The 144,179-nt window shown below is 38.5% G+C and overlaps 3 protein-coding genes across 7 annotated transcripts; all 3 read right to left on the bottom strand.

Annotated features, from left to right (window-relative positions):
• Positions 1-60,915: 60,915 nt before the first annotated feature.
• On the bottom strand, positions 60,916-88,321 carry LOC139130584 (uncharacterized). The gene is made up of 13 exons (XM_070696334.1): positions 88,212-88,321; positions 84,961-85,125; positions 84,468-84,629; positions 83,002-83,268; positions 79,720-80,046; positions 78,099-78,287; positions 76,778-76,954; positions 75,286-75,612; positions 74,154-74,342; positions 72,854-73,030; positions 72,091-72,129; positions 66,872-66,950; positions 60,916-66,333 (listed from the first exon to the last, which is right to left on the bottom strand). Exons 1-13 carry the CDS (start codon positions 88,282-88,284, stop codon positions 65,712-65,714), a joined length of 2,793 nt encoding a protein of 930 aa, XP_070552435.1. The 5' UTR covers positions 88,285-88,321; the 3' UTR covers positions 60,916-65,711.
• Positions 88,322-91,149: 2,828 nt separating this feature from the next.
• LOC139130553 (uncharacterized) lies at positions 91,150-109,300 on the bottom strand. Of its 4 annotated transcripts, none has more exons than XM_070696312.1 (7): positions 106,079-106,229; positions 103,491-103,661; positions 101,362-101,532; positions 99,767-99,964; positions 99,187-99,222; positions 98,813-98,891; positions 91,150-93,829 (listed from the first exon to the last, which is right to left on the bottom strand). In XM_070696312.1, exons 1-7 carry the CDS (start codon positions 106,149-106,151, stop codon positions 93,259-93,261), a joined length of 1,299 nt encoding a protein of 432 aa, XP_070552413.1. In that variant the 5' UTR covers positions 106,152-106,229; the 3' UTR covers positions 91,150-93,258. The 4 variants fall into 4 exon arrangements, with proteins under 4 accessions (XP_070552413.1, XP_070552426.1, XP_070552420.1 ...); XM_070696325.1 differs by lacking the exon at positions 106,079-106,229 and adding an exon at positions 109,088-109,300 and having other exon boundaries at positions 91,151-93,829; XM_070696319.1 differs by lacking the exons at positions 91,150-93,829; positions 106,079-106,229 and adding exons at positions 96,188-97,273; positions 109,088-109,204.
• Positions 109,301-110,468: 1,168 nt separating this feature from the next.
• Positions 110,469-125,598, bottom strand: LOC139130532 (uncharacterized). 2 transcript variants are annotated; one of them, XM_070696296.1, is made up of 11 exons: positions 125,019-125,598; positions 121,408-121,578; positions 120,403-120,567; positions 119,574-119,843; positions 117,896-118,210; positions 117,160-117,351; positions 116,224-116,400; positions 114,959-115,138; positions 114,454-114,498; positions 113,485-113,566; positions 110,469-113,072 (listed from the first exon to the last, which is right to left on the bottom strand). In XM_070696296.1, exons 1-11 carry the CDS (start codon positions 125,158-125,160, stop codon positions 112,391-112,393), a joined length of 2,421 nt encoding a protein of 806 aa, XP_070552397.1. In that variant the 5' UTR covers positions 125,161-125,598; the 3' UTR covers positions 110,469-112,390. The 2 variants fall into 2 exon arrangements, with proteins under 2 accessions (XP_070552397.1, XP_070552399.1); XM_070696298.1 differs by lacking the exon at positions 116,224-116,400 and having other exon boundaries at positions 125,019-125,340.
• Positions 125,599-144,179: the final 18,581 nt, after the last annotated feature.

Here is a 144,179-nt window from a genome sequence, read left to right as displayed (position 1 = left end):
GTAGAACCATCAATTAATGAAATGACTAATGATGAAATGAATTTCTGTTTGGCAAGATTTGTGCAAGAAGTGAAAAAATGCGGCGACTCGGACCTTCCGGGAAATACTTTGTACGAGATTGTGATGTCTATTCAGAAATACCCCTGTGAAACAGTTAGAGAGGTCAGGTCATGAATGACCCGATTTTAAAGATTTGCCAAGAAGTTTAGATTGTGTCATGAAACAACATGCAAAGAGAGGGCTAGGGATGCATAAAAGGTAGGCTCAGGTAATTAGCTTTAGCGAAGAAAACATATTGTGGCAGAAGAAGCTTCTTGGCGATCATAACCCTCAAACACTACTGGACACTTAACTATACCTATTTGGCTTGCATTTCGCTCTTCGCGGTGGAAAAGAACATCGAAACCTACGCCACGTCAATTCACAAATCCAATTAAAAGTCGATGCCCTCGGTGTTAAGTACACTGTAAAAATAGCGGACGCTAGACGCGTCTTTACGCGTTCAAAAGTACGTGTCTGTGTTCAAATTTGAACGGCTGGTGTTCAAATTGTTAACACTAGTGTTCATATTATTAACAATGGTGTTCTAAACCTGAACACGCAGTGTTAACAACCATCTCCTTCAAGTGTTCAAAACTCAGCATTACAGAAATTTTACAATACTGTGAAACAATTAACAATCTTTTGTTGTTTTTTTTTACTTTACAATGGCTATATTAAATTTACTACTGCCTCGCTGTCCGGCAAACGTACACGGATTTTGGTGTAACAAATTTCCCACTAAGTGAAAAATATTTCCGGTCTACAATTGCTGAAAGCATGTTTTTTCTAAAAAAGAAAGTATACAAAATAATTTTACACGTTTATTACGTGTTGAAATTTTGAAATTTTGAAAAGAAAATAAGAAAATCACCATAAACGTTTTAATTTTAACATCGGCGTGCAAGAGGCGTTCTATTTCTAAACACTTGGTGTTCAAGTTTGGTACTTTTTCCTATCCCATGATGCAATCAAAACGGAAGTTGCGACATTTTTCTTGTAAGCGCACCCTGAAGTCGTGATCATGCGGAAGCAAGACCAGAAAGGGTAAGTTTTCTCTCCAAAATAGTAAAAGGTATTAGATTTTGAAGCATCTGTATTAATATCCTTCGAAATTAACTGAAGAAACCTTTTTTCTTTCAGTGGCTGGTATACCAACAACAAGCTGTGAATACGCAGTGGTACTTTGAGCCATGGCCTATCGATCGATCTCACTCGGGTCAAGGGTCATCGCAACACAACTGTAGCGATAACCCTTGACCTGTGCGCGATCGATACGCCTTGCATAGTACCGCTGCGTAATCACAGCTGACACATGTCTTTTAGTAGAGACAATCGCATGTAAAAAAATCAATTAAACATTGTAGAGTATACAATGTATTGTGTCAGCATATGAGAGTTTGACTTATTTATTTCAATCAGTTGATGACAAGAAGAAGCCAATATTTTGTACCAGTAACTGAGTATTGAAAAGAGGCACTGTATATGAAAGTATCCCCTTTTCCTTAACCTAATCAGCTCCTTGTCTTTCATTTAAAGTCTCATCAAAACCATATTACCTATTGTTGCATTATTTTCAAGATGTAAAAAGTTGGATTTAACTGAAAATCGAAGAGTTGTTACAAAAGCTGGTGGTACAAATAATGAAGAACATGAGTGTACAGGTAGCTGTCTGGAAACAAGCTTGAGAGCCTCAGTTTATCTCTAATGTAGATTTAAACTTCCAAGGGTCAGTAACTGAATTTTGATAAGTTTTGGGTTTTTTTTTCTGAATTAATCTAAGCTTTGGTAGCATGCTATGATCAACTAAATGTTGCCGGAGAATAAGCTGTCATAGACATTTAGTCTCCTTTATCAGATATAAGGGTGGAAGGACAAATTAAAGCTGAAAGTGATGGAAAATTCAGAGTAAAAATGTCCACTCTGAATTTCTGAATTTTTTGTAATTTTCACTCTGAATTTTCTGTCACTTTCGGCTTCAATTTTTCATTCCCCCTTGCATCTGATAAAGGAGACTTCACGTCTTTCGAAGCTTATGCCCTTATAACATTTAGTTGATCATAGCATGCTACCAAACCTAAGAGAATTTTGTATTGTAGCTCAACACGTCTCTTTTTTTTAGCAAAGGTTTTTTAGCTTTGCCGTCAGGTAATATGTAGGTGGATGTGTAGCATTGTCCTCAAATTTGTACATCCCAAGGTTTGTCTTCAAAACAGCCTGTATATATCCTATAATATTTGGATTAAGGTCCCCAGGGATTACCCTAATCACATATGTTCAAATTATGATGAACTATGCAAATTTATATTTTGAGGCTAATTTTGCTATTTTTAGCAAAAATCTGCTTCTCTTTTACTGACGTCTTCAATATTTTGTAAACATGTCCATAAGAATGATCATAGTCAAATTTGTGCTAGTTGTTATGAAATATTCAAATTATTATATTTCATGGCAATTTTCGTCATTTTGGTCAAAAAATATTTAAAAATCTTCTTCAAAACTGCTACTTGAACAGCTTGATATTTAGGACATAGATATCTACTGATAACCTTTTTCAGATTGTTCCAATTATGCAGAAATTTGAAACTTTTATTTTTAAGACATTAAAGACATTTCAGACATTTTTAAGATATGAGGGATTACCAGAATGTGATATATATATATACGTTATGATGAAATCTACATTTTTTTATTTTAAGGATGATTTTTACCATTTTTGGTAAAAACATTTGTATAAAAATTAATAGCAAGGTACACCAGAATTTGAAAGGTCTCTACGAATATATTTTTAATTCTGAGAAGTAGATTTTTGAAATGTCAGTTGTTTATTTCATTGTTTATTTAAAGATATTATAAACAAACAAAGCTTTTTGTTCATGAAGGACTTTGTTGGACAAGGAAATAGGTTTTACCCTGCCAAGGACCAACTTTCCCCACTTTCTGCATGTTGTGCCTTACTGTGACACTTTGACAACTTGACATGTTGTGTTTACTTTAATGTGGACAACTATATACCATGTGCACTAGAGAAGCCTTGACTAACTTTTTTTTTTAAATTTACAATTGTCTATGCAAGAGGAAATGTCTTTACGAAACCATCTTACAACAATTAAGTATGCATTCCATACATATACGTGTTTTCAACATGATAAGTAAGCCAAATTTTGAGCTTTCCCAGATGATTTTTGTACATTTTAAACAGATATGAATCTTAAAACGTAATCCACAATATTTAAGTAAAACCTGTTTTGTCATTACTTTGTTCATATTTTTTAAAACGATCTACAGTGTTCATGGGGATTTTTATTGCTTATGTTTTTGATAGAAGGGTGTTAACACCGTTGGTATTTTCCTCTGACAAACTTTACATACAAATTGGCAATGTTTATTTGCCCATTTTACAGTAAATTATTGTATTTTACTCTAGAAATGCTTTGTGTATTTTTAAAATAAAATAATTTTACTGAATGTCAGTGGTCTGTAATGTTATTTCAAGGCTTGAACACCCCCTGAACGCCCAAAATTAAATGTTTTCAACAAGCGCGCATCATGTGTTCTAGCCTTTAACACACTTATCGTTGAACGGCGTCCATGCGTTCAAAAAGTGTTACAGCCCTTTGAACGCGTAAATGCGTTCAATTTTTTGAACACATTTCATGTGCAACATGTGTTCAGATAGGAACACCATGGTGTTCAACATAATGTCTGATGAACACATAGTGTTCAAAATCTGCACACGTGTGTTCAAAAATTGAACGTTGGTTGAACACGTAGTGTTAAATTTCTGAACGTCTAGACGCGTTCAAAAAGTGTTACAAAAAGGCGTTTAATTAGTGTTCTAACCTTGAACACTTAACTTTACAGTGTATCTTGAATATCGTGAGGACGTGAGTACATGGCAAGATTCCCGGCACAAACGGGGGCGACTTGCAGCGATTTGAAAGCTTTTATCCAATTGTTTGGCAGAATCTCACCATTATAGTTGAATAATGAAAATAAACTCCCTAAGTTGCTGTGAATAATGACAATCGACCAATCAGATATAACCTTGCAAACACGCTGCAAGTCAGCCGCACAAACGCTGTAGGTTCGAAATCATTTCCATATGAAAAGATACCTTACTTGAGGTGTGAACTGACTGTCAATCGGTGACTGCTCTACAAATATCACGGGTGATGTCATATTCATAGACATTGTGATCTTTTGTTCTACTTGATCGGTAGTTTATTTACTCTTTGGGGAGTCATAAGCCGTTAATTCGGCAGTGCGGAATTTTTCCGCTCTCAGGGGATTAGTCTACCTACATGGTTTGTGCCGGCAAATCCCTCATGTAAATCAAACCAAGGCGGTTTGAAGAGTAGAAAACTTCAGCCCAAAGTACCAGGGCTTACAAAAACATCAACGTGCCGGACAGATGTATAGTTCGCCTGTACCAGCGGTATAATGCACTGTGGTGAGTATTTTAACTATAAAGTTTTGTGTATTTTTCACAATAACTGCCGTGCCAGCGGTACTAATGTGAACTGTTTTCCTCGATACACTTGTTTGATTACCGATACAGATTCAAGCATAAATACAGTCCTGACCTTATATCTTTACAGTAAGTTATCTACACTTTGTTTTAGCCCTCCAAATCGGCCTGCCAATGCTTACTATCTGTATCCTTCTACGAATTCAACTGCAACCTGTTGGTATACCAATCGCGCACTGGGACACAATGCTCTGAATTCTACTGTCGCCCGTCTTTGCAAGAAAGCTTGACTTGAAGGATATCACACAAACCGCTCCTTGAGGGCCACAGCAGCAACACGACTGTATGATGCCAGTGTGGACGAACAACTGATTTGTGAAAAAACTGGCCACAGAAGCGAGGCGGTTAGAAACTATAAACGAACATCAGACAACCAGCAAAACGACATCAGTAGATTCTACAAGGTCTGTATATTGTAAACAACTTTAAGCTTTAGCGTATTTTTGTCGCCTCTATAAAATATAACACAGTTATTTTTTTCAGATTGTTGCCCAAGGTTTGATTTTAAAAGTGTAACCAATAAAATTTGATGCCCATTCGGTCAAAAATTACCTACAAGATTTCAGAACAATTCATAATAATGATAAAAGTTGTTCTAAAAATTACAGCATCCAAAGGATTAACATTGTGTCTTCGGAAATGTTCTTATATTTCATATGAGACCTAAATGGCTAGAACAAAATTAAATGTGAAAATGAACGCATGCGATCAAATGTATCTAAGTTAAGTAATTTCTGAGTGATTGACTATACGGACAAAGAACCTCTTACTGTGCCGTGCTATATTTCACATTACTGAAGGAATATTTTTGAATTCGATTGCAGGGACCGTGACTGAACAATAACCACCACTAAAGAGAGCATGCATTGTATCGCGGGAAGCGACAGTATGCCATGCCGCATGTGATGAGCGAAGCACTGAAGAAAAAGAATTATCTGAAGAGGAAAAGCTGTCTGACTGCTCTGTTGTCAAAGAATCATCTTCCATAAATATCACAGTTAATCTGCCAAATAAATATTTGTCACCAATAAACAAAAAGCACGAAATTAGAATAAAATCAAACCAGGTGACCATAAACTCCCGCATGTATTTCCAGAACATCCGGAGGTATTTCTGAAAATACCTCCGGAAGTTTATAAAAAACAACAGAGGGTTTCCTCTGGATAATTACTGGCGTTTTGAATGGTGTGACGTCACGATCGTGGTTTAAAGGTAGTGCTCCACATGCTAAATCAAAGGTGCTTGGATTCGAGCTCTGGCAACAATATAGATTATCGTATAAAAATTAGTATATCTTCAAAGTAACATTTTCTGTCTTTGTAATCATTGAACTGTTACTTCCACATGGTATACGTGTGGTTGTAGAAGGTCAAGGTATCGTTGAGCTGCTACAACAAAAGGAATTGGAGTGAAAAGTGGGACCTTCTTTGAATCATTTCTCAACTCGGTACCTAAGTTTCCAAGCCCCCTTCCTAACTCTTCAACCATAATAATTTATCGTCCTTCTTAGAACGTAACCTTTGATCTCATTTCCATAAGTACACACATTTTTGATGCCATCGCTTTTTGGCTATACCACTTCTACAATGTTGCTAAAGTGTATTTTAAATGGTCCAAATGTGACCTGCGGGCAACTGCGCTGAACAATTGTGAGATTTGGATTGTCCCATTCACTGAGAGATGAACGCTGACACTGATTGTTGCATCTGATGTCAACTCTCATCGCAGGCGCAGGAGTCAACGCTTTGTTATTTTGAACTTTTTGGTCTGCATAGTTTGAATACCCTTGTCTGTTATAGCCAAAATTTTGGGAAATGATATCTTACATACCACTACTCGTAGGAGGTGTCAACTTACTTGTGTATAAATGAACACTCGTTCATTTAATGAGCGGTGAAGAACATAATGTGTCGCGTCCCTACTCCCACTGAATCATGCAATGAGCATGCTGTTGCGCTATTGCAATTTTATTGTATATCATAATCAAAATCAAATGCGCTGCCTTGAGAATTCTTTCATTATGGATCCAAACATAATTTCACCAAGAGCTTAGTCAGAAACCATACTTTATCTGTATATCGAAAGTCTGAGTTTGGTGTTTGAGACTAGTTGGACTGTTTCGGATCATGTTTAGAGAGGTACAGTCCCCTTTATGTGTCACAGCATCGACCTACTATGCTGGTTAAGGGATCCATTTTGGCACTGCTAAAACAGTGGTTTTGTATCAGTAGAATGAACTCTCGGACGCATCAGCATGGTGCATGGTAGCATTATATAAAATAATATATGACACACAGAATGAACATCGTCAATAAATTGTCAAAAGATATAACTACTGACTCTTTAAAATCCATCTTTATCAACAAATGACTTTCAGTGAGCTGACGAGCATGGTGAGCATCTTGAAAAGTGTCACATATAAATAACATCTATCTCCGAACTTGCAAAGAGTAATCACACTATACATTTTGTTTGTGTAACTGGTAAATCACCTCCACCTTCTTAGGTGTAACGAGTAAATCATATCAACATAAGGTGCTTTGAGTAGATCACATGTATCTTCTAAAGTATGATAAGTGTATAACATCTTTCTTCTAAGGTGTTATTAGTAGATCAAATCTATCTTCTAAAGTGTAATGGGTAATTCACATCTATCTTTAAATCAGTCTCGGGTAAATAGCATCCATGTTGTAATGTGTAACGAGTATATAACATTTATCTACTATATATTCCTAAGTTTAACTAATAAACTACCTCCATACTCAATGGTGTTATGAGTGAATTAAATCTATCCTCCTGGATGTATTGGGTATATCGCAACTATCTTCTAAGGTGTAAAGAGAAAATCAATTCACTTTTCTGAGGTGTTACGCTTATATACAACATATCTCCTAAGATATAATGTGTAAATCATATCCATCCTTCAAAGGTCTGGTGAAATGCCCATGTTGCAAAATCACAGAAATACAGTTGATGGTCTATAAAACAGTCACATTCATTTCTTTTTTCGTTTAGCGCGCATGGATATGAATATGTCAAAAAAAAATGCAATGTAGGCGTGTCCCTCGGGCCTCTCTGATTGACTTTTTTCGGCTTTCCGAAGTTTGCCCGACGCCGTATCTCATAACGGGAAGTAAAGTATTTCACACCTCCGTAAGCTCCCCACGGGGGGTAACTTCTAGGATTTCCGCTTACATGATCAGGACAGTGTCCTCCTTCACTATGGGAAGACGTTGTTCTTTTGGTGGCGGTGATAGCGACAAAAACGTGAACGGCTCAACTGTAAACTTTTTAAATTTCCCGTCAAGTGTTGAGTGTTTGAACCGTAATGTACTTGTCTCTTCCGTTTTTTTACGATCGGCTGAGCCTGCCTCGCTACTCGCTACACAGAAGGTTGGGACCGCGATGCAAATCAGCTGCATGAACACCAACACTGAACGTTGAGACTACCATTAAAACGAACAACAATACGGAACGTTGAGATCGCGATATAAATCATGGAGGTAGAGTCCTTCATGATACAAATCGACAACAACACGAAATGCGTCGTTGGGATGGCGATTGAAATGAAGAACAACAGGGAATACCGGACCACGAGGACCGCCTTACAAATCAACCGCAACATGGAAGCACCAAGACCGCAATGCAAATCAACTGCAACACCGAACCTTGTGGCCTCGATTTAAATGCGTATGTCTCGTATGTACAGCAAAGTTTCAATTCTCGCGAGCGTTCTTATGCCTGCTGTACACCCAGACAAAATGACGTAAAATTTATCGCGCGAGGGCTCGATTGCGTGTGCCTAAGTTTCAATTCTCGCGAGAGCCATTTTTGCCTGCTGTATACTAGACAACATGACGTCAAGTCTCTCGCGAGACTTGGCTTGATTGCAAATGCGTACGACGGAAAGAACGCAATAACACGGAAGTAGATACAGTTTTTGCGAATCGCCGAGAGAAGCGCAGATCAACAAAAGACTAAAAACGCCACATTTTTTCTTTATTTTGCCATACTTTTTAAACAAAAATCAGTTTCGCCACTGTGGCGAATTAGGATCGATTTTTTCGCCACTTCGGATTTCGATTCGCATTGGCGAACGTGGCGAATGGGCAGCGCAAACACTGTTTTATTAGCGGATACCGGGCAGAGATGAGGCAGCGTGGGACCCGATGTAAATGAAGACACCTGTAACGTCATAGATGGTAAACAATGATCCAAGAGTGCTGCGGTCTATTCGGCGGCAGTCCTATCACGAGCGAAGCGAGTGAAAGGACTGCCGCCGAATACACCGCAGCACGAGTGCAAATACCGCTAGTACGGCGCGCTTGCACTCACAGGTCATGGGGTTCTGTCATAATCTAATCTCTCTTCTCAAGTATAATTAGTAATCACACCTCTTTTCTAAGATATAATGAGTAAAAAATATCCATCTTTAAATGTGTCACCAGTAATTCATATCTTCTTGGGTGTAACGAGCAATTCAATCAATCATGTAAGATGATTGAGTAAATCGCGTCTGGCATTAAAGGTATACGGTCACCTGTTCCAATTTTGCCACAGTTCCCATGGAAAGAGAAAATCTAACCAATCAGATTTTAAGCGGGTGGCCGCTTTTTAAAAACAGCGCCATCAATAGTCATTTTGGATACCAAGGAACGCCCCTTTGACCATATATGGGCATATTTAGATTACAGGTGACTGTATACCTTTAAGGTGTAAACTGTAAACCTCATCTCTCTGCAAGTCGTTACGAGTAAATCATGTCTATCTTCTAAGGTGAAATGAGAAAAAAAACATCAACCACTCCTTGGTGTTCAGGCTAATCACATCCGTCTTCAAAGGTGGAACAAATAAATCACCACTGTCTACTGAGGTGTCACGAGTAATCATATCAGTTTTCTCAGGTTTAACAGGCAAACAACATGTCTCATGTAAGATATCACGATTTGATCATATATTGACAGTGTTAGGTGTAGGACGTAAATGAAGTCAATCTTCTAAGGCATACCAAATAAACATTTCTATCCTACAGGGCAGGCCCGGGGGTACTCTCAATATTTTCATCCGGGGGTGTGCGGCCCAAGTTTAAAACATCTACCCATTTGTATTGTCAAAAATAGACCCATTGTTAGGGACTTTTTGTCAAAATCAGACCCATAGTTAGGGAATAATGCAGCTTTAAAAAAAGAAAATAAGCCGACCAGTTGTCAAGTAGAATACTAGCAAACAAAAGTATTAAAGGGCCGTGAGCTACAATGTCATTGAATTTGTTCAAGTTCAAATATTTCCAATAATTTTAGATATTTGATTTCTACCAATAAAGTGATATTACCTTGCAATGTCATGAAAACAATAATTTGTTACAAAACAGCCAGGATTTGTTCATAGTCTAATAAGTTAATCTTAAATTTCCCGCAATTTTCCAATACTTCACTTATTACAATGAAAATAGAGAATACCTTGTCTCAGTGAAGTATATTCTGTCCCATGAGATCTATTGGATGGAAACACGTTGGTCTGAAAATTCTTATAGGTTAATGCACTGGTTTCACTGTTTGTTTGAAAATACACATGGGGTGGCCACATTTTAGTGTGGTACCACTTTATCATATATCTGTTTAAAACTTACACATGTGCTTCATTCAGAGGTTCATGTAACTTATACTCAGAAAGTGTTGTCTTTATATTTAAAAGTAGCCAGGTAATTTAAGAAAGTAGACAGCGAGGGAGCGAAGCGACCGAGAGGGAGAGCGCAAGAGGAGGGTGTCCTCCTCTCGCAAGGTGAAAATGAAATTTTTGAGTGGAAATTGTGTTCTCTGGTGGTATCTGAGGTGACATTTGACTAATTCATTGAACAATTAGCAGAGACTTAAACAGTACTTTTATTGTGGCTCACATACAACAAAACAAAATAATTTGTCATGAATTTGTCATGCTTTTCATATGAACTGCAGATTTCATAATGGTAAGTACACTTTCACTTACCAAACATCAAGAGATCTCTGACATATATCTCTGAATTATTAATGTACGGCGCCCGAAGGGCGCACCAAAAAATATGAAACATCTGATATTTCTTATATATATATATATGTCTTATATATTTAAGTCATCAGCTGGAAGGGCGTGCTGAAAAATGTCTGATAGATTAATTAAGTAATGCGCTCAAAGAGTCCACTGAAAAATATTGAGCCCGGGCATTGAACATACAGATATGATATATATCTCTGATATATGTATGTCTGATATATTTAAGTTGGGTGCGCTGAAAATTATGTCTGATTATTAAAGTTATGCGCCCGAAGGCGAGCCAAAAACTGCAACAAATTACTGAATGATGAAATTTGTGGCTGACGTGATGCATTTTACGCAATTATGAGGCCGTGTCAAAATCCAAAAAACACGTGACCCCTATTTGGCATTTCAAAAACATGGTGACCCCTATCACCAAATCAAAAACAGGGTGACCCCCATGAATCACCGCCCGCCCCCTAGGCCGAAGAAACTGACCAGTCCCTTAATTATCATGCATGCAATGTCTTTACTGCCACTGTTCTATATAAGCCCACATTTCCACCAGTCATCAAAAAACAGAAATGGATTTTCACTGTGTAGCCTGAATCATTTTTGAGAATATGCAAAATCACAATAACTGCACAGTATATCCTCTGAGCTCGCTCGGCACAGCACATTTCATCTTTCCGGCTATATGTGACTGGAAGCCATGCCAAGGAAGCCATGCAGACGACAACATATGAATGAAATCAAATCCCGATATCTTTCACAGCTTCGTACTGTTTTGTAACATTTGAATAAAAGATCGAGCTTGATTTCCGGGGGTGTATTATAACTTAAACTATAGGAATTTTCTGGAAAAAAACTGGAATCCTAACCTCAAATGTGTGAATGCCACTAGCAAAACCTCCCGCGACACGTTTAAAAACCAAAAGCCGCCATGATATGGCGCGTAATCCATGCCAAAATTAACACCTTACATTTTGAGCCAAACTTCATTCAACTCTCGCCCAATGCGACCCAACTGTGGCCGACTTCATTCGGCTCTCGCCCGATGCGACCCAACTGTGGCCAACTTCATTCGGCTCTCGCCCAATGCGACCCAACTGTGGCCAACTTCATTTAACTATCGCCCAATTCCATCCAATATTGTCGCCAACCTATCCAACTTTCACGAAACTCAATGCGACTCGTGAAATGCATTCGCTTTGCGCCGCGACTCGTTTGAATCATGCTCCCTAGATTACCTTTGAAGCTCAACTCATTTTATGACTGTGCATTCGTCTTGCGTTTTGAGCTGAACGCATTCGTGTCGGGGGATATTCCGGATTTGGGGGAGGGGGGCTTGGTTGGGACGAACCATTTTTGAAATGGGCGCCACAGCATGCAGCATGCGATTCAAATGAAGGCACTTTTGAGTTGAAACAAACCACAAGTGATTTAGAGTCCATTGCATTTACTTTACTTTATGTGAAGCTGATTCTATGTTATGTTATCGACTCTGATTTTACTTCCAATTGACCGTGCCAGAATGTGGTTCATGGCAGCCAACCATCATTAAAGTGACCAACTTTGCCATACAACTCGAGACGTCACAGCGCGTCATAGCGACGTCACATGACGTCATTAATATATTCAGGTGTTTTCTGTTATTGTCCTGGGGATCCAAATATTCAAGCCGAAAGTCTGTTGTGGAAGTCCAGATTTACAGTTCCAACAATTTATCTCTACCTCCATGGTTGTTGTCACAGTTATATGCATTTTGTTTGTGTGATGAACACGTCACTCACTTGTCATGTAATGAGAAAAGGATATCCGCGACACCTACGTCGCTAATCAAAGTCACAAACAAGTGCTAAAGTCAAGTATCAAACCGCAAAACAAGCACACTATTGTTTGGTGTTGGAACATGTCAATCGGGAACGGTTCTATCGTTCCTGGCGATACAATTCCACTTGGATTTCGCTACGTAAATGAACATTAAAAGAGTTGGATTTTTGAGCGTCTCGATCTAGTACAATGTTGTCTTTTCGTCACTGTCATTTTGCTAAAGTCAAAATATGCAGATTTTTTTAACATCTTGATCAAGTACGAATGACATGAACATTACGATAGTCGAGTTTTTGAACGTGTCGATCAAGTACGATTCGCTCATTTCACGTGGTGAAAAAATCGTTCCTTTCCACGGGTATCGCGAATGCGCTCGACGGAACTGAAGACAACATGATTTCCGATGAGATTCCGGTACTCGACGACGACTTATCAAATGAAGCCTGGCCCTGGGACTCGTGTTTGATGACGAGGGGGAAGATGACGATATAGACTTCGATGGGTTTGACTTCGATGAAGAGGGCAATTGTATCGACAAACGCGACATCCGAAGTTTCTTCCGCGCATGAACTGAAAATACTTTGAATTTCTTTCTTTATGGTTTATCAATTGTGTACATTTTTTTTCTCATGTTATAAATGTATTTATGTTTGAACGGCATGTCTTGCTTGAGTGTCCTTTTCCTGAACTAGTCCCGGCAATGAGTGGGCGATAGTGTAACAGATTTTCAAGATTATGCATGCTTTCGAAAGTCTTGCGAGGGAAAAATACCCCAGGAAAATACCCAACTTCAAACACGTGCATGTTCGTACCATTCCGAACAGATGATCATAGATGACTGAATTCCACATCAAGAGACATTTCGTTCATCGATACAAATAAAAAAAACTTCAAAGTTTTATTGCCAAAAATTCAATTCATCAAATTGTGAGCATAGAGGCGTAGCAATCTTTCGTCTCGGCCAGCCGGCCGATGCTTCAACACTTTATCAGTTCGAGCCTAGCGCCTGCCTTTTCGTAAGATCACATTTCGTTTCGAGATACGGTTAGACTTTTTGAAACTACCGTAGGAGCAAAATAATGAAACTCACAACGTGTAATTGATCGTTTATTTTAAGGAGTACGCTAATTGAAAATCGTAAATAGAAAACATCGGACGCCGGGACACCATGCACCACACTGTATGCATGTGTTGAACAGAATTTTATTCTGGCCTCATGCACTGACACCTTTGACCTATTGCGTGAATTGACCAATCACAGCCAGCGGAACTTTAGGGACTTTCCCTTTACTCCTTGTCTGACCTTTGCGGCCATGCTATGCATTGCTATGGGCAGCAAGCTACTGCTGGAGCGTACTTGTTGCAACGAAGTATCGTGGTGATTATCTATACACAAAATACGAAGATTTATTGCTATCGTATTTTTTAGCAAAAGAGGGTATGGCAAATACGCTAAATTTCAAAACTTGTCGATCTCCATTAATTTATACCGTACAGATTCGACTGTCAGTATCGACACAGCATGGCCATGAGTCGATATCACAAAGTATGAGTTGTCTGCAGCGCTCACGTGAATCAAAAACATTGGCAAAAAATATGCTAATTGCACAATTAGCATAAATTAAGTACGACGTTCGATTTCGCGGTGACATCCGTTTATACAACCCCCCACATGTTTTCCGTCACCTTTCGTTCTGAAAAGGGGGTTTTAGAATCGGAGGAATACGGTATAGCGAGACGACGTGATAACAAGAACTATGTTGGAACTGTAAATCTGGACTTCCGCAACAGACTTTCGGGTTAAATATTTGGATCCCCCAGGACAATAACAGAAAACACCTGAATATATTAATGACGTCATGTGACGTCGCTATGACGCGCTGTGACGTCTCGTGTTGTACGGCAAAGTTGGTCACTTTAATGATGGGTTGGCTGCCATAAACCACATTCTGGCACGGTCAATTGGAAGTAAAATCAGAGTCGATAACATAACATAGAATCAGCTTCACATAAAGTAAAGTAAATGCAATGGACTCTAAATCACGTGTGTTTTGTTTCAACTCAAAAGTGCCTTCATTTGAATCGCATGCTGCATGCTGGGGCCCATTTCAAAATGGTTCGCCCAAACCAAACCCCCCCCCCCCACACACGGAATATCCCCCGACACGAATGCGTTCAGATCAAAAGCAAGACGAATGCACAGTCATACCAGATATGAACTGAATGGCCTCGCGTGCACATTTTGTAAAGTACTTCTTGGGGTATTGGCTTTTATGAAGAAGGAAAATGTGTCAATAGATGACAAAATTTGTTCCCGAATTTCTCAAAATTAGAATAGTTGGACGATAAAATGTTTCAAAGTTATAATATGAATATAGAATGTAAAGTACAGCTTATAAACATTGGAAAATTTACAGAATTAAAACTTTTACAAATCATTTACATTACATTGTTTTTATTCCCGAAATTAATCCAATCTATCTAAATTTGACATTATCCCCACTGTATTACGCAATGAAAAAAAAAGAAAAGAAACCATTTGAAAAATTATGATCCAACAATATCTGTCGATGCAAGTGCAAATGGCTGAGCAGGCTCTTGACTGGCAGAGGTCGCGTTTGCGTATAAATTCTGCATATTTCACATAAAATTGCCATGTAGAACGAGTTGACCTACTTCACAGTATCTCAATGCGCCCAAAAACGATACAATCATCTGTGCCGCGCCGTGTAGCAGCAAAATGAGTTCGTGACCTTCGAAGTACGCGTTTCAAAAAATAAATACCCATGGGAACCTGCTCACCACGCCACGCAACTCATGTACAGCTGACTATGGTGCACTTGTCAGGCGATGGTCGATGATTCTGGTTATTGCCTATATTGTCAAGTTCAATGCCTAATTTACGGAAACACGAACTCTGTCTAGTGTATTCGAAGCTCTGCGTACAGGTTGTGCACACAACCTCTACCACGTGGTGTCCTGTGGACAGTGTGGTACAAGCCGTCGGCCTACCACCGTACCGCCGGGAAACGCAGACCTATTGTACGCAGGAGCTAGCCTACTGCTGCTGATTTAACATCAATGCCAACATGGAAATCTCATGAAAAATTTGTCATTGTTGGTTCTGTAGCTAATACAATCTTGAAAAGCAACTTAAAAGACACAGACTGTCAATACGTCGCCATAATATTATGCTGATCTCAGCGGAACCATGCCGGAATATAAATTCGCTGACACACACACAAGATTGAAAAGTGTCACTCTACATCTCATTCTCAGAGAAAAATGCATTGATCAAATATTATGACGCTTACCTTCGATAATCTAGCTTTTGGTTCGCTATGTCCAGAGTAACCCACACGATTCTTAAAGTCAAACGTCGACACGACGACATCAACAGTCAAAACTCAAGATTAGCGATCAGCGCGGCCGAGTGACTGAATTCAGAAATCACTTTGTGTAAAATGTTTTAGTATAGCGCCCTCAAACATACTTATTTAGCCTCCCATAGACTTATACAGGCCACAAATTTTCTTTTACTCATAACTTGATAAATTCGCAAAGCACAACCACCAAAAACTAATCAGTTCTTGCAGATTTGAAGAACAAATTGTGTGCGAAATGTGATCGGAATCTGTCAAGCCGTTTTTGAGATATCCTGCTAACAGACAGACAGACACACACACACACACACAGAAAAGCCTAAACCATAACCTCGCTGCGCGCATGCGCACGCGAGGTAAAAATGAGTTGAGCTTCAAAGGTAATCTAGGGAGCATGATTCAAACGAGTCGCGGCGCAAAGTCAATGCATTTCACGAGTCGCATTGAGTTTCGTGAAAGTTGGATAGGTTGGCGACAATATTGGATGGAATTGGGCGATAGCTAAATGAAGTCGGCCACAGTTGGGTCGCATTGGGCGAGAGCCGAATGAAGTCGGCCACAGTTGGGTCGCATTGGGCGAGAGCCGAATGAAGTCGGCCACAGTTGGGTCGCATTGGGCGAGAGCCGAATGAAGTCGGCCACAGTTGGGTCGCATTGGGCGAGAGTTGAATGAAGTTTGGCTCAAAATGTAAGGTGTTAATTTTGGCATGGATTACGCGCCATACCATGACTTCCAAGGATCAGACGCACAGGAACTGACGACATTGTTTGCTAAGTAACAGTCTTTCAGTGGGGTCAACCTGGGTCACTTCACTGCAGAGAAGGTTCTCGATAGAGAGTCGCGTCACCACATCACCGCATACGAGCATCGCCTATCACGGTCGGCGCCGCAGCGGCCGGCCCGAGGGATGGATCTTAGGATTTTATACCGTTATTCTAATCCATGTAAAAAATTTAGGCACGTTCGCTGTGTTTACGACCCATGTTTAGGGATTTTTCCAATGAAAAGTCGACCCATATTTAGGGACTTTTTTCCGCGAAAAGTGACCCATTCGGGCGGCACATACCCGTTCACCTTTCTATGGGAGTCCCCCCACGGGAGGGTAGGTGTGTGAATCATTTCATAAGTAAATCCTGTCAAACTTCCATGGTACCATATGTAACATGTGACCCATAACAGGTGTTCCATAAACATTGAGCGTGGGGCATCAGTGTTTCTGGAGCCGCCATTACCGTAAGTTGGTAATGGCTGCTCCCAGAAATGTTTTCGGAAAGTGATCGACGTGTTTGAACAAATTCCAAACCCAATAAACGACAAGGTTAGTGTAGTATAGTGTTTCGTCTTCAGTACGACCAAATGCAGTCAACATGTAGCATTTCACATCAAAACGCCTGGTCCAGTGGGATGCGCTTATTTTATACTCCCCAGGGCCATCGGCATTGTAGCGCTACTGGTGAGTGAAGTCGCAAAAACCAAAAATCACCAACCGCCTCACCTTAGCGCTACAATTTTGCAGCTACCTTGCTATCCACAATTCTCCTGTTCCTTTCTTTACGCCAAGTCTCAAACAACTGCACTGAACATTGTAATTTTTCAATGTGTTTTTTGGAATGTTTTCCCGATAATTTTTTTCCAGATCACAATCGCTAAGCAACGTACCAACGCGTAAACCTTTATCGCCGGCAACCTTACTAGCACCTGGTTTATGTTTTGTTACTGGTGTCTTTCTATCATTCGGATATGGAAACTGTTTGTAATCACTACCGTGTGTGGTAGCTTTTTTCTCAACAGACTGCAAATTATCAAAATCCCCGGAGAAAATCCCATATTATCACTAGACTCGCTACTGGACTGCACTTCTCTGAACGTGTTTTGCGTCAAAAAATATCCTCGTCTTGGTCAGACACCTTACCTGCCCACTCAATTTTCGGCAACTACTCTGACTCGTAAATTGCGTGGCATGATTTCAACATCATACACCTGGCGAGCATTTGAATAAATACATAGATTAACACCTGCACAACGACAAAGTGTGAGTACAAGTGACCTGTTGCATAATTTTCATAGTAGCAATGCGAACACCTGTTGTAAGAAACAGCAGGGAGTTCTAGAATTACCCGCTGCATAATGAAGTTTAGGCCATTTCACTGACTGGGTGGTCCTACAAATTTTGCTGTGAGAATGAGCAATACTAATTGTTTTATCGAAATATCTTGAGTCACTTTGTCAAACACTAATCTAATATTATTGTCTTATGGCAAATAAGGCTTTCCATTCTGTCAGAGTTCGTTTGGGATCGTGGTTTAAGTAAGAGAACAACCTCCCCCTCGATGGTTCTTGGTTTCGAATCGCCTCGGGCCTGCGGCCCTCGGCGATTCGAATCACTGCATCGAAACTCAATAATTAAGATAAATTCACATTAATGAGTCACAAACAACTTTCCTATAGCCGTATAACTTTCTATAGGGGGGGGGGTTAATGAGAATGACGTAATTTTTTTGAAAAGCGCCGCCATCGGCACATGCGGACAGGTTTTGCTTGTCTTGGAATGACGCTCGATTCTGAATCAACAACTGGCTAAAAACATTTTGTACATGCGCAAATCGCAAGACAGAAAGACAACCTTGTAAACAGTGAAAACCCGGTGAAATTCTGTCATTTCTTTCGTAAGATACATAATTTTGAAAATCACTCTCAAAAGTTTGTGATTTTCTGAAGTTCTCTGGGCATTTTTTCTGTCCTTTTTAGAGGACCTGGAGAAGATGAATGAGATTTTTCATGTGGAAACCGCTAATTTTCCCAGTGACCTGAATACATCACCTAACATTTCCACTCACAACCAACTCGGGAACGCGACTGTAATGTAGGGAATGGGATTTTATGCATAGCCTATTTTTCGTCTTTTGACATATAGGATTGGCTTGTTTGACCTAGAAAATGAAGGAGGTGAGCGGTGGTAGACCCTCAGAGGAGAAGCATATCTCCATTCTGACACGTCGATGCCGTGTGTGTGGCACACAAGACCTAAAAAAGCCTGCAAATGTCAACTTATATGTCAATGAACACATGAAGGTGTGCCAGTGCCACCAAAATTTTGATCACGTCCGTCAAGGCCTTTCCGACAACCCCCCCCCCCCCCCCATGTCAGTACGTACCTACGCGTACGGCAAATCGTCGGCATACGACCACAAAATTACCTCTGAAAACTGTTTCACGCTGCACAATTCGATGACCCTCTGCTGGGAAGTAGTTATCCGACTGCTGCAGTCTTTTTGTTGAGGATTTCCGTTTGTTCTCTATTTAGGCGAGCGGCGAATCCACAAAAAGGGCCTTATTTTAGGAGTTTAATGTACCCACCTTACATACGGCCACATCATACGTCATTTGAAAGCTTATTATCTCTACTTTAAGAAAATTGACGATGTGGAGCTGCCAAGTAGGGCCATTACCTCCTAATTTGCATAATTAACAAGGGTACCCAATTTGCATAAATGCGATATAATGTTTGAAATTTATTGTTAACTTCTCTAACGATACGTTTAAACTATCGAGTGATATATCAAATGAAAGGTCTTTCCATGTAGAATACAAAATGGATATTCAAAGAGATATTGAAATTGATTTCACTGAAATATTTTCATGTTTATATGGAAAACAATATTTTCCCTTTTGAATAACAATATTTTAAAAAATTTAAACATACAGCTGAAACACACAGCCACATCATACATCATTGAAAGCTTATAATCTCTACTTCAAGAAACTTGACAATTTGGAGCCATCAAATTGGGCCATAACCCCCTAATTTGCATAATCAACACGCATACCCAATTTGCATAAATGCGATATAGTATTACAAATTTATAGTTAACTTCTCTGAACATACGTTTAAATTATCGAGTGATATATCAAATGAAAGGTATTTGCATGTAAAATACAAAATGAATATCCAAAGAGATATTGAAATTGATTTCACTGAAATATTTTCATATTTATATGGAAACTATTTTTCCCTTTAGAAAAACAATATTTTAAAAGTTTTAACACATACAGCGATATCATACAGCGACATCATACGTCATTTGAAAGCTTATTATATCTCTTTGAATAAAATTGACTATGTTGAGCTGTCAAGGAAGGCCGTACTTCTTTTATATGCATAATTTAAACTGGTAAGCTCTTTGCAGAAATGAGATATAAAATTAGAAAATTCATTGTTAACTATTCTAAACATACTTTTACACTATCGAGTGATATATGGTATTTGGTAATGGTATTTGCATGTAAAACACAAAATTGATATCAAAAGTGATATTTTAAAGTGATTTTACTGAAATAATTTCATATTTCTGTTGAAACAAATATTTCCTCTTTTGGTATTTTAAAAAAATTAACTAAGTATCAATGCAACCACAAGTATTATGATGTGAAAAAAGTGCGTAGAACATGGAGAACAAACAGCTGAAATTAGTTCTAAAAATTATTACTTTTTTGTTGAATGACTTGTTTTAAAACATATGAACACCTCTTCTTGTTTACAATATTATTCAATACCCATGTCTAGCTTTTATAGGTCAGAGGCTGATTCTTGGAATATGCCTTTTGTTTGGAGTATAATATAGCCATACACAGCATAAGGAAACTTCTAATGTTACTCAACAATACCAACATTTTCTTGTAATGTTGTAACCATGAAAACAGGATATATATAACATTTTGATTTTAACATATATTGTAAATGATTGAACGCCAACATTATTTCGTAAAGATGTGTTGGGAAAATATCACCAAATACTATTAAGTGCAAACATAAAAAAGATCCACATGAACGACACTATTGTAGTTGTAGCTCTGTAGCTGAAACAATGTGTCAGAGTAAGCTGCAGTCAAAGTAGTGGCATGATTCATTATCCAAATCATTCATGTCATTCCAGTAAATCTAGTAATTGTAAGAATTCATCATCCTCTTCTTCACCAGCATTGTCATGAGTAAAAGGGTTGCCACAGTTATCGCTGCCTTGGCAGGAACAAAGGTCTGTGCAGGGAAGATTAATTTGACAGCAGACACAATTGGTGACATGTAATAAGAGAAAGCAGCTCCACACATCGTTCATATCTTAGTTGTTTGAATTTTGTGTATGATATTGTGTATATTGTAAGTGTATATTATGTTATGTTTGGCCGTTTTATGTATAGTGTTGATTTGCCATGGCGAGACGTAGCCCTAATCTACGTGTCCTGCCCTATGGGGTAGCAAGACTAATGTGACACTGCGATCCTTTGATGCTATATAGAGTTGTCTTCATCAGTCCTTCATTTTCTTTTGGTGAAACATGTGCACTGATTGAATGATCGAGCTGTTCCACTGAAGTTCAGTTTGTCCAAGTACGGAAGCTAGAATGTCTACTGTTCGTTCAGGCTGTATTTGTGTATGCTCATTTGAATCGAAGATCGGACTGTTGTAAGTTTTGTGAAGTTTGGCATCATCGTAACGTTTATATTTCCGTTTCTTATGTATATGATTAGGCTACGCTCACAAATAACGGTGGGGCGGAGGAATTCGGGTTGAATTCGAAAATTTTAGGAGATTGAAGAGGGGTACTTGAGTTTTTGATCTGCTTATAGGGGACCTGAAAATGTTTTAGTTCCCTTTTACTTTATACGATTCCAAGGTTTTGAAAGTAATTTAATGAAAATTTAATAACTTTTAAATGTCATCCGATCGTCCAAAGTATTAATTAAACAAGATTTAGAATCGTTTTGTCGCATTTCATTACTTTTATCTCGAAAATATCTTGTATTTTGTATTGTCTTGTTGTTGCATGATTGTTCTAATGTATCGTAATGTTTCGCGTTTAACAAGGCCCTTGAATGTTACCGTTTGGTTTCATGTACCGCAATATATCTGTTTGTTTTTTGTGTGTTTTGCGGCCGAGAATGTTCTCTTTGTTGCACCGATGACCTTTATAGATAATGAAGTCTAACGATATGATTTCTTGAGAAGAGCTTTCGAAAATTGAATGTATGATGCATTTGTTTATGTTTGCTATGAATTAATTAAGCTCGTGTTGAGTTCCAATGAGAATCGTACATCGTCTCTGAATCTCAGTCAGAGCGATATTTGTTCAGTGTGTTGCTGAATTATTCTCATTTTGTCTTGTGAAATGTAATGTCGGGAATTTCTGGTAAAACTGGAGATCCCCAAACACACCCAAATACCTGACGGTAAAATTCACTGTTGACTTGAAAGTGTTGTTTTCAAGATCATTTTCAGCATAGCTATCATGTATTTTGTTGTTGGTTTTTTGATTATGCAATCATTTGATGATCTTTCCTGATTTAATGCTCTGTCGACTGATCCCATTGCTTCATTTTGCGTTGTATTAGTGTACATTGAATCAATGTCTAGTGTTACAATGTTGCATTGGCGGGAACTTTTATTGTCTCAATATTCCGTGTAAAATCTGTCGTATCTTTGATGTATGTTGTTATTTCTTCACGATTTGTTTGGGAAAATAGTCAATGAATTCTGATCTGTGAAAGGTTGGACTGCATCATCCACTTATAATTTGGCGGCCACGAACTTTCATGGTGGGCGTCATTTTGTTCACTTGCATTTTTAGCAAAAGGTACCAACTTGTAAGTGGTGCTAGTATTTCCTGTTAACTGGAATAATCTCCATGGCTAATTAATACTTTATATAAAACAGCCAAACATAATATACACTGACAATATACACAATATCATACATAAAATGCAAGCAACGGAGATATGAACGGTGTGATGAGTTGCTTTTCCTTCATAACAATAAATACGGTAAATGAAATATGGTGCCTTCCATGTACATATTCCACATAACTGAACTGAACATACAGATGTAACACTGATGTAGTAACCAATGATGTCTCAATCAAAACAAGATTTCAAATTGAAACAAAAATGACATCAATAAAACAAAAGGGCCATTCAACACACAGCTATTTATAACAAGATTGGAACTAATTTGAGATAATTGGATGGTGAAGTAATGTCGGTTTAATTTGCAAATTTAAGCTCATCTGCTTTTCTTTTTACTTGTTTTTAAGAGTAACTTGTAATATTTCAACACTCAACTATAGAGCGCAAAACACGTTTTAGAAAATTTGCAAAATATGAAGACACAATTATCCCGAATTAGTTCCAATTGGTTTTATGTATAATTGTTGTTCAGCTATATGGGAATTAGACAGGAAAAGGTTCCAGTATGCGTGTCCTTCATAAAAAAAATCAATTGCAACACAAATTAAGATATTTATCCCCATAACGTGAGCATTATTTGTATTTACTACACAATATTTTGAATATTAAAAACGAGTCAAGATGTTTACGATTTAATTGAAAATATTCAATAAGACTATTTTGAATACAAGTTTGGAGTTCATGATTCGATTCTACGTGCAAATACCTATCATTTGATATATCACTTCATAGTTGAAAAGTAAGTTTAGAGTACTTAACAATGGTTTTTATGTAATTTTATATCGTATTCAAGCAAATTTGGTACCCGTGTGCATTATGCAAATTAAATAATTACAGCCATATTTGTCAGCTACATATCGTCATTTTTCATGAGGCAGAGATAATAGGCTTTCAAATAACGTTTGATGTGGTTGTGTGATGCGAGTGTTCTATGTGTTAAAATTATTAAAATATCGTTATTCAAAAGGGGAAAGTATATTGTTCTACATTAGTACGAAAACATTTTAGTAAAATCATTTTAATATCTCTTTGGATATCCATTTTGTATTCTCCATGCAAATACCTTTCATTTGATATATCACTCGATAGTTGAAAGTATGTTTATAGTAGTTAATAAATTTCTAATTTATATCGCATTTATGCAAATTGGGTACCCATGTAAATTATGCAAATTAAGGGCCACGTCCGTTCTTGACAGCTCAACATTGTCAATTTTCTTGAAGTAGAGATAGTAAGCTTTCAAATGACGTATGATGATGCTGTACGATTTGGCTTTTTGTATTAAATTTTTTAAATATTGTTATTGAAAAGGGGAAAATATTTTTTCAATATAAATATGACAATATTTCAGTGAAATGAATTTAAATATCTTTTGATGTCTGTTTAGTATTCTACGTGCAAATACCTTCATTTGATATATCACTCGATAGTTTAAAAGTATGGTTCGAGTAGTGAATGATAATTATCTAATATTATATCGCATTTTTGCAAATTGAGTACCCGTAGGATTTATGCAAATTAGGGGCTACGGCCGTACTTGACTGCTAAATGTTGTATGTTTTCTTCAAGTAGAGACAGTAAGCTTTCAAATGATGTATAAGGTGGCTGTATGATCTGGCTGTATGAGTTCAAAATTTTAAAATATTGTTATTGAAAAGGGGAATATTTTTTGTTCAATATAAATAATAAAATATTCAGTAAAACCATTTCAAATATCTTTTTGGATATCAATTTTGTATTTTACATGCCAATACCTTTCATTTGATATATCACTCGATAGTTTAAAAGTATGTTTAGAGTAGTTAACAATGAATTTCCTAATTTTATATCACATTTATGCAAATTGCGTACCCATGTGAATTATGCAAATTAGGGGGTTATGGCCCTACTTGGCAGCTCCACATCGTCAATTTTCTTGAAGTACAGATAATAAGCTTTCAAATGATGTATGATGTGGCTGTATGTAAGGTGGGTACATTAAGTGTGAAAAATAGGAGAGCCTGCCGCTCGTCTAATTGCCTTTATCAACGGGACAACGCGAAATGTTTTGCCGTCGCTAGCCATTGTTTTACGTATTGATTTTGAAATTCACTGGATATTGCGGGGTCAAGTCAGGTCGTAAGCCATGTGCGCATGAGCACTAAATTTACCCAGCAGCCTCGGCGAAAAGTTATACGGCCATAGCTAGGGCTCTACGGGGAAAGTTGTTTGTGTGAGTTGTCTGTATAAATACACGTGAATTCGCATGAATCCAATGAATAAAGGCTTGATGAATACAAGCAATGGATTATTGACTGTATTTATCTGTATATGCACTATACAGCTAAAATACAGGCAATAATTCATGCTAATAAAGTAAATATTGTATAGCTTTTATGCAGTGAAACCAAGAACCACCTCGGTATCGGTGGTTCTCTATTACATAACCTGTACTCCTCGAGAACAGGTTGAAAGAAGGGATGCAATGTTATATGTAAAGGTTAGGATGGTAATGCTACGCTGGTACACAGATTGATTTACAGTCCGAGTTATGTCGATAAAGAGGACGTAACAATTGACCAATCAGGAAACCAACCGTCGCAACGTCATGTATAATTAACCATGCAAACCTAAGCTGGAAGATTGCAACAACTTCGGAACCTTTTGGCTAGATTTCACCCTTTATTTTAAGCACTCAGTAGTTTTTAGATGAAGACGTTATGCACAATGTTCAGTACAGTCGAGATTGCGACCGACACAAGTGATTAGTGCATGGAAATTTCTTCATTGCACGGTTGTCCTGGCCAGGTACCGCTCCAAAAAATCAGAATTTGACCCTTGTAAATTTAGAGTAAGTTATTTGTCGCCAAATATTGCCTATTTTAGGTTAAAGTTTAATTTAACCTTGTAATCTATGGTATGGAGAATGTTTCAAGCTTTGCAACGATAGGTCAATTGTTCACGTCGGTGATCGGAGCACGATGGAGCACGATTTTTTCGATCACCATGCATTTCCAGCTACGATTGACCTTTCGCTCAAAAAACGCGAGCCGGATCAATCGCCGAGAAAGTTAACCAAAACCTGGAAAAGAGAACAAAAAATGTCCAATAACTCTTTTCGAACTTGGTCAGGGGAAAGAAACTCAGAAAAGTATACATGAAGACATACTTACAATCTTTTACACGGGTGATTGTCTCAAATCGACTGTGTCTGAGACACTTCTGGGCAGCCAGAAGTCGCGCTCGATCGGTGGATCTGTCAAGTCATGCGAGTCAGATCGTGCTCTCCAGCATAACATTTCAAAGTGAATCTTTGTAACCTTAACCCTCAGTACATATAAAGTACATGATTGGTTCTTGCCTTAACCTCATCACATATACGGTACGCCATTGGTTATTCCCAACTATCCTCTATATGGACATTACCGGGCTGATTTATACTCTTCATTTGTACCTACTTTAAATTGATTCAGACATTTTGGGTTCCTTTTTTTCATTTGCCTTGCATTGATTTCTTTATTTATTTTTGTTCTTTGTTTTTCATTGCCATGTTTTTTGTGCAGGTTCATTATCTATTGATGTATTTTATATTTGTTCTTTATTTTGTTTTCATTGACGGAATTTGCTGTGCAGGTTTATTATTGGTTAATTATATTTTCATATCATGTGTCGCATTTACACAGTTACTCCAAAGTGTGGTTGTTCAGGATGTTATATATGTTGAGTACTTCGTGTTTGATATTTATTGTGGGATTTTTGTTTGCTTCCTTTTTGCAATATCAAAGTTATGTGTTTACTTACTTTATGGAAGTTTTCCGTCACTCAATAAGTTTCAGAAATGCAATATTCCACTGCTTTTGTAAATGAAAATGTTAACGATTGTGGAAGGTATCACAAAATTTCATTATAAAAATTCTACCGATTGATGCTGTGAAATATAAAAGCGCATTAAACAGGCTGCCAATGTGTTATGTAGGGTCCTCATACGGTAACAAGAACGTAAACAAGTGTCACACATCAGCGTCGGCCTCAAAAGCACTATTCTTAGTGGCATGTCCTCTTCCGCTTATTATTGTTCGCATCGGGTTTCCTGGCTTATGCATTTTTGGATTTCCTTTCACTGTACCTGGTTTTGTGTTTCTTCGTTTTAAATATGCCTGTTGCTGTTTTTTTATATGTCCTTCTTTGAACATCTTGTCAACCAGTTGATTCACCTTCCTTTCTATGATTTTTGTTTTGTCCTTGTTGAGTACTGTATATGCTTGGTTGTTGTTGAGGTCCTGTTCGATTGCGTCTATGTATTTGTCAGTGTCCATGACCACAATTCCTGATCCCTTGTCCGCAGCTCTTATTGTGATGCTGTCATCTTTCAATAACTGTGAGAGGGCTTGGCGTTCCTGATGCGACAAATTTGTCCTTTGCTTTCTGTTGATATTGCTCATGATGTCTTCCCGTACAATGTCAGTATATGCGTCTAGCCATACGTCTCTCCCCGGAGGTGGAAGGGAATATGTCTTTTGTCTGAACTTGTCATCATACTCCATTGTATGCGTCTCCTCCAGAGACTAATGCACCGGGGGTACGATGAGACCAATGTCCAGAAACAAATCAGCACGATGGACAAAAAAGATAGACAAGACCTAATAGATATGCAAAACCAAAAAATAAAGCAAAAAAAACGTGTGGCATTTCCTGGCTAGATCGGTACATTCATTTCCCCCGTTGTATTTTTGTATGTAATTATCTCAGTGTTCGCCAGAAGACTTTAGTGTGTCGGGTCCGATATGCTTTTTGGCGATACCGTATCAATTTGACCGATATACCCACTTATATTGATTGAACTTCCTTTTAGTCAAGTTTTTGCTGTCAATCTTTATTTCTTTATTAGCAAGTCGGTGTCTTTTGTATTATAACAAATGATCGAATAAAAATTGCAGTGAGTGCAGTCAATGTTCTCACTTTTAGCCATTGACAAGGCGAAAAGGCCATTACCAAAGTACAAACGGGAGATCAGCTTAGACGACGCCACTGATTTACCGGACCCACGTTTACTGACAACGTTGTCACTCTCGTCCCGGCAGCTGGCTCATTTGTAGCTGGCGGTCAGTAAAACTAAATGGCGCGGCTACTCATTAAAATAATCGCAATCATACCAATCCATAATCCAATAACACTAGGTCAAAATTTGTGAGACAATAGTTGTAAACATAGACACAAAACAGCACAGAACAGACAGTAAATAGACGGTACAAACAAAGTCAAATTCATGAAAGAAAGATATATGGACCTCTGGCCAAAAGACCAAGAAGTGATGTCAGGTGTTTCGAAAATAGTAAGCGCATCCTGCCCCACATGTGGCACCCGCCATATATCAATCTGTAAGTCAGATAGGTAGTGGTCACTAACTAAGGCCCAATGTCACCGATGCCATCAGTGATCATTTGTCGAAGAGAGATATTGTATTTATCTACCAGCTTGCGATACCTGCCAAAAAAGCGTTTGAATGTAGAGACAAGTCTTGCTCTGGTGTAACCTTGATTTAACAGTTTGAAAGAGAGATGGCCATGTCTCTCTACAAAATCACCATATGAACTGCATGCTCTTGCATATCGTATAAGCTGGGAAATGTATACCCCATAAGCAGGTGAGAGTGGAATATTACTGATGAGGTGTGGAAAATTAATTATACTAAAGTTGAAATCATCTCTCTTGTCATATAGCCTAGTAGAAAGGTGACCATTGGAGTCAAATTCAAGTAAAATGTCCAGATATGAAGCAGAAGAGGCCGTTTCTGTACTAATCTCCAATTCTGAAGGATAAATCATAGCGAGATATTTACTGAATTCAGAGTTATTCAATGAAATAACATCGTCTATGTATCTAAATGTTAGGTTGAAAGTACGAGCTACAGAGACCTTTTTCTGCTTGATAAGGTTCTGGATAAATTCTGCCTCGTATGAGAACAGAAATAAGTCGGCAAGTAAGGGAGCACAGTTAGTGCCCATGGGAATTCCTATACACTGTTGGAAAATGTGTCCTCCAAATTCAACAAATATGTTGTCAATGAGGAAATCAAGCATACTGATAATGTCTTTCTCGGTATAAAACACTTAGCATTAGTTGTATTTTTAACAAAATATGTAGAATTATACCTAATACCACATATTTGTAACGGCGTGAACCGTTTTTGTAGAAAAATGCTTGGTTGATGATGTTTTTCAAGCGTTCTTTCAATTTATCATGTGGTATTGTGGTATACAATGTGGAAAATCGAAAGTTTTAATAGATGTTATTTTTGAAACAGATCTTGATTTCAAATTTTCCAAGAGTTCCTTCGAATTTTTTAATATCCACATTTGATTTATACCACTCCGAGAAAAGACAACATCACAGTATGATTGAAGTCCCCGTTTAACAGTACAAAGAACAGAAGTCAGTATCTTCGATAACTCTGTTGTTGAACATTTTGAAGATCCTGCGATAAACCTAGCTTTGTAAGGTGTTTTGTGGAGCTTTGGTATCCAGTATAAGCTAGGCAACTTATTATGGTCATCCTTTGTTGTAATATTAAAATTATCCATGAATGACTTATGGTTTGCCAAAATTTCAGATTTGTTGAACATTGATTGTCTGTAAGTGGAGTTGGTTGAGGTCTTAGTTACACCAAGTTCGTCTATAAGACATTCAAAATAATACTTCTTACAGACAAATACAATGTTATTGGCAGCTTTATCAGCAGGGACGACAACATATTTGTCATGGATATCATTCAAACACTTAACAGCATCAGGATCTTTAAATACAGAATAGGGTCTTCTGCAAACATGTGATCTTAGTCGACCAATACGGCCACGCACTATTTTCCTCACAGATTTGACCCATTCTGACAGTGTGTCCAACTCTACATTCTCCCTTTTAGCCCATTTCCTGGCATAATCTTCAACTGAGTCCATAATGATCTTAAAATTATGGTTCCAGTTGATCCTGCGAGGTTCTCTGAACTTGGGTCGCAGATTTCAAGACTATTTCACCTTTTGTGAACTTCGCTAGCTTTAACAGACATGTGATGAACAAGCATGCCCATGAAAACCACACATCCTTCACGCGATGTCGTACTAAGCTCACACGTCCGAATCCCAACGACGTATGCAACATGTCTTTCAGAGCATATGATATCTTGAGCCTATGGGAAACAAAGCATAACCGAATAATGCCGAAGATCAACCAGATTATATATTGAGTATGGCTGCGTGATCGATCGCGGCGGTTGATAGGAAAAACGTTGAAAACGTTTTTATCGTGCAGCTTTGTCGAACTATGTCCGGTGGGCAGGCAAGCGATCGAGCTTGGAGCAAAAAGTACGTGATTTCATTATTTGAAGAACGGCAGTACCAACATTGAGATTTTTCAAACCGGTTTCACACGTGCCATACTGCACTGTTTGACATACAAGCTAGACGAATATCGATTGATGCGTTATGTCGAAGCGTATTTGTGTGTTCAATGTGAGATTTTGTCATTTGTGAACTGCCAGATATTCAACTTTCTTGCAGAACACGCAATACATGTATCATCAAATTGAAACTCAAATGCCCCAATTGTAATACTAAAATATGACGTACCTAGCCCTACATGATCCAAAAGATACTGGGCTTGCCTAACAACCCTAGACTGAAAGATGCGTCGCTGCAGGACCCTACCTATGCACTCCTCTCGTAAGAGGGAGAGCCCGGAGAGCGCCCTCGAGCGACAGATCTTCCAGTCCATAGCAACCAATGACACGTCAGTGCGGGAATTCTACGAACTGCTACAATGATGAAGAGTCCTTTGTTGGTGAATATGAATAAATTCCAAACTGATTTATTTTTACTTTATAACAACGTGTTTTCCCCATGTACACTTAACTTCGAGTATTTTTTCAACGCGTGCAGCACAATCAGGCTAGTCCTTCGTTTTGAAATCTGTCAGTTTCGAACGGAGATGGTACAACAGCCTACATGTTTGCAAAACGTGAACGCATTGGCTATAACCCACATTTCTACACTTGCTTTATAAATGCAAGAAAGGTGAAGCCGCCGTCTTTCGGCAATGCTTGGTTTCCGAATGTACATTCATTACGTCAGGAAGTTGGTCACATGTTATTGGCAAAAACCGTCATACCCTCTTCGATAACGTTGTACCCGCTGTTGATCGCCATGATTTTTAGCACATCTGTCTCGGGGCATGGTAGTTTCTTTAAAATGCTTGTCCTTGTATATTGAATAAGCAAAATACTCCACAGAGACTGCAATTTAACTCCATAAAGTAACAAAATGGAAATTTTCTCAATTCCAATCAGTCTCCTACGAGGAGTAGGGATCAATCAAAAATACCAATATCATAAAGTTGGAGAGAGCATCGGTCATGATCTAAGACTTGCGATTCTTTCTTAAATTTTCATTTTATGGCATGTCCGACTTTATTAGAAATTTTGTTCTCCAATGATTGAAGAAAAATAGTATTAAAATTTTGAGTTTCTTCTGTTGTGTGAACAAAGTGAAACGCTCTAATTTTCTTAACACAAATGATAACGGTTCGTGAATAAATAAGAAGATGAACAGTATTTTTTCACTTTCAGACCTAATGAAAAGTTAACAAGATAAAATCCAAAACTGTACTTTCTTGCCGAAGGCACATCTAATGACATAAGGCTAAGGTAATGACACTGCGCGAACCCGACGGTGCGTGCGACAATTTGTACATATCTACGTGACTGGCTCATGTCAATCAAAATTTTAAAAAATAATTAAAATTAAAAATAAAGTAAATAAATAAATAAATGATAAATGAATTAACACAGCTGAAAGATAGAAAACAAATTGATAATAAACACATGCTGAAAAATAATTAGATTAGGATCTAATCATCTATTCAGGGAAAGTTGAAATAGAAGGCTCCTGAAGCAAACAGGAAGAGGGAGAGAAGGAAAGCTATTGTCTAAAGTGTTGTTGGATATGAGAGATTAATTATAAGACATTATAATCTTGATTTCAAGATAGAACTTGCCGATGCATCAGTGAGCCTACTATCTCGATCCCATGTCAGCTGAGGTCAAGTTCATGAAACCGACACCGTTAATTGCTGACCATGTGGAAACTAAAAATCTTTACAAAAAAATTTAATAAGGCAGATTTAAAACGTCAATGCTCTCTCGATTGACAATTGCACCCTTGTCTGATTGTCGGCAATGAACACACTCAATCTTATTTAAATTATTACTCTAAACGTAAATAATGGATGGGAAATCAAGTTATTCGACCATTGCAATGCACCATATGTTTCTCTTTATGAAATGTCACTCAAACTCTGAAGTAAACTGCATATGGTCGATATTGTTGAAACACCATCATAGTGCAGGGACTAGTTCCAAGTGTCATATCACATACAATTAAAATTATTAGAAGAATATGTGACTTTAACTGATTAAAATTATCGGTAGATAACGCTGTTATTATCCTATTTCCACAATATATTTGTTGTATGCAGAAATAAAGAGCTTTAAAAAACATATAATTCAAGTCGATGAATCAGCCTTAGTTCTACAGCTTTTGATGTAATTTGAAATTCCGTTGGGAGATGTACTAAATATCGTTTAATAACCGATTATATATTTACTCTAAAAAATTTACAATCACAAAATACCGATGATACCATATCTCTTTTACATAATTCTTTGCAAATAAGTTCCAAAATTACGATGGATACGTGTAAGGCATCCGTGGTCTGCTGATTAAACTTGATGGCTTCGGGGAAAAACTATTTGTTGTGACTAACACGTATTCAAAGTACAATTATAATAAAAGAAAACATTTTCCTGACATTGTCTTTCAAGACGTTTGCTGTAAGCAGACTAGGATTTGGCAACCTCTGACGGATGACACGCCAATGAAAGAGCGCCCTCCCTTTAAGGCATTTGAACTTGTGATAATTTGAATTCTCGAATGAAGAAATTTTTACGGAAACTGTAGTATCGAATAACGAATAACCGATTTATATTTTTATGAAATTACTTTTTAACAAACGTTAGAAACATTGTGGCAGCGTGTTAGCTCCACATATTTGTCATATTACCACTTTGCAAATGGCAGCATGTAAAATGAGTCTTGCGACTTTTATGACACCGTATTTAGTCAGCTAAACGTCCGTAGGACACATAAGTGTCGGAGAAAATACTATCAAGTACTATTTTTGACACCGCTCTTCCATTACCACAATACTTTGCTAAGAGATTAAGCCTTCAAAACTTTTGTAAACTGACAATATAGGAAACTTACCCATGCGACACTGTCCTGTGACTGTTTGTCACCTCAAGACCAAAAAGGCATAGTACTAGAACAACTAGATGCGATCCGTTTGATATACCCTGATGCATCGGGTGATTTGGAAGGAAGAAATCTACGTCCTGCCCTTGTGTTATGTGTAGCATTGGTTGCAAAACGTCCGAATAGGTACACAAAGTATGTACTGCATTAATGATTGTGAAATTAAACCATCCCTGTTCTCAAAAAGCTTTCTGGAAAGGTGACCATCAGATTCAATTTTGCGAAAAAAATTTCGAGACAATAACCAGAATTAGCTGATTAGCTGAGGATAAATCGAAATCATCGAATCACCAAGTATTCATAGGAGTGACATTACGGCAGTGGCGTCATCGATGTGCGTTAAAGTAGGATTAAGAGACAGAATACAAAGAGAAAACATCCCTCAAACGTTTGGATTTCATTCTTTAAAGTTATGTTTCAGCATATGCTAATTTCTGCTTGCTGAAAATACTCTTGGCTTTCTTATAAATTTGAATATCATAACGCAGCGCCCTCATGGCTTCCGGATCTGATAAGATTTTCGTCTTCAGCGATTCGACCACTTCCTTTTTTGTCACGTTAGCATTCTGGTCATCTCTATCGTAACGGTAATTTCGTTCGTTCTTTTTTCTTCCAGCGCAGAGCGTGTAAAATGGTAATTTGAAAACTCTTTCAAAGAGACGAAAGTTTGTGTCGTATTCCTCTGTCAAACCAATGACGGCAAACCATGACTCTAGATTGGCCAGGACAAATTCCAAAGCCATTTTCTTTTCAGTATCGTCCATAAAGTGATCCAAAATTAGTTTGTTTCGCCACCACGGAGAGATGCGTTCAGTTGGTGGATCATCCGGGCCGCGTAACTTGTCTACAAGGCCGGTGTATTTGTCTGTGAAGAATTCTGGATTGGCCAAGAGTTGGCGAAAGAAAAAACTCCCTTGGTGTATCGCCCAATCCTTAACGGTCATTTTACTGATATCTCGCATAACACATTGCGGTTGCTTTGAGCCCAGGCACATGTTGTACGAAGAAATGACACGTTCTAAAGGGTCCCTTATCACCGTAAAGTAAGCGCAGGGTCTCTCAACGAAATCACAGACGGTGAAAGTGGAATCTCCAGCATAGCTAGTTTGCTTGTATTCATCACTTCCGTTCAGAATGCTGCCATATATCTGCTGGGCATTCGGATTCGCAATTATCCTCGGAGCCATCTCACCGACTTCTTTCATCGAATTCGAGAGACAACTTCTCGTTGTTGTTCCGCCCGACTTCTGATTGTGAACAAAAGCGATGGTGCAATTTTTGTAGCTGTAAGTCTCATCCAACAGCGTCCGCTCGCCATACCTTCGGTTGCTTGACCTGGTGAAATAGTTCGGAAGACTGTTTGACTTTATCAACCAGGGGTATAACTTAGCAACCCCATCCTTTATTCTATTCGTTGATTTTGCCCTTGATTAGAAAAAGAAAATTGTGTAATTAATTATTAATCACGAGAAAATAAACCAATCTTTGACGTGCCCGTCGTATCAACATTTTGGAGTGCATGTATATAAATATGTATCATTTATTTAATTATGAACACGATTGGAACAAATTTGGGATAATTTGATCTTCAATTTTTCAAATTTTTCAAAAGTGTTTGGTGTCATACAGCTGAATGTTGAATATTACGAATTACTCATAAAAACGAGTGCGTAACTTAAAACGAAAAACTTAAAAACTTAAAAAGAAAAAAATAATATATATAAATAATATATGCTCGATATTGTCCCTTTACAACGACAGGAATTATAGTTGAACCTTTTGCCAAAAGGAAGTTGAACGTTAACAGTTCATGACGGATTTGGGACTCGTAAAATAACATGCCAACGTCAGGGTCCGTTTTGCAAGACCAGTTTGTGAACCTGTAACATGAATAACTTTTCTAGAATCATTTAGCATGTTGACACTAATGCGTGATTCACTATTTCTTCTGCTCATTTGAAAATGTACACAGAGAATCAATGGTAGAAAGGCTCTTTTTACTGAGTCTAGCGTTCGTTCCTCTTTTTGAAATTATGTCGGCGATCTCACGTCCACTGGCACTTTTTCGTACCGTTGACATCTTGGCAGAATAACATGTTACCATTTGTTTTGATAAAAAACTTAGATATTGAATCAAAAAAGGTACTAAAGCTTTAATATACAATCCAAACGCAATATTCAAACCTACAGTATAATTATCCTCAGGCGTCATGAATGTTTAAACAGACTATTTGTCTTTGACTTAGATGATAGTGAAAACATAATGTCATGAGTGAATGTGGAGTGAATATTGAACTTTGTCAAAGACAATAAGAACAATAAGTCTGTACACTGTACATTAAAAATATGACGACTTCCAAAAACATCAAACACCATTTGATTTCACTTCTGCGTGATCACAATTTTACTCTCAGTTTCATTTTGAAACCGTTAGGCGACGTGAGCAATACGAAGCCGTACAGATTGATGCTACTGAGAAATTCAGGAAAAGGGGGTGCGGATTCAGACTTTTCAAGGGCAAAGCAATTCATAGATGTAATATTAGGTCACTTCAGGAAGGCGTCAGTGACGTATTTGGCAGAGTATCTCGTGTCTCTTACCAATGACGTTTAAAATCTACTGTAAAATCTACTTATTTTCAAGAATTGTATATTTACAAGAAGAAATTAGTTTGTCGAAACCATGGAACAATAAATAGATTTAAAGGGATTTCCATGATGACAATGCCGTATCAAGCTTGTGTAATGGACCGGGTACCACATTCTCACTGCTATTAGGACTTCTAGTCAAATTGGTAATGTAGCGTTCGTAGTGTTGATGATTTTGTGTAATCCAATTTCCCGTGACAGCTTTACCAGCCTTGAATGGCTCCCCAAGGCCATTGGTGACTTTATTGAACAAATTTTAAAAGGGTTTCCAATAATTTTACATTAAAGGGACAAAGTCAGTCATTTTTACATGAATTTTGTTTTATACGAGATACTATTAATGTTGTTTGATATGTTGAAAGATACTGAATGAATGGTGACCATGCATATATTAGACCCCGCTTTTAGACACGATACATGCAATCATCGCGAAAATGAATAAATGGTCTAACCAATTCACGCATGGTCACCCATTTATTCATCTTTCAACTTATCAAACAATATAAATAGTATCTCGTATCAAACAACATTCATGAAACAATGGCCGAGTTTATCCCTTTATAAGCATTGTGCAAAATGAAATGCGGTGATAATGCAAAAATTGTTTCATTCTCTTTCTTACAGTAACTCAAATGCTAATCGGGGAGAGGGGCCAATGTGATCAATATCCGGCAAAATTCTCTCTCTCTCTCTCTCTCTCTCTCTCTCTCTCTCTCTCTCTCTCTCTCTCTCTCTCTCTCTCTCTCTCTCTCTCTCTCTCTCTCTCTCTCTCTCTCTCTCTCTCTCTGACTGACTGTAGGTATTTTCGATGGTTCGCCTTTGTCTGTCTGTACCACTAAGTTGGTGCCTCAATGTCTATTAAAGGGCCATTATTTGTAACTTTTGACCATTTTTACCTCGGAAAATTCCATGTTGGAGGCTCATATTTGTTGCAAAATTTTGTTTTACGAAGAAACAAACATGATTAGTGATGTATAGCCACATAAAACTGCTAATTTTTGTTCCAACGTGTTGCCCTTCCGAGCTTGTTTGTTGACGTCTGGCATGCTCAGCGTGCTGGGGAGAACGCAGATATGGTGACGCCGCGATCACGCAAGATGTACAAGTTCACGTTTATTGCGGGATCAAAACAACATTGCGTCGTGGATTGCCAGACATCTGGCTACGCAACGTGCTCGGACAATGGACTACGGAGTAAGTACCGGGCATAAGTAATGAATATTTATTTTGAAATTGCTGTAAATGGCTCGCGCAGGTGCAGAAGAATGCCTACGTTGCAATCCGCGTGTCAACAGAGTTTGTATTTCTGTCCGGACAAAAATTGAAATTTTCGTTGTAAAATAACATGTTATTCAGTTGTAGGGCACGCAATGTTTCCGAACCAGTGATCATTTCAATCAAAACTAACGGAAATATCGCCAGAAGATACAGCTAATGGAACTTTAATGTCAGGTTGCTTTTTCCTAAAATGTGTCCCCAGTATTATGAAACCGACCTTTGTCTTGTTTGCGTACGGTTATTACAGGTCTGTGGCTTACCCGGCAGACTTACGGACAATATCTGATGGAACGTATGGAGAATACAAAACAGATAAAACCATTTTTGGAAAGTGAGTCGAATATAAAGGGCAAGTAAGAAGTATAGAAGTCCATGCATATTGCGCCTGATAATTCCTTACCTCTGCTTAGGAAGTGATGCAATGGTCTTATCGGTTCTCCGCTCCAAAAACATGTAAGAAGATATCAAAATGAAGCCAAGAATAATTACTGAAAGAAAATACTTTAGATTGTGGAACAACATGATCGTCAGAATTTTGGAGTCGAGCTTGTGCTGTTGCGTATCGATGATGATGCACCTATCAAGCGACTATACATCAGGAAATGGAAGTCAATCGATATAGCGCGTCTAAAACTCTGACAGCATTCCCACTCAACAGTATAATACGTTGGTGCTACACAATATGCAACACATAATTTTATCCGATTCTAATTAAAACGTGTAAAGCAAATGCTATGCTGACATCAATCCCACACAATATGATACTTTCGGATCAAGCCGTTTCCACACTCAGAACAAATATTTGACGTTTAATCTCCGGGCGATTTTACAAAAAAAAAAGGATATTGATTTTTGAGCCCCAAAGAAATCAATAATATAGAAATAATTGGCAACATCCTGACCATTAAAGTTTATTTATGGACAAGGGCGAGAGAAAAAACGAAAATTCATGGGCGAGGCTTGGTCAGGGCGGAGTCTATTATTTGCACTGTATTATCAACGAAATCAAGTAAATAGTCAAAATTTAAGAAAATTTTATACGTGAAAGACTAACGGGGTCCTACTTGTGCAATATGCGACGCACTGTAGGCCCCTAACCGTAGCAGTAAAAATTTTGCAAATCCGGAAATTCTCTTTTGAAAAAAGTGTCTACTTCTGGTCCAACAGTGCCTCGTTTTATTTTGTGACTATGATCTTTGTCAAAATAACAATTTACGTTTTAGCTGCGCAGTTACGATGTTATATTATTATTCATATTCACGAGCATTTTAACAAACCATTACTGTGTATTTGTGGTCAGTCATGTGGTTCAGCTCGACCAACTAAGACACGACGGATAGGGAGTGGTAATATAATATGACTTGCATACTTTCCGAAATTCATTCAACATCGGTCTGTCGTTACAGATGACGCCACAAGAGTGTAATAACAGTTATTTGATCCCCTTTTTGAGCTTCTGGTATTTTCCACTTTTGCAAATTTAAAGTACATTTTTCCATATGTTGCCTGCCAAAGGGGTTTACCTTTAAGCTGCTTGTGTGTACGTTGTGAGGTTTTAATTGAAATCCCTACATGTAAGCAGCCTTCAGTCGTGAAGTTAAAAAACTCAGTTGAACCATATATAAATCTTTCCGGAAATTTAGGATGGTAGAGTGCCATCGACTTCTAATGTTTGCGTTGTACCATAGGAGGGAGTCACTCGTGCTTACTTAACTGTTCGCGTAAAAAGTGACCGGAAATATTCAGTGATTGTCAGCGTTAGTTTTCTCGTTTACTGCTACCTAGCTTCCCGTGGTGCGTTCACGGCATGTACAGCGCATTAAAAAACATTAAAATAAGATAAAAATCATATCGCGTGGTAGGTTATTTATTTAGGCCACCTGCCTAGTAACATTTCATCAATCACGGTCTTTAAAAAGGCACATTTTGTTATTATTTATTCGTTGCTATCGCCAACAGTGGAAATAAATAGCGTTTCCTGTAACATTACTTTAACGTATTGGGGAATCGATCGAGAATTCATTTATCTATTTGATTACTGAGAGTCGAAGCAGAACAATACGATCGGCTAAAAACTTATTGTGTAATCTTCAATGATTCATTACAAATCTTATATAAACGGATGATTTGATTCATAAATTAAGATAAAAATTAGGAATTCTGTGAATGAATGAGAAAAATGCACAAGTTATCGAAGCAAGCAAACTGCATTGCGTTAGGGCACGAGACAGAGGCGGCTGCGAGTACATGCAATATTTTTTCCTCTGCGGAAAAACGGATTTGCGAGTAGTAATACTATGTGTACAAAGGTGAGTGACCTTAAGGGGCATGTTGTAGGGTTTGAACTCTTAACCTCTGTTTCCTCATTAGTGATATGCACTCTAACCGTCTACGGCTTTTCTTCTAAAGACAATCATTCTTGGAGAATTTTTATTCTGCTTGGTTATTGTCGTTACTATTTTTAAAATTTATTTTCTTTCGTAAAGATTTTATCTTAGGTTGAAGTTTTTTCCTTGATGCTCAAATGCAATTTTTCAAGCTTTTCAGTAGTGTTTGTGTTTGGGAGACTTGGTTGCCTCAGAGGGCTTATTTCGGCCTTAAAAGCAACATTATTTGTCTGATGAGTTAAGGTAACTTGTATTCACCATCAAACTGGAGCGTCAGTGATAGGAGGTGGAGTGTAAGGAACGTGTAAATTCGTACGCAGCAAAACGTTTTAACTCGTCAACATTCTTCTCGATAAGTCAAACCATGGGTACATTTAGACTGCAATATCCGTTGAATACGGCTGTCCCGCATTACAACCTAAATATAGATTAAGACCCACAGTTTAGTTCCTTGAAATATATTATAAACATGCAAAGAAAATAGGAAAGATATACAATAACGAATACAATAGACAAACAACTAGAGGCTCACCCTGCGAAATTAATCAAGATAGCGGAAGTCTACGTGAAGGATATGTACTAATAGAAACTATAGGAATACAATTGAATTATAAAATAACTGATGCATTGTAAAGGTTTACTATTAAGTTTCGAAATACACATTGAAACAACAATAGAAAAACTTTAAGGGTAAGGCCAGAGAAAAAAAAAATCTTGTTCATCGGATTTTTTGGACCAAGTCCCAGGAGCGGCGAGCGAAAATTTTTTTTTTATTTTTTTTAGGCCGAAGGTAAACGCGGTTCTCTGGCATTTTTGCACAGATGCAGACAAGGCAAGATAATTGTTTCCCTTTTTACCAGAAATATCTCAGACAAGAAACACTGATACTTGTAAATGAATTCAATACTATATTTCCAAACAATAACATAGGCCATTACATTCACAGTTAGTGTTTGCACAACATATTCTGAGCATTTCAACATTCTCTCAGAATAAAGCTGAAATGTACAGCAAATCACTGAAATTCAACAATTCAGTATTGTCCTTTAATATTGTCCTGGTGGGACCTAGCATCTGAGTTTTTTCATTTTACTTTGGCCCATGTTTTGGTCTCTTTACCACTGTCTGTAACACATTTTACACAATGGTCTAACAACACTGTACTGTGATCGGAGTGAAGTTATATAGTCATCATTCAGATCGTACTTTAACATCGACGCAACCATGTGTTTTGTCATTGCCGTAAATTTTTATACTTTCGATGCAATTTTCATTCAATCGGATGCACCGTCCATCTGCTGTCACGATCTTGTTGAACAAATCGCCGAACGTAATATCAGGACAAACACTGAGTAGCGTCTCTGGAACTAACTGTTGGCCATCACGTCGAATGTTGGCGATCAAATTAATACTCATTATGTGACATGTACCAACCTTTACAAAACGAGCAAATTTCTGGCCAAATCGACCCACTTTGCGTCGTGATTCGCCAAATTCAGACGTCACAACAACGTGTTGGCGGTCAACTAAGTCCGAACACGTATGAAGTCTCATTCAAAATCCCGTGCCCGCGAAAACCGACACAGTGTAGGGCGCCACCAGCGGCAGTACTAAAAATATTTGTAATGCGGAAGTAAGAATTTGCCGTGATCAAAAAAAAAAAATTCCAAATATGCTAAAGTAGAAGCGGCGATTCCGATGGACAATTTATTTTTTCTTCCTGGCCTAACTACAATCAGGCACCTCGCTTCATCATTAAAAGAACGAAGGTTGCTTAGCTATCCTCTAACTACCATAATTAGAATTATGATTTTCATCTACATTGCTTGTCCATAATTTCAATCACTGTTTTAAAACAGTGACGAAATTACGGAACAGTAAAGTAGATGAAAATTTCAACAATATGTTGCTAACACCCCCGATTACATCAAGGATTTAGGGACATGTATTGTGAGCTTTGCTATCATGTTGGATTTGCGTTCGTTTTCCTCTAGTCCGCCATATTTGTTACGGTAGTTAAAGCAGTCCCTCAACACCAAAATAGAGTGGTCATAAAATTCACTTGGCTCAGAATAGTGTCATTGAGGTTTTCGGAAAAAAAAACAAAGTGCAGCGAAGAACATTTTATTAATCAACCTAGTTCCATTGCTTTCACTTTTTGTCACCAATAATGTCAATCATGTGATTATATCATGTCGCTTTCGGTGAGTATAAATAGATTTATAATTAGGGTAGCATGTACGGTTTGAACAGAATTTCTGCTTTTCGTCAGAAGCGTTGGGCACTCTAACCGTCTACGCCATACTTCACTTTCTACAGTGTTTTTCTAAAAGAGGAAAATGGCATTGTCTCTTTACACTGTACGTCTCTTTTGACTTTGGGTCTCTTTATCTTTTTCTTGAAACTTTGATTTGCTTTTTTTTTACTTTTTCTGTGTTCTGTTTTGTCTTTCAGGTTTCTCTTAATTAAAACACCTTCCTTAAAATCGTTGTTGTGTCGTAATGTATTGTGGAATTAAAAAATATTAGTAGTGTTGTAGGCTCGTTTACCTTTTAGCTTCGGTGACACAACCCAAGAAGTGTCTCCTTACGTCTCTTTGTGTGTGACTTAAACGTAATTGTCGTTGTTCAGAAAGTGCATCCATTTGCTTTGACTTAATGATTCCCTATCAAAGCGGTGAACAGCTTCTTGAACTAAATTCTTGACAAAACTTGCTGATCATGTTTCCATGTTTCCAGTCTTAATGAAATTTGGATTTTGAAAACAGTATTGACTCTTTAAATAACTAAAAAACACTATTGTCTCTGAAAATCTTGTTCGGAATACAAGTTACATTCTTAGCTTTCGTCTTATATTCACTACCGAAATGAATCTAATATTTATCGCAGAAATTAAAAAATATATAAAACATGGTCCATTAAGCATGCACTGACCTTGGCAAACTATTTTCAATGTTCTTTAGACGGAAATATTCCCTTGATGTAAAAAGATCGAAGTTGGTTAGCTAATTGGCAGTTACTTGATAGTAGCGTAAGATAGTAAAACATTACTGTTTTAGCATTTATATTTTGTTTCAAATCTCTTCACCTGAAGTTTCATAAAAACACAGAAAAACACTGTTAACACTGAAGTGTTAATAGGTGGAATATAGTTTGCAAAATTAGTCTCTGCTTCTGAAATACTGACATATTTTCTTTGAAAACATTATTTTGCGGATAATTTTACAGTTAGCTTCGCCGTTAATAACATTGAATTGCCATGTTTTAACGGTTCTCTGAGAAGGTTTAGTATTATAGAAATTGCAAACTTCCTTTCAATGCTAATTAGCCACGATGATCAAGTTTACTGCAAAACGATACAATTACTCACGAATTATGCTGGTCGATGTCGGCACGATCATTTATCAACTTCAACAGTACTTTAGAAAAATTCACACTCAATAGTTCAGGAGTGGTACATTGTCCGAAATATGATTATCGCCGGATTAAATGCCACAAGTATACGGCGTAAGTGCTACACTTTCCGTACAACACGACATTGAAGAACACTACGCGTCGAGATGATAACAAGCGCAAGAAAGCACAAAATCACCGTCGACGGAGGTCTCAACATTCTCGAAGCAGTTACTGGCCAATATAACATAATCAAACCTGTTTGCCGTCGTATCATTTTATCGCCTTTGTAGTGAACAAAGTGCAATTCCTTAAAATGTCTTAGGATGTTTCTTATTTTGTAATGAGTTGCAGAACCCTACATCGATTAAATCGAACGAAGCACTAATTAAATGTTATAACTAAACAGTTTGCAGTATACAGTTTGGGCAACGACGTTTAAACTCCACTGGTTATGTTATCTCCCCTATCGAATTTCTTTAGCGATGGCACATTCTTTCTTTTCGAGCCAAAATTTACAAATCTGTTGAACAAACATTGTATGCTGTTGATCAAAAAATATTTCCGAAATGAGAAACAGTCCATAATCGAACACTGTCTCATAAGTTAAGATGTGTTTGATGTGGTTGTAATGCCTAAAAAGGTCTTGTTCCGCAGTTTAATAATTGGCAACCATTGGGGTCTCAGAGGTTGCAAGTCAAAATGGTCAACTATGGGTAGCGCCTCCAAACCTCATTTCAAGTTTCAGTCATTGTTTGTATATACGGATATCGACTTAACGATACCCGTATTTTAAGGTTTGATTAAAAGATTGGTGAAAAATCTATTCAAATATATTTTTTCGTTTAAGGCCATGTCTGTCCGATGTTCTCACGTCATAATTCAATAGTAATTGTTGTCATGGCACGTAGGCGTAAACGAATGGAATTTGAGAAAATTTTATGTCTTCGTCTTTGTCCTTTAAATTGTTCATTGCGTACATATAACCCTATTCTTCTTCTTTTTTAATTTTTATGGTCATAAGGTTAATAAAGAAAATACTTCTTCCATTCCAGTCATATTTTTATAATTGATTTTCTGGTAGGAAACACAAATATTCGGACTTTACCGAGCTTGAACTCCCCCCCCACACACACACATATATACACTCTAGAGAAAGGAACGACATTGAGTGCCCTGCATAAATACGGTCGTATACCTATAAATTAATTATTGTAGAGAAAATTTAATGGTATACTATTAGATATGAAAGCATATAAATGACGTAATAAAACCACTTAAGGATATATGACTCGCTGTTATGAAAAATGTTTTTGTAGGCTAACCTCTTTTAACCAATCTACGGCCGTACAACGATAAAATGCAAAGAAGTAAACAATCTTAAAAGCCAACATTAGAAGTCGAGCTTTAAACTGTACGGCTGAAGGCTTCTTTTACGTCAGGATTTCAATTAAAACATCACAACGTACGTACACATGAGAAACGTAAAGGTAAACCTATTTGGCACGAAACATATAGATACTGTTGACTCTTTTAGTTTCACTGGAATTTACGGCTGAAAACAGATTTTCAATGTTTCACTGTGATCTTATTTTCACTTCATCTAATCTGACTACGTGCAAAGTATAGACAATTAAAATTTTCGCTTTGATTTTATTTTATTTTATTTTAGCCAAAGAAAGAAAGGTCCACTGAAAATATCAAAAATAAATTCCAAGTGAAATAAAATATTCCACAGTAAGCTGATTTTTTTTTGTCATTTTAAATTTGCAAATGTGGAAAATATTGTTCACCAGAAGCCCGAAAGGGATCAAGTAACTTATTACACATTTGTGGCGTCATCTGTAACGGCAGACGCATATTGAATTAATTTCGAAAAATATGCAAGTCAAATTGCCCTGTCGGTCGCGTTTTAAATGATCGATCTGAATAACGTGACTGACCACAAATTTCCTCTCGGGAGCGAGAGGAAAGCCTAAATTAACGGGCTCGACAGACCTCACCCGAAATTGTTGGCTTTTCTTCCGCCCTCGTCCATAAATAAACATTTATGGTCAGGACGTCGCCCATTATTTCTATATTGTTCATTTCTTTGGGGCTCAAAAATCAATTTTCCTTTGGTAAAATCGCCCAGAGATTAAATGTCAAATTAAATATTTGTTCTGTCTGTAGAAACGGTTTGATCCTAAAAGTATCATATTGTTTGGGATTTGTCGGCACAGCAATTACTTTTTACGTTTTAATGAGAATCAGATACGATGTTGTGTGGCATATTGCGTATTACTACTTAGAAAGTATTATACTGTTGAGTGGGCATGCTGTCAGAGTCTTAGACACGCTACATCGATTGACTTCTCATACCGACATATAGTCGCTTGATAGGTGCATCAGAGTCGATACGCAACAGCACCAGCTCGACTCCAAAATTTTGACGACTATGTTGTTCCACAATCTTAAGTATTTTCTTGCAGTAATTATTCTTGGCCTCATTTTGATATATTCTTACATGTTTTTGGAGCGGAGAACCGACAAGATCATCGCATCATTACCTAAGCAAAGGTAAGGAATTATCTGGTGCAATATGTGGACTTCATACTTCTCATTTGCCTAGACACCCTTTCCCATTTGGTTTTATCTGTTGTGTATTCGCCATACGTTCCATCAGATATTGTCAGTAATTCTGCAGGGTAAGCCACAGACCTGCAGCTGTAATAATCGTACACAAACACGACAAAGGGCGGTTTTCATAATGCTTGGGACATACTTTTGGACACTGCAGAGACAGTAAGGCACCAACTTAGTGGTATAAACAGACAGAGACGAGCAGTCAAAACGACCGACAGGCAGAGAGAGAGAGAGAGAGAGAGAGAGAGAGAGAGAGAGAGAGAGAGAGAGAGAGAGAGAGAGAGAGAGAGAGAGAGAGAGAGAGAGAGAGAGAGAGAGAGAGACTCTCGCCGAATATTTAACATATTAGTCCCCATCCCCGAGTATTGTTTGAGTTATTGCAAGAAAGAACATGAAACCATCTTTGTATTATCAACGTATTCAATTTGCACAATGCTTGATGATGCAAAATTGATCGAAACCCTGTTAAAATTTTTTCCATCAAGTCACCAATGTCGTTGGTAATCGATTCAAGGCCGGTAAAGCTATCACAGGAAATAGGATTACACAAAATCATAAAATCTCGGAATGCAATATTTCGAATGTAACCTCAGGTCCTTATGTCGGTGAGAATGTGGCACACGGTTCATACCACAAGTTTGATATATTATTGTCATCATGGAAATCCTTTAAATCAATTGATTGCTCTATGTTCCGACAAACTGATTTCTTTTTGTAAATAATTATACAATTGTTGAAAATAATTTAATTTTTCTGCAGAGTAATTACTTTCTGTAATAATGTTTATTTCAAGCGTCATTTGTACAAAGAAAGGACACGAAATACTCTTCGAAATACTTTACTGGCATCTTCCCAAAGTGACCTCATAGGACATCCAAGACTTGCTTTGCCCTTCAAATGTTCTTCAAATGTCTAAATCCGCAATTCCTGAATTGCACAATAGCAGAAATCTGCACCCGTTCACATTGCTGACGTCACCTAACTGTATCAAATGAAACTGATAGAAAGTTTGCGATCACGCACAAGTGAAATCCAATCGTGTATAATCTTTTTGAAAGTCCTCATATTTTTAAATGTACAGTGTACAGACTTATTGTTCTCATTGTCTTCGGAAAGGTACGGCATTCACCTAACATGCCAATGAAATTATGTTTTCACTATAATGTAAGTCAAAGACAATGGGTCTGTTATAAAACTTCACGAGGGAGAATTATTGCACTGTAAGTTTGAATATTACATTTAGAGTTTTCATAAAAGCGTTCGTACCTTTTGTATTGCAATATATATGTTTGTTTTTTTCAAAAACCAATGAAAACATGTCCTCCCGTCAAAATAACTAGTGCGTCATCGGTATGGAAAAGTGAGATCGCCGACATAATTTTCAAAAAGGAACGAACGCTAAACAGTAAAATGAACCATCCTACTGTTGAACATTCTCTTTGTACATTAGGAAAAAGGAAGATGAAACTGTAATTCAGGAGTTGGGAAGTATTATTCATGTTACGAGTTTACAAACAGGGCTTGCAAAAAAGGGCGTAACCTTAGCAAGTTAATTTAGGAGACCCAACTCTGTCATGAACTGTTGTTTTTCTACTTTTTTGGCAAAGAGGTACAACTTTTCCTGTCGATGTAAAAATGACAATATCGAGTTTATATGTTTTAAAAGATTTGAACAACTGGATAGCGAAGTATATGAGGGTATTTAGAAATTGTAACTTAAAAGTCAAATGTTTAGTGAGTTATATAACTCGTCATACAACTTCTGTTGCTATTGAACTCTAATGAAAACCATAAAAATAAAACGGAAATTCATAAAAAATTGCAAGAGAAAACGATGGGACTTATTTGCTCCTTTGTGTTCTGCTGCATAACCAATGCACGTACACACTAAATAGATTGCAGATTCCTTGATCATCTACAAGGCAACTGAAATAGTATCGATCATCCCTAAATATGCACCAATTGACGGACCATGAGGGTAAAGAGTACGTCTGTAAACGTTGCTAATGGTCTAAAAGTCACACTAAAATGTCTATTTTACGAGACCGTAAGCCGAGGGAAGCAGACTGTTTTGGGAGACTCTCAGACCCGTGGGATTGAAGACAAACATATGTTGTACGAATATATCCTGTCAATATTTGTATTGTAACACGCCTCATCGTATTTTCTCTCTAAACATTCAAAGTTTCCCCTGTTATCAACATTAGCGGTCGCAGATGACACGGCCACTCTCTTAAAATGTTCTATAATTTGCGTATGATCAGGCTTTAAAAATTTACCCAAGCAAATTGTTAACCAGTCAACAGTGCTGGAAACTGTTATCAAGTAATTAGAAATTTGCGTGCACCACCTCGAAAGATTATCACGTGGCCATAAATTAACAAATAACGACTGCGCTTTGTGGAATTATGATGATTATTTGATTTACACGAAGCACCAACGAGAAAAATATGGATGTATTTATGCTTTTGACTTGGTCGATCATGATATTCTGTAAGGAAACTTTCCATCTATGGTGTTAACGGCACATCGTTGAATTGGTTCAGTTCATATCTCTCTAATAGAAGTCAATTTATCAATTATATGGGTCAGGATTCAACGATTTTACCTATTGTATGTGGTGTTCCTCAAGGTTCTATTTTGGGACCTCTTCTTTTTCTAGTTTTTATTAATGAGTTACCACTGACCCTTAATATGGGCAATCTAGATATGTTTGCCGATGATCAAACACTCTGTGTATCAGGCATTTCTATTGATGAGGTTAGTACGAAACTTCAACAGGATGTTTTACCAATTTCCACCTGGGTTTCAAATAATGCCATGTCAATTAACACTACCAAGACAAAATGTATGATTATTGCTTCTCGTCCGAAAATCAATCACTTGTCTGATGAGAATGTCACTCTTGATATTCGAATCAATGACACTTGCATTTCTAATGTATCTACTCACTCCCTTCTTGGAATCGAGATTGACAGTACTCTAACTTGGGATGCACATATAGACAACTTGTGTAAGAAACTGTCCATGCGGATAGGAGTACTAAGAAAACTGCGACCTTTGACACCTTTGAACACCCTTTTATTAGTTTACAATGCCATTTTTCTTTCTGTGATTGACTATTGTTGTACAGTTTGGGGTAACACTTCGAAAACCAATTTGCAACGAATTTATAAACTTCAGAAAAGAGCTGGCAGAGTGATCTTAGGAGTTGATGTAACATTTTCTTCACGTTCTCTTCTGACAACTCTCCACTGGCTGCCTATAGACTTCAGAATTGACTATTTTATTGCAGTTCAAACCTTTAGAATACTACATGGTCTTGCGCCCGATTATTTAAATGTGTTTTCTTACGTATCTGAGATGTATCATTTTAACACTCGATGTGCTAGCAATGCTAATTTGTATGTTCCTTCTTTCAAAACAGCAGCTGGACAAAGATCGTTTGCGTATCGTGCAGCGAGCCTTTGGAATAATATTCCCTCTTCCATAAGAAATACGGAAAGTCTTGGACAGTTCAAAGTTCATTTACGTAACTTTCTACACACTAAATTTACTAACGAAGGCTCCTCACTGGACTAGAGTTCCGTATTATTCAGCCTTTTTGAGACTTGTCATGTATTCTTACTGCGTAAAAATTTGCTTTTTTTTGTATTTATTCCTTTTTCCCTGTACTTTGAGGGCTCTGATGTAAATTACAATATTTACTTTGTAACTCAGACTACCTTCTGTAAATATAGTGTAATAAATAATAAATAAATAACATAAGACGCGTTTTCAACGAGATGTATTACGACAAAAATATAATGTACACACATTGTATGGCTTTAGTACACCTTTAGATTTCGTGATCAACGGATATCCTAACCAGAAAATAACAAAGCAGGACAATGGTGTCTAGGGATTGATTTTATTTTCAAAAAAAAATATAATATAAAGCTTTAGCACGGTGTTAGCATAGTCTTTACGATCTCGAAGAACAAAAAAACAAAAACTGGTACACAGTCGTACATTTTCACTATTAGTTAAAATACAGTTTCTTATAAAATCCATTGATTGCTTTATACTGTCATATTTCTCAAAAACTTGAACTCCCATATCCATAACAACCACAGGTAAAACAATACACAAAAACTTACCAAAATTTGCAGAGTGCTTTAAAACATTCTGATCCATTTTATCTTCTGTTTTCTATACCAGCAGCAATCCCCTTTTCACTCTATAAGGAATGTAAATGGTTAATATTCACGTTGCAAATTTAGCTGTACATGGCTAAAGTATGCATTGCTATATTCCACCCGACTCTATGTGGTGAAATACTGGCCTAAATGTCTTTAAGGAAACCTTGAGGATTTTGTGAATTTTCCTTAATGAATGGTTCATCCATCATAAATGGCCACACAAATCGCACACGAATGTTTCTTCTTCCATTAAATTTTATCGGGCAACATTCAGGACGTTGTACTCACAATACATTGCTATGATTGTCGCCATAGTGGTCTACTGTGCTTTGAGGTATGGCATCAAAATTCTGTGGCGATACCACTTCTTGAATGTTGCCTTTTATTGTGTATCTATTACAGCATCGTTTCCAGAACTTGGCTAGAAATACCTGCACCTTCTCTGAAAATGAAAAAAAATATTATGATTTTTTAACCAAATCGATTTTATGTTGCAGCTATTCCATCGACAGTTCACAGTTTTGATGCGTAATCATGATCCGAGGCTGATGTGGAGCTGTAACGCTGACAAGTGTTATGGCACATTCAGTATATATTCATGTATACCGGTATTGTGATATAACACCCTGCGTTTCGAAGGTTTGCTAAATTCCTTACCAGAGTCCAGCCTTGCTTCCGCACGAGCTCGACCGCCCACTGTGTTCATACAGTAAAGCGATGGCGCTACTTCCGTTTTAATGCATGACGGGATATGGAAAGGAGCTGAACTTGAACACCATGAGTTTAGAAATAGAACGCTATTTTGCATACTAAGGTAAAAAATTAATGTTACCTCAAATACAAGCAACATTAATTAAATAAGGTAAACATCATTATACACACGCAACTGCAAAATGTTGATACGACGGGCAGCTCAAAGATTGGTTTATTTTCTCATGATTAATTATACATTTTTCTTTTACTAATCAAGGGCAAAATCAACGAACAGAATAAAGGATGAGGTTGCTACGTTATACCCCTGGTTGATAAAGTCAAACAATCTTCCGAACTACTTCACCAGGTCAAATAACCGAAGGTATGGCGAGCGGAGGCTGTCGGATGAGACTTACAGCTACAAAAATTGCACCATCGCATTTGTTCACAATCAGAAGTCGGGTGGGACAACAACGAAAAGTTGTCTCTCGGATTCGATGAAAGAAGTCGGTGAGATGGTGCCAAGGCTGATTGCCAATCCGAATGCCAAGCAGATATATGGTAGCATTCTGAACGGAAGTGATGAATACAAGCGAACAAGCTATGCTGGAGATTCCACTTTCACCGTCTGTGATTTCGTTGAGAGACCCTGCGCTTACTTTACGGTGATAAGGGACCCTTTAGAACGTGTCATTTCTTCGTACAACATGTGCCTACGCGCAAAACAGCCGCAATGTGTTATGCGAGATATCAGTAAAATGACCGTGAAGGATTGGGCGATACACCAAGGGAGTTTTTTCTTTCGCCAACTCTTGGCCAATCCAGAATTCTTCACAGACAAATACACCGGCCTTGTAGACAAGTTACGCGGCCCGGATGATCCACCAACTGAACGCATCTCTCCGTGGTGGCGAAACAAACTAATTTTGGATCACTTTATGGACGACACTGAAAAGAATATGGTTTTAAAATTTGTCCTGGCTAATCTAGAGTCATGGTTTGCCGTCATTGGTTTGACAGAGGAATACGACACAAACTTTCGTCTCTTTGAAAGGGTTTTCAAATTACCGTTTTACACACTCTGCGCTGGAAGTAAAAAGAACGAACGAAATTACCGGTACGATAGAGATGACCAGAATGCTAACGTGACCAAAGAGGAAATCGTCAAATCGCTGAAGACGAAAATCTCATCAGATCCGGAAGCCATGAGGGCGCTGCGTTATGATATTCAAATTTATAAGAAAGCCAAGAGTATTTTCAGCAAGCAGAAATTAGTATATGCTGAAACATGACCTGAAAAAATGAAATCGAAACGCTTGAAGGATGTTTTCTCATTGTATTCTTAGTCTCTTAATCCTACTTTAACGTTCATCCGTGACGTCACCACCATGATATCACGTTTGAGAACACTGGGTGATTCGATGTCTTCAAGGTATTTTCCAAGTTCGAGATAAAGGGAACCACAGAATCGGCGTATCTGCTTCTTGTTTCGACGGTTTTTTAGCAAAATTCACTCGTAGAAAGCTTTTTAGAACAGGCCTGGGATGATTTCAATTTCTATATCATTAATTTCCCACACCTTGAGAGCCATGTTCCGCTCTCGCCAGCTTAACATTTATACATTCCCTAACATATTGGACATGTGTTAATTTAATGTGAAGTGTTTCCTCCTAACAGATAGTAAGGTCGACCTAAAAAGACGTTAGAAATGGCGCAACAGGAAGATTGGTAAGGCAAAGAGCGGCAGTTCCGCTGAAATATAACGCAGCCATCTCATGTTTCTTTAATAAATTATATCTGTCCTTGCTGCCTTTGTATTCAATGTCAACTCAAAGAGTATAATGAAGATTTGTAGGGTTGTTTGGTATTGTATGTCCCGCCTTTATTAATGAGCCTGACTTATGCGTTGTATCAGACGACGTAAATAATAGTTGGCGTACGATATGAGATAGTGTTGCTTCTGCTAATTTTCAATCATCGTTCAGCCACACTAAATTTACTATGAAATAAAGTCGTCAAGCAGGGTCACACAAGTCTCTCTATCAGTTTTCTAATGAATCTTTGATCGACATCTTGAACTTTAATAAAGACAATTCCCTCACATTTACTAAGGACGAGAGAGAGAGAGAGAGAGAGAGAGAGAGAGAGAGAGAGAGAGAGAGAGAGAGAGAGAGGGGAGGGGAGGAGAGAGAGGAGAGAGAGAGAGAGAGAGAGAGAGAGAGAGATATGGAGAGAGGGAGAGAGAGAGGGAGGGAGGGAGAGATTTTTTTGAATAACTGGCATTAATAAACAGGGAGATGTTAGTTTATGATAAGCTTAACGTAATAAATTAGCTTACACATCGATAGACTTGCCGTACAGGGTTTGTGATGTTGCAAAGACATAGAAAGGAGACAAGTAAAATACTATTTGAAGAGGGCGCTAGTTATGTCAACGTACGCAGGGTCCCTGCCTGAGCTCTCTCTGTAATTTTCCCCTGTCTTTTGGGCACCGGTTGAGATGCAGTCTTGAAACTACAGTCGAAGTTCTAGTAAGTGTTCTGGCAGCTAATTGGAAGGAAACGTAACAGGAGTAAGAGGTGCGTAGCCGAAAACGACGATAATAGTACACAGACGAGTCCTGGTAGCAAGAAACCACGTGCCAACATGGCCGCACGAAGTACCGTTGTTGAACAATCGACCATGACACTTCAGCAAGTCTATGAAAAGTTGTCCGAAGAATTGGTTGCAACGAAGACTGAAATAAAAGAACACATTCTAGAATTGCAGAATAGTGTACAGAATATCGACAGCATAGTTGCGGCCCATGACACGAAAATAATGGCTGTGGAAGACGAAATCGTTCATGTCAAAGAAACAGTTGAAAAGTTGAAAGAGAATACCAACAGGCAGGAACAATACGCGAGAAAATATTGCATTGAATTCCATGGCGTCATTACTGATAAACCGCTCGAGACCAACGAAGAAGTAACAGATACAATTATCAAGATATGTAGTTTTATGGAAGTTAACCTTTCGAGAGCCGATATCGATGTTTGCCATTTACTAAAGCGGAAAACTAATGGTGCACCCGTGATATTTGCGAAGTTCCAGTCCTGCGACGTTTCACAGCGTGTCTACAAGAATAGAACCAAACTCCGTCAAAAAACTCTCAGAGACATGAAGTTGTCGAAAGAGACCGGCGTTGTATACATTAATGTGAGTTTGACAAAGTCAAACGCAAGTACATTTCAGCGAGACAACTAGTTAAAGAACGAAAGTGGTGGCAGGCTTGGACACGCGATGGTATTGTGTACGTGAAAAAAACCAAAGACAGTCGCCCTGTACGCTTCGACTCCTTGGATATGTAGGAACTGTTGTTGACAAGCTTCAAATTGAACAGGTTTTATACAAAGACAAATCAAAATGATCAGCCGGTTAGTCCTAAAGATCACGTTACAGTATGTCTTACGATACAGTGACTCTGGCGGCCCTGATAAGGGCTCTCCCTCTGTGTTTTTTGTTTACTTCTCGTGTCTTTTCATCTTCTGCTCGTACCTTGTTGTGTTTGATGTTGCAGGGTAAGTTTTCATTGTTATTGCAATTTATTTTCTTGTTTTTACTACAATTTGTACATGATCCGTGATCATCTTACCATATACTCCCTAAACGTTAGAGGACTCTGTAATCGACAAAAAAGGCGGGAGATATTTCGTTGGTGGAAACGGCACTTTAATGATGGTATATTGTTTCTACAAGAAACACACTCAACAAAAAATATTGAAGCGGTATGGCAAAATGAGTGGAGAGGTGACATATTTTGGTCACATGGCGATTCAAATGCAAGAGGAGTTGCTATCCTGTTCCCTCCTAATCTAGGTTATACCTTGCATGATAAAAAAACTGATGATAACGGTCGCTATCTCCGCCTTGAAGTCACAATAGATGACCTGCACTACACTATTATAAATGTCTATGCCCCTACTCAAGACAAACCGTCTGAACAGAAAGCTTTCATTAGCAAGATACGAAATTTGCTCAGTGACTGTGGAGACACACCTGTCGTTATTGGAGGGGATTTTAACACCTGTATGTTTCCTACGATTGACAAATCAGGTGGTACTTCAGATAAGCAATCAAGTTATGCTAAAGAGATTGTTGAAATGATTGAGGCGTATGATATGTGTGACATCTGGCGTGTATTGAACCCAGATTTAAAACGTTTCACCTGGCGACAACATAACCCAGTCATACAAAGTAGACTGGATTTCTGGCTCGTATCTACGCATCTTATGTACCTAGTAAGTGATTGTCTTATAAAATCCGCAATTAAAACAGACCACAGTTTAATTGTTTTAAAATTAAAACATAGTCACCCTCAAACAAGAGGGAAAGGTTATTGGAAATTCAACGCAGCTCTATTAAACGAGGAAGATTATATCACGGCACTTCGTCACACAATAAACAATAGCAAGACGCTCTACAGTAACTTAGATGATAAGAATTTACTTTGGGACTTGATAAAATGCGATATCCGTCAGTGTTCAATCTCTTATGCAATTACTCGTTCAAAACGTCTGAAAAAAGAAGAAAGCCAGTTAAATCAGAAATTAACTGATTTAGAGCATCTCCTTTCTGAAAATTTGATGAGAACACAAGTCAAATGTATGACACAACACGTAGAGAGTTAGAAATGATAAATAGTAATTATACAAAAGGCGCCATGATTCGTTCACGTGCTCGCTGGGTAGAAGAGGGCGAACGCTGCACTAAATACTTTCTTTCACTCGAAAAGCGAAACGCTTCTTTAAAAAATATCAGAACGTTAATTAAGGATAATGGAGATATCCTAACTAATCCAAAGGACATTCTGGAGGAAGAGTTCAACTTTTATCATAACCTTTACTCTGAGCAAGAAATTCATACAAGTGACTACGAAAACACTACTGAAGCCGAAAGTAACTTTCTCAATCAACAAAATATTCCGAGATTAAATGAGGTTAACAAATCTCTTTGCGAAAAAGAAATATCTCTAGAAGAATGTTCAGAGGCCCTGAGAAACTTACCGACTGGGAAATCACCAGGCACCGACGGTCTCACAACAGAATTTTATAATTATTTTTGGGACGATATTAAAAATCTAGTGTATGATAGTTTTCGCTACTCATTTAATAATAAAACAACTGTCAATAGAACAAAGAAGAGGTATAATCACGTTGATCCCCAAAAAGGATAAAGATATTCGCGTATTAAAAAATTGGCGCCCCATTACGCTATTAAATACCGACTACAAAATTCTTGCCAAACTCCTTGCAAACCGGCTACAACGTGTCGTCTCTGAAATCATTGATACTGACCAATGTGGTTATATTAAAGGAAGATACATTGGACAGAATATACGTTTAATTTGTGACGTGCTTCATTCATGCAGGACTAAAAATATCAACGGTATTCTCCTATTTGTCGACTTCGAGAAAGCGTTTGACTCTATTAGATGGCCCTTTTTATACCGCTCTTTAGAAGTTTTCAATTTTGGCAAAACCTTTTGTTCTTGGATCAAACTTTTATATAATAACATTAGTAGTTGTGTCACAAATAACGGTCACACTACAGCTTTCTTTTCTATACGTAGAGGCATTAGACAAGGGTGCCCTGTTAGTGCACTCTTATTTGTTATAGCTGTTGAAACCTTAGCAATTAAAATCCGTAGTACTAAAAACATAAAAGGTTTACTTATCAATAGTTCAGAAGTCAAAATATCGCAACTTGCAGATGACACGACTTTGTTTTTGAAAGATTGTATAAGCATTCAACATGCGCTTAATATATTGACTGCCTTCTATTGGGGAGCTGGCCTCAAATTGAACCCAGGTAAAACAGAGGCACTGTGGCTTGGTAAGCCACCTAAATACCTACTTAAGAAACCGTTTAGGTTGAAATGGGCAAATGGTCCAGTCCATGCTTTGGGCGTGTGGTTTCACCAGAACGATCGCCTTATGGAAAAGTTAAATTTTGAACCCAGAGTGGCAAATTTAAAAACGATTTTGAACATTTGGTCTCAGAGAAACTTGTCTCTTATGGCAAAGTAACTATCATCAAAACACTTGCCATACCACAACTAACCTACATTGCCTCAGTTCTACCTGTTCCTGACCATATAATCAGAGAGGTAACCTCTATTATTTTTAATTTTCTGTGGTCAGGGAAAAAAGACAAAATTAAAGAGAAATAGTTACAAGCCCGAAAGAGTCGGGTGGTTTAAATATGATTGATTTTGAATGTCATGTAAAAGCTTTGAAAGTTGCTTGGATAAAACGTTTCTTGGAGTATCCGAGCGGAAGGTGGAAATGTTATTTGCAAAGCTTTTTTCCGTATATTTCTTTTGAAGACTTTGTACATTCAAACCTTGATAAGACTTTCATTGAGAAAGATTTGCCTTTATTTTATAAACAGATGTTATTATATCATAGTCAGATCCACTCATCAACGCCAAATACCAAAAAAGAAATCCTTAATGAACCATTGTGGTTCAATAAATATATCGTCACTGCAGACAAAAAGCCTTTGTTTTTCAGAGCTTGGTATGATGCAGGTATTAAGAAAGGTTTAGATGTTGTAGACAATACTGATAGCTTTATTGATTTGAAAACTTTTCAACAGAAACATAAATTGAACCCAACAAATTTCATTCATTACTTTTCGTTAAAATCTGCTATTCCAAAAACCTGGAAAACCATTTTATCTCGCGATAGAGACACAAATGAAAGCAATGTCAGAGACGCTTCAACAATGAAAACTGGTCAGCTATACAGTCGTTTTATGTCTAAGCGTCCAGTGTTTAAGAATTCTAGTAAACAGAGATGGAATGAATTTTTTTCGGATATTCAAGAAGAAGACTGGGCAAAAATTTATACACTTGTTTTCCGTTCAGTCAAAGAAACTAAAATACAAGCTTTACAATACAAAATATTACATAGAGTTTTCCCTTGCAATGCACTACTTTTTAAGTGGAAGCTTACTAATTCAGAAAACTGTAATTACTGCCAGGAAAAGGACACCGTAGTTCACTACTTCGGTGAATGTAATTCTACAAAGAATTTTTGGACTTCGTTTACAAAATGGATTTCTCAAGTAATGAATATTAGTATTAGTATTTCCACCAAACATGTATTGCTGGGTATAACCTCCGCAAACAAAATGAGTCACATTTTAAATTATTGTATTTTTCATGGAAAATGGTTTATTTATACACAGAAGAGAAAAATGAAGATCTTTTCCTGTTTATTTTCCTTGCAGAACTTAAGAGAAAATTGTGTATCGAGAAATTCATATATAAGACAAAAAGACAGGAAAGAAAATTTAATGATCTTTGGGGAGAATTCTTTAATGCACTGTGATATGTAGATTGAATTTTTCCTTTTTTTTTCTGAATTATTACACTTGTACACCCTGCTCCATCTCTTTTTTATGTTAAAATGAATAATAAAAAAAAAAAAAAAAAAAAAAAAAAAAAAAAAAAAAAAAAAAAGTAAAATACAATTTGCTATTATTAGACTTGACAGACTGACATAAATCAATGAGATATCTATGTCGTGACGAGTTGATCTGTCAGAGATATTGGCGTCGGAGAAGCAAACAAACACTGGTATACGTGTTGCCTCTTTCGTAAAGCGAGTGAGCTGACACAACATCAATGAGCAACTAAACAACGTGTATTTAACTGATACCATTGTTTCCGAGTCCAAACAATTGGATATTTTACAAGTGCTTAAATGAAATTAATACTTCAAACATTCACAAGTTTTTAAAATGTAGACCTAAAACAATTTTCCTTTAAGCTTACTGATGCATGGTGCTTGAGATACGTTTTTGAAGTAAACTTCGTTCCATAGACGGTTTCATTTCCCCGGATAATCAAAGTTTTTCCCACATAACAAACTTAAAGACAGGCTATCATCTCTCGTGAAGAAAGCCTTCTTTTACAAGAATGGTAGTCGTAGGTATGAATACATTGCCATCAAGCACACCTTGGGCTATTTCACCAACAACAGCGATGCCAAACTCAAATACAGTGATGTTGAGGTGATTCAAATGCTATATTTCCTAATTGACAACATATTTATCAAGTTTGCTGGCATAACATTCAGGCAAACCATAGGCATTCCCATGGGCACAAACTGCGCCCCACTTCTTGTAGACTTATTTTTGTATTCGTATGAAGCAGAGTTCATACAATCATTTCAGAAATCTGGGTGTAAAAGGATTGCAAAGTGATTTAACAACACCCACAGATATATCGATGATCTCATCAGTTGAAGCAATCCTGGTATATCCAATTATCTACACCACATCTACCCAGATGATTTAGAAATAAAAGAAACAACTGAAAGTGTGGACTCGGCTTCATACCTAGACGTATTGTTTGAAATTAGACAAAATACACTATATACTAAGCTGTATGACAAAAGAGACGATTTCAATTTTGAAATCATAAATTTTCCCTTTTTGTCGAGCAATATACCATCATCTCCAGCTTATGGTGTGTATATTTCACAACTCCTTAGATACAGTAGAGCATGCAATTCATATGAAGACTTTCGAGTTAGACACAGCCTATTAGCTCAAAAGTTAGTGAGGCAAGGATTCTCAGAAAGTAGATTAGTGAAATCATTTAAGAAGTTCTAAAAGTAGATACGGAGATGTTGTATCAAAATATGACCTGTCTGTTACTCAAATGATGAGTGACAGCATACCAAATTTTGACTCACAAAAGTAATTTGGTGAATTCACCAAATAACAATGGATTTGTCGCTTTTGGTCAAACTTAACGGGTGCGGCTAGCTGGCAGGGTACGCTTACCCATTCCGGACACCTGGTACCACCACTATTTTGTGGTTCAAGATGACCCCATTGCCTTTGTCATTTTCAATATCTTCCTTGGACCTGGTAACTTTCTTGGTTACCTTGAATGATAACGATTATTGGACCTGATTTGATGTCTATTACACATTAACAATTAAAAACATTTCTCTTTTGTTGGATAAATGCAGTACGTTTGTGGTATCAAGTCTTTCCTATCACTGTCATATAGTGGACAAAATAATAAAAAGTGACACTCGTCTTCGACTATATTAATACCTTGAGTTTCACAATACAAACAGACTCTACAGTGTAATGGAATGGGTGGAGTACAATGCCGCCCCTTTTTTATTACTAATTTGTGACTTGAACAACGCAGTTTTGCCAAGTCAGATTTGAATGTCCAAATTTTAATATTGCATAGATATAGTTCAGGCTCTAGCATTGATTTGAAATTAACATAAGAGCGTAATCGTGGATGTTCATGTAAAGATGCAGACCATCTTGCTTGTAACAATCTTGTAATCTATCAGTGAATAATTTAAATGTTTCCGAATTCCCAACTTGCTGCTCAAACCACACTACTCCGAAGCAATACCTGAAGAGTACTTGACGTATTTTAGTTGCCAAAGTGACTCTTCCAGATGAATCCAAAGATCTCAACATTTCATAACAAGACCTTGGGTAACGTGAGGATTCCATTTCTATTAATTTTACCCAGTATGCAATGCAACGTTTCATATAGAAACACGAGAGAGAGGATATCTTCCACATTCTCCTAAAAGTACATCTCTGTTTACATTTGAATTAACACCCAAAAGAAATCTACAAAACTTAAATTGAATGCTCTCTATAACTGGGGAATATTCATAGCCCCATATTTCTGACCCATAACAAATAATCGGTACAACAGACGCGTCGAAAACTTTGAACGCTTGCAGTAAAGATAGTCCACCAAGTCTCTTTAAAACAATTTGTATCTGATATAGGGCTTTGTTTCCCTTGGCAACTAAATGCTTTTTGGCAGGTGACCATGAAAAACGTAAAGAAAAAACAATACCAAGGTAATTATAGTGCTTGACAATACTTACAGGTGATTCATATAAAACCAATGTTCATAACTTTTCAAGATACCTCCATTTCGAAAACCAATGATTTTTTACTTATCTAAGTTTACAGACATACACCAGTGTTTACAAAATAATTCAAGTTGATTGAGTTTTCTCTGCAATTTTATAGGTAGATCTGCGACATCAGTTACATCGTCAGCATACATAAGAATGCCAATATTTTCAAAATCACAATTAACAAAAATTCCATCATGATCACTCTTTGACATGTAGGAATCAAGATCATTTATAAATAAACTAAAAAGCAAAGGACTAAGCATACAACCTTGTCTAGTGCCTACCTTACACTGAAAATAATCTGTAAGACCACGTTACATAAAATACATGACTCAATATTATCGTACATAGATCTCAAAACTTTTAGCACGTTTCCATGGATACCATACACTAGCAATCTATACCGCAGGTAACTATGTGAAACAAGATCAAACGCTTTAGCAAAATCAATAAATACGCAATATAATCTACCTTTTCTAACAGATAAATACTTTTGAACTAAGGGTTGTAAGGTAAAAATATTATCCAGTACCGTTTGCGAAAGCCAGCTTGCGCTTCGCAGATAACACCAGCTTCCATTGACCAGCTGACCAATCTATTGTTTAAAATCTTGGTAAAAATTTTACTCATACAAGATAGCAAAGAAATACCACGAAAGTTGTTTACATCACTAAACAACCCCTTTTTATGAAGGGGATACATAATTCCTTTTCCCCAACCAAAAGGAAACGTATCTGTCTTAAAAATAACATTGAACAGGTCACAAAGGCATTGAAATAAGGTGTCATTACTATTTTTAAACATTTCATTTAGTAGGCCGTCTGTCCCAGCTGACTTACAATTCTTTAAAGTACAAATGCAATTAGAAACTTCTTCAAAACTAATATTTCTATTTAATTCTATTGGTAAATTTTCTTTACATCGCCCACATTGCATATCATGAGTATCTAAATATTTTGTTACATTGTTATCAAACTCATAAGATTTGATTTCTGATGGCAAATCTTTAAAATAATCATACCACTCTTGTGACTAAATAGTGTTGTTCGCCACCACCCCCTTCTACTTCCTCCAATTTCTTTGATTATTTTCCAAAATTCAGCATGATCTTTAACATTAACCAGAAAGGTGTTACGCTGCTTAATTTTGTACTCACCTACTTTGGTTTTGCATAGACTTTTAAAACCATTATGTCATTCTACGTAATTAATAAAATTCGAGTGAGTGTTCGATTTACGAAAAGTATTTAAAGCCACCATTTTTTTCTTTCTCGCTACTTCACAGGCTTTGTCCCACCAAGGTTTATCACTTTCAGTGTGATGTGCACGTTTATCAATAATGTGAGGATGTTTCCATGCCAGCACCAGCTCTAGAGTAAATTTCCGTTAACGTGACCACAGCTTTATCTATATCAAGCCTTTCAATGTGCTGACAAAATTCATCAAGACGAAATGACATCTCCTCCTGTAACTTTCGCTTAAAATCATCAATCAAATCGGGTTTCCACCGAAATTTATTCCAGGGACGGAACTGCATGGAATCACTCGTAGAATTTACAGTTACTGTATCAGTGTGAAAATAAAAACAACAAACTTGGAAGTGGTCTGAAAGGTCCAACGTGTCAACTACACAATCATTAACATATTAAAATAAGGACGCACTTAGTATTATATAGTCTACGACACTCGACCAATTTACAGTACAACGTGTAAAATTACCATCAGTATCACCTGTGAACCTTCTATTGGCAATGTAAACATTTTGTTTATAACACAATTTAACTAACGCTCTCCCAAAATTGTTGACAACAGTATCACGTGATTTTCTTGACAAAACAAAAGCATCCACATCATCAACAGTCAAATTTGTAACATTATCGTCGTCACTATCGACAACATAATCATATAAATCACCAACTCTCAGATGGCATTAAAATCACCCAGCAAAATATAGTCACAATCTTCAAACTTGAAATTAATATCAATAAAGTCGTTTTCAAACAGTATTACACGGTTTGTTTCACCTTCTCTATAAATCACAGAGCCTCCAGGTGAGATATACACTCCACAAAGAATGATATCACGAGTGTGCAGGGCAGATTTGTCAAGTAACAAAAATACAGCATCTTCTGAAAATTTACAAATTCACTTAACGTATTTGTCGAACTCTTTTAAAATAAAAAAGAAACGCCACCAGACTGTCTTCCAAACCTATGAGTTCGTTTGCGAAATAAAGAGTAACACGTGTGCGTTACCAATCAACCCGCAAAATCTTCATTTGATTCGGCCCAAGTTTCTGTGATATTTATTTCTGTGAATTTAGAAAAGTAACGTTTTAGTGATAAGTCCTGACCATATTTCTTAAATCCTCTGGCATTCCAGGCTACAGTTGAAAAAGGGATATCAGAACTGTTTGTAGACGAAATATTGGGAAGTGAATTTTCTCTCTCAGAAAGATGGACTTGGCCACACCACTAGAAGCCATACAATTAATTTGTTTTCTCGTTAAGTTTGAACTTTTTATGATCAATAATCAGTTTATCGTATGATAAATGGGCCAATTTTCCATCTTCTCTGGCTTTAACAAGGAAAGGAATGAGTTTCTTACGAGTTCTACGTACTTGAGGAGGGAAGTCTTCTGTCACGCTAATGTCCGAATCCTTAGGTATAGTATCTCGGGCTTTTTGTAGTATTTTGGTGCGCGTCTTGTACGATAACAATTTAACAACAATTGGTCTCGGAATGTCTTTACGTGTTCTAACATTCAATCTGTGAGCTCTTTCAATCTGCATGGAATTTTCGTCGTCTGCGTTTTCAATATCCAATCTCGATTTTAATGTGTCGCGTATCAGTCTCTCACAGTCGTCCCACGTTTCTCCTTTCGACTCTTTCAAACCTCTGAATATTAAATTATTTCGGCAGGATTGAGATCGTTGTCCGATAGCCTCCCGTTCGAGCTCTTCAATTCTTTCAGACAGCTTTTTGTTTTCTTCAATCAACTCTTCTTGTCGTTTTTGAATAGTCTGGACAGTTTCGGTAACTTTCCTCATGTCCTTTCTCAAGTTTTTTACATCGGCACGAATCGCCTTGAGAATTGGCATCATTGATTCAGTGGTCTCTTCTTCCGTGTCTCCGTCTTCAAGTTCCGTGTCCAATAAATCCCCTCTAGCTGATAATTTCATTTGTCGGGTTCGAGGTCCTGGGTTCAGCTCGATATCTCCAGCTTGTTGCAAAAAACGGGCGAGATAAGGTTGAACAGACACTTCTCCGACTTCAGTAATTTTCACTTTCGGTGACAAGGTGCAAGTTACGTAATAATGGACACGTTGCAGGTTTTCGGAAAGGACAGGATTCAACGTTTCAACGTATTCACCGTTCCCAAAATCATCATTTGAGAGTCTGCCACTGGTTTCCAACCAAGAGTGGTATTGTTCATTACCAAACAACAAAAGTTCGGCTCCTGTAACAAGCAGACTGCTGACAAAGATACAACAAACTAACCTGTAGCCCAGGTCATTGATTGAAGACCACGTTGTAAACGGCGTGTACCATTCAATGTTGACAGACTTCCAACTTCTTGGATGACAAAAACAGCCAATTTTGGCCCTCCACGCGTCAACTCCAATCCCCATGACATTGAAATAGTTTTTGTGGTTGTTAGTTAAAAGTTTGTTGGTTTACCGCTGATAAAGGTGGAAAAACGACGAAAAAATACTGGAGCTCAAAAAAAAACACCGTCTCTCCAAGCTGAGGTTCAAGAGCGCCCTCGTCGCGATGGGACTTGATTGCCAAGAATGAGTCTCATGGTGGTGAAAACGTAAAACCAATCTGGGCTGCCATCCTAATTACGAAGGTCGTTAAATAAGTCAATTAGTAATTAATCGACAGGATGTTGCCAAACTTTTTGCATTCTATTAAACACTGACAGATTATCACCTGTTCCACCTTTCATAAAATGTCATGCAGTGCTTCTGGAAATTCACCCTAACCACAGTCGGCGCAAACATCAAGTCATTCGACAAATAAATATCCTTCGTCACATATACATTCTCGATCGGAATCGAACCGGCAGCGTAGGGCTGAAGCGAAGACATAAGCTATCGAGATGTAGCCTTAAGGTAATATGCACCTCGAAAGTAAAAGACTTAAACTTTTGCTCTAACTTTCCTCAAGGAATCTTTCAATCATTCTCTTTCAAAATCAAGAATAAAAATAGGGGGTCACCGTGCAAATTTTGGTACTAGAGAAACAAATACCCCAAGATTTACTGATATTAGAAATTCAAAATGGCCGCCATCCCTGTGTTAACTCTATGGCGAAAAATAAAAATTTTCGAATTTCAAAAAAATAAGCCAGTGAAAAGTTTTCTTTCACCAAGAGCTTTAAAATGAACCCCCACATGTGGTATATCAGAAGAGAACTGTAAAAGTTTGAGAGTCCGAATGTCTGTCCCCGAGGTGCGTTCTAGCCTTAACTCTGCAGTGCAGCGCTGAGGATGTAGATTATGGAAAGTATTATCGACTCGGAAAACAGAACAGAGTTTCCGTCAAGTAGCGCAGTTTTTTGAGGTTTATACGGGCGAGATATTTGTCACTACCATTATCAAAGTCCGTAAGACGTAAACATTGACGACCGAGATCAGGATTTACGAGTTGATACCGACGGAGACCGGCGATGGCAGTGATGTGGCCACAAACATACAATGAGGTACACTCTCAGAGTCATCGAACCGAATCTCTCGGGCTTGTGATATTTTCAAAAGCCACGGCATCTGTAAGAACGATAACTACTTTTATCGACCATATCGTTGCATTTACTTTATATTTAATGTTTTTGTAAATATTTTAAATAATCTGGCTATTCGTCGCTAGAGCGGTGAAAGCAATGGCAACGATGGCCGACTTACGTTTGCGTCGGGACAGCACGTGACAATGATTGACACGTTCACATCACCGATTCCGTATATTTGATTGGAGGAGATACCATTTGGTGTATCAAAATTTCAACTTGATCGGATTTATGAATTAAAGTATCTGTAAATCATTCGCATATCGCCTGGGAGACGGGCCGCTTTGCTCATTAAATGAAATTAATCCGTGTAAATGAAACACAAATCGCGACAAAAATCTTGCAATTTGTGACAATAATTTTCATCCATCCACGTCCGTACGAAAGACGTCATCGTATACCCGTGTGTCTCATGAAACCGTACAACGGCTCGCCTTCGGCTCGAAGTTGTAAGACTCCGCGAAAACTCTCGTATACGATGACGTCAAACAGACAGAGCGATACGACCAGAGATTGATTGACGGGTTTACGCTTAAAAGGGACAAAGTCGGCCATTTTTTATGAATTTTGTTTGATATGAGATACTACTTGATTGTTTGACATGTTAAAAGATAATGAATGGGTGACATGCATATATTCGACACCGGTTTTAGACACGATACATGATACCATCGCGAAAATGAATGGTCATGACCATTAATTCATTTTCGCTGTGGTTTCTTTATCGTGCCTAAAACCGGGGTCGGATATATGTCTGTCACCCATTCATTATCTTTCAACATGTCAAACAATATAAGTAATTTCTCGTATCAAACGCAATTCATGAAAAATGGCCGATTTTGTCCCTTTAAGGTCACAGATTGACTCAATGGTTTACGCTTAAGGTCCTTCTAGAACAAAGTAGTCAGGTCCATCGCGGTCATTACTATCGGCTATTTCATATGCGATGTTATCGACAGCTCCTTCTTCAACGTCATCACTTCTTTCAGTGTGGTGGACTAACTCGAAGTCAACATAATCTGCCGCACTGACGTCACCGTCCTTATCGATTTCTGTGTAAACGTCACCATCATCGTCATCGATATCTGCGGACTCGTACGCCACATTTTCGACACTCCCGCTGTCGCTTGTCAAGGAACTTTCCCCGACTTTTTCACCTGTATTAAAGTTATTATGTCCTGAACTTTCATTCTCGCACATGTTCCGAAGAGATTCGTAATTCTCGGACGTGATATCAACTTTGTTCAAGTTTTCATAGTGTGACGGTTGTTTCACCTGCTCGTCGACATCCGTTTCTTCATCTCTGCAATCTTTGTCTTCGGTTTGGTCGTCACCCACACTTTGATACAGGTCGTCCGTACAGATAACTTTGACATTGTCATAATTAACAACATCATCCTGATGTAAGTTGTTCCGTCTTCCTGTTTCCTTGCAATATCGAACTTCATCCTGGTTTGTATCCGATCTTCCTAAAACGCCGTTGAATTTCCTTTGTATTTTCCTGATAAAAATATATGAAATGTAAAGAAGAATAATGTGGTCGTAATGAAAAAGTATTCACAGTTGTAGATTCATGTATCACGTTTCATGGCTGGAGGGTCAGACTAAGCATGTTATTGCCATTGAGAGAGCGAGAACACATTGAACAAGCTTTTACTAAAATAATTTTAAAGTCTTTAATGATGCCGATTTGATCAACACAATATAGGGTGGCATCGATTTGGATGCGAACGTGAACGGCATCTTCTACCTTGTTTTAAAGTAAGAGGTTGAAAATGATGATTCGCCAACAAAACGGCGTCAAAGCGGAATTGATGATCGAGTTTATGGATAAAATAGTATAATTATACATATGAAAGGAGAAGTTATTATTCATCGTAACTTTATTCATAAATAATTTCCTCTCACAAATGCCACGAGCGGATTGCCTTGAAATGTATTAATTACTGCGTGCCATATTTATGAAGATATTTTGACAGTTTAAATGCACTATGCATCATTGTTAACAACCAAGGATATATGTTTACTTGTGGACGTACCTTCTCATAAGGAAAATGATCAAAGCCAAACCAGTAAGAATTACTGTAACAGCACCCAATGATATACCAATAGCCAAACCTGGATGAAAGACATGCATTGAATTAATTTATGCTTTGGACAATTCACATTCAGTAATATTCAAGCGCTATGTCAGTGACCAAGAGGACATTCATTAATTTCATTCATTTATTCATTCATTCATCCATTCATTCATAGTTAGTCGGTCAGTCAGTCAGTCATTTATTCATCCATTCGTTTATTCGTTCATTTATTCATTCATTCATAAGTCCATTCATTCGTTTGTTCGTTCGTTCATTCATTCATTCGTTCATTCATTCATTCGTTTGTTCGTTCGTTCATTAATTCATCCGTTCATTCATTCATTCATTCATTCATTCATTCATTCATTTGATCATATCGTACTGCTCTGTGTAATGCATCATATGTATTTCACCGTTTCATCAGCATATCGAATAGACTTTAAACAATGGTAGAATCATTAAATAGGACTTCAGCACGACTTACATTTTCCACCATTTACATGTAAGATGACGAAGAGACGATTTTTATATGTAGTTAATTTTCTTGTACTTTGTGAAAAATTTGATAATATAACATGTAGCAAGAAAACGGAAAATTGACTTTTGGTGTGAAAAAGGACAATCATATGCGGAGAATAAACTAACACATACCAAAATCAGAGGCTCAAACCTTTCGTTCGTGTCCCATAGCTCCCATCTAAGAACATTTTTCGGTGGATGAAAAATAAGTGTCGGCTTAGGTGCACGGGAGCATTTTATCTGAGTAAGTTTGAGCATTGGGACGGGGATAACACCTGCGATGCTGATTTTGCGGAAATCTTGACCCATCGTCGCGGTACAAGTGACTCTCATGACTGAATTTAACCATATTTGGCCAAAACTAAAATGATTTATCGAATGAATCTCACAGAGTTCTATCAAAAACTCTTTAAGGGACAGTATCTGTGAATTTTGATGTCTTCACCTTAATTTTGGCTTATACAACAATAGTTTATTGTTCTACTCTCCAAAGCACGTTAAGATACACAACACTCAACTTGTCAACTCAGCTTTTGTGTCGTTGACAAGTAAATACAGTCCGTACTAGAATACAAATGTAAACAGTGACATGTGCATATTACACGTATGCAAGTTGTGAAGTACTACTATAACCCTTTTCAGAATTAGAGCGCGAAGCCACTGCAGTGAACTGCAATAAAACTGCTCACACTAATTGTTTCAGCTGTAGCCAGCCGGCAAAGTCGACAACATTATATGTCCCATGCAGACAGTTTGTCTGGGGAAGTTGAAATAAAAAAGATTTGTACATGGACCAGTGCATGGTAATGTTACATTGTATCTTAAAGGTCTGGTGAAATGGTCCCGGTCGTGTGACTGAATATCTTCCAGGGGGTCAATACTATTACACTCGCAACAGAATTGCAACCTAAAAGTACGCGCAAGTGTTAATTTTTTTGATATTTCTATGCGCGGCTTTCATGGGGTCATTTTGCAACACTCAGGTCACGCCCATAGCGGGGATAATGGTTGGCCGTCTGTGATGTCACAGGTGTGTTCATTTACATCGAATAGCGGTCCAACGCCGCCTTATCTCTGCCCGGTATCCGCTAACAAAACACTGTTCGCGCTGCCCATTTGCCACGTTCGCCAATGCGAATCGAAATCCGAAGTGGCGAAAAAAAAATCGATCCTAATTCGCCACAGCGGCGACACTGATTTTTGTTTAAAAAATATGGTAAATAAAGAAAACACGTGGGTTTTTTAGTCTTTTGTTTAATCTGCGCTTCTCTCTCGGCGATTCCCAAAAACTGTGTCTACTTCCGTATATCATTGCGTTCTTTCCGTCGTACGTATTTGCAATCGAGCCAAGTCTCGCGAGAGATTTGACGTCATTTAGTCTAATGCACAAATAGCATGCACAAATAGCTCTCGCGAGAAGTGAAACTTACACAACGCAATCGAGCCCTCGCGATAAATTTGACGTCATTTTGTCTAGTGTACAGCGGGCATAGGAACGCTCGCTCGCGAGAATTGAAACTTTTGCTATACATAGCAGACATACGCATTTTAATCGAGGCAACAAGGTTCGGTGTTGCAGTTGATTTACATTGGGGTCTAGATGTTCTGTGTTGTGCATTTTAATCACGGTCTTCAACATTCCATGTTGCGGTCGATTTGCATCGCGGTCCTCGTGGTCCGGCATTCCCCGTTGTTCTTCAATTTGCCGTCCCAACGACGCGTTCCGTGTTGCTGTCGATTTGTATCATGGAGGACTCTACCTCCACGATTTGTATCGCGATCTCAACGTTCCGTGTTGTTGTTCGTTTATTGCGAACGTCAAATGAACCGGAGACCAACTTTGATAAGCCCCTATCAATTTCCCTCGCAATCTTCCAATACCCCTTGAAAACACCGAGGTACTTTGGTCAGTAAACATACACTGCGCCTGCTGTGCTATCTCCATTCGATCTCCCTATGCAAGCTTCTGCATGGATCAAACCATTTTGCGCCAGTTTACAGCTATGGCTGTTTGATATCAGTGTATTCAACGAAGCTCATGGCACACTTGTTATATATTACAAAACAATGGGACGCTGGAGCTCCCGAGACAGTATCGTTAGGAACATGACACGTTTTTCCAGTACTTTCTTGATCCTTTGACCCTGCCCACCCCGTCACCTAAATAGTATAGTTCATTACACAGTAACGTCCGCCATTGTTTATTTTCATTCACGGACCACGATGTTAGTTTTCATTCTCTGGACATGAAGTTTCTTAGTTTGAAGCAATTATCCTTTCATCTGTGAAGAGTTTTTACTGGTGACTATTACAATTTTCACTGCTATGTTGTTGTTTTCACAAGATGCAGACTGCTTTTCCGTGCAGTCAATCATCGACAGTTTCTCTACTCTCTATGTAGTCCATGGCATGAGTCAATAAATGCCAGTTCACACGTGCACTATGCTGTTGATCGGCACATAACGTCCTCATGTCAAGTTTTAGGATTTTTTTGATGCTGAAATTTCACCAAAATGCCATTTCTGTATCCAGAGATTGTGTAATCAGTTTGATTTAAAACAGCGATATAAAACACTGTGTCAGTTAATCTCGGAAATTTCGGCTGAGTTTTGCTGTCTTATCTATGGTTGTCGATCAGTATGTGCACTGCATTAGGGCCTGTATAGAGAGACCCTGATGTAATCAAGGTATGCCAGTTCATAAAATCGTGAGAATATTTTTTCTCTGTCGACGTCGATTTGCCTTACAATGGATTTTTAGGCAAGAAAGAGCATCATAGAAAAATGGTTGACAGGCGTTTCCCAAACCAGTATCGCCACAGAAATGCATCTCATGCTCAGCACTGTGATTGTGAACGATGTCATGATGAAATACCAAAGAACTGGGCATTTCCACGAGTAGAAGTTCACCGGCCGGCCGAGAGTCAAATCAGGGCCTCACTCAGTACAACGACATTGTCTGTCACTAGATATATATACCAACTGGCTGTATCTCAGTCGTTCCGTGTGAATGTTTCTAATTTTACCGTGGAACTCAACTTGTACTTGAAACATTGCCATTGCCTATCCATGTGCTCTCACACTGACATTTGTTTACTTTGCAAGCTCATGGAATTTACTATTCAAGTTTGGGTAAAGTATGTCATGTGACATGACTGCATACGGGAAATACTTCACGATAACAGGATCAACGCACGTAACAATGCAAAACAAGTTCTGTGAAAAATCGAGTTTGAAATTATTATTACAATTAAAGGTCTTAAAATCGCATGCTTTATTTCATTTCTTGTCAACCACTTTGGGCTTCAAAATGGTTTCTTCCGGAAAGGGAGCCAGAAATAGAAGGAGATCGAATGGCGTAACACAGCAGGCGCCTTGTATGTTTATTGGCCTGTTTATCGGCAACACTAACCAAAGTACCTCGGTGTTTTCCAAGGGATATTGGAAGATTGCGAGGGAAATTGATAGGGGCTTATCAAAGTTGATCTCCGGTTCATTTTGACGTTCGCAGTAATGGTAGTCTCAACATTCAGTGTTGCTGTTATGCTGTTGATTTGCATTGCGGTCCCAACCTTCTGTGTAGCGAGTAGCGAGGAAGGCTCAGCCGAGGGACCGTGGCCGATCGTACGAACCAGCAGAGACAAGCACATTATGGTTCAAACACTCAACACTTGACGGGAACTTGAAAAAGTTTACAGTTGAGCCGTTCATGTTCTTGCCGCTGTGACAGCCACCAAAGAACAACGTTCTCCCATAGTGAAGGAGGACATTGTCCTGATCATGTAAGCGGAAACTCTAGAAGTTAAGCTTACCCCCCGTAGGGAGCTTACGGAGGTGTGAATTACCTTTCTTCCCGTTATGAGATACGGCGTCGGGCAAACTTCGGAAAGCCGAAAAAAGTCGACTGGAGAGGCTCGGGGACACGCCCACATTACATTTTTCTTTTGCCATATTTCATAATCACGCGCGCTAAAACGAAAAAAGAAATGAATGTAACTGTTTTATAGACCATCAACTGTATTTCTGTGATTTTGCAACATGGGCATTTCACCAGACCTTTAATCTTGAACACAGGGTGCCAGTAGTAAACTCTCATTTACAACTCGAGCCTCAGACAGAGCTAGTTTTGCCTTTGTACAAGCAGACTTTTTGGTCTTTATCAAGTAGCCTTGTTCAACACCAAAGTGGCCACGGCTACAGCTGAAACTAATTAGTGTAAGCAGTTTTATTGCAGTTCACTGCAGTGGCTTCGCGCTCTAATTCTGAAAAGGGTTGTAGTACTACTATAAAGTGGATCTGTCAACATGCTTTTTGAGAGCAAAACAGAAACTTGAAATTGGCTTACGAAGCAAATCATTAAAAAATTTACAAAAGTTACAGTGACCGTGTTGCTTTAATACTAATAACCTGGTATTTAAAAACCATTAATTTTGTCATAAAATCTCAAAGATCAGCACTATTATTTTAAACGAACATAATATATCTAAGTAGGTGATGGAACAGAAGTCTGACAGACGTCAGTTGTGGATCTGACCGCAGAAAGTACGGCTTTCGAGATGCCATATATTTTATGATAGAGTGTAATACGTTCACGCATTGAGGCTAAGAGCACCATCATCTTATAACCTCTACAAAATGGTAATTAAATATCAATATTACCGTCGGCATTCGTGGTATCACTCTCTAATAACTGTGTGTCTGCAAAGCAAAATTAAAGGCACACATTATTCGGTTCGACTGTGCCAGCATACAGCTTCGTATGGGAGAGATCATCAATATGGGAATTACTAGAAAAGGAAACAACAAAATGGGAAATAATTTGCTGAGTTCTTTCATTCAGTGACTTACTCAAATATTGTCTCGTTCCAAATTAAAGTCAATTATATTACCATGCCCTGTCCATTGCGTTTTAATTGGTCGAGCTGGACCACGTGACTGCCCACAAATACACAGTAATGGTTTGTTTTCATGCCCTTGAATTTGAATAATATCGTAAACACAGTAACTTTACGGCTAAAACGAAAATTTTGATTTGTACAAAGATCATAATCAATCACAAAATAAAATGGAGCAGTTGTGGGCCAAGTTTAGACGCTTTTTTTCAAAAAAATCTTCGGATTTGCAAAGTTTTTGCAGCGCGCGCACTACTCACTGACAGGTTATGGGGCCCCGTTGTCGTTTGCACGGGAAATTTTCGTAAATTTTGACGGTTTTTCGGGGTTCGGTGATAATATAATTAGCCAAATTAACGGGCTCGGCAAGCCTCGCCCGTTAATTTTTGGCTTTCCTCTCGCCCTTGCCCATAAATAAACGTTAATGATCAGCGCGTCGCCCGTTATTTCTATATTGTACAGCAGAAAACAAAGTTGTATTGTCGCGAAATATAAGGTCATTAACAAGAATGACAAGATTATGTAATTACCGTTGAAGAAACAAGACGGCTTCTCAGTCCACCGCCCTTCAATGGTACAGCGGATAGTTCTGCTGCCATTCCTTTGGTACCCATCATGACACGTATAGTTTACAATACTATTGTAGCTGTGTTGAGTCCCTATTCTGTGTGCATTTTCAACTTCACCAGGATTGCCACAATCTATGGCTGTGTATAGAGCAACAGGACGGATATACGGAATCAAACCAATGGAAACGAACGGAGATGAAAGAGATACAACATACATTGCTCGGTTTAGAAATGCGGGGTTGTTGAATGACGAACGCTGCAGGTTTGCCAGATAAAGGGACGTATAGACTGACAGATAGAGAAACATAACGACAAATAGCAAAAAATAATTAAAGAATAAAAATGCAAACAAAATCAATACTTATGACGAAAAGAAATCTGAACACAGACGGGCAACGAGAATTTAAAGACAGATATGAAAAAATGGTAGAAATATATCCTATCGATTTTACATTTAAATTGAGGGCCAATGAAACAGTCTCACTCACACATGTTAATAACACTCACGCTTGGAGTGGCTTATAGGCGCGATATCTTCATTTCTGCTGTCATCCACTGTGTGCGTTTGCAGGATATTGGACTGATAAAAGTGTGAAATTTGCATAGATTTTTTACTTTCCGAAGATTGTCATATCTTTAAATCTAAATACAGGATTTCATATCTGTCCTGATATTGACAATAAGACAGAGCTTCTGTAAAATTATTCGCTTATTTTTAGAAGAACCATTTTAGTTTTGTTCTACCTTGTGCTGGGTCTGGCGCTAACAGCGGTCCGCCTGAAATGCCATCCATGTCCACAAATCGCGGATACCACTGGCCGCGCAAATATGTTTGTCGAAATACCATGATCATAAATGAATCCCATAAAGAATTATTTCACTACATACATAAACGGAGGCAAGACCGTTTCATTGGGCCTTTGATGATGAATATATTTAAGACATGGTAAGGGAATACAGTTTTTTTTTCCCATTATGCTAATTTAGTAATGTTAAATCGTATGATAAGAGAACGCTCCACAGTCAGTCTGCACGATTCAATAATGCCATGTTAAATTATTACTCTGTTTTCCATATCAAATGGTGAGCTAATTACCTTTTTTACACTTCGTTGTAATCAACCTATCTTGATTTGTAAATCTCATGCATTGCAAACAAAGTGCTGGTGTTGTTTGTTAAAACGCTAACATTTTATGTAATATCATATGATAACATCCGTTTGTTAATAACGGCAACTCATAAACAGAGAAATTAAACTTACCAATACAACGTGGCAGGGTGCCATTCCACGTTGCATCCTGTTGGCATCGAACAGCGTGATTGGGACTGGACAATTTAAAGCCTGTTTTACAACTGATTGATGCAGTGTCTCCAATGACATATGGACACGAACCATTATAATGCAATGTTCCATTCACACGACTCGTCAGCAGAGGGCAGAGTGGTACTTCTATATTACGAAAATAAAAGATACAGAGAGTTATAAAAGGTTTAAGCCATACTTCGCCATTCATGTTGAAAACTGGATATTCAATACAACTGAGGAAGTTTGACTTTGAATTTCCCTTCGAACTTGAAAGTCTTAAAAGCTGTGCTAAAACTTTCAGTATATACGATTGAAACTAATCTGGGATAATCGGATAATGAACTAATGTCGGTTTAATCAGCAAATGTGAGCTAATCTACTTTCACTTTAAGCAACGCACACGTTTTATGAGTAACTGTACTATTGCAAGATTCAGCAACCGGGCACCCAACACTTTTGAGAAATTTGAAAAAAATATAAAGATCCAATTCTCCCAAATTAGTTCAAATTGTGTCAATAAAAACACAAAACCATTCCTTTCGAAATCATAATTTGCAAAATTTGGCACAAGAGAATCAAATTACCGATATTTTCTGACACTTGAAATTCAAAATGGTGACCGAAATTCAAAATGGTGGCAATCTTAGTGTTAGCTCTATGGGGAAATAACAATTATCGAATTTCAAAAAACTAATCAGCTGAAAAGTGAAGTACCAAATAAGCTTCAAATTGAGCCCTCCCAAGTGGTAGTCAAAAAAGTGTTGTAAAAGTTCGATAGTCAAAATATCATTCCCCGATAAGCATTCTACATGAAAATGAAAAGCACTTACTCTTGGTAATACGAATAGCATGTCTAACCCTTAAAAGACGCCAAACACGACGAAATATGGAACATCACGATACGTCAGTAACTATATCCTCGGCACGATTTGTATTAACGCATGGCAAGTAATGTCATAAAGTTACGGCTACACGCAAACGAAAGTAAATCCTTGCGTTCGAATATATGATAAATGTGAAACTATGATAATTAGACTGGGATTTTGAAGGCTAACCAATCCCTTTTGTAAAACAAAACAAACCACACCTTTGTACTTCAGTGCAAATATTCCCCTTCGAGTACCGCCATTGATTCCAGATTTGAAGGTAACATTTACGGTGTTCGAACACGACGTTGCCGATAAATTGCTGACTTCAATGATTCGACGGCTACCATTCACCATTTCGTGTAAAGTCACAGAGTCTGTTTCTTCATCCATATTGAACAAAACAAATTTAAACACCAAGATGCTTCTCGGTTGTTGTGCACTGACGTGCCATGTGCATTTTTGATTTTCCGTGTAATATCCGGGAAATCCTGGTGAGTAGATGGTCCCAGTTCCAACCACATGACCTCCACATGAACCCATGGATGCTGAATATATCAACAACAGGGAATCATGAACCGTTCATTTTCAAATAAGCATTACTGAATTATCGCTGTAAACTTTCTAAAGATTTTAGTAATTTTGTCAACAAGCGGCAATGTGTAAAGCGTCAAACACCTACAGAAGTAGCCAAGCGTGATGTATGCGTGTTTTTGTTTTATTATGAACAACTTGTTATACTGACAAACAACCAAATAAGCAGACAAGTTGTCTGATGGGACTAGAAATTGCTTGGTGTTACGAGCAATTGACATCGACTTGATATCTTTTAAGTCAGTGCTTAATTATAAATTGAATGGCGCGAATATATTTGAAAACCTCTTCTCTTCCGTATGTTAAAAACATTGTGCAGAATGGCCATGGCTTACGCACACTAATATATATATATAATATATATATATATATATATATAATATATATATATATATATATATATATATATATATATATATATATATATATATATATATATATATATATATATCTGTCTGTCTGCTGTCTGTCTGTCTGTCTGTCTGTGTCTGTCTGTCTGAGTCTGTCTGTCTGTCTGTGTCTGTGTCTGTCTGTGTGTCAAAATACTGTTACATTCAAAACTATAGTCGGGACTGTGATGTGACAAATCATGTGAAGTTGACAAAGCATCGAGCTACTCTAACATAAGCAAGCGATGCAATCTTTGTATATAAGAAAAGATGCTCATTATCAATGCCGACATAATTACGCTGTTAAACAAACGCTCAGAGTAGGTTCCAAATTGTCGCCACCAAAACAAATATCATTTATCAAATTTTAACACCACCTATAAATAGAATACGTCCGAAAATTGTAAACGAGAGTGTAGGGCTAAACATCCTTTCACCTCATCTGTCTAAAGATTGCAGGATGCATGAAACTTAAGTAACATTTATTATTACTGTGTACGTGAACTAATTTCTGCTTTATTATTTATAACACTCTGCATTAGCATCGGGCACTGTAATTTCCCACAAGGACATCTGTATACTTCGATATGTGTGTGTGTCGCATCTCTCTCAAAATATTGTTTCATTCGAAACTGTAGTCGGAACAATGATGTGACAAATCACGTGAAGTTATTTCTTGAAATGTAAAGATGTTAACAAGAGTGAAAACGAAGAATGATTATATAATTACCATTGAAGAAACAAGACGGCTTCTCAGTCCACCGCCCTTCAATAGTACAACGGATAGTTCTGTTGCCGTTGGTGTAGTAACCATCATGACATGTATATATCACAGTGCTGTTGTAGCTGTATTGAGTCCCGATTCTGTTTGCATTTTCAACTTCACCTGGATTACCACAATCTATGGCTAAGTGTAGAGCAACAGATAGGAAATGCAAAAGAAAATCAAACAAACGGAAACTAAAGAGATGATATAGATATAACATACATTGTTGGGTTTAGAAATGAAGAAAGAATCAAGTTAGCCGAATAAAGAGACTCACAGACGGGCATATAGAGAAACAGAGAGACATGAGTAGGAAAAACTAACTAAGAAAAAAGAGAACGAAATCAAGACCTATGACGAAGTAAAACCTGAAGACTCACAGGAATAGAGATATTAAGGACAGATATAAAAAAATATTGTAAAAACGTATCGTATCGATTTTAAATATAACAATGAGGCCCTATGAAATGGTCTCACAGTCAGACGTTCATAACACTCACGCTTGGAGTGGCTTCTAGACGCGATGTCTTCATTTCTACTGTCAATTACTACATGAGTTTGCAGGATATTGGACTGTAAAAAGTGTGAAATTTGCATATTTGAAAGGTTTGACCAGACGACCTCTTCCGATTTTCAGAAGATTGCACGATCTTCAAATACGTGTTTAAATACAGAATTTCACACCTCTCCTGATAGTGACAATGAGACAGGGTTTCTGTAAATTTTTTCGCTTATTTTCAGAACAAGAATTTTAGTTTTCTTTATGGTCTTCTGTATTTCCTTTCAAAATGAATAGGGATCACGACTTCCTGCTACGCCGTCGCGGATACCGCGCGCCGGCCGTGCGAATATTTTGTCAAAATACATTGATCGTAAATGAGTCTCATAAAGAATTATTTCAATACATACATAAACGGGGGCAAGACCATTACATTGGGCCTTTGATGATTAATTATTTAAGACCTAGTAAGGTCATACAGTTGGGGTTTCTTTCATATGCTAATTTATGTAAAGTCAAATCGTATAATAAGAAAACGCTCCAGAGTCAATCTTGACGGCTCAATAATGCCATATTAAATAATTATTATGTTTTGCATTGGTATCTCATATCAAAAGGTGAGCTAATTACCTTCTTGGCAATTTATTGTAACTAACTCATGTCGATTTGGAAATCTCATGCAAACAAAGTGCTGGTGTTGTTAAAACACTAACATTTTATTTAATATCATATGATTACATCCGTTTGATAATAACGGCCACTCATAAACATAGAAATATAACTAACCAATACACCGTGGCAGGGTGTCATTCCACGTTGCATCCTGTTGGCATCGAACAGCGTGATTGGGATTAGACAGGTTAAAACCTGTTTTACAACTGATTGATACAGTGTCTCCAATGACATATGGACACGAACCATTATAATGCAATGTTCCATTCACATGACTTGGTAGCAGAGGGCAGAGTGGTACTTCTATAATACAAAAATAAAAGATACAGTAAGTTATAACACGTTTCAGCCATACTTCGCCATTCATGTCGAAAAATGGATATTCAATACACCTGAGGAAGTTTGACTTTGAATTTCGCTCCGAACTTGAAAGTCTTAAAGCTGTGCTAAAACTTTCAGTATACACGATTTGAACTAATCTGGGATAATTGGATAATGAACTAATGTCGGTTTAATCCGCAAATGTAAGCTCATATGCTTTTCTCTTTAAGCAATACACTTGTTTTTATGAGTAACTTGTAATATTGGAAAATTCAGCTATAGGGCACTCAACACTTTTGAGAAGTTTGAAAAATATAAATATCCAATTCTCCCTAAAAAGTTCAAATCGTGATAGTAAAGACACAAACCATTGCCTTTCAAAATAACAAATAAAAATTAATGGTCACCGTGCAAAATTTGGCAAGAGAAACAAAATACCCATATTTGCTGATACTTGAAAATTCAAAATGGTGGGTGAAATTCAAAAGGCCTGGGGTGCAATCCCTGTTTTAGTTCTATGGATATCGAATTTCACAAAACTAATACGATGAAATTTGAATTACGCCATAAGCTTCAAATTGATCCCCCGCAAGTGGTAAACGAAAAATGTATTGTAATAGTTGGAGAATCGAATTACCAATTCCAAAGACGCATTCTACGTTTACGAAAATGAAAAACACCTATACGCATGGCAATACAGATAGCATTGTCAAACCACGGGGATTTCTTCAGAGACAATAAATACTAATATGATAAAAAACAAATAAGTTTCGTTGTCTACGAGTTTTTTTCTGTCTGCCTTTCTCTTACCAATACGCTTGCTCGCTTGAGACGACTGAGTGTGTGTGTGTGTGTGTGTGTATGTGTGTGTGTGTGTGTGTCAGTGCTTGCGTAGTAAGATGCGCCCTCTTTCAGTGAACTCTTGCTTCCGCGCGTGACCTGAATATCGAGTCGACGTCTGCAGGGAATCAGACATTATAATCCCGCAATGGATGCAGGTCACGCGCGGAAGCTAGAGTTTACTGAAAGACGGCGCATTTTACAACGCATATCTGACACAGTGCGCAATACGTTGCGTCTCAAGCGAGAAGAGCGTATAGGTAAGAGAAAGGCAGACAGAAAAAAAATTGTAGACAACGAAACTTATTTGGTTTTTATCATATTAGTATTTATTGTCCTTGAATAAATCCATGTGGTCAAACCCCTAAAAGACGCAAAATACGACGAGATATGGACATGTACATACGGAACATAACAATAAGTCAATAATTGTGTCCTCGGCCCGATTTGTATTAACGATGGCAAGTTACGGCTGCATGCAAACGAAAGTGAATCCTTGCGTACGAAAATATGATAATTAGACTTGGATTTTGAAGGCTAGCCAATCCCTTTTGTAAAACAAAACAAACCACACCTTTGTATTTCAGTGCAAATATTCCCCTTCGAGTACCGCCATCGATTCCAGATTTGAACGTAACATTCACGGTGTTCGAACATGACGTTGCCGATAAGTTGCTGACTTCAATGATTCGACGGCTACCATTCACCATTTCGTGTAAAGTCACAGAGTCTGTTTCTTTATCCATATTGAACAAATCAAATTTAAACTCCAAGATGCTTCTCGGTCGTTGCGCACTGACATGCCATGTGCATTTTTGATTTTCCGTGTGATATCCGGGAAATCCTGGTGAGTAGATGGTCCCATTTCCAACCACATGGCCTCCACATGAACCCATGGAAGCTGAATATATCAACAACAGGGAGTCATGAACTGTTCATTTTCAAATAAGCGTTACTGAATGATCGCTGTAAACTTTGTAAATATTTCAGTAATTTCATCAATAAGCAGCAAAGTGTAAAGCGTCAAACACTTAGTAACAGCCCAGCGTGATGTATGCATGTTTTGGTTTTATGTACTTGTTGTACTGACAAACAAACAAATAAGCAGACATATTTTAAGGGAAACCTAAGTCCAGCGACTTTGACAGTTTATCCCTTCCAAAATCACCCTTGAGTAAAATGCAGCTCAAATTTGCAACATAATTGCACGCGCTGACGACTACGGCGCGACGAAAAGAGAAGTTCAAGTAGACGACATTTATGGAAATGAGCCCGGAATACCATGGGCGCGAAAGGGCTCATGGGAGAAGCGTGCGTGACGTCATCGGCGATACAGACGATTGTAGCTTGCAGCTGGAGGAGTACTGTGAACAGTTCAGCGCGTTCGTAAGACGACTATGGAGAGTTCGGACAGCGATATTTCTGACATCGAGTATTACTTTTACATGACTGAAATCAAACCATACTAATTTGAACCTGTCCAAGATATGTAATAATTAGAAAGCATCTCAAAACATCGTTCATGTCTTGGTTGCTTGCGTTTTGTGTATGATTCAGCGGAGGGAGTCACTGTGCTTGTACAGACCCCGAACTGGATTGGAGAGACTGAGTGACCCTGCGATCCTTCAACGCTACGTTTCTAAAACAGAGTTTTCTGTATCAGTCGCTTAAATTAATTGTTGGTTCGTGAATGATACGGAATGATTGACTGATTGTATGTGTTACCGTGTAAGTCGAGCTTGGACAGATCTTTAAGGTTGCGAAATCTCTGATATGTATCAGAAAATATTTATTCGCGATTTGACAAATCTATTACAGTGTCGTCTGTTTTTCGAAGCTTGTGTCGAACTTAGGAAGTCGGACTTACTCAGATCTACAAAGTGATGAAATCGCCGATATAATGAATATTGTCCGCTATTTAAAAAATAGTATCGTCTTAAAGCTTGTTGTAAGGAATGTGTTTCATACAAGACCAGCCCAAACTCCCGATGGTTTCCGATATTTCCTCTGTTCAAGTCCCGATCGCCAAGTAAAAATGTTTACATGTAAAGAATGTAATTTGTGCAAGGGCCTCTCGAGTCCCGATGATATCAGATCGGCCCTCTCGACGAAGTCCCGAGGGACATTTAATGAAAAAAATCTTTACATGTAAAAAATGTATTTCGTGCATTAATAAATCTAATAATGTAAAACATACAGTATTCTTGACTTCCGGCCATGGATGCTATTTTTGAACTAAGAGTCGGACAGAGGTATTCGGGTGGTCAGATCTGTTAGGTGGTGAAATCTCTGATATACATCGGATATTTACCCACGATTTGACAAAGTATCGTCTAGTATCAGAGTTAAAGTCCTAAGTCGCCGATATTTATCGGATAAATATCCGTGATTTCGTAGACCCGGCATGCCAACACCATACAGTGCAAGTAAATCTAGGATCGTCTGGTATCGATAGCCTAGAGTTCGGGCGCAATTGATATTTATCGGGTAAATATAATATCGGCGGTTTCTCATACCCGGCGTGCCGATACACAGTAGGCAAAAAGACATTCCAATATCTTGTAATATCAATATTACAAGGTATAGTCCCGAAATTGCCTATATTTATTGGTTATATATCGGAGATTTGGCAGACCCGGGATGTCAAGATAAGAGACGCTTTGTGTAGTTTCGTCTTCGGATTTTAGAGTCCCGAAATCGACAATATTAATATTTATCTGGTTAAAACCGGCGATAGTAGGCTGACTCAGCATGTCAAGATACAACCGCATTGTGTAGTATCGTCTTGTATCGGTATCAGAATCCCGAAATCCTTATAAAACAATTATCCTGAAAGAATTAGAACATAACGTATCTTTTACAGATTTTTAAACTCGCCCGACTTTCTTTAGCCACTGGTCTTCGAAAAAGCTGTTCTGTGGGAAGACGGTAAAAGCTGACTCCGTTTGTTCTTCCCTGAGTGATTTTTGGACTCAACTGAACAACAGTTAACTACTTTTTATGCTATTGAGCATTAAAGAGTCGTAACGTGCAGAACTGCACTCCTGCAGTCATAGACTCCAATGCTTTGGTAGGCTGTCACACACGTTCGTGTATCGCCGATGACGTCACGCACGCTCCTCCCATGAGCCCTGTCGCGCCCCATGGGATTCCGAGCTCATTTCCATAAATGTCGTCTACTTCAATGTCTCTTTTCGTCGCTCCGTAGTCGTCGGCGCGTGCCATTATGTTGCAAATTTGAGTTGCATTTTATTCAAGGGTGATTTTGGAAGGGATAAACGGTCATGTCGCTGGACTTAGGTTTCCCTTTAAATTGTCAGCTGGTACGAGTAATTCACATCGACTTGAAATATTTTACTTCTGTGCTAAATTATACAAGATTAAAATTAAATGACTGAAAATAGCTTACGAATGTACACTTGTTTGTGTTCCGTACTTAATAATGTTTACCTGCTGTATAAGAGTACGATTTGTAAAGTTTGTGAAAAACTGCAATTTATTGTATCGAACATCCTTGCAACATTTTTGTTGGTATATTTGATATATTTTTATTGAGCATTACAGGCGTCCATGTCAATTATGAGTTCGAGGGTTTCGGTAGGGATAACTTCAATATCAGTACACGAAAAGATCATTGCGCCGCGCCGCCGATTTTCAGTTTCACATGAAATTCATACGCAGTGTACACCTTGAATTGAATTCATGTTTGGCATTGTATGTTTGAGGTGATAGTTGTATTTGGCCTACAGGTCAATTTGGAGCAAAGAATAATTTTTCCTCATTTTTCATGATATTAAATTACGCAAGTGTGGCGTTTAGCTTGCATTGTCAGATGATCGACATTGGATATGCTCACCCAAATAGATTCCGACTGTTTCTTCGCCTCCACACGTATGATGCGCGTCCCCACTGCATTTCACCAGGCACTGGTCTCCTGATTGCTTCGTCAGAGCTCTGTATTGTGTCTCGTTACCACACTCGCAGTATCGTGCATTGTGCAATCCGGCATAAGTGTAATATTGGCTACGGCAATTCTCAAGGCAACGTTGAACGGTCAATCTGTAGTAAATATGATTTGGAGGGTACCCACCCGGACCACTGTAACAGCCTAGATACGAATCATCTAATATTTATAGAAATATACAAGATGGAAATTGACATTTCATTATTAATTCCTCTCCAAGTTGGCTGACTGCGTTCATAATCTTTAATACATTATATCTCCATTGATCATTGTCAAAGATGTAGGTTGCAATTCAGACTCTTGCGTTTAAAGGTATACTGTCACCTGTTCCAATTTTGCCACAGTTACCATGGAAAGAGAAAATCTAACCAATCACAAATTTTAAGCGGGTGGCCGCTTTTAAAAACAGCGCCCTCACACGGGCATTTTGAATACCAAGGAACACCCCTTTGACCATATATGGGCATATTTAGATTACAGGTGATTGTATACTTTTAAAATCTGGATTAGTAGTTACGATCAGAAACTACCATCTCATTGGCAAAACCAACAAAAAAGCCAGCGTTTCAATCTGTGCATCATCAACTGTTGTTGGTCGTACTGGAAAGGGGAAATGTTTAAGTAATTTTATCTGAGTATGAAAGTTATCATGACTGTGTTCGTATTTCAAGAATTTGTTTTCACTACCTTTGCAGAGTCAACACCTGCGATTTCAGAGCTAATAGAATGTAAGCATTACAGCAAGTTTCAGGAATATTTGAATGTTCGTCTCCGTTCGATTCGTGTTCAAAATAGAGATTCCTTCCCCATGTTATTAATATTGAGGAGGAAGGTGACAGTGTTAACGTTTGAAAACTTTGGGGTATAAAGTCTAAAATGAACCATTCTTTTTCAGCGAATCGTTTCGAATAAGGCCCAAATTTTAAGCCAATACAGTGTGAAATATGACCGAACATAAAAAATTATATGAATATTCGAGTCAACAGTTGTCGACAAAAAGAAAGAGATTCATTACCAATGTTAACATTGGATATGATTATAATCGGTTCATTTTTTTGCCGTGTGATGAAGGCTACTGTAAAGTGTGGTGTCTTGTTTAAGAGCCTGCATCGGGCAAGACAATTTCTTACGATTGCCCAATGTACAATATAATAATATTAATATCACCTATGCCTCGAATAGCAAATATTTACCTCACAAGCTGAGGTAAAAATCCTTTTAATCAACATGTTGGGCTTCTTACAATGCTTTCCTTTATAGACTTTATGAAACTGGATCTAAAGCGAGCGTGGGTTGCAGTATACATAAGCTAAGATTCCCGGTATAGTACAGGCAGGCATTTAGCGTGTTGTACTTACAATTACATTTCACAGTTGCAGCATAGTTGAAATATTCATAGAAGTCAAAATCGCAATCTAATAGGGACTCGTGATTTTCGTCGCACCGGATATTTGTGATACGGCGTCGCGGATCACCAGAAAGTGCATCGAAGTTTCCGTAAGACATCGCCCCTTTGTATCCTGTAATACAAACGACACAACTGAGAGTTGTATCTATTGTCATACAATTTCGAAGTTTAATAACAGTTGCTGGGCTTTGCTGAAATAACCGAGACCAGAAATTGGTACAAAGCCATGTTGTCTTCAGCAGTTGACGTAAAGATTAGCCTGCCCGTGATGATTTTGCCAGGGTCGTGGAATATAGTGGCATGAAGTGAAACAGAGTTTTGTTTTTTTTTTTTTTTTTTGGGTCAAGGAATATGTCAATAATGGGGATCAGACTCGGAGATTTTCAATGAGGGTTAGGTTGCTTTGTATGCATGCGCTCTTTATGAATACAATTACCGCATACCTAATTCCTTGCAGAGAATATCAGCGGCTTGAAAACTCCAGCTTTGTACAACGTCTTCCCCGTAAGGTCTATAGTACAGGACAGGTAGCCATTCGTCACCGATAAACATCTCAACTTGGCCTTCATAGGGCGTGTCTCCACCCACAAGTCGAACAACTTCTGATTCTAAATAAAGTGCATGCATTGTAATGTTTTTTCACTGGTGCAACCAACATATCTAGCGTTCGAATAAAATCGGTGTAAGACAACACCCGGCTGAAATTGTACGAAAAGGTAATGCCCTTCCCATGTTTGAACGATCTTCATGTTTTGTGGGACATGCACATTAATGACTACACACACACATAAAAATAAAAATAACGTAATTTTCCAATAGTTTACGACCACATGAGAAACACGAGTCATCAACGGAAGAGAGGAAGTAGCATTGCCAGTGCTATAGTCCACTTGGTCTACAATCCATTAAGTAGACTTAAAGCTTCCTATCCTGTAAATGGAAGTTCGTCGTTTTATAAATTATTATATATAGGGCTCAGCCCTTGGTGTCGCGCCAGGGGTTAAGATTGGCAATGTTATTTTGTATTGATTCAAGATAAACTGTAATTTTTACTTCATAAACGTTTATATGACAACTATGCCCAGTTTCCCTCTGATGAAAGCAGTTCACGTACTTACACGACGTCAACCCTGCAGCAGGGCAGGTATAGATTTTCTCTACACTCAGTGTGACAGTTTTCGGACAGGGTAGTGAATTTCGCCTAAAGTCGTTTCGTAAATGACCAGCAATACGAAATCTTATTACCATACCTTTCGAAACTCTATTGTGGTTATTCTCAAACTCAGTTGATACGACGGGAGTGATATTTCGGGGTCAAAGTTGCCAAAGTTTTGACCCCATGTCGATGGCGTAGTAATCGGACTGCAATCCCAGAAATCGGACGTCGTGTTTTGAATGTGATTAGGAGCTAAGTATTGATAATTTGAAACTTCAAACCATCGATTTTTAATTTCGATGTGTTAAGAAAATTGTATATAAGAATATTTCATGATAATTAGTTATGTTTAATCCATGGACGACTCAACTATATTTCGACGTGTACAGCGCTTAGATATCGGACACGGGTTGTCTCTGTGTGTGTTGCTTTCGGCACCTTGTATCGTACGGTGTGGCTAACTTCGCTAAGTTTGTTCAGTGAGTATTACTTATAATTGTTTCCATTGCATATTTTGTTTGTATTAGAATCGCACAGGCATTATTTAATAAAAATAGCGAGTATATTTCATCGTATGGAATTATTTACCTGTCAAGTTTTTACGCGGTAAGTCACTATGTTTACACATGCTAAATATTGTCTGTCCGAAAACTTGTACACTTCTTACGTTCATTAAATGTACTTTTTTTCTCTAAACAACTGCGCAGTTTTCGTTAAAACTACATGCAATCGTAGCGAACAAAGAAAAGAATATTTTCAAAATCATTATTCTCCCCCACATTCAAAATTCAATGCTAAATCAGGACTTTAGTCAAAATTTCAGTTACTTTGACCTGACGGCAGTATGTTGACAGTATCACTGACGCGGTATCAGACGACAATTTGTGACCGCCGCTCGTAGCGAACTCAATAGATTCTACCAAAATAAACTATCGAAAACGGGACAACAGTGTCACCTGACTTAATATTGGGTCACATGACCTGTAAAACGCTATCGATACGGAGCGAAGTGAGTGTAACTAACAGCATGTCACTAAATGTCCGAAAACTAAGGTCGTCCGAAAACTGTCACATTGAGTGTAGCGTGTAAAAATTTTGGACAAAAATTGGCAATTTTTACAATAATAACAGCCTATTGCGTTAAACAAGGGACGTATTATGCAATCATTATCATTGCAATGGTAACCGCACTGCCCACCTTGGGCCCACCTTCCACTTGCAGGCTGAAAACTATAGCGTTCCGTCTAAAAACTGGCAATGTTTGAATCTAATTATTGACACAGGGGGCGCTCTTCTATAATTCAATCCCAGCATTCTTTGCGTATGCCCCCGTTCATATGCACGACAGTTTTCTCCCTTTATCTATATTAACGATATTCTGTATCAGCGACAAGGTGCATAATAACATTTACTGGCTAATAAAAGAGGTATATTTTATAAATGGCATGTTATATAATAATAATTTGTTTCGTATTTGTTTATTTACGAGTACTCAAAAAAAAACATGGCGGCGCCCATGAAAGAAGGGTACACTTCCGGTTACTCGCATAGTATATTATGAATAAGCGCATGCGTAGTCAGTAAGCCGCTGGCGCGACTATTATATATAATACTGAGAATACCGACCGTTATAAGTCCTTCCTTGTCTCGTGAAATTTCCAGTTTCCCCGAGGACAGTTTGGTATATGGTATGTTTGTTGAGTTCTTCAATGCTTTGCATACACTAGTATATTCGTCATTAGGCTTTCGTGGTATATTAAACACAGGACCTTGTACGCCCATCGAACTCAACGAGAATTATATCTTGCGGGCGCACCAGTCAGTGTGACTCTCTCTCTCTCTCTCTCTCTCTCTCTCTCTCTCTCTCTCTCTCTCTCTCCCTCTCTCTCTCTCTCTCTCTCTCTCTCCTCTCTCTCTCTCTCCTCTCTCTCTCTCTCTCTCTCTCTCTCTCTCTCTCTCTCTCTCTCTCTCTCTCTCTCTCTCTCTCAGTTAACACAGAAGCTGTACGCGCTAGGGCAGGCGAGGAAGCAATGCTTTGGCAAAGTGACTGTGTACAGAGTTTTCCCATGATGTATAATGATGTAAGATTTGAACCTTTCAATGTCTGCATACATGTTCAACGAAACTAGTCTTATGTGATTCTGTATGTCTCGTATACCTGTAACGTGAGTTTGATAAATAATTTGCGGGATTAGAGAGGAATTACCCGTTGCCTAATAATTTAGAATACACATATTATGAGGACGGCAATCAGCTGTTTTCTGATATTTAAACTAGAGTTCTGTTAACATGTTTATATACTACTTGATTATAAAATAACGTGAACGAAGTCAAACTTGGAGGAGACGGTGCAAGCTCTGAAAAAATCATCTTGTTTCCATCCTTTCCACTTCCTGAAAAAAGCCCTCGCTAGTACCTTTGCCACTGGCTACTAAAGCTTCGTACCGCCCCTGCGCTGAGCAAATACTCGTAAACGATCTAATCACGCCTACTGCACATATATATCAACAGTCAAGCAGCTATATCACCGTTTCATACCTGCATCCGTGACCAGCAAGTGTACCACAATGGTAACCAGAGCTGCGTAAAGAGTTGCCCAGTACGTCTCCATGCCTTGACCAACTGACGATTCGGCCCGAAGACCTGTTATTTACACTCACTGAATTTGAAATACTCGGTTGAAACTTCCCGGTTCAAAGTTTACGACACACAAAGAAACGCGTTTTCGCCAACCATTCAACATCTCCACAAAAACGGTTACGCAACCACCAGTATGCATACCTCTGTCTATTTTAAAGTGAAAACCAAACGCGGTTTTATTTTTCTTATCCTACCACAGTTTGCATTCATTGATTTATGCAAGCAAATCCACTGCAAAGAAGTGAGTTTCGACAAGACGTCCTATACTATACATTTTGTAATAGATCTACAACCATAAAATCTTCAAACTTTCCAGCTCTCTAGAAACGAACCCACCTACCATTCATTCTATAAATACAGTACGACCTTGGGGAAGGTATGTCAGACACTAAGGATTATTTACCCGGTCAATGATAATCATTCCAAATGTTTCATCGTATTTGCTATCTAACACTCGGTTTAAGTCGCCAGCTGAGCTTTTTAAGTTTCCTCCGACTCATTAAACCTGTTATCGGATATAACACATTGTTGAAGTCAATTTATCCGTCATCTTCAAATCAGGAGATCAAACTTTAAGTTAGTAAAAGTGTTTTAACTTCCGCTTTTTACGATGACGTCATGGCTTTTTATAGTACATGTGACAACAAGGCCAATAATATTTGAGAAGTAATAAACGTGGATAAAGATCGTAAATTTTGCAAATTACAGGCCCTGGGATAAACATGCTCGAACAGGATGCACAGACAAGAACCTAAAGCTGCATTACGGATAAGCTCACATCAGTGAAGGGCAATGAACGCAATCTAAATATGACTTTTTGTTAACCCAGTTTGCGTTGTCTTACCATATGATCACTCAAGTTACAAGATCGACGTGGCGTCTTGAGGTAGTATGCACCTACCAGAAAGTGAAAGACTTAAACTTTTGCTTAGTGAAACTGTCAGCTATTCTCTTACTAAATAAAAAATAAAAATCGGGGGTCACCGTGCAAATTTTGTTACTAGAGATACAAATAACCCACGATTTACCGATATTTGAAATTCAAAATGGCTTCCATCCCTGTGCTAACTCTCTGGGGATAAAATAAAATTTTCGATTTTCGAAAAACTAAGCCGGTGTAAAGTTTTCTAACACAGATAGATTTAAAATGAACCCCCTAAGTGGCATATCGGAAAAAAATTGTAAAAGTTTGGGAGTCCTAATATCTGTCCCCGAGGCGCGTTCTACCTTAAAATTACACCAGTCTGCTTGAAAATTCTGTTGTCAGGTATCATAAGGACATCGTCTTAAGGTAGTATGCGCCTCGAAAGTGAAGACTTTACCAAAACTTTGAAACTCTGACCGTTCTCTTTTAAAATCACCAATAAAAATCGGGGGTCACGCTTGAAAAGTTTGGCACTCTAGAAACAAATTACGCAAAAATCGCCTATATTTGAAATTCAATTCAAAATGACCACAAATTGAATTCAGGGGAAAATAAAAGTCCCGATTTTCGAAAAATTAAGACCGTGATTTTTTCCCTACACCAAGAACTTTAAATAAGCCCCAGTGGATGGAAGGTCAGATATTGATTCTAAAAGTTTGGAAGTCCCAAAGGCGGTTCTGCCCTTGCATAGTGAATGTGACGGATACTTCGGTGACTGCAAGTTACCGTGACAGATCAATAGGACGCCTATGGATTCAAAAGAAATTGTGTATGAAACATCACAATCTGCATGCGTGTAACATTGCTTGATGGTAGCTAGTCTACGATGCCACGGTAGATGGCTATATTGTATATGCTCGTTCGCGGATAGACATGGCTTATAGCTAATTTCATCGGGGTTTCATGAGGCGCCCTTCAAGTTGCAGGGAATTCTCCGGAATCGCAGAGCGGAAAACAGCTCCGCTTTTCCCAAGACTGGGCGCTATTATATCATAAAAGCTCTTTTACTGACTAGATAGTGAACAAAATCGCCGCTTTTCAAGGTGAAGTGCACCTTCAAAGTGAAACGCTTTAATTTTTCCTCAAACTGCACTCAAAACAGCTTTACAATGTAAAAATCGGGAGTCGTGTGCAAAGTTTAGTACTCGAGAAACAAATTACTTAACATTTATATTTGAAATCCAACATGGCCACAATTCCTGTGTTAACTCCGTAGTGAAGGACCAAATTTTATAGTTTCGAAAAACTCAGACAGTGAATTTTTCCCTACAACGAGAGATTTAACATGGGCCCCACAGGAGTTAAATGAAAAAGGTATTGTAAAACTTGAGAGTACTTGGACAAATATACATTTCCGAGGCGCATTCTATCTAAAGAAAATGGAAACACGTGCTCAGCGTCTCATATTCATGCTGACGGCAACCTAAGGAATCAAAGGCTGAAGGAAACCAAACGATAAGGCAGATATTGAAAGATGTATTTATTTACAGCTGGTGACAACGCCCAGCAAGGGCACTATTGGAAAACGTCACGAGAGGTGAGAGAATGATAAATGCTGACCTTTCTCACGTTCCTCAGGCTGTTATGCCGGGAGTGTGAGAATGCCTGTGTGGGTTCTGTTTCACTGTATTGTCGCGCGAAATATATTTTCGCTTGACGAGTGCTGATTGGTCATTTACTGTCCACCGCGCTCAAAACATAGCTATTACCTGGCGAATGGCAGGCAGCCGGGCAGACGACACACTTCAAAGTCAACAGGTTATCTGTATTATCTCGTCGGTAACAAATATATGAAAATAGGCAAGGCACGCCTTGATATGGTTGTTGGGTTTTATGTATTATTACGAAATGCTGAGCATGCAGTGGTGAAAAGAAAAGTTATGTTCGTGTAAACAAGTTTCGCACAACATTTGATTCATTTAGACTATATTTTCCAAAGACAAGTGATACAAGTCAAAGAAATTCGTTGCTGACAGCGATGTCCTTGATAATAAACGCAAAAACTGCCATTTTTGAAAATATTGACGGTACATGAGAAAAACTGAAATAATCCAACACTCAAATGCGCTGAGGGGAAATGTCTCACACTTGTTGGAAATTTCTGTCACACATTCGCCTGTGTGGGATTCGATCAATGGTGGGAGTATTTAATAATATAAACTCTTGCCTCCCTCGATTGGGAAGTAGGACTCCATGACAGGTAAAATCAAGATCTGTATAGAACTGATTTACTGATTTTACTTGTATTGAAAACGAAACAAAATGTAAATAAAAATGTAAATAAATAAGTCAATACACAACTGCCTTTTCAAGTGAAACAGGGCTGTTGAAACATTCAAAATATAAATTAATAGAGTAATTTAAAATCTACTATGTGATATCCATGTGCTTCGTAGAGAATTGGACGTGTTAAAGTGTTAAAATTAGCCGTAAAAAGAAGATTCACTGGCGTTTGTTAATTAGATGTGGGTGTTCATTTAAATGGTTAAATTATAAGTCCTTCAATCGATTGAATTTCTTGGTAGTCATGTATAACAGTTTTCACACTGATTCGTCCAACGTCACAACGATTTTGTCTGATTTAAAAACAACCTGTGCTAGCCTTGTACTTTCAACTTGAAGTTAAAATGCACACCGAAGGCGTGTCTATGTGCGAGCTGAGCTCTTACAGCAAAAAGTCACCTGACTATCTACGCTGGAACCGCAGATATATCCAGTCAGTTATCAATTTGAAACTATAACGGTAATTTCAGGTCAGAGGTCAAACTAATGATGCATCAGTCGTTTAATTTAACTAACAGTTTTTGTTATAATAATGTCCTACACTTGGGCACGTAAGAGACAAGTCTAGACAAGTCAGTCTGAAAAGACATCTATATCGATGTTGTGAAAGTGTTTTCTGAAGTAAATGCGCCAGTATTTTACACAAATATGTCGATTTGCTGAAGAATCTTGGGCATAAGTATGATAATGTTCGTGAAAGTCAAACCAGGTCTCTGTAGTTTAAAAGATTCAAAGAGAGCTTGGAATTACGACGTGCTTGGGTGATTAGAAAAAGGTCACGCTTTCCAGCGAAAGAAACTAACGCCACTTGCACATATTGCGAACGTTCTCCTTTGATAGATTTTGCAACAATTTAACCCAAAACGACGTCCACTGTTCTCACTTACAGAACACCTTCAGTGTAGGAAACATCAATTTTTGTACCGACTCGTACACACTGTACCGAGAAAAAACCTATCGTAAGCGTTCTGTGCAGTTTCGTCGAAGGGAAATGTGATAAAGGCAAAATAACAATCAGCAGTCATTGTTCTGGCGAGTTTTTCAATGAGAGCGCAGCAACACTGATGATATTGACTGTGGCACAGTGAACGTCGTATTGGGTTAAATTGTTGCAAAATCTAGGTGGCGTTACTTTCTATCGTCAGATATCGTCTTATCAGGCAATCATGTTGTAATTCCAAGCTATTTGAAATTCACTATAAAAATATTCGCAGTCTCATCCAGAAATGTGCTTTGGGAAATCCTTGAGGTTAAGAATTGTCTAAATTGCATTCTTACTGTAAATGATCAAATTACAAAATAATATATTAGAGGTATCAATTTCAGTTGTGTTGATGTCCTTGATGGAAAACGGTTATCAGAAGATTTGCATCATATTAAGTGGCAATTCTACTGTAAAAAATTAAGGTAGTTCGCGTCGCGAAAATGAAAGACTTGACTTTTGCTCAAACTTTCCCTAAGCAAACATTCAAATATTCTCTTTCAAAATCAAGAACAAAAATTGGGGTTCAAAGTGAAACGAATTACCCAATATTTACCTCACATTTCAAATTCAAAATGGCCGCAAACCCTGTGTTATCTCGAAGGGGGATTTAAATTCAAGATTTTCCCCAAACTAAACCGGTGAAAACTTTGTTTACTCCATAAGCTTCAAAATGAACCCTCATAATTAGTAGGCCAAAAGAATACTGTAAAAGTTTCAGTTGAGAGTCCGAATGTCTGTCCCCGAGGCGCATTCTACCTTAAACCAGTGTATGTCTGTTCACTCTTTAGTTCTGGCCGCAATGGCTCGTATGTGGTTCCACTCGGAGTATCTCCATGAACCATGTTATTATCTCCAGTGTTTCTGCTGTTGACAAGACGACAGTATGACTTGTCACTCATCAGTGAAGGATCAAGAGACGTGTACGCCCTCTTCGTCGGCGATTCGTTGTCTGTTCTGATTTCGTCATCACCATCTTGGTAGTCATCGTTGTGACTGAGACCGGTGTACAAATGTTCTCCTCGTGTTCCTGGGACAAGATCCTGATAGGCAGATTTATTTGGACCATCATGCAAAGCGCGTCTTTCCCTCGGTCCCTTATTCTCATCGCTAGGACCGCTCAGTGAATCTTTGACGCGATCGTGCCGCTCGTTTCCACCGCGATGATGCATCTCTGCTTGATCTGGTGCCCTCGACAATTCAGGGATTTCTTCATATGCCATTGCATCGCCCCAAGTTTCATCCTCAAATGCATTCAACGTATCCCCTTCTCGGTTTGTCCCGTGAGAGATCTCTCGAAGATGGCGCCCTTTTACCTTCCGTTCCCTGCATTTAGACAAAGACAAGTAAAGGGTGTAACTGTCTGTAAGGCATGGCAAGGGACGACATTTGATGGAAACAAAGTGCAGACGGAACTGACTTGGACGTTTTAGGTTGCCCTGCCTAGAGTGAAACATGAAAGTGATAATGCCATCGTCAAATTCGATAAGAAACTAAAATACGTGTACTCTCGATTAGCTGTGGGTCCATAGCTTGGTTGTTTTCAGACGGGATTTCTGCCTTTAACGGGCTGGTTTTGACTTTGACTTTTACGACTTTTAACCCAGTCTGAAAACACCACAGCTATGGACCCAGGGCTAACTCCCGATGGACACGTCTTCTTTTTGTGTATCGGTGTTTACTAGTTTGCAGCCCTTTGCATTGATAGGGCCACTTTTAAACCACAAAGAAGTGTTCATCTTCATAGCCCTGAGACTTGCCATTTTGTTATAAATCATTACGTTTATGGGTCGACAGTTATATCAATGAAAACACTAAATAAAAAGATAAACAAAACAATCGTGAAAATGTAACAAATTTACCTATCACGACAATGAGATGTTCACTTTAAGCCCATATTAAGTGAATGTGGAAATAATGCGATCTCTCGACGAACGGCCCATATTATATGGGCATCATGCCAGTTTTACTGTCAACATTCAACATATTTTAAAACGTTTCTTTGTAAACTTGTCTTCCGTAGAGGGACCACATTGGACTTCATGTCCCCTGATACGGAAAATTACTGTGCGACGAAACTCCAGGTCAGATGCATTGTAATTTGTAATAGAGCATTGGTAAGTTTGCTGATGAAAATTGTACAGTCGTGATAAAAAATGAATTCCACGAAGACTTCTCTAGCATTCATTCAATGAAATGTTAAATCACCACGTTCTAAATTCCACATATCAAACGTCGCTGCGTGATCATATGTAAAATCACGGTCTTTCATATCGCGCAACGTAACCACTCGGCTGACGGAGCTGCAGAAAATGCTGGTTCATTGATTTCTTTAAATCGTCATGCGAGTATATCTGTCTCCTGTTCTCCTTGAAGCGTGGTGGGAAAAAGATGAATGATGGTTGCCAGGACAACATAAGTGACAGGAACATAAGGGCGTCTTATTCAAATGATCGACATTATACAAACATTCATGAACAATTGTCATATAGCTTAAATGGAACCTTTATTTGTAATAACTGACAAGAACATGAACTATGGGTAATAAAAATGGGGCTGTTTTTAGGTATATCAAATCAGAATCCATAGACAAGGTGTACATCGCGAAGAAAAAGCCCAGAAATGGCATTCAAAAGGCTTTATCGAATGAGGCCGCGTTCGCAACCGCAAATTACATGGACTTCAGAAAGACGACGGACTGCGTTTACTGGCGTTTAAATTTGTCAAAGGAAGTCAATCTTTATGTGCGAACGTGTACCAACACTTCAGCGCCGATATCAAAACGCAACAGCATAATGCCGTTCAGTGTAAACGATGACAATCAACAGTAAAATACATAAATGTGAAAAAATACGCAATTATGAAAGAAAGTATCATTGAAAAGACTCTGACGGATTGAAGAATGAAATATTATTTCTACACACACTAAATCTACATTATATTCGAAGAAAAACTGTTAAAATCTCTTGACCTATACCTAAAACAAAAGGTTCTGAATAACTACAAGTGACGTTGCACCATGGTCCAGTATTACAATCACATTGATGTTGTAATCCCCTTTGTGGTACTAAAGGATGGACCCGAAAGGCAAACAAACATTCTTAAATTTGTCAAGCTAAATTGTCACAACACCGTCGAGATCTTATTGCAGGTAAACAAACTCATGATGAAGTCACCATTTCTCTCCACAAATTTCATATTAGACGTAAGTAGTTGCACTAGTAGATATTTTGCATGTGCAATGTCACACATTATATATCAGCTTCGGCAATACCAGTGAATTCTGTGACGTCATCCCCGTCATCACTGATAAGGTATCCGATTCACCAGCACTGTGGCAGCAGATGTTTTCTACATGTACAAATTTACTGGCATCGCCAATACTATAAAGTAATATCTGTAATGTACCCTTCCCAGTCCGTAACGGACTCGAGTGTACTTTGCATTCCATATCGTACTCGGCTTCAACTCGTAAATTATGGAGTGAAAAGCTCGCTTTCGTCCATTATGGGCAGAGATGGGGTACATTATTGATTGAGAATGACCCAATGAAAACCGCGCATAGAAATATCAAAAAAATTAACACTTGCGCGTACTTTTAGGTTGCAATTCTGTTGCGAGTGTAATAGTATTGACCCCCTGGAAGATATTCGGTCACACGAACGGGACCATTTCACCAGACCTTTAAATGTGTGCCCACTCATTACATCGCAGTCCCATGCAAAAAAGCAAAGACCGTGGATACTGTGCATATCTGCACTGAAATCTTCACATAAACTGCACAGAATTTTCTAATTGTTATGCACAGAGGCGAATGTTTTCAACTTTGACATTGTATGCCATTTTTTAAACGGCGGGAAATCAAAATGACCGTTAAAATTTGAATTTTACTTGTCAAATGTTTCACAAAGGAATGGTTTCCTAATGCGGTAAAAGCCTATATCCCTACTGACGGTAGAATTCAGAGAAAACCAGGAGATAATAGGACGATATTTTGAGGTCAACAAATTTCAAGAGATACAGCTAGTGGGGCTTTAAATGCACAACACTCTCCGAAAATTTTGGCCAACTTAAGGCCCGTCCAGCACGAAATAAGCGGGAGCATCATCGTGGGTGCCGTCCGAAGACTCCTGTTCAAAATCATCCACAGTGTTCCCGCCAATGTCAGCAGTTGTAGTGACACCAGTAGCAGGCTCATACGCTATGTTATCCACCGTACCATGGCTGCCAATGTCGTCATCAATATCCGTGTACACGTCACTGTGGTCATCATGCAAGTCGGCAGATTCATAGGCAACATTGTCGACAGATCCACTTTTCCCGGCCTCGAGTTTTCTTTCGGCGTCGGTAGTAACGGTGGTGCCATCGATATCGATGCCGTCGGTTTCGGTATTGTGGTGATTTTGTCTGAGACATTCATAATTGGCATCGATATCACTACTGTGTCTCGTTTTGTTGCAATCTGCCGACTGGTCACTGCTTTCGCTAACTTCGCGACAAATGTTGACGACGTTATCCGACTGCGCATGAGCACATTCATTTCTGTGTATCTCATCGTCCTGATTACCCCGTGTGGCATCTTGCTGACCTATTGCCTTGAAGTTGTCTATTTCAGTGTAATAGTCCTCCTCGACAGCAGCATTTGAAGTCCTATCGAAAGCGAGGCTCTGACCACTTTCTTCACATTTTCCTATTCCGGTGACAGGTACCGGGTCATATTGTCTTGTTCCCGTTGGTCCAGCACCTTTTCTGGAAACGCGTTCTCTTTTCCTGAATTGTGTGAACAGCACAGAAAGAGCAGAACACCATGAAATGATAAAGGGAAAGACCAGAGGAATGGTGATTAAATAAGGTGGAAGAGAACAGCGACGTTTACAACTGTTACAACAGAATTGACATAACTTGCCAGTCACGCACGACTAAGAGGTTAGAGAGACAGAGAGTCAGAGACCAACAGAAAGACAGAGAGGCCGAGGACAGACAGGCAGACAGGCAGACAGAGACAGAGCTGAGACGAAAAGAGACTGAAGGAGAGTGATAGACAAAGGTAGACTGATGAGACAGAAGGAGAGACGAAGGGGAGGCTCGAAAGAGAAGGTGCAAGAATAGATGACGTCGACACAATAAACAATAACACTGTGCATGCAGATTTTTATACAATGGGGCAGTAGCGTGACCACCCATCAAAAAAGGAAAGTGAATCCATCGTTGCCTCGATTTGACCGATACCGTGGCCTTTATCCTCCATGGCGGTGGATAAATGTAGATTAGCAGTGTGGTGCTATTTATTGCTAAAATTCCTTTTTTGTCATTGTAGTCGCTTTAATTGTTAAATTGCTGAAAAGATTCCCTAATTTTTCTTAATGTATAAAAGATACACGTCTTATATCAACTGTATAATTGAAGACTTGTGAAAACATTTGCCTATTTCTGATTTGTCTTCTGGCTGTGGCCGCATTTAAATGTGGGCATTTCTTCATGCTTTTGGCGTACAGAGAGCATTATTTCGCCTTTAAAAGTATCAAGAATACTATAAAGCATCTTCAATAGGATTTGACACAAAGTTGCAGCAGATACAAGATCTTCGCTGCGTGTTCTGGCAGTCCAATTAGGCAGCCCCAAGTTTATAGTCTTTCTGCCAATGGCAAGTCAATAATCTTATTCGAAGTTATAGACGATCACTTAGAATTAACTCCGCATTGCAACTTCACACACCATAAAGTTGAAAGACCACAGGCAACACTAGGTACAGTTAGCGGTCTCAGAGTTCCTTCAGGCTTCTACTGTCATGGCGATATATCAACTTGTCAGTTTTTGATTGGTCAAGGTTTTTTTTTTCTGCCACATGCATAATTGTTTGATGAAGTGGGTCATCATAGCTGATGCATTACGTGTGCACAGAAATCAGTTGCTATGCTTAGCGAAGCTGCGTATCAGCACCCAAGCATGTTAAGCATTGCAATGTGTTGTTTGACGAAGGTCAATACACACAAAGTATAACTTGGGGTACAGTTCCCGCCCTGTTTGTGTCAATGTTGGAACGCAATTAAGTGAATTTACTTTGAAGCAAAAATTTAAAGCCCGTACAAAGTGCACCACGGAGCAGGCCACAACAATACTGCATGAGGGATTTCTCAAAATGTTGTTTAAAGTTAAAAACATTCGCATGGTTTAGACGGAGACAACATTTTAGCGAAACTCAATAGGGAGCGGACGACGGTCCTCAGGACACGAACTATTTTCGTTTCTGTGCCTTTGGAACAACACGAGGCGTTTAGAAAAGTTCAGACAGACAAAAATGTAACCTACCTTCTGCATATGAAAAAGACCACAGCAAAAACGCCTACAGTAACTGCAACTATTCCGACAGCTATTCCTATTATAAGTCCTGAAAAAATATATCAATTTATAGATCAATCGATCAATCAATCGATTAATCAATCACTAATTTATGACGTAAGTTGTAAAATGTACTGTTGCTCTAATTATCTATTTTCTCTTGAAAATCCAACAACCAAGGAAGGCATATATCGATGCATTTTGATAAATTAGGAATGATGTCATGGCAAGCAGACATCATATATTGAAAGAAGAAGCAAAGTGAGACTAAATACGTGATAATGTAGTAACGTTCACTACACTGAGAAGCTGCCTATTATGATAATAAAACACATGTTTCTTACCGATTCCACTTGACGGCTCTGTCACTGACCCGTGTTCTGCAAAGATATGCAAGCACAGAACATTTGTGAAAACACAATAATCAAGTTTTAAGCTAAATTTGAATTTAGTTATCGTTGGCCCCAGTTTTGCTGCTATATGCATTAAGCAGCTCTTTAGAATTCGATAGGTTGATATCGCATAAGAGGTGATCACTGCTAGCCGACACGTGATCATCGCAAGCCTGGAAAGGATCAAAAGGAACGTATTGTTCAGAGAGCAAAGTGACTTCCGTTTGGCATTCTTTTGCATTATCTGACAATATTGGAATCTCGTTTAAACAACTTCTCCTTGAGACGGTTTCGGGAGAGTAGTGGAACAATATTAACCTTCACCCAAATAAATCACATTATTTTGAGTACATACAAAAATACCCATGTTAATGAACCAGTGGTTGTGTGGCTGATAACAGTTAATGAATAAGTAAAGATATTGCTTTCGTTCTGGTTGCATTTTAAGGGGACCTTTGACAAGAAGGGACCATAGGTCTACCTAACAAAGGTACTCATAGTTGAAATTAAGAATAATCAGGCTTACATGTACCTATGCATACTGGTTTCGCTGACCACGTGCCGTCGAGAGTACAACGTATGACGTCATCCCCATTAATGTTATAGCCGTCCAGGCACATGTATTTGACACTGCTGTTGTACGAATACACAGTCCCAGTTCTGTTGGCATTCTCCACTTGACCTGGGTCACCGCAGTTGATGAGTGGGGGAGTGACTGAAGGAGTGACCGCTGAGAGAGAGAGAGAGAGAGAGAGAGAGAGAGAGAGAGAGAGAGAGAGAGAGAGAGAGAGAGAGAGAGAGAGATATTAACTTTTTACCACTAATAAGTTCATTTAATCAATCCACTGCCCTTGTTATGGATAAATATTTGGAAAATAACTTTGAATCAACTAAACACGGAAGCTATACGTATCATCCATTTGGGGTATCTGTAACTTACACGTCCCGAATTAACACAATCGGTCAGATTTTTAATGATATCAACTCTTTAAAAAGCTTTGCTTCAAATCGTGATGCAGCAGGCTATTGATCATATCTACCACTAACACCTGAAAGTCTGTTTGTTGTTTTTGTTGCTAAGCCACCTGACCATTTGCCACAACGCTACCTGGAGACCACAAAAGTTAATCTTACAGTTAGTCAAGATAGCTAAATGTGATACTTGTATGCGTAGTTTTAGCGGCAGACTATTTATTTCAAGTGCGAAAAATATTTATCTCGGCGTGAACTTGATTGAATGGAAACAAGGCTATCGTTTGTGAGCCATCCATTGCTTTAATTAGTATCCCTTTGAGCGCTGTAAATTTTCCCGCCCAAAATTTTAGTGCAATATTTTCCCATATTTTTAATTTTTTTCGGTTTTTTTGACAAGTTTGGACCAAATGGACGTTTCTATTTATTGGCTATAGTGTTTGATCAAAAATTTGGGAAGAATCTGAAAAAAAATTGGAAGTAAATTTTATAAATTGAAAATAATTGACTTTGGCGCTCAATAGGTTTCATATTAAGTAACACAAGCATTTGTTAGGCATAAATACATGTCGCGACTAGGGCACGGTCACGTGAACTCAGTATCTTTCCTTTCCGTTCGTGGAGTCGTCTTTACATAGTACTGTACGTGGAAATGGAGGTTGTGTAACCTATACAGTCAATTGCACATGAACTATAAACACCAGTATAATACGATCGTAGTGTGAAACAACCGTTAACCAAAACAGGCGATCGGTTCCGTGTGAGATGACCTGATGGGTCAACGTAATACCATCTCAAACAAATAACAATTGTACTTTGATCGTGGCAGATGAAAAAAAATTCTGTCCTAAATGCAATTGTCTGGATCTAATGTGCAAAATACATACATAACCCGTCACGGTAGAGTTGAAATATTTGCAAACTTTTGGCCCATTGCATATATTTCAGCGGAGCACTCCTTATTTGCCACTGATTGCATTACATGTATATTTTACAATTTGATGAGCATTTGTCAAGATTTGTCTCGTACGTAGACATGTTAGAGTGATACTTCACAGCTTGAATGCATTCAGATTTCAAACAGCCGAAGAGTTCCAAGAATAAAAATATGAGCTAATAAATCACACAAAAGTTGCTATCAATGCAGATACTTACAAGAGCAATTAGCTGTGGCGGCCGCAGTGAACGTGTTCTGAGGCTGAAAAGTGTAAGAGCAATTGAACAGTGTTCGGAATTCCTCGTCGCATCGAACTATAGATATGCGTAGTCTTTGATCTCGGGCAAGAGCACCACGGTCGTATCCATGTGAAGCGGCCCCCTTGTAACCTTTTGAAAGAATAGAGTGGCCATAATTAGGTTATGACGAAAGTGATTAAAAAAGGCTCGCACTGACAGGTTCCGGAATCGACACAGATTGCTCAGGCACACAAATTGACCGTGACAAAATATAATACAAGTCATAGTGCTAATGGAATTGGTGCGTTGATTGTTGACTTTGCCGATCATGGAAATCTACTAGTATCATTTCTCCATTGTGTTTTATCTCAATTAGATTTACAAAAAAAAACCTCTATCAACCCACTAGCAACAATATGCAGAGAGAGACACCGAAATAGGACATCGTCCCCGCAGCGTTTCACACAAAGCTCACAATAGATTGTTCAACACTCTCTTTTTCAGACACGGCAGGGGTCCTCTATTGTCTATGACTCTACCGTAATATGGTGAGTGGCATGGAAGAAAGATTATCTAAGTGCTTAAGGACCCGGGGAGCATTTAAACGGAGAGGCGATTCGGGCTGGTTTATCATGGGCAAGGGTCATAATTTTTGATACTACGGTATGGGGAGGCATGAATCGGGGTGAGTGTTGACTACTTTTTTATGATGAAGAAGATTTGGTGATATTTGTAAACACTGCCGAGGATCCAACCATACATGACTTTTAAATTATAGGGGATAATATTCACCAAAATATACAGTCTCCGCAAAAATTCGAATTTTAGTATCTAATAAAACCTTTACATATTACGATTTCAAAACCACAGCATTTACATTGCTCTTTAAACTATAAATATCTCTCTCATAATACAGCAAGACTTTCAACAAGACTTTGAACTTTTTACTGTTTCTCCGTTCTAAATTACACAAATAATTTCAATTCCATTCTGTTCATAAAATGGCGCGTCTTGTTCTATTTTATGTATAGAGAATTCCTATTTAGGGCCCGGGATCTACAAACTTCGCTTTTAAGTTGTCTGAGGGCATATATATTTTAAATAAGCTTGGACCAAGGCCGTTCGCCTTTCACCTTCTGTATGCGTCGGAGCTGTTCTGTTAAGCTGCTACATTAAGTTGTTGTACTATGTGTTTAGGATCGACAATTCAACGTTGATGTCGCTGTTGTACAGGTACAAGTTTTAACTAGTACGTGTATGGCAGTGAAAAGTCGGATTTAAAATCTGATACAAGTATTGGCTTAGTCACTTCAGTTTTTGCTTTGACCACCATCATAGTGGTTAGTTGGTGAGTATAACGCCCGTGGAGAGGCGAGGGCGACAGATTTAAGAGGTCAAGAACGGATCAAAGGTTAAGGTCAAGCACATGTTTACGTTCTGTTTTAACCGATTATTGTCTGTTCAAAACAATGCAGCTGGCAAAGTTTAAGAACAGAATTATGACCGATAACGTTACATTACCACTCGGCAAAAGCGACTAAGAATTGATAACCAGACATTGGATGAAGACTTTGGTGAATCTCTTGGAGTTGATTTAGTTTACTACAATCGCCAGAGGTCACAGAAGGACAGTAAGTAAGCCTTAAGCTTCTAAATTCGGAATCTAAATAATGTGATGTATTTTACATTTCATGGCTTCTAATCAACAAAGCCACGCATGATCACAAAATCATCATCGTCCACAGTTCGCACCAACTTGTGTACAGCAATTTTGTGGTGGGCACTATTTTCTTTTGATTTAACGTTGAGGGCGATGTTCTGTCGGCCTCAACGGTCCAACATACAAAAGCTAATTAGTAAACCTATAAATCCAATTATAAAATCCTTCAAATAAACAGGACGAAAAAAAAATGATTTTGCAGGATCCTCAGAGAGAAAGTAATATGAATATGACATTTCTTGACAGACATCCGTGTACTTTTGATTTAAGCCCGATAAAATTTCGAGACCAAACTAGACAGAGATATACATATCCTAACGATAACATTTGTGCCTCAGGGTACTTAAAACATCAGTCCGAGTGTAAAATATGATAAGAAACAACGTACCTAATTCCCTGCACAGGATGTTAGCGGCCGTGGAAGTCCATGTTTCTCTAGGTCCAGATATTGTTGCCAAGTAATACAACACAGGTAACCAGCCTCCTCTGTCTTCTATGTACATTTCAACGCGCCCTTCATTCGGCGCTGTGCCATTAACCAGCCGTACCACTTCGGACGCTGAATTAAATTCACAAATAGGATATCATGAGTGGGCAGCTAGTGAGTTCTTATTCCGCTGCCTGTTAAATGTTGTGTAACTGTAGCCGGTTTTGCAACAACTTGTGGGTTGTCATCTAGTAAGCTTACGTCATCATGGACGGTTGGACCCCCTTCTGCACGAATTAGTCTTGGCTCTAAGAAACCGCGGTATCATCAAAATGAATAGCCTTGACCCTACACTTCGCTTTCGGCCTTCGTCAAACCCCCGAAGTCAAAAATACTTCGACTAGGGATTAGGCAAAAAAATAGACTAATGAAAACACTTGGAGTCTTGGTTGGGTACTCGGAATTTCTCCCCTGAAATAGCGTCTAGTTTACTGACTTTTAAGTTACCCACTGCACTGTAGGTAAGGATGATAATCAGTCTAGTTCCTAAATATTATGGATACTTCTCAACATAGGCGTTTTAATTTGACGGCGTGATCTTTGGCTATGGTGATATAACATTCCCAATATGTGCTGCATCCGCCTGGATCTATTCGTTGCGTGTTGCTATTTTAAGCGTGCGGCAAGGGCAACTCGCCGATATGAGCCGGCAGACTTGAATACACCAGAACGAGAAGGTATTTTGTGAAGTGAGACTGACCAAAATTCTAATAATTAAACAACATCGATTTCCTCAGCTCAATAATGTATCGAGTAATATGACCTCTTGACCTGGCATTACATATATGATTTGTTAATTCTGCGTCTTTTATTGCCCATGCGCAGACTACGTGGTTGTCTGAGGGTCATGTGAAGGACATTATGAATCTGGCTCTGAGTTATCTGGCTACCTGACTGGGCGCCTGCCAAAGAGCATTTTACCTGTCATGTTGATTATTGCCGATAGATTGACGTGAACTCCGATGTAAGCTAAGGCCACTGAGAACAGACTAAGACAGGAAAAACACATTTACTTTTTGTGTTCAAATCAACTGAGGGTCAAATAAGTTGTATGAATTCAAGCGGTTTAATAGACTGGATGAAGGCTGCCACATAGACAACTCGATGCTGATCGTACGTTTCATGAAAGATGAGAATACATGAGTCTTGTTTTTATGTTTCGTATACCTAATAAAATAGAACGGGAGCAGGACACGCCGCTATCATATTTTATAATGCCAGCTTGACTGTTTATCAGTTTTAATTGTCATGGTAACCATTTAATTTTAAATACAGAGAGCATCGACCTTTCCTTGATTCTAGCACAGACAATTCTCCTTGTCTGTGATTCTACCATTTTCGACAATGCTATTACAGTCTATGCTACAATAAACAGATTCATTAAAGCAACGTCTCTGTGTCGATCATCACTACATGATCCAGAGGTAGCCAATTGCAACCAGCCTACATCAAGAAATTGTAACCGTGCTTTCAAGAGCGCCGCTTGCGGCGAACACCTTTTCATACGAACAGCTTCACGCTGCCCCCGATTACTACGTGTAAGTTTGCATGTACAGGGGAATTGAATAAACGATGGCTGATTCTCAACTTGTCAACGGATGAGCTAGTGTACCAGACAGCGCGCAGCGGGTGAAAGGTCACGGTGAAATACCCATGTTGCGTGGGTCACGATTGACCGCAGACCATTGTTGACTGGTGAAAAGAGCTTGTTTGTCCGCAAATGTTAACGTCTTTCACACACTATTTAACCAGGAAGAGTTAAATATTATTAGAAGACGTTAGACGTAGTTTCCTGTCTACGCCTTTCTTCAAAATCGCATAACATCCACATTGGCGGCCTCTCAAAGTAAGAGACATGACACAGTGACGTAACCAAGCTATTGTATATGCTTATTGTATACAGCTACAGTTATATGTAAACACTTCCGGCGATATATACTGAGAAACCATAGACCCTACTTTTTCTCTACATATATTGAATTTATACTCCTATTAGAGTTGCAGAGTATATACACGTTTCGTGCTGTATATGCGTAGCAGTATTGAGACGCTTTTGCGGGTGTTCATTGTTCATTCCCAGTTTGAGTGGTCACCAATGCGTTCATCCACGGGTCGGTCACTCCACTTTTCATAGAGAGCGTGATACATAGTTAAAATTCTCGAGTAGAGATTTCAGTGGGTGCCCTTCGACGGGTCTCTTGCTGGTGGTGGTACTTAGATGTACACTTGTCCACAAAGCAATGACAGCGTGCGTGAAATATTCACATGTGAGAGACAAACGAAAGGCCCCTGAGCAAAGGCTTCGTTTTGCCATTGAAGGGCACCACTGCACGATAATGTGTGAGTGTCCGCATGCGCAAAGCTTGTTCTTGACTGTGCCTCTGCCGCCAGTCCGGACAGGTCTAAATTACAATATCTCTGTCGTAAACAGAGGTGGCCTGTATACTCCTTACATACGCATCGTCGACTCAAATATTACGTTCTCTTACCTGCTGTGGCGATCGTCAAATGAATCGTAAGAATTATGAAGACTGAACAGATTTTCCCTTCGTAGTTTCTCATGACTTCACCAGCGCGGTAGTCAGCTTTCACTGGCGAGCAACACCACTCCCATGACTCAGATTTCCTAGTTCAAAGGTCACTGTTTATTCATTATACAATGTCCTTGCGCCTACGCGCACAGACAGATCACGTTATTCTGTTTAATATTATACTCAGACTTATTCTTAGGGTTAAAATTAATTCGTTTCTGCGAATGCGTTGGCGGAACTCAAATATATTTGTTCACTCATCGTACGTCCTGCAAGAATATATTGTGCCACTGTCGTTGAAATACATATTATACGGTTTGGTGACGTAAATATGTCGCATGATATCCTTTTTTCTAACACTACAATAGTATATTGTAACTTCTATTGCCTTGCACATGTACGCAATCCCATGGTTTCATATTTAAATAATACTATCTCCATCCCAATGTCAGTGTAAATCTCAATCTGTGTCTCTCTGACTTTTTTCTTTGCGTTTGACAAACTTTCTGTCAGGTCTTTCAAGTCTAGTGTCTCCTTTCTACCTTTGTATATTAAACTGTCCATACCAGTCCTCAACTCCTCAGCCTCGGGGAATTAGAAAAAAAGTACACCTGCTTCTCTCTCTCCTCCCCCTCCCCATTTCTTGCAGTATAGATAGGTGATTATATTTTGATTCAAAACTCAAATTTACAACAGCAATGTATTCATATTTTTTCAATGACCAGAAATATTCGGAACCACGCTGTTCAATTTTTTATGCGAGCGGAAATGCTACTAGTTGTCTGCAAATAAAATCCTGGATACTTGGAAATCGATGACAATCTCACTTTCCGACGGAAATGGTCCTCCGCGGATGACGTTACAGTGTGTAGCGGATCATGATATGACGCAAATATGTGTAGCGTCAACCCAAAAGCCATGACTGACCTTTGCTCAAACAACTCCATACCCTAGAGGCTCTCTCTCTCTCTCTCTCTCTCTCTCTCTCTCTCTCTCTCTCTCTCTCTCTCTCTCTCTCTCTCTCTCTCTCTCTCTCTCTCTCTCTCTCTCTCTCTGAGTCCAAAGTAAGTCACGCGGCCCGACCTTTTATTTGCCAAGGTACTTGTAACCTCTACTTCTGTTTGAGGATTGATAACTGTGGATGAAGTCAACATTGTAAGTAGCTATCACGATAGCAAGTCGGTACAAATGTTTTTTCTGGTCTTTCAGGGACCCAGGTCCCATGATGATATGCACTTGCTATTATTTTTCTTTTAGATAAACATAAATGGTGGTTCAGAATATATCAAAGTTGGGATTCAGGTAAGTTGCCTTTACATGTTTTAATCCTCCAAGATGGTAAGCATTTCACTATGAACTGTCAAAAAAGGTGAACTTTCTGATAATTCCACACTAAAATTATTTTGGCTTTGATGATTTCCTAATTAATTCAATTATTTAAAATCATATTAATTATTTTTTTCTGGGTGAATTGATAGGGTTTATACAGTACAAGAATTACATACAATGTAAGTCAAATTTTGACCAAAAATGACAAAAAAATTCCTTAAAAATACACATTTGCATATTTCATAACAATTTGAACAAATCTAAGTTGGGTTATCCCTAGGGACCTGAATACCAAATAACAAAGCTGTCTGACCAGCGGTTATGAAGAAGAAGATTTTTACCAAAAACACCCTTTTTGGCATTAATTTGCCTATTTTCAACAATATCAAAAAATTAAAAAAATTGTTTCTCAAAATCATATTTTTCATCATCTACACAACAAATATCAAATCAGTAGGTACTGCGGTTCTCAAGATATTTGAGTGGACGGACGCCTCACAAACGGACATACATACATACATACATACATACATACATACATACATACATACATACATACATACATACATACATACATACATACATACATACATACATACATACATACATACATACATACATACATACATACATACATACATACATACATACATACAGACATACAGACATACAGACTGACGACGGACGCCGGACGGATACCCATCCCAATAGCTTCTATAGACTATAGTCTATAGTAGCTAAAAATGTGTCGGTTTTTTTTTTTTCGAACGCATGTTTCAAAATGTGTTTGCTGTACGACCGTTTGACCACGTAGGCACAGGGTGTTTTTCAGTCGTAAGCCATTTCACTGAAAGCGTAAGCTGTATACCCATGCCGACTTCGACGGATCAAAGAAAGTCAGGCACACGGTGATCGTACCATCGACTGAGTCTTCGGTACTGCCCGATAAAATAATATAGGAATATGCCTATGCATGGATGTAAAAAATGGACTCGTATAAAGTCGCTTGGAAAGAATAGTCATAATGTGGTCAAATATGCGTCGATTTTCTCAGTCTTTGCTTTGTTTGAGCTCTGTTCAGTCTGGGCATTCACCACAAGCAATTTCACAAATTTAAATTTGAAATTTCTCTATGAATTTGGCGACAATATTTCCGTGTACACAATAATATGAGTGTAGTGGGTGTGCCTGAGCTGCCCTGTTCGCGGCGTGAAAGGGATTAGCGTGTCGTCCTCTATCCTTCTATGTTTTTTACATCCATGCTTGAAGCGATTGCCAATAAGGGGAGTGGAATACGCATGTGATTTTTGCTTTATCACATACGAAGGGTCATACAGTAACTCTGAAATTTTCGTAACGAGATAAGAAAAGCCAAAACAGCACAAACAGAGAAGTGTCTTTTGAGAGTGAAGATTTATTCTTGACAGCGGGGCCCGGATTATTCGCGGCTTCTTGCGTCACAGCGAGGTGAAAACTAATTATCGTAGTTCGGATTTGCCATCAACTTCTCCAATAATATTAGTTTCAGTATACATGAATGACACAACTTTCAGTTCTACTTTTTTGTCGCATAATATCTGTACTTGCTACTATATGCATTCATGTCACCATAGATGTAAAATCCGTGATGTTATTTACCTCAATGACGTCACCCCGCGGCCAAGATACTCGCCGTCACTTCTGTGCCGTCGGGTCACCTCGGCAAAGTCTGTCAACTGTCTCGGGCACGATGGAAGGGAAAGTGGCGAAATATAGATACCGTATGTAAGCCCAGACCGCCAGGCCTTGATGAACTTGATTCAAGCTGAAGTGAGCGATCGAAATGTCCCTTCCGCATTGTTCAAGGCAAGTGATTGAGATTGACAATATGTATCGACCTTCAATGCGTCGAAATCATCAGGTTAGGGCGCCCTCAGTTATTACAGGGACGTGGGCCAGGGAGGGTCAAACCAGCTCTGTAAAATGTTACCCTGCCTCCTATCGTATGTGACACTCCCCTCTGTCCCGTAAAACTTGACCCTCCCCCGCCACTGTGTGGTGAGACATTTTGTACCATGATATGCATGTATACATGCATGTATACTTGCCATTGTTGTTGACCTGTTTTTGTTTACTTATTTGTTTGTTATTTATTTATTTACTTGTTTATTTTTTCATTTGTTTACCAATTTTTATGGATATTACGGAATTTTCACCATAACACATTAACTTTACTTTACTTTTACATGATATAATCAAGCAGTTGCTTCCGTTTCACACTGCCATTTAAATGTACAGCGGGAAAGCTTAGAGAAAGACACTGTACCTCCAATGTTACAAATCGAAGAGAATTGTGGGTAATTCAGTCTACCGTGATTCTGAATCTAATGAAGTAGATTTCAGTTTTATGTAATTTTATCTCATGTCACTGTAATAAACTCACTAACTACTAGTATATTGACTTGTCTGAGTCATCGATATTGCAGCCGCGCGCGGCCACGTCTCGGTGCTTTCTTGCACATATCACAGTGTGAAATATATCCTACAACCTTCAACTGAAGTATTTCCTTCAGCTTGTGAACTATGTACATGTATTGCAAAGAATCAGTGTATTATGCTGGTATTTTCCTATTCAGGAAATATCACATGGGTGATCCTAGGCAAGTTTCTGAAATCAGCTTCAGTAGAAAGTGACAACCCCCCCCCCCCCGACAGATATGTGAAAAACCTACCCTCCCCCGAGGAGTTTTCTAAACAGTGACCCTCTTCAATTCCACCCCCTCCCGGCCATAGGCCCCTGTAATTACAGAAGGGGGTTCCCTTTTATGCTCTGGGTTTTATTGTTTTTTGCAGATAGTGAATTTTGATCGTTCTTCTTCAAATTGGCCGATTAAAACTGAAGACCAGTCGCCAGAGGGCGCCTTTACTACGCTACGCTGTAGGTATACAGAGAGACTCCACTAGCAATCATAGTCTGCAATCACTCAAGCTGAATTCAACCTTGACGAAAAGACTTAAAATGATTCGAGATTTCATAGAGTTGCTTATAAAAACATTTTATTGAATAGATGCATTCAGAAAATAACTTTAAAACACAATCCTTTGACGCATACGATGGAAAAAGTCGTTGTACAAAAATATAATATCCACGACTCAAAGTAGAATACGTTGATCGGCTCGAGGTGATTGTCGATCTCGATGAGTTACTAATGTCTGCTGATCGACGTCATAGATGACCATTGTCTAAATGCTGTTCAAAGTCTCGTCTATAATATTTCACAGTCAGTTGTACATATTTTCAAGATGAATTTTCGAAAGCTTGGTGAATGCTGACGTTCAAGAAAGAGGCCTTAAAGGGCGTGACTTGAGAGACGGCTAAACACTTTGAGCGGTCAAGACTGAAAATACTAAGATTAGGAAAGCGCAAAAACTAAAGATTATATATTATTGCCCGGATACATGGGTATATGTGCCCGAGAGCAAGTGACAATTTGCTCGACGCCAGGAGGGCAAACTGCGTCCTGCGCTGCGAGGGCACATAAACCCATGTATTCAGGCAATAATATTTTATTACATGCCTCTTCACAGTTAACGCTATATGACATTTAGTTACACGCAGGGCATCCTCAAGCAATTCTACCTTTATCGACCAGCATCAAACAGATTTTAACGAAAGTCAAAATAGCAGTGCGCGCATGGATATTTTACATCTAGCTTAAGCGTCTTGACGTCAAAGGGCTTCATCGGATAGGGTAACCACAGAAACCGGTCCGTACATCCTTCACAAGGGCCGCTAACCCCCCGGATGTTCCTATTCAAATCAATGCACTGCTTTGCACTCACGTCGAGGTATGTAATAAAAGTGAAGATTGCTCATGATGGGACCATGCTCTGTATCTGACATATGATCAAAACAGGAAAGGTATGTAGCAATCAAAATCATAGATGTATATATCAAAGTATAGGAAATGATATTCATTTGATCAATATTCCGAATATATTGCTTATTCACTTCACTTAATTACTGTAATTCCGAGGAATTGTAGGTGTGTTGTACAGTTGTGTCTGCTAAAGCTGGCAGTGCCCCAAAGCGAGTTCTTTGGTACGATGACGATTTGTACTTTAACACATTTAAATCTGCTACAATTCATATTATCCGTATTTCAAATCTTAGATTTCAATATGATTGTATCGGTACAAATAAACTTTGGCAGGATTTTGCGAGTCGTCCCGAAAACCACTCTCAGCAGAGATCGGTGGTAAGAGAAATTATTCCAAATTTGAGCGGTAAAGAAATCCATTGTCATTTCAACAAAATTAAATGCTGACCAGATAAACTCTCGATTTACATGACGAAAGTCAGGGGATATTTTTATGTACAGGCAACCAAGGTGTCCGATTTAACAAAAACTATTCTGAAACCTATGCCGGGGGTGCGAAAATTGTTTTCTCGTTTGCAGCAAGAGCTTCCAGTAGTCCGGTTACAAGACGACACAATGCTGTATGGTAGCTCCTATTTAATGCAAAGATGAGAGAGAGAGAGAGAGAGAGAGAGAGAGAGAGAGAGAGAGAGAGAGAGAGAGAGAGAGAGAGAGAGAGAGAGATAGTCAGACAGACAGACAGACAGACAGACAGACAGACAGTAAGAGATAGCGAGCCTGAGAGGGAGGAGAGAGACGCCCAGACATACAGAGGTTAGAGCGAGCTCTGTATGACTGTCGAAGCACACACGAAAACAGATAGACACTAGCACGAGTGGGAGGAACACTCTGGTGTACTGTGTTGGCAAACACAGTAGATATCCGGAATCAATAAGGGAAAACTGATCAATGGCGATGTATGTACAATCAATGTTGGCATATTTACACAGTTAATATTGGATTTTTATCCCCTTCAAAATATTATTCCACTTTCCTAAAGGCTTCACTCCAGGATGTTTCAGTCAGCGTAAATAATTACAAGTTAAGGTCCCTCCAACACTGCGTATTCGGGTCCATCATCGCTCTTCGGATTTTCGGTTGATTCGTGTCTGACATTATCGACAGATTCAACATCGGCATCGACGTTGTCGGCGCTGTTGTTAGTCGAGTTATCAGCAACGTCGTCCACCATGGCATAGTCCGCACTACGGTCGTCAATTTCCGAGTACACGTCGCCGCCATCGTCACCCAAACCAGCGGACTCGTAGGCTACGTTGTCCACAGTCCCGCTGTACTCAACTTTACCTTGACCATGTGTATTTAAGTTGCCAAATTGTCCGCGTTTGACAGGTTTCAGCTCGTTGTAATCGAGTGTTCTGTAGTAAGGCCTGTACGTGCCGTCACTCTTCTGCGCAACTCTCGCGACGTCGTCGTAAGTGTTGGCAGTGTTGTCTATGTACGAGTATTCATCTTCGTCACTGTGACACCTCATGGTGGCGCTTTCATGGTAACTTTCCGCGCCGTGAGCGTCACGCGTCCTACTGTTGTTGTACGCCACAGAGTACTCGTACGCGTGACTTCCACTCCCCTCACCGAGAAGTCTTGGGTTTACCTGGAGGACAATACTGATGTCATTCCTGTCACGGTCTTCATTCACGGTATTCTTACGTTGAGCATCTGTTGACCTTGAACAATCGTCTTTCCTGAAGAAGTTCCCTATGTTCCTGGAATTTTACAATTTTTAGTTAAGACTGTCAATACATGTATACATACACATATACATATATATATATATATATATATATATATATATATATATATATATATTGTTGCGACGTGTCTTCACAAGCGGTAGAGAGACTGGTTGCAAGGTTGAAATGATGAATCTATAGGTTAATAAGATTGTGAAGCACATAATGTAATCGAAGAAATGCAATATGGCGACATTTAGATGTAGGTACGTAAATTTACATAATCGGGATGTAATGTCTTCATTATTCGACAGGTTCATATAGAGAAAGTCATTAGTCTATCTGTAGTTTTGAATCGACGCAATATTGCCACGCTAATAACTTGAAGACTGCTCAGCCAACGTTTTCTTAACGTATTACTAATAATCACATGATGATGACCTACCGTCTAAATATGCACATGACGCCAGCAACGACGAGTACCACAAATGTCAACACTCCTACTACAATGGCTGCAGCTATGTAACCTGACAAAAGTAACGAACACACAAACAAACAAACCTTATTTCAAAATATGTAAATTTTACCACAATTTTGACAATTTTTCAGTGGCTTCCAAACACACAAAATGACTCTGTCTATCCCCAATAACACACAATAGCTCAGTCCGCTCACGGAACACGCCATAGTATAGATGCGACGACCAGCTAAGACACTGCAAAACTTTACCTATGTGCGAAAAAAGTCGCATTGTGAGCCGAGTAAATCAAACAAATGTCGGCCTCTTATCCATGCAATCAGCATCTTTAAGCAACACGATCGGAACTAATTTGGGACAATTGAATGGTGAATTAATGACGATTTAATCTACAAATGTTGACTCATCTGCTTTTCTTTTTAAGTTACTCTTGATTCTATGAGTAATTTGCGATATTGCAACAATTAGCTATATAGCACCTTACACTTTTGAGAAATTTGGAAAATATGAAAATCCTATTAACCCAAATTATTTCCAGTCGTGTTAAGCGTGAAATGCTCTTTTGTATACAGTAAGTCCGAGTGACCGTGCTTCGTAAAAGCTGTTCGCAGCAAAATCAATAGTTAGGGATATATATATATATATATATATATATATATATATATATATATATATATATATATATATATATATATATATATATATATATATATATATATATATATATTATATACACGCACACAAACTGTATACAATGTGCCCTCCCGGTTATCACCATAATGGCTTTATGGCAACCTCTGAACTTGGGCACAGAGAGTACGGATATATATAAATATATATATATATATATATATATATTATATATATATATATATATATATATATATATATATATATATATATATATACATATACATTTTCTCTCAAGTGTCTTACCTTCTTCTGTTGACGTAGACGCGGTTTCTGTCAGAACTTTTGTGTCTATAGTAAAGAGAATAATGAGAGATTCGACAAATAATAAGAACACAGGCTGAGTTTAATACACCATGTCTAAACTTATTTCAACGTTTTTCACTGACAGAATGACGTGAAACGAATATTTGTCGGTAAGATATGAGCACTTGTACAACGTCGAAGACACTTCACGGCATCACGAACCTAACATATATATGGTCAGTGCATTAGCTATAGCCAGGACTCTTATATTCTCTTGCGGCGAGAAAAGGACTGTGGTGGCGCTCTACGTTGATAACGTTGAATATGCATACGGCTGTTACAAAGTTTGCATCGAACAGGTAAATTCTATCAACGAAAATGTAAGGATGTAAAGGTCATTTATATCGGTCGCAAAGAGGATCAAGCTCGACAGTGTAATATAGTACACAGCAAATAAATGTGGGTAACGATGGTCCCTGTTATAATTATTCACTTGACTACTTACGATTCCGACGACACACGGGTTTTGTGGTCCACCTTCCCTCCTTGGTACAACGAATGACGTCATCGCCGCTGCTGGAGTAACCGCTATGGCACTTATACCTAATAGTTCTGTTGTAGATGTAACTGTCGATTCTGTCAGCATTGGCGACATAACCAGGGTCGCCACAACCGATTTCTGACACTGAGAGAGAGAGAGAGAGAGAGAGAGAGAGAGAGAGAGAGAGAGATTTATCCACGTTAAGAATTACAATTTTGCTAAAACATTCAACCACGGAAATAACAAGCATCTGAGTATCGGTGAGAGCCATGGCATCCGTCTCCGATGCGTCACATCTGTTTCATAAAATATGGGTGAAAAACAAATCCCATAAGACCCCGAATTACAGCCTGTAGCTCTTTAATTTTGCAACGGGTGTGACAGTGTTCTGTGAAGGCGCCCTATCGATTAATGGAGATCTGTGATAGATCTGTAGCGCCACCTGGAGGAGATTTTGATCAAACAACTGACCAAAGAGACGGTAATTTTAATCGTTGTTCACACAGTCTTGCGCAGATGTACATGGATCCCTGTACACAAGTCTCTTTCATGACAGCAGGTGATTACGTACAATAATTCAGTGATTAACAGCAAGTGCAGTAATTCGTCTATTTAATATATATATATATATTATATATATACTGCAATTTCTTTAATGCAGTAACATATGTTGTAACTAAATCTGCGCTTTTGTAAGTTTTACCGCTGCCGACTGTGCAAACCAACACGGTTAAATTATTCTATCGATACCATTGCTGAAAAAACAAGTCCAGCCTTGTTGAATTTTATCTAAAATTACAGTAGTGAATGATTGCTGAATTGGACAAAACAGGTACAGAGGCCTCATGACGTCATTTGGCCACTACAGCGAAGCCTCAATTTTTCTGTACTCAAAATGGAAACCAGGCGCAGCGCAATGTAGCTGAGTATCTCGCCATGACTATCCCTACAATACACCGCTTTGCTATCTTTTGTGATGGTGCTTGATAACCATTTGATACCCATTTCTGTAGAAAGACGCTTGTACGTGGCCAAACGACCTCCTTGTGACGACATATCACATGCTTCTTGGTCCAATACTCAAGTTCAAGTGTACAAACGAAATGGGAATTTTTACGTTGGTTTATTAAACCTTTCCTTGTCAGTGTTAGACAAAACACTGACCAATCATGTTTAGAGGCAAACTCTATTCTACAAATTGAGAGATTAATCTATGATAAAAGTTATACCATTTAAACGGCACGATGGTTTCATCGTCCACTTTCCTCCAGCAGCACATCGAATGACGTCACTTCCGCTAAGGTAGTAGCCGTTACGGCATGTGTATTTAAATGTGTTGTTGTAGGTGTACCCGGTGCCCTCTTTGTATGCATTTTTGACTTCACCTGGGTTACCACAATTGACAGCTGAGAGAGAGAGAGAGAGAGAGAGAGAGAGAGAGAGAGAGAGAGAGAGAGAGAGAGAGAGAGAGAGAGAGAGAGAGAGAGAGAGAGAGAATATTTTGCTTACTTTCTTTTCATAAAGAGGAAATCTCACGCACCAGTGTACTTTTATCATGTAGTTGATTTGCAATTTGGTGATGTACAAGTGGGACAGATATTATAGGTGTGGAGCTCAAACCTTCGCATCAATTTATTTCCAAAATTAGGCAAAATATTGACATGGTTACCTTCACGTAAGGCTCAATTATAAAACATACAAAAAAAACACGCGCTAGGAAGACGAAGCCCACTGCCTTGAAATGCATATCTCTGCTGAATGACAGCTAGGAAGTTTGAACATTGCAACGAACGTGTAATTGGACTTGGTCCAAGAAGATGATTTCCTGAAACGTGGTGTCAAGGGTTTGAACCACTGACATGACAGTTTTTTGTAAATCAAAAGAATAAATATCACTCACCAAAATCAAAGCGGTTAGTAAATATCACGCATAACTCACACCCGTTTCCTTTGCATACTTCAACCATGAGTGCATGGTTAGTGAGACTTTGCGAACGGCCTACAATTTCACCTACTCCCATCAAACGCAATGACCCACGTTTGCCATGTGCGTATTTCAATCCAAATGCCCTTAAATGATCACATGATCGTTTGATGTGCTTGTAATGATGTCAAAGTTTGTGGAGGCTAAAACCACAAGTGGCGTTGCTCACTCTGTGACCTACCTACACACTGTGGCAGGGTGGCGTTCCATTCACCATCTTCTTGGCATCCTACGCTGTCCTCAGCTTTGGCCAAGACGTAGCCTGGTTTGCAGCGGACAGAAACGATGCTCCCAGGAACATGTGGACATGGCGTGCCGTGGTAGACGATGTCGGAGTAATTGCTATCGTGTAGGGATGGACATACACGTATTTCTGCAACAAGAAGTAACGATTATTGAACACTGGACGAACAACGATACTTCTGTAGTTGGTTTGCGATATATAGCGTAAAAGCACATAATGTCACAAAATGACCAGGCTAGGATTTAACGTAAAAATCATTGCAATGCGTTGACTGATCACATTGCAAGTCTTCTGATAATGTAAGAAATTGTTTGATTTCCGATAAAGAAATCAGTCACATGTCTATGCGTACACCGATTCTTCTGACAAAGTAAGAAATTTTGTGATTTCCGATTTTGAAATCAGTCACATGTATGTGTAAAGAGTGAGAAACGGAGAAGATAAGATAATCAATTATTGGCGAAAACAGAGTAATTTTCACATATTTAGAAACCACTGGGATCACCCACATACCATCGCGGACCGTGATCTCATCGTTAACATGCCAAAGAGGAAGCATTTTATGTAACGCTGTTTTGGCGATTACATGACATATACGAGCCATCTAGAAGCTTATCAAATGTTAATTTTCATTGACAAGAACGAAATTATTGATATTTGAAAGCCGACATACCCCTGAACTTCAACGCGAACATTCCCACGCCTTTGGCCTGAGATTGAAATGTGACATCCACGCTGTTGGTGCATGACAGGGCTGTAGCATTTTCAAATTCAATGGTTCGCCTTTCCTCGTTGTAGTTTTCGGAGACAGTTAGAGTTTCCGAATCTGCATCGAGTCCGGAGAAGACAAATTCGAACGCGACAGCATTTCCCGGTCGGACATCGATATGCCACGTGCAGGTCTGCGTACCTCGCTCATTTCCCGGAAATCCAGGCGAGTAGATAGTCCCAGATCCGGTGGTATGACCTCCACATGAACCCATGGACGCTACAGGAAACAAGAATTATGACATCATTGATTTTCAGTGACGGACGAAGACAGACCAGGTCCTGGAGGATGATTGGCTGATACGGCTGTAGATTTCTTTTACTTTTCACCTAATTGTGTCCATTTCGCATCGTTACACCCCTTTAACTCGAAGCAAAAGTATAACAAGTAAGGTACTTCAAAAACCCGCCCATCGTTTTTGGTTTCGCAAATTAGTTTTCATAGCGTCATGGTCATCATGGTCAGAGTTGTATTAGATACAGGGGGAAACCTAAAAAGTTATTGCTCTACGGGAACATTACCTTTGTAACTTTTTTAAAACATTAAGATTTATTTTCTGAGTGAAGTTTGACAACAAATGACTCGGCAAAAAAGGTATAGCCTGGGTGTTGTTCACTATCAACATTCGCGTGAAAAGTCGATTGGCTGCGCCAACAAGGTAATTTGTTCCCGTGGCGAGGACTATATCAATAGCATAACATTTGGTAAGCATAGAATACCGCGGGAACACAGCCATGAAATATAGGAATAACGGGCGACACGCTTACCGTTTACGTTTATTTGTGGGCAAGGGCGAGATGAAAGCCAAAAAATAAGCCGAGCCCGTTAATTTGGCTTTCCTCGAGCCCGCGCCCACAAATAAACGTTAATGGTCAGAGCGGAGTCTGTTATTTCCATTATATTATCAGCGAACCCAAGAAAACCGTCAAAATTTCCGAAAATTTCAGGAGCGAACGAAAACTTGGCCCCAGAAACAGAGCAATACGCGACGCACTGTCACGCGCGCTGTAAAATATCGGCAAATCCGGAGATGTTTTCAGAAAAAAATATCTCAACTTGACCTAGAAGTGCTCCATTTTATTTTATGATTGATTATGATTTACGTTTGAGCTGTAAAGTTACGATACTTTGAGTTTTTAATCTTATTATTCATATTCACGGGCATGTAAACAAACCATTACTGTGTATTTGTGGTCAGTCACGTGGCTCAGCTCGACCAATCAAAATGCGACGGGCAGGGCATGGTAATATAATACACGGTTTTGGTTTGGTAGGGCAGGAAGTGAGCAGGTGATGTCTGCAAGGCAGAAAAACTCTCTCACATTTGCCACTTCGTTTAGTTTTACTTAGGACTGAAAGATTAAGCCATGCGCAGTGTAGGCGATCAGGTGCTGCGCAACCTCCAACCGTGCTTTTGTTTGTATTTATTATTCCTGTAAATTGTCGAAATTGCAGTAATTTTGTCTCATTTTGTTTTAAAATACCATTTCGCCACACTTATTTACAATTTCAAAATTCACATTTTTTTCACAGTGTTTTGAATATTTAGTGCACATTATGCTAAATCGAGAATTCCGCTTACCTAAATAGACCCCAGCATTATCGGAGCCACCGCAAATTTGAGAATTGTCACCGGAACATGGCGCCATACAGGCACTCAGCGGCGCCTGTGTGAGGCTCTGATACATGTCTTCGTCACCGCAGATGCAATAGCGTCGACTTTGTAGGCCAGCATACGTCGATCGATGACGGCGACAATAATCAAGGCAGGATTGTATTGTCATGTGACTGAGGTACGTGAAGTCGGTGTCTCTCGTCAGCATACCAGTGTAGCATCCTAGGTAGGCGTCATCTACGAGAATCATCATCATCATCATCATCATCATCATCATCATCATCATCAATGACGAAAGATATGAAATCACACAGCACGATAATTTATATATTGAGACCTTTTACGAGTTGAACGGTATGTTATTCGGTCAATTGTTATGTTATTAAAGTGTTTTAATCGGGCCAAATAAAAGAAAGTATGTATTTTAGGTAACCAGACCTACACTAGAAGAACCCGCTACAAACTTTTTTTCACGTTTTCAAAACATTTAAAGTACATTCTCCGAATTTTACTGTACTTTATGAGTCTCAGCTTTCAAAAAGAAAAATAGAAAAAAATATCCTCAGATCTAATTAACCTAATTTTCTTGAAACTAACAATTTATGTTATTAGGTTTCATTTTGTTTCTCCTTTCATAAAAAGTGTTGAAATACAAAGTGCTGTGAATACAGCGTATTGTCGTTCATTCGGTTATTAATATCGAAGAGATGCAGATAGATGTATGCATGCGTATGATTATCATAAATATGTACTTTTATTTACTGTCATTGCACACTTATTTTAGAGCAATACTCACAGTTGCATGTAACAACGGCTGCTGCTTTGTAGCTTTCATAGAAGTCGAAGTTACACTCGGCGAGGGAAGTGACATTTTCCCCGCAACGAACGTTTGTCACACGGAGACGGGAATCACCGTCGAGAGCGCCGAATTCCATGCGGTGCCGCATCGCAGAGTTGAATCCTGTAGTGTTATAAATGAGACACAAACGACGTGTGAAGCTCACTGAGAAATACATTAAGGTAGTGCGTGCCTAGAAAATGAAAGACTTAAACTTCTGCTCGAACTGTTCTCAAGGAAATTTTCAATCATTCCAACTCTTTCAAACTCAGAATAAAAATCCGGGGTTAAACTTGGAACGTGCAAAAGTTTGGTAGTAGAGAAGCGAATTACCATATTATCCATTATTTGAAATTAAACATGGCCGCTATCACTGTCTCATCGCTATTGTGTAAACTAAATTTTCTGATTTTCACAAACTACGCCGGTGAAAACTCTTTTACTCAATAAGCTTGAGAATGAGCCCCCACAGGTGGAAGGCAAAATGAATATTGTAGAAGTTTGAGAATTCGACTTTCTAGTCCCCGAACCGTCTATACCTTTACAATGATTGTTGATGGAAATATACCAGATGGTTACTACGGAATAAGTGTTCAAAATGACAATGGTAAAAGTTGGCACTTGGGTATGCAAATGTAGTACAGTACGTATAATATTTAAATGTATATATGTAATGTAATGCAATGTATTGTATGAATATAATGTATGTATGTATGTATGTATGTATGTATGTGCGAAGGCTATACAGGCATGAATGAATGAACGAATGAACGGATGAATGAAAGCCCGGTAGTGTTTACACACATATAAACATTTATGTGTTCAGACAAACTTTCAAATTGAAGTTCGAGCCCTACTCAATGATTTGGTAAAAACTGCCTGCTGTATATCAGGATACGCAATCAGAATTTTGTTTCACATTGTCATAATAGTCTAGTGTCCATAATTAATGTATTAATGTACCTAATTCTTTGCAGACGACATTTGCAGCTTGGAAGCTCCATTCTCTTGAGTCGGCAGACCATGGCGTGTAATAAAGGACAGGCAACCATCCACCTTTAGCTTCTACAAACAGCTCAACTTGGCCTTCGTATGGTGTTTTTCCGTTGACGAGCCGAACAAATCCAGATTTAGCTGTGTCGTGGAATAATCCCAATAGAAGATTATGTAAGAGTATTGCAATTCCATTGATGAGAGAGAGAGAGAGAGAGAGAGAGAGAGAGAGAGAGAGAGAGAGAGAGAGAGAGAGAGAGAGAGAGAGAGACAGAGACAGACAGACAGAGACAGACAGACAGACAGTACAACAGTCTCGCTTCACCAGCTTGCGACGGCCAAGTCGAGAATTATTCATAATTTTAAAAGTATCTTTGCGCATGTGCTCATGCTGGCTGTTCACATTCTCATATAAACGGTACTGAGGGACTCGATGTAGTCTATACAAAATTACAAGGCGAGTCATTTGCTTTCGCCGTGAAAAATCAAGACCCCGGGCCTCCTTGTCCTCAACTGCCAAGCTTAAAGCTCATATTCTACGCATCCGGGAGACTCCATTAATTTGAGGTAAACATTTGACTTTTTTGTTAAAAAAAAACATTTTGAATCAACGATTTCAAATTCGCAATGACCCGCCTGAAGTTTGGCACTGTTTACAAATCACTGATCCACTTTATTTGCACATATCTACCCTTCATATGGTACAATAACAGTGATTGGGTCACAACGAAAACGTCCCTGAAAGGATACTGAATTCATCGATATTTAACATATGAAGCCCAGTTTCTCTAGGTTTTATTAAAGGAAATACCTCTTTAACAAGCTTTGTCTAACATACAGTAAACGGGCACGTTACTGTATTTTAAGAAGACATTGAAAGCTCTTTTATGACTTCAAGTTTCAATAAATGGCGGAAATATATCTTGTGTGCATCATGCATCAGCTGCGGATGGTTGAGTTGAGGGTTAAATTGAGTTGATTATTGCGCAGAGAGAGAGAGAGAGAGAGAGAGAGAGAGAGAGATATTCCTCACTCGTTCGTCAGTAGCAGTCACAGGCGCATGGAGTGTTCAGTGTAGAGTAACGTATAAGAGAAAGAATTTGCGCAAACCGCTGACATTCGCAACTCCGGGCGCCTGTGATAGAACTCGTCAAGAACTAGTAAGTAGGTGAGTGACTGAGCTATGCTATTTGTGAATACCATATAAAGCCAAGAATGCTAAGTACCCAGTTACGTCACCGGATATGGGACTCAGCCTGGACCTGTCGACCCACACTGCTAGCGACGTTGCTCGGTGATATCACCGTGAAGGTATTCGACGCGAATTGTTGCCATTCACGTCCAACATGAATTCGTTGGCTACACGGCTGCCAGCAAACAACACTGACCGCAAAGTGGTAAGGAACATAAACAAGTCGGCTTTCCATTTTGCATGTGGATCGAAATACACGAACAAAGTATTCCTTCAACTACACAACGGCATTTCGCAGCGGATTAATAAATGGAAAAAAACGTTGAAAAGAAGCACGCTGACACTGTGGTTATTTCGTCTAGACTTAGATGTACTTCTTTTGCGTACGACGTTTCGCTCTATAGCTAGAGCTTCTTCAGGTGCATCTGAAGAGAGTGATGAAATGTACAGATCTCAGTTTGCTTGTAAATTACGATATAACAGTGAAGTGTTATATATATATATATATATATATATATATATATATATATATATATATATATATATATATATATATATATTAGGTCATTTCCATCTTGACAGTCAACAATTTTTAACCCTGATGAAGTGGGATTAAGCCCACGAAACGTCGGACAATAAAATTTAGTTTAGGCCTATAGTGAAGAACACTGTGTCCTACTAGTAGAGTTGGTGCTGCTTGACCTATCCTGTCAATATATATATATATATATATATATATATATATATATATATATAAATATATGTCTGTGTCTGTGTCTGTGTCTGTGTGTATGTATATTAGCTCCCTGTGCCATAACCTGAAAGTTATCTCAAACGATTTTATTTTTCTGTTGACAGTATCATGTGGAGCAGTATACAAATTACACAGATAACGACTGGTCAGTCTCAGAGATCTAACACATCGCTGACGTCGTATTGATTACGGATTATAGAGATAGCGATACTGCTTGACAACTATTGAAACTTTTTTAAACTTCGACCCCTAGCATTGCAGTTTCCGCATGCGCCTTAGTAACGGGCCGTGTCTCAAATAAATAAAGCACTATATGGCATATATACCTAACATCGCAGCGAGGGAAAGATCGGTTATTATAGCGTATTTTGGGTAGAAATCAATGGCACCATGTTAAATTTATCTGGTAGTTACCATTGTTGACTTTAAAATATTGCCAATAATAAAGCTGAATTTCTCAGAGGGCACTCAGTTTACTTGATCCTCGCTTGTTGGTGTTAAATCTCAAGTTCGAGTGATGACAAGGCCATGTTCCATTAGTTAACGTTGGATTGATATCTTCTCTTCAATGATACTTTTCCAGATTGAATATGTACACGTGTAGCTACTACGTGAAAAGCGTGGTTAGGACACTCTCAGTACTGTGGAACAGCGAAAGCGTGTTGTAGAGAAACATTCTGTTTCTTTCATTAAATTTAGCTTCATTTCACAGACACGAAAGCCTTTGAGAGTACAATGTGTTTTAATCTGACTGGTGAATCTTGGGAGCTGGAATGAGTGAAGGGAGACGTGAACTCGAAGGATTCGAAACAGGATTTTCAGAAGGAGATTCTGTTCCGTGTTCTTATCAACTTAATTTGATGACTATTACATAATCATGTCGAACATAAACATTATGGACTGCAATAATCTCGTCTTGTTTGCCAAAGATTAAAATATATAGATCGGGAGTTCCGCACCAGGTATTTAGCTCTTTGCGCGCCAACGTCAATTTTTCTCCCCTTTACAAAATATACCCTGGTCAATTTTTCTTATATTTCTGCCAAAGTTTTGATAAAAAAACTGTAGCCAATAAAAATGATGTCCATTTGGTCCAAAATTATCAAAATAATTCAGAAAAATTCATAAAAAAAATTGCAAAACGTGGCGGTAAAATTTTGGTGGGAAACATTACAGCACTCAACAATGGACAAAATAACAAGGCGGTGTGTCGGATTTGCTCAAATTTGACACGTACCGTGTTACTCAGCGCGCAGCGTTATGTTTGCAAATACCTCGGGCATACAATAGCTATTATTGGCTTAGCACACTGTCTATGCTTAGAACATATACAGTAGCTGGTAGGGGAAAATATAATATCTACGATTTGGATATGAGGTGGGACTTTCGCACGACAAGTCTGACAATTATGTTTTCAGTTTGAAAAGTTTGGACTCGCCAATATTCACGGTGATAAAGCAACATATTTAAGTGTATAATATGTACTCTAAAGGGAGCGTGGGAGGGTATTCCGAGATGAAAAGAATAATTTGAAATCCTACGAACGCAATGTAGCCGCCGTGAATCTTCGAAGAAAAAAGTGTATGATCGATAGGTAGCCGGCTCATATATGTGTGTTGTTAAACCGTCGCTTACCTGACTTGGTGACCATGAGTACTGTTGTTAAAACCAAGAACCAGCTAGAAGTTTTTGTGTGGCTCTTCATGGCTGGTACTCTCGTCACTGGCAAAACTCGCAAACAGTCGATTCTCTGTACTTCCGGGTCAAAAGGTCGCATAAAGGTCACCCCTGCCAAGATCAAATACAAACTCACAAAGCAGACTGAGTCATGAACCAAATGCACCCACACCAGCGATATCCTCTTCCGTCCCGATGGTAAATTTGGCTGCCACACTCCTGTTGGGTTCAGAATTTACTGAATATAGTCAGAGCAAGCCTTACACATCCGTTCGGTAGAGTCACTGTGGGGACACATGAAAAGACGCTGGCCGCCCTGTTGTTGATCGATTCGCAACTACCAACAAAGCCGGGCCTGGTCGAAAGCCCAACTGGGTTCCATTACCATGACTTGAAAGTATAAAAAATCCAGCCCAGGATAACGTCACTATGCCGCCACGGAACGGGCAGCATACTCGACACATGTAGTTGAATCGGGCAAAGTCCCTCCGGACTGTGAGTCAGGCCAGGACGCAAAAAGCATGAAGTTTAGCGCACTGCACACAATAGACGCAATGTATATGTTATCAGCTGGCAAAGGACGTTGCCGAAGGAATTTTTGATGATGTAACAGATGATTGTATCGCATACAATTAATGCAGATAGGTCATCCGATTGAAGGTCAACTTATGCACATACATGAGCGACGTCTTTTGAAAGTGCGCGAGGAGATTGCAGGAGCGGTTGGTGACAAAAGAAGTTCAGTGACTGCGGGTGATAAAAGAAAAGTGTGTGAGTGATCACGGCATCTCATTGAGTGTATTACTCCTCCAAGTCTGCTATAATTACACGCAATCCCTCCATCAGGAGCGACCGTGGATTACTACCGTCTCCTAGACTTCCCGTGTAAATAAGGGTGGGTTTCGGCTATCGGCCATTTCCAATAACGTCAGAGAGTGTGTACACGATTTATTTTGTTAATTAAAAGCATTGATTAAGATATAACCGAGATAAAAGGCATTCTCCTTCAGCTTTCATCTGATTGACATGGCAAAACGTATTTGTACAGTTCTCTTATATAGCTTTAAAAGAAAACAGGGAACACATAGTCGCGCACAAAAGGATTTTTGAGACAATATGTTTGCTATTAACGCGAAAGTGGAGGACTCGCATCCCCTCATCAACGATTCCAGGTGCGGGGGCGGCATAAGAGGGTAACGCACCCTAATCCTTCACCATAGACAGTCGAGAAACTCGACTGTCTACGCCTTCACTGATATCTCAATCCAAAGGGGTCTCAGGCTGGATTTAATTAACAATGAATTTCGCACATTAAAACTCTTATAAATAAAATGTAGACGCAAGGAATCGTAAATAACCGTGAGTAGACAATTATATGAATATTTGACATGTATGTATGTCTGTCTGTCTGTATGTCTGTCTGTATGTATGTATGTATGTATGTATGTATGTATGTATTTATGTATGTATGTATGTATGTATGTATGTATGTATGTATGTATGTATGTATGTATGTATGTATGTATGTATGTATGTATGTATGTATGTATGTATGTATATATGTATGTCTGTCTGTCTGTCTGTATGTATGTATGTATGTATGTATGTATGTATGTATGTATGTATGTATGTATGTATGTATGTATGTATGTATGTATGTATGTATGTATGTATGTATGTAGGTATGAATAAATATAAATTGTGTGTATTGTAGCGAAGTTTCATATTTTGTTGAGGTAGTATGCGCCTCGAAAGTGAAAACTTAAACTTGGGCTCAAACTTTCCTAGATGACACTTTCAACCATTCTCTTACCAAATCAACAATAAAAATCGAAGGCCACCGTGCAAAGTTTTGAACAAACAACAGAAACAATTTACCCAACATTTAGACCCTCTAGAAAAACTTTCATTGAGGGTCTATGGTTAACTCTATGGGGGAAAATTAAATTTTGGATTGTCGAAAAATTAAGACGGTAAAAGTATTTTTTCTTCAACGGCTTTAAAATGAGCCACCACTGGTTGTAGATCAGAAAAGAATTGAAGAAATTTGAGAGTCAGAATATGTGCCCCCGAGGCGCGATCTTCCTAAAGAAGCGTAGGTTCTTTGGCTGTTCCTATTGTAGCGACTCAGGTTCATTGACACGTATTTTCAACCCGCATTGTCACATAGAAGAGGAGGTCACACACCCAACATTGCATAAATTATCGGCCTTTGTTCACGTTTGTCAAGATATCTTCACTTCCAGGCCTGTTACCTGAAATCTGAGACAAGGCCTCTCAGATATTTCAATTCACTGTCCACAGGTGAAGAATCAGGCAAAGTCTGTCCAGGCGCCGCCGACTTACACTCTGTGCTGCGGCATTTTGTAATACTGACGTGTTTTGTAATAACTTACGCAAAATGTAATAGGGGGTATCAGCATTTTGTAATAACTGACGCATTTTGTAATAACGTCTGCAGTATTTTGTAATAAACCAGTCTACGCGTTTTGTAACAAGGGTATCAGCATTTTGTAATAAAAAATTGTCTACGCAAAATGTAACAAGGGTATCAGCATTTTGTAATAATTCGCACTTTTGTAATAACAGTTAACGCATTTTGTAATAATTTTAAAAACGTTTCCCAGTTTTATAACATTAACAGGTATTTTATTGACTTTGGAATGGTATTACAAAGTGTGTTTACTCGGTAAGTAAGTACAAAAAATTGATCGCTCCCTGACTTTAATTTCAAGTTAGAAAGACTTAATTTTAGATAGCTGTCAATCAATTTTTTTACAAACTGATCATCTGAGGCAGGTAACTACTAGATTTCGACTGGTTATTATCATATTATTGAGAGAATCATTGGTATACATACTCAGTTGATTTATTAAATAGAGGATAACGACATTGTTTCTGATGTATTGCAGACAACCAGTAATCTACAGGTTCATACTCAGATAAAATAAAATATAATGACATAAAATAAATTATTATACATCTGCCTTCGCAAACAATAATATCGAGCTCCCGTAAAACGGGCACGTAACGGGCATGCGATAACCCCTATACTTTCATATTTGATGATAAACATTGCGTCATTGAATGGCTTACATGGAGGAAACCCTCAGCGCGACGTCTGTCACCGGCAGGCACCTCCATGTTGTGAGCGAAACTCCATACTGTACTTTGAAAATAACTTCTGATAAAAGAAACGAAGGTAAATGTATTACGACTGTTTGAAGGTGAAAAATATTATGAGGTAATAACGAAAGTGTTCACCAAGACGGCACTGTACAGATATGGCACGACATCGCTGCTCGGCTCGTGCTCGAAAATAGGTCAGAATAATCTGATGTTTTAGTGATTTGATTTGTTTAGTTACTAAAGCGGAAGTATATCTGACCTGTTGAGTATGTATGTATGTATGTATGTATGTATGTATGTATGTATGTATGTATGTATGTATGTATGTATGTATGTATGTATGTATGTATTATGAATGTATGTATGTATGTATGTATATATGTATGTATGTGTGTGTATGTATGTATGTATGTATAAGTGTGTCTTACTGTCTGTCTGTCTGTCTGTCTGTCTGTACGTACGTACGTACGTACGTACGTACGTATGTATGTATGTATGTATGTATGTATGTATGTATGTATGTATGTATGTATGTATGTATGCATGCATGTATGTATGTATGTATGTATGTATGTATGGATGGATGGATGGATGGATGGATGTATGTATGTATGTATGTATGTATGTATGTATGTATGTATGTATGTGTGTATGTATGTAGGCTCTGCATGTATGTGATTTTTGAAAATTGAGCTCTGTTTTTTAAGAGATAGCACCAAATTTGACGAAACTTTGTACAAATGTCGGTCACACACAGGTCTAATAGCACATAAAGACATTTGTCAGTATTGTGTCAATTAATTGCTAATTTGCGTAAATTATGAATTTTCATAATTCCACTTATATTCGAAAAATACTGACTCAAATTAATGAAACTTCTTACAAATGTATACATACCAGAGCTGTTACTTTCTGCAGAGGCATTTAGCAGGATTATGTCAATTAATAGCTAATTTGCATATTTGATTAATTTTTATAATTAGGTTACAAAGTCAAGAAATACCCATTAAAATTCGATGAAACATGGTAGAGATGCTGATATACCAGAGCTGTAACAGTATGCAAAGACAGTTAGCAGGATCATGTCATTTAATTGCTAATTTGCATATTTTATGAATTTTTGTAATTAAGGAAATATGTCTAGAAATACGACAGCAAATTTGATGAAACTTGGTATAGATGTTGATCTCAAAGTGTTGTAATAGCTAACAAAGACATTCAGCAGTCTCTTGTCAATTAATCGCTAATTTGCATATTTAATGAACTTTCCTAATTAGTGTGCTGTGTCCAGTAATATTGCACCAAATTTGATGAAACTCGGTACAGATGTTGATCTCAAAGTGTTGTAGTAGCATGCAAAAACATTAATCATATCATGTCAATTAATTGTGTATTGCATATGTAATGAATTTTCATAATTAGACTGATACGTCAAGAAATACATCTTCAGATTTGTTGAAACTTGGTATAGATGTTGAGCTCATCTTGCTTTAAACTGTATAAGTACATTTATCAGTATAATGTTAATTAATCGCAAATTTGCATATTTCATGACTTTTCCTTTTACGTCCAGAAATCCTGCATCAAATTCTATGAAACATCGTACAGATATTGATCTTCCAGTAGCGTAAAACTGAATAGTGACATCCTGTTGATGAATTATTTATTGACTTATTTAATGACCTTTTGTGATTAGGGTGGCACCCCAGATTTGCTGAATAGAGAAAAAATGTTTGTAATGAGAGATCTATATTCTCAATGACTGCACTAAATTTGATGACACTTGTTACAGATGTTGATCATGCAAAGATTTACCAGTCAAGAAAGGCATTTTAATTTCAGCAGTATCAATAGCTAATTATAGGAAGTCTCTTCTTTGCTGAACAGGAGGACATTTTTGGTTCACATCTGGTGTTCTGACTTTTTATGTCAAGAGCCATTACTCAGACATGCCTAGACCAGTTTCTTGCATAAATTTGAATTTTGACATTTAAAAAAGCCAGGGCATGGCATACCTAATTCTGTCAAACTTGGTAAAAAGGACATAACCCTATGCCACTACTTATCTACAATCCAATCAAATAAGGGCATCATTCACAGACAGGGCTTTGGTACCCGCATTCCTTGTTTCATGCACATCATATCGACTTCAATTTTTAGTCACTTCCAGTGACAAATTCCCAATTACAAGGGGGGACTATGTCATTGTCAATGATTTGTTTCAGTATATTTTGATAAATATCAGCTGACAGCATTGACATATTAACGTGCCCCCCTCTTATTACCGTAAATCATCGACAATAAACTTTAGAGAAACACATATCATACGTATAGAAGTTGCTGAAAATACTGCAACCTTTCGTACGTTTATTTTCCACTTTAATCGGCCGTTTTATGTCAAATTCACTTTTTCTAACAAAATGTCATGAAATCGCGCTTCATATATGTGAAAATGTTACTAGTGAGAGCATGTCTTCAGCTAGCGGTAATCCGATTATGAAGAGCATTATCAATGAGAAAGCAGTTTCCTGTCACAAAAGTGCATCTCGGCCTCAATTTTGACGTGCAATATAAATTTAAAGAATATACTCGGCTGTGCGTGGTAATTTTGTTAAAAATATCCAGTTGCTCTTTATAGAAAAGGTGTACGAAACGTCTTGTGATAAACTGCGCAGAGTTAGAACAGTGCTATGAGCAATCGCGTATACTTGATCAGTTTTATAAAACGTAAATCTGTAGAGTTGCCAATCATGATCGACAGCTAATATGGAGAGACAGTTTGACCTTGTTTTCTTTTACAAGAATGGTAGTCGTAGGTATGAATACATTGCCATCAAGCGCAACTTAGGCTATTTCACCAACAACAGTGATGCCAAACTCAAATACAGTGATGTTGAGGTGATTCAAATGCTATATTTCCTAATTGACAACATATTTATCAAGTTTGCTGGCATGACATTCAGGCAAACCATAGGCATTCCCATGGGCACAAACTGCGCCCCACTTCTTGCAGACTTATTTTGATATTCGTATGAAGCAGAGTTCATGCAATCACTTCAGAAATCTGGGTGTAAAAGGATTGCCAAGCGATTTAACAACACCCACAGATATATTGATGATCTCATCAGTTTAAACAATCCTGGTATATCCAATTATCTACACCACATCTACCCAGATGATTTAGAAATAAAGAAACAACTGAAAGTGTGGACTCGGCATTCATACCTAGATGTATTGTTTGAAATTAGACATAATACTCTATATACTAAGCTGTATGACAAAAGAGACGATTTCAATTTTGAAATCATAAACTTTCCCTTTTTGTCGAGCAATATACCATCATCTCCAGCTTATGGTGTGTATATTTCACAACTCCTCAGATACAGTAGAGCATGCCATTCATATGAAGACTTTCGAGTTAGACAAGTTAGTAAGGCAAGGATTCTCAGAAAGTAGATTAGTGAAATCATTTAAGAAGTTCTACGGTAGATACGGAGATGTTGTATCCAAATATGACCTGTCTGTTTCTCAAATGATGAGTGACAGCATACCAAATTTTGACTCACAAAAGTAATTTGGTGAATTCACCAAATAACAATGAATTTGTCGCTTTTGGTCAATCTTGACGGGTGCGGCTAGCTGGCAGGGTACGCTTACCCATTCCGGACACCTGGTACCACCACTATTTCGTGGTTCAAGATGGCCCCATTGCCTTTTAAATTTGTCATCATCTATATGTTCCTTGGACTGGTAAATTTCATAGTTTACCTTGAATGATAACGATTATTGGACCTGATTTGATGTCTATACCCACGTAAGCTGATGTCTTGAATGAAATAAAGAGTCTGAAAAAGAAATGTGACTGATGTACCTATATCAATTTGAACCGCCATACTGACATGTGGATTATTTGCCCAGAAGCAATCCATTTCTGGTTTACAAGTAAAAAGATACATATAGAAATAAATTTCAGCTACACGTACTTGAAAGTAAAATACACTAAGGGGTGACCTTGTTGTCATGACTGGGCAATATGGGTTGAAAAAATGTTTCAGGGAAAGAGCAGAGTCGTAACCTTAATGAAGTTTCAGCTGCCTGACATTTGGTTTCACAAAAAGTTAAACTGACTTAAGGTAAAGGGCGACGAATTCGGACGCGCACACGCTTTAGAACGTTTCTGCGCAGATTTAACTCCAGCCTGTCGCAAATTGGTTACTTTGTATCGCATGTATTTAACATCACCTGTCATTGTTGAAATTGCGCTTTTACCTAATTTTTTGACCCAGTCTCTTAGAAATACATATGACCTATAACCTTGTCATATTTTGACCCCCTAGGAAGCTGGTTTTTATTCAATATGAGCGAAAAATTAACATTTCTCTCTCATTTCCATGGCGCAAATTACCCATGACCTGGAGATATTGTAAAAAGTAGCGTGGTGACACCCTTTTATTAAAAGTGTAAACTAAATGGTATTATGTCAGGAGTTTATTCGCCAAGTTTGGTCAGAATGACACCATTCAAAGCGACAGGAAGAAAGTTCGAAAATTGTGTAGTGATATAATTTCGATATCGTCATTTTGTAATCGATACTTATGTTAAAATTTCTTCACAAACATCATGAAAACTATACATTCGATAGATATGGATCTTAAGTCTTGGTATTTATTAAAATTAACTCATTTGCTAAGCGTTGTATAATTGTTTTCTTAGTTTAAGTGAATTATATCATTTTTATTTATTTCTAACGACGCCATTTTAACGTCAGTTTCCATGGAAACAAGCGTGGTGACCCCATTTTTTATACCATTTTTGCACTTTCACAACTTGCAAGAATATTTGTTCAAAGTTCAAGAAAATTACACCACAACTTAATTTTGACGTAATTCGTAGTACTTCACCTTAAAGATCCATTAGCTGTAACTTTTGGTCATTTTTTTATTCTGTTTGTTCTGTGTATCATCTGCCGTTTCTGGTTTGAATCCTCGAACCATGGAGAAATTCCTAATATTTAGCTCATAAATATACCCTCTATGAGTATAATCTGCATTTTTTATTGTTTAAATTTTGTATTCAGGTCCGGACTAGAATACATTATCAACAATAACAATGGTCATTTCACATATACAGGCTGTGTTGGCAAGCAGGACACCGGGCATTGTTCATGATGATCGGATTATAGTAAAATTCTGTAGTTGATACATTGAAACAGAGTAGTGAAATATTAGTCAAAAGTTACAGCTAATGTCCCTTTAACAAATTGTCCGAACAACGCCTGCTGAGGTTGATTTGGTAGAAGTACGTAATCACTTGTTCTGAACCGTTCGTAACAGTGTTGAAAGTTGAATTGACTCTTGAAATAAGGAAACCAACGCCAGTGGACGATTTATTTTACTGACAATTACACTCATAGTTGTTGGCCTAATACTGGAATCAGTTGAAAACAGACCCCTTCATCTGACGCTATTATGATAACCTAGTACTGGTAGTGAGATATAATCTCGACATCATTATATGCTGTTACATTTTTACGTATTCATAAAACCTCAAAGCATTTTGAAATACCTACAATATCAGCAGATGTTTATAATTATTACAAAATGCGTTAACTAATGTTACAAAACGCGTTTTATTACAAAACGCTGATACCCTTATTACAAATCGCGTAAACAATATTTTATTACAAAATGCTGATACCCTTATTACAAAATGCGTAGACCATTTTATTACAAAATGCTGATACCCTTATTACATTTTGCGTAAGTTATTACAAAATGCGTCATATTACAAAATGCCGCAGTACTTACACTCATTTAAATAAAGTACACAATGCCAAAAAGGAACTGAGAAAATTGACGATTTGTGTAAACGACCCATGCCTCATACATCTAAGCGAAGAAGTCCAACTCACGCACTATTTTCTGCGAATTTTATAAAACACCAGTCCTTAGTTGAAATACTTGGCGTCAGTTTTCTGAATTTAGAACATGTTTCAAATCGCAGATCGTGTGAAAGTAAAATTATACAGTGAAATGGCTATTGCTTGGTGCCAGCAGTGGGCGGTATTTACACAACAAACACAGAGTAATTGTCTAACAGTCGACGAGCACATGAACTGTACACTTGTCTCAACGGTTGGCTATAATCCGGTTAGGGAACCTTCAGTAATTACACGGGGTGGGCCGGGGGAATTCCGTCCGCACCTGTACTGTAAAATGTGACCCTCCCCTATCGTCTTTTTAAAATGTGATCCTCCCCCTTGTCCGACTTTTTAAAACTTGACCCTCCCCAATCACTGCAGTATTTTCCCACGAATAACTGAACTAGTTGCTGCTAATGTACATAATAATCGGTTGTTATGTAAGTACAGACACAATTACAGGGGCTGGCGTTTTGGGAAGGAGGGTCACAATTTATCACACAAGCATTTTTGAAGGGTCATACATTTGCGGGAAGGTCACCATATTACAGTGCGCAAATACAAGCAGACAAGATGTTGCTGATATAGTGCTTCATTCAAAAAAAAATAATACATGGGAATCTCTCAGGCAAACTACTTACAATTTTTCCAAGCAAAACAAGGTATATCTGTATTATTTATATATGTTTGATAATATAATTATGTGAATGTACTTTGCTTGAAGTGGGAAGTAAAATGTGCATGTGTATGTTTACAAGAAATATGATTTTTTAATTTCACTGTATAGTGAAAAAAAATATTCATGGCAGTCTATGAGGAAGCTATGAATATTTTTTTCCAATACAAACCTAGGTAAATCTGTGTATTCATGTACTCTTGACTATTGATATTGACGTACTTGATTAGACTAGGGTGGTTAAAAGTGGATGTGAGTACAAGAAACTGGATTTTGAAATTTCACCGAAATGTTGATGTGAAATCTTCATGACAGTCTATGAGGAAACTATGAATACATTTCAACCCTCCCTCCTGAGACGCCAACCCTTCCGAATTAATTTCTTAACTTACATTACAATTAAACCAATTGTTATGTAAATGACTGATACGGTTTCAGTTACTCCTTAGGAGAATACTGCTGTGGTTGGGGCAGGGTGAGGTTTTAGATTGTCGGAAGGGGACGGTCACATTTTAGACACGAGAATAGGGGAAAGTGTCACATTTTCCAGTACAGGTGCGCACGGAATTCCCCAGGCCCTCCTCTGTAATTACTGAAGGCTCCCTAATTACTCTTGACACAAAAAATATATTTTCTTAGCTTTTGCACAGTGCGGGCTGTCGTCGACGTCGTGTTCTTCGTGTTTCGCTCGACTAGCAATAATACCAGCGCACATCTCGGAGATTGTTCGCGCTGTTACTTTTAATGAAACTCTCAATGACCGACTATATTTCATTCCCAACTCTCTATTCGAGTCCATTAAAATTAAATGAAGACCATACCGATCGTTCTCTAGTCAGTCAGTGATGGGGCGTCGTCGTACGCAGGGAGCCCCTATCTTTCAACCTCATAAAGCAAAACTTTGCTAGCTCCGGCACTTCTAGATGTTCCGGTTTGTTTCGTTTGCAAACTGTGCAGGTAATTGACAGGTTCAGACTATACAACTCTCCACAGTAATCATTTCTTAATGCTATACAGGTGCAGCCAACAAACAATGCACTTTTAAAGGGGTCCTTACTATGATAAGATATATTGTACATGACAAGTAATGTGAACTGACTAATTTTAAGTCAAGAGGGTAATTAATTAGCTGTTCACAATTTGCTCTCCCACTGAAAATTTTTCGACTTACCCTCCCACACTCAAACTTCATTTTTACCCGCTCCCCACATATTTTTGCCTGTTTCCCCTCCACACTGTGAATGTTTGAGCTCCCTGCCCTGTGGCGAAAAAAAAATTGCCGAGTTCCCCTGCCGTGGAAAAAATTGCCCTCAAAATTTTGTCATTCCATTGCCCCTGCAGACATGAAGCTACCCTCCCCTGTGATAAAAAACGGTCGATTTTCCTCTGCCCTGAGAAAAAATTCCCCTGAAAATTCACCTGAACATACTGCAGTGGCCTTGTATTTGGTTTCCATCTCATAGTACATAGAGTGAGATGTGGGGTCAATCGATAGGCTAAGTAGTCTGGGTCACGGTAACCTTTAAAAGGTATAAGTACTTGCACTGTCCCCATCCCCGGAAACTCCATGGCCGAAATTCCTCTGTCCCCGTTTTAAAAGTAGCTTCCCCTCTCCTCGTTTTTCGCCAAGCCCTGTCCCCGGGACAATCAACCAATATCTGCCCTGCCCGACAAAAAAAAAACGAAAATTGCTCCCCTTCACCTAAAAAATATGTCCCCTGCCCTAGCAAAATTAAAATCTCCCCTGCCCTCAAAAACTGCTTCCGGAATAGCTTTTTTGATGAATAGCTACGTTTGCTGCACCTGGCTATATTTACTCTATGCTGCCGTGGGCGCCGACAACATAGTGTAAATATAGCATAACTCTCACAATTCAATGTGCATTTAATTTTTTGAAGTGTTTATTTCCATTTAGCTTTGAAAATTAACAGATCGGCGAACTTGCTCTTGTGAATCTGCGTTCGGGATTAGTGTGTGGTTGAACTCAAGCACTGGCGCGGAAACTCCTTGTAGGGTGATGCCAGATACAGTCTGTACAGTGAAGTCGTACCTAAGCAGACACCGTGACGAAAAGGCTGCACGGTGTGAGCAGCTGCGTTCTCAGCCAAATCAGATTCGTCACTACGTTCTTGCACGGTCACTTCACAAAATTTGACCGTGGTTCTTGATTGTTGTTGCAGTATGAGCCAAGGTCGGACTGTTTTCAATCATGGACGTGGTACGTCCACGTTTGGGTCTTTTTCTAGCTGGCTTTTGCAGCCCCCGGATGTAGCCCTCGCTTGTGTTTTCGACTATACTGGGCGCGAGTGCCGGCGTTAGTCTGTCATAAACGTAATGGTCTGCTGGATGTCAGAAATATTTGCCAATGCATCGTACCGGCCACAGTCACAGCATGGACATAAAAAGACGTCCATAGTCACAGTGACTGTCTACCGGCCGAGTGCAGAACGCTCAGCATTGCGTCGATGATGGCGCATGCGCACTACACCGCAAAGAATCTACATAATCTCTGCATGTTTATCAAAGCCTTGGTGGTCGGTAATCCGGGACCGTTAAGACAAAAGGAAAATAATGGCACGCGGTGTAGCTGACGGTTGCCATTTTAATAATATTTCAGGAATTTCCCGGTACAATGTGACCCAACATTTTTCGCCAAAAGAAAGACCACGTGTCAGTGGAACGAAATTTGAAATAAAAAAAATTGCTGAAATTGACCTTTGAACCCGAGTCGCATCGTTATTCTCTCATTTTAATGCAGCTAACTCATTTAATGTTTGTCTGTTAGTCGTCGTTTATTTGTTCACTAAATTCTGATATTCTGTGTATGAGTAAGTTTGGAAATTGAACAGGTTGAATAACTGACTCTTGGTGTTCGAGTAGTCAGAAATAGGGCATTTCTATTTGCCGCATTCACATTATCATATCTACCAATCTCTATTTGCAATGATAATGCGCACTACTTCTAAGTTTACACACGGATCCCCAATGATCTGGTATTGTTTCTCAGTTGAAAAACCTGATTTTAATCTTGTACAATATGCAATTTATGTTTATGAATACGTGTACCTCCTCTTTCAATATTGTGTAATATGTAGTTCCGAATACGATGAGTTTGAGAAGTGCTCTTGATTTTTCAATTTGGCAAGCGTTAATGAAACTAAAAATTTTCTATCGATCTTTTATCCGTACTAGTTTTAAGTGCAAATATTTTGTGGCTGCCTTATTCCCCTGAAACCTTTTTCTATGCTTGCTGATTCTAATTAGTGACCTTATTGAAGTGCTCCATAAATTAGAGCATATCTGTGTTTTTTATCAGTTTGGTCCAGTATTTTTGATCATCTGTGCCACATTTGAAGCAAACAGAGGATATTTGCCTAGTTCTGGCAAGTATGCTAGGTTGGAAGCTTTACTATTCACTTTGGAGAATATGTTTACATAATTTGGTGTGTAGCTTTTCCATTTGGATTGTAAAATATTTAAGTAGGTTGTTCATATCTGTGCGATTATCACTGGACCGATTTCCTGAGCAGCAGTGCTTGTTTCACCATGGCATCAAGCAACTTCAGATCAGTACACTGATTGGAAAGCGGTGATTCTGTGTACAACATTTCCAAGTGCTACTGTACTGAATTTTATTTTCCTGCTCTGTTTAGTTTCATGCCAAGTTAAGCATAAAGTCGCATTTCCGACTTCTTATCGTGTATTGAGAATCTGAGCTCGTCAAGTTTATGTACAATATTTATGAATATTTATTCGAAGTTCTACTGAGCACAGTATTATGAAATAGGCTTGATAATTGCATACTGAAGCCCAGTGCTCGTTCCAGAAAGCACAAGGAGACAGTCTGCCGTCCTTGGTGTCTGCCACAGGCTGTCTCAGCTGGAAAACGGAGAGGGTAGAACAAGGCAAGGAAGCAAGTATGCTACGTTCTCCCATACCGCTGAACGGTCTAGCGATTGGTTCACAATAAAGTACGGTTGTCACGTACGTACTTTTTATTGTCCACAACATTGGCGACTTACGAATCCACATTTACTTGTGCATATTTATGGCCCCTGGTGAGTCTGGAGGTTAGGCGATTAGGCGAATCTGTCACCATCAAAGGGCGACGTGAAGCTGTCATTTTTCCAGACTCCGGAAAGATCGCATTACTGAATGTTATTCATAAAAAGTGAGAAGACCCGGGGGTGCATGTGCTCAGTGAATGAGCAATTTATTTGCTGATCTTGTCAAAGTTAATCCCGTGATAGCCCGCGAGTTACCAAGTTCTTGTTTTCATAACAGTTACTCAAGGATAAAGACTTAAAATCTTCCGACTTTCGACAGTGTGACAGTGTGATAAGGAAACGGCTGTCTCCTGTGGTGACTTGATATTGATTAAATTAATTTCGAAACTTACCTCAAGAGCCTGAAGGGACTGCTATGGGTAGTTTCTCCGCATATGACGCCATAACTGCATGCCCTCTTAGGAAACACATGCGGTTTTGAAACGGAAGTATCTTGTACAAGATTGTAATGATTCAGGGGATCCATGGGATCGGAACAAACAACTTGAAGGAAGGTTTGTTGTAGAAAGACAATGCCTTGTCTAAGGGACTGATCAGTTTCTTCGGCCTGGGGTGGATTATTTTTTGCCGACGTCATAGTAGCTGACCCCCTATTCCAACTTTCGAAAACAGGGTGACCCCCCCTGCGCCCGACAATGGAAAAACAGAAGGTGGTATATAAATTGAATAATTTGTGGGTATATTTTAAACATTCAGTCATTCTGTGTTGTCATGTCAGTTGTAAGATAAGAACTTAAAAGTGTCAATTCTTAAATTTGAATACAGTATTTTGAATGAGCTATGAATGTATTCGAGATGTCCAGAACTGTTGTAAGAAAAATGTGACTGGGAAATATTAGTGCATGTTGCCTCCCAATACTGAATTCTCATATATCAGGAACTTGTTATGCTTTTTATATGAACTGAAGACTTCATAATGATTAGTAGTACTCTTTGCAAAACAGACTTTCAATTTACAGACATCAAGATATTTCTGACATATATCTCTGATATATATATATATATATATATTATATATATATATATATATATATATATATACAGACATCAAGATATTTCTGACATATATCTCTGATTCTGATATATATATATATATATATATATATATATATATATATATATATATATATATATATATAATATATATATATATATATATTTATACATATATAACGCTTACAGGCAAGCCTTGCCAATTTGATGCCTGGTATGCATGTTTTTTTTTACACACACTAAACGTTTTCATATCATTAACAGGAAGGAACCTAATGACTGGTCTGTTCGTAAAGACATTAATTTGCACCCCAGGCTTACATGTCAGATATATTTCGGTGTCGGATTTCTATTGTTTATCCTGTACAAACAATCAAAATCAAATATCAAAATTAAAACAATTATCTACTGTTTCTTAGGAATCACCCATGTGTCACTAAGGTGCTGGTGCGTCCGTTGTTCACTTTGTCAAGGATAATCCGGTGATAATCTGATGACAGCGTCCATAGATTAGCTTGCTTGAATTGGCGCTTTCGGCAATCAAACATCGGGTAAAAACCTAGCGTAAGATTATCAGTCTGAGAGAACAAATACATGACACAATACACGAGAAACGGAAGAAATCTTTACCAAAAAAACGGTGCTAAGACCAAGGCACCCAAGGTTGGTAGTGTACATCATTATTAGGAATATCCACACTCACTCCACACGTGTGTGGAGGGACTGTGGACTATCACAGCAAAAATTATAATTCAAATAAAATAAACAATAGCAACAAGAAACCCATGCTGAGAAAAGGGCACCCAAACCCCACGGGATGGACTCGGACATCTACCGTCTCTTTGGTTAGTTCTGGCTGCGTTGTCATGGGTGGAGGGACTGTGGCTGGGTCAACGGAAGCCGGTTCGAATGTGCACTTTCCTGTGCAGTAGTTTCTCCGGACACATGGTCTTGAGTAGTTATTACGATAAAAATGTTTCAGTGTCGCGAATTAGAACGTCAATGATATGCAGATCACATGTACAACAAACTGAGCTGTTCTTTTCATCAAATTCACTTTAATGAGTATAAACTGTATATGTACTGGCAGGGTGTTGAAATCAGCCAAATGCGGTATTTTATGAGAGTGCAACTTGAAAATTGTTTACCAACGTCCATTTCATTGCTGTTCTTGTTCTTGCTGTTCTGGCTTGTCACGGTTTTCCAGCTATTCAGATGTTAAAAGAAGACTCTCAACTTCACAAGCCGTGCGTGAATATCGCCGTTGTTGTTGGAAACATTACAACATGATGCCAAAATATGGCAAAACATTTTTGCCCATTTTGCAGTGGACAAAAAAAGCTGCCGCAAAAAACAGTATATTCGTAGTTTGAAGGGATTCGCGATGACGTAATATGCTAATGCGAGGTCTACTGATCCAATGATACCGTAGTTTCCCTTTTGACACAGATATATAGCTTTTATAAAGGCTTCGATACTAATCATCACATCCTTTAAATCTCACATGATTTCCTTGTGTTCTATATTTCTATTTGAGGAAGGGGAAAGACTTGCAACTATGGTATGGGGGAACTTGAAACAGGAATAGATCAGGATGTGCGAGGATCGATCCTATAGTACTGGTAATTTGACGTGGGAAAAATTGAGGCCGGGGCCCAGTTCAAAAGGAGGAAGTCGTACCGTCTGCGGCTGCGCGACTTTCTTGTTGCCTCTTCCCACATATTGAATGTTTTGGTATGTGAAGCACATTCAGCATTTGATGCATGTTCATAGTTCACTAGTGTTGCAGTTTTCTAATCACTGCAACACTTTTTCGAATACTGTAAATTTTCGTTTCGTCTCTTCGTGTACTTAAAGCTACTTCGTGCGCGGTCACCAGTTTTTGTACAGCCGCCATTTTAAAATTTTGGATGAGTACATGAAAGGATGTTGGGGTATGTTGGGCAGACCCACTGTGCATTATGTCCCATAAGCACAGCCATAGACGAGACGACTCCCTCCTTTAATAGCTCTCAGGACAGTAGGCAGGAAAGACTTTGCTTTCAGATATATCAGTGACCGAAGAAATATTGACGTTCTTTCTGTTTTAAATTTAAATTCGTCGCCACGGCCCTCTCCGTGCTTCTCTGCACAGTACTAGGCCACAGCTGGCCATGGATCAGTTACAGAATAATTTCGTGTCGACGGACATTTCCATGGTTACTTTTCAATTTAAAGTTTGACACAGTGCTTCACATATCGTATTACTCATACTTTGCTCGCTCTGCGCACAGGGATTTATTAAGGGAAATTACATTCTAATATGATAAAAACCAAATAAGGTGCGTTTCACCTAGGTACCGCAACTCAGCGTATGAGACGGACACAATCCACGTACAAAACACACAATTAGCTTGGGTATCACGACACATTTGAAAGTCACCGACTCATTGATTAATTACAGTAAACTAGCATGGAGCAGACGCTCTGTCTAGACTGAGAGATACACTTTATCTACAATATGTGGTTTTTTAGTTAGTTTCTGGTGAGAATACCTCCGGGGAATACCTTCACCTCTTGAACTCTTAGCTGAAATTGTAAAAGAACAGTTACATTGTAGATCAAGTCTAGTCAACTGTTTATCTCTCAGTCCAGACAGCGGCTGCCCCATGCTGGTTTACTGTAATTAATCGATGAGTCGGTGGCTTTGAAATGTGTCGTGATACCCAAGCTAATCGTGTGTTTTGTACATGAAATTTGTTCGTCTCATACGCTGAGTTGCGGTACCTCGGTGAAACGCACTGTAAGTTTCGTTGTCTGCAAGTTTTTTTTCTGTCTGCCTTTCTGTTACCTATACGCTCTTCTCTCTTGAAACGTGACGGACTGCGCACTGTGTCAGATATATTCGTAGTCTGGTTCCCTGACCCATTTCCCCGGTAGAGGGCGTGGGGAAATATAGGGTCAGGTACCGGGTAGCCATCTTGAACAGAATTTTGTTCAAGATGGCGGAGGTTAGTCACCTGACAGAACATGCTACAACAAATATGGCTGCTTCTATGAAAACGCCGGTCAAATTCGACTGGATCAGAATTATGTTCGAACACTGGTATCCGAACCAAAAACATTGGCACACGAGACGGGAAACATAAACTGAAAGGATTAATCCAGAAGTACGGGAAATAGAGGTGATTGAAGGCTGGCTGTGATATCGCAGCAGTACTTACGCGAACGCGCTAGGTCATTGAGGTCATCGCCGACTGTGGCGTGACCCCAATGACCCGAGCACGTTCGATACACGCCACAAGTACTGCTGCAATATCACAGCTAATTGAAAGCAAACTTTGTTGGAACTGTGAACGACGATTGATTTCGATGGATAGAATGTTGTCCGAATTTCATAAAAAATGCCAGGCATCATGTCGACGTTCTAAAAGTATCAAGAGGTGTGCTAAATCACAGTGGCTAAATCATGGAGGTAAAAGGTCTTTCTTTCTACCTCCACTGTTTTGTGGTACAAACAAGAAGTTGGTGTCAAGTGAGCCTGGAAGTGCGAACCCAAGAAACATGAGAAAAAGTTACAAGTGTTACTTTTATCCAATCACAGCTTGTTTTATTTTAACCCAATAGCGTCCATGTTTACATTAGCCGGTACCTGACCTATATTTCCCCACGCCCTCTACCGGGGAAATGGGTCAGGGAACCAGACTAATATATTCGTAGTAAATGCGCCCTCCTTCGGTGAACTCTTGCTTCAGCGCGTGACCTGCATCCGTTGTGGGATTATCAGGCATGATTTCACATCACGTTCTAGTCACCCGCCATTGTTTGCAAAGTTGTAGACGACACTACGGTCACGTGACCGTGCACTTTTCCAAATTTGGTCAAAACTATTTCCCTAGGGAAACAGCTCTTCAAAACTACCCTCTGACGTCACTTTTGTTGATCCGGTAGGGACTAGACGTATCTATGTTATCGTCACGTGACGTATTCTGTCAAATCACGACACGGAATGAGCATGTGGCATGTTATAATAGCAAATATTCAAATATTCAATATATTGCTAATTTTAAAAACATCGAGACCCAAAAATTGAAATGTTCTCTGTATACAACGGATAGGTGAACCACAGTCAATGCCCTACCACGAAGGAAAAATAAATTTCATTTAACTGTCATGTGTGGGATTTCACTATCCTTAGAATAACACACGGAGAAAGCTGAAATGGAAAAAAAGTCCGATAGAATGCACAGGGGGGGTTCAACGAGGTCGATCGACATCCATGTATGATATGCAAGGTGAGATAATGAATAGACATGGTTCAAGTCTGTGATTTGTGAACGTGTAAGGGGTGACTG

This window comes from Ptychodera flava, chromosome 1 (genome assembly GCF_041260155.1).
Source record: "Ptychodera flava strain L36383 chromosome 1, AS_Pfla_20210202, whole genome shotgun sequence".
Lineage (NCBI taxonomy): Eukaryota > Metazoa > Hemichordata > Enteropneusta > Ptychoderidae > Ptychodera > Ptychodera flava.
Note: the sequence above shows the minus strand (reverse complement) of the source record. Positions and strands in the feature narration are given on the sequence as shown.

Excerpts from the sequence above, each read along its gene's own strand:
- LOC139130584 (XM_070696334.1), bottom strand. The coding sequence starts at position 88,284 with ATGGAGACGTACTGGGCAACTCTTTACGCAGCTCTGGTTACCATTGTG. Across the intron at positions 73,031-74,153 it reads CACCCTGCCACGTTGTATTG|CCATAGATTGTGGCAATCCT; the intron begins GTAAGTTTAATT and ends CTCTATACACAG. Across the intron at positions 66,951-72,090 it reads TGATACCACGAATGCCGACG|GTTTGGCTATTGGTATATCA; the intron begins GTAATATTGATA and ends TCTTTCATCCAG.
- LOC139130553 (XM_070696305.1), bottom strand. The coding sequence starts at position 106,151 with ATGAGAAACTACGAAGGGAAAATCTGTTCAGTCTTCATAATTCTTACG. Across the intron at positions 103,662-106,078 it reads TTTGACGATCGCCACAGCAG|CGTCCGAAGTGGTACGGCTG; the intron begins GTAAGAGAACGT and ends AATTTAATTCAG. Across the intron at positions 99,965-101,361 it reads CGCCACAGCTAATTGCTCTT|CGGTCACTCCTTCAGTCACT; the intron begins GTAAGTATCTGC and ends TCTCTCTCTCAG.
- LOC139130532 (XM_070696296.1), bottom strand. The coding sequence starts at position 125,160 with ATGCGACCTTTTGACCCGGAAGTACAGAGAATCGACTGTTTGCGAGTT. Across the intron at positions 115,139-116,223 it reads ACCATCGTGCCGTTTAAATG|TGTCAGAAATCGGTTGTGGC; the intron begins GTATAACTTTTA and ends TCTCTCTCTCAG. Across the intron at positions 114,499-114,958 it reads ACCCGTGTGTCGTCGGAATC|ACACAAAAGTTCTGACAGAA; the intron begins GTAAGTAGTCAA and ends TCTTTACTATAG.